The sequence below is a fragment of the Solanum dulcamara genome, chromosome 4 (genome assembly GCF_947179165.1).
Source record: "Solanum dulcamara chromosome 4, daSolDulc1.2, whole genome shotgun sequence".
NCBI classification, from domain to species: Eukaryota; Viridiplantae; Streptophyta; class Magnoliopsida; order Solanales; family Solanaceae; genus Solanum; species Solanum dulcamara.
Window position 1 is genome coordinate 26281227 of NC_077240.1, and position 144179 is coordinate 26425405.

General features: G+C 33.6%; 8 protein-coding genes and 1 pseudogene across 10 annotated transcripts; 4 read left to right on the top strand and 5 right to left on the bottom strand.

The window, feature by feature from the left end:
* The first annotated feature begins 6571 nt into the window (after positions 1–6571).
* Positions 6572–9564, top strand: LOC129887135 (transcription factor MYB4). Its single transcript, XM_055962095.1, has 4 exons — positions 6572–6736; positions 6826–6955; positions 7861–8327; positions 8923–9564. Exons 1-4 carry the CDS (start codon positions 6604–6606, stop codon positions 9324–9326), a joined length of 1134 nt encoding a protein of 377 aa, XP_055818070.1. The 5' UTR covers positions 6572–6603; the 3' UTR covers positions 9327–9564.
* Positions 9565–14223: 4659 nt separating this feature from the next.
* On the top strand, positions 14224–20877 carry LOC129887136 (uncharacterized). Of its 2 annotated transcripts, XR_008766294.1 has the most exons (7): positions 14224–14336; positions 14413–14497; positions 18365–18509; positions 18607–18918; positions 19008–19267; positions 19822–20320; positions 20428–20877. XR_008766294.1 is itself a non-coding variant. In XM_055962096.1 (6 exons), exons 1-6 carry the CDS (start codon positions 14294–14296, stop codon positions 20090–20092), a joined length of 1116 nt encoding a protein of 371 aa, XP_055818071.1. In that variant the 5' UTR covers positions 14224–14293; the 3' UTR covers positions 20093–20877. The 2 variants fall into 2 exon arrangements, 1 of the variants encoding a protein (XP_055818071.1); XM_055962096.1 differs by having other exon boundaries at positions 19822–20877.
* A 1417-nt stretch (positions 20878–22294) lies between these two features.
* LOC129887137 (uncharacterized) lies at positions 22295–26104 on the bottom strand. The gene is made up of 3 exons (XM_055962097.1): positions 25814–26104; positions 25233–25330; positions 22295–22989 (listed from the first exon to the last, which is right to left on the bottom strand). Exons 1-3 carry the CDS (start codon positions 25973–25975, stop codon positions 22428–22430), a joined length of 822 nt encoding a protein of 273 aa, XP_055818072.1. The 5' UTR covers positions 25976–26104; the 3' UTR covers positions 22295–22427.
* Positions 26105–36124: 10020 nt separating this feature from the next.
* Positions 36125–46497, top strand: LOC129887138 (uncharacterized). The gene is made up of 23 exons (XM_055962099.1): positions 36125–36482; positions 38453–38532; positions 39537–39623; positions 39746–39796; positions 39883–40000; positions 40175–40231; positions 40380–40444; positions 40544–40627; positions 41039–41089; positions 41180–41242; positions 41323–41369; positions 41664–41733; positions 41811–41873; positions 42206–42295; positions 42375–42413; positions 43062–43211; positions 43297–43374; positions 43484–43569; positions 44031–44079; positions 44165–44245; positions 44440–44533; positions 45385–45497; positions 46087–46497. The coding sequence occupies exons 1-22, from the start codon at positions 36365–36367 to the stop codon at positions 45450–45452; spliced, it is 1689 nt and encodes a 562-aa protein (XP_055818074.1). The 5' UTR covers positions 36125–36364; the 3' UTR covers positions 45453–45497; positions 46087–46497.
* A 2478-nt stretch (positions 46498–48975) lies between these two features.
* LOC129884905 (uncharacterized) lies at positions 48976–49859 on the bottom strand. Its single transcript, XM_055959174.1, has one exon. The coding sequence runs from the start codon at positions 49734–49736 to the stop codon at positions 49173–49175; it is 564 nt and encodes a 187-aa protein (XP_055815149.1). The 5' UTR covers positions 49737–49859; the 3' UTR covers positions 48976–49172.
* Positions 49860–61475: 11616 nt separating this feature from the next.
* Positions 61476–62359, bottom strand: LOC129884906 (uncharacterized). Its single transcript, XM_055959176.1, has one exon. It carries the CDS (start codon positions 62199–62201, stop codon positions 61707–61709), a length of 495 nt encoding a protein of 164 aa, XP_055815151.1. The 5' UTR covers positions 62202–62359; the 3' UTR covers positions 61476–61706.
* A 21236-nt stretch (positions 62360–83595) lies between these two features.
* On the bottom strand, positions 83596–84117 carry LOC129884907 (uncharacterized; annotated as a pseudogene).
* A 14864-nt stretch (positions 84118–98981) lies between these two features.
* LOC129887139 (RAN GTPase-activating protein 2) lies at positions 98982–101894 on the top strand. 2 transcript variants are annotated; one of them, XM_055962100.1, is made up of 2 exons: positions 98982–99114; positions 99964–101894. In XM_055962100.1, exon 2 carries the CDS (start codon positions 99975–99977, stop codon positions 101622–101624), a length of 1650 nt encoding a protein of 549 aa, XP_055818075.1. In that variant the 5' UTR covers positions 98982–99114; positions 99964–99974; the 3' UTR covers positions 101625–101894. The 2 variants fall into 2 exon arrangements, with proteins under 2 accessions (XP_055818075.1, XP_055818076.1); XM_055962101.1 differs by lacking the exon at positions 98982–99114 and adding an exon at positions 99121–99204.
* A 372-nt stretch (positions 101895–102266) lies between these two features.
* On the bottom strand, positions 102267–117136 carry LOC129887140 (probable ATP-dependent DNA helicase CHR12). The gene is made up of 12 exons (XM_055962103.1): positions 116671–117136; positions 115718–115874; positions 109055–109119; positions 107535–107723; positions 107053–107202; positions 106466–106855; positions 105706–105965; positions 105366–105584; positions 104827–105034; positions 104555–104708; positions 103572–104174; positions 102267–103207 (listed from the first exon to the last, which is right to left on the bottom strand). Exons 1-12 carry the CDS (start codon positions 116941–116943, stop codon positions 102561–102563), a joined length of 3315 nt encoding a protein of 1104 aa, XP_055818078.1. The 5' UTR covers positions 116944–117136; the 3' UTR covers positions 102267–102560.
* Between the last annotated feature and the right edge of the window lie 27043 nt (positions 117137–144179).

A 144179-nucleotide genomic window follows, 5' to 3' on the forward strand; every position in this document is an offset into this window, starting at 1 on the left:
GTTAATTTAATGTACACCCACAGATAATGCAAGAATATACGCTTTGTTTTAAAGTCAATGAAATATATTTTTTAACATTTAGTGATTTGACTAGTGATAGACAATTACAAGTCATGAATTAATGCAAGCTGCTCTTTATAATCGTAAAATATATCTGAGTAGCCATTAGGTGTACCTATGTTTCACTGGCATCGTGGCATTAATTAGAACCATGGCATTTATATTTGATAATAATCACTGATTTACCAAACTTAGTTATGGTCACCAGTTAATTTGTGCAAATTTCTTGAACATATTAGTGTCATATAATCGCAAGTTTGGAGGCAATGTTTCATGATCCGCCACTTGATCATCAGAAAGCAATGTTTTATGACCCGTCATTTGATCATCCGAAAGGGAAAAGAATCTAGAGTCTTGAAAAGGTTAATGAAAAATTTTAAATCGTTCTAAGTCTAAGTCCATGATAAATGGCATTCTTTCTTTTTTCGTATTTGGGATACTTGTAACGATGATGTGAATATTCGTTAACTTAAATGGAGATTTCAAGAAATTAAATTAATTTTAACTAATTTAATTTAAATTGGTGCTTTAATTTCCATCAAATTAATATTCAAATATTACGAATGTAGGCATTTTAATATTATTAACAAGCTGATTTAACTAGTAAAGGCACTCATCGACCAATCAAATATGCTCTCATTGGTAATAGACCAACAGCCCCCCTGGAAAAATATGATGTTTAACAACAGTGCAAGACCAAAGGCTATTGTTACAATGTGGATCATGCTGTAGAATAAACTCCCAACTACAGACAGATTAACCTCCTGGGGAATGGATGTCAACCAACAATGCAAACTCTGTCAACAAGATCTGGAAAATATAGAGCATCTGTTTACTCAATGTGAATTTACTAGAGCTATTTGGAAGAAACTGCTTAATTGGATTAAATGGCCACTCTTTCACGCTGATACATGGGATATGCATTTGGAATGGACTCTGAAACAATCTAAAGGCAAGTCTCACAATGCACAGCTCTTCAAATTAATATATGTTGAGTGCTCTTATGCAATATGGATGGAAAGAAACCAGAGAACTTTTGAAGAAACTATGAAAAGATAACTAAGGAAATAGCATATATGTGCACTTTGAGAGCTCCTTTGGCGATTAGTACTCGACTACAACAATCTCTCCTCTTCTGAAACTAATTGTAGGTTTGAGGTCTTACTTTGAGTTTTATTTCTTGTTGGATAACAAATTGTGATGTAGTTTGTTATGATTATGTAAATATCTTTTGGTGATTAATAAAAACTATTAGTTACCAAAAAAAAAATGCTCTCATTAGAGTCAATCAGAATTTCATTACAAGCTTGTATTAGTGTGTTAAAATCATAAACTTATTCAGAATTTCAAAAGGATAGATGCACTATTATAAAAAGATGAATCTAAAATATAAACTAGATCGTTTGATATTTAGGCTCTTATTACTGAAATTCGATTAAATTTTAAAATCATAGGTATGTGTATATATATATATATATATATATATATATATATATATATATATATATATATATATATATATATATTCAGTGTCAAAGGTATTGAGATCTACTGAACCCATTGATTATATATTATATCATCCAGTATTACTAGTTTTAATATACACATTTGGTTTAATCATATGCAAAATTTACAGTGCTAAAATAAATTAGGAATTTTCAATGTGACAAACTTGAAAATTTAAAGAGATGAAGCAAAAAATAAAAAATAAAAAAATTAATTAAAACGCTAAAAATGCTACAAATAGCTATTTGGAAAGGCGTTCCCCAATTTTAGAAAGAAAAATGAAATAAGATAGATGTAAGATTCAAATTTCTAACTTCACTCAGAGAGACGTACACAATCATGCCTTATATGATAATTCAAGTGTAAATTCACACATTTATATTTAAATATTTTTTTAAAATTATAATACTATTATATATAATCTTGAAAGAAGAATATGAATTCACGTGAGCCCATTTACCCTCCTCTGCATCTTAAAACAATTAGTTGCCAGGTAATTCTATTATTGTTTTTCGTTAAAATTATTTTGTTAGATTAAATTTCATTTGAATGGTAGAAGAAATCACGCTGTTTGTTTGGGATTTCAGCTATTTCAGTTGTTTGGGCAAAGGGGGGCAATCAATAAAATAATTAAATGGAAAATTATGCGGATAAATAAATATATACTAATTAATTAGTTAACATAGGTATAGTTTGAATTAATTATGGCTCGCGGCAAACATCTAGCAGTAATTATAGTTTGAGTTTTGTATAATTTGCGCGATTTATACAAACGCTGTGTGCGAATCGAATTGTATAGCGAAATATACAAACACTACAAATTATATAGCGAATTATACAAACGTTATGCATGAATTGTATAGTGAAATATACAAACGATATGCAAAAATGCGAATTGTATACAAACATATACAAATGTTGCGCAAATTATACAAACGCTGCTATAACTATAGCTATGAATTATAATTAGCAAACTATAGCTATGAAACATAATTAAGATATTTGTGAGTGACTATATGTAAAAATTCCCCATAATTAAAATAGATAGTATTTCTTTTTTAAACAATTGGCTTAAAATAAAAATTTATGTCAACAAAATTAAATAATTTTTTTTATCTAAAATGGTTAAGTGATTTTGCGAGTAAAATATCAATATTTAAGTGTTTTTAGAATTATAAAATTTAAAAAAAAAATGAACAAATTATTTTTAGTTAAGTGATCATATAAGATATTAACTCGCAAAAAGATCCTCTAAGCACCACCTTTTTTTTCTTCCAAAATTATTTTCATGAAAAATTTCATATATACATATATAGTTTTGTGAAAAACTAAAGCAGAATTAAATTCAAATACCACTTGCAAGGGTAATAAGAACAACGGAGGACCACAGTACCTTAAATTCTCCGCCCAACGATCTCCGTCTCTATGACTCGGCGGTCCTACTGGAGTGATACAAAAAACAAAATATCGTTCATTTTTATTTGTTTATTATTTAAAAAATATATTTTTATTTTTCATTTGTTATTTTTAATATATTTAAAAAATTATTATTACTTTCTTTTTTAAAATTATTTTTTCAAATCATTTTCTTAAATTAAAGACTATTTATATCAATTAATATGAATATTATGATAAAATATTTATATTTATCATTATTTTTAAATATTATGTAAAGTTCAAAGTAAACAAATAAAAATGATCAGAGAGTAAATATTATTTATTTATTCTAAACGTTAGGACTTCATTTTCTTAATTCTACTAATGATTGTAACTTTCGTGTTGTAGAAGACTATTGAGAGAGCAACAAATGAACTTAAGTGGGAGAGTAGTGTTTTCCAAATTTAATATGAAACGATTAAATATCTTTTCAATTGAAAGGTCGAGATTTAACTCCATTTTTTAAATTTCGTGATATTAAATTTATCGTGTAAAATATTAAAATTTTAAAAATTACTAAAGTAAAAAAGAAACACTCATTTCAAATAAACTAAACAGGAAAAATAAAGACACTCCGGGACAAAAAATATCAATAGAAAAATGAGGGGCAAAAAGGCAATAGAAGGGGGCCGTGAAGAAAAATAAAGAAACAAATAAAGGAGGTAGAATTAATTGAAAAGTGAATAAAGGAGTGTAGTGTGGGCAGAGGCAGATGGAAATAATAAAAGCCATTGCATATATAGGGGCTATTAATAAATTAATTACGCATGCATCAATATTTCTTCTTTTTTTCAAACAAAAAAGAAAAATTGGGGGATGGGAAAAGGAGATCAACTAAAGAGGAAATTACAAAATAGAGATTCAAACCTTATTTATATAATTAAAGTTTAGATAGATACAAAATTATAACTTAAAATATGATATGTAATTAGAATGGATATGAAATTGAAGTTTTATTTAAATATATGATTTTTATTTTTTAAGTTATATTTTTTTTTCATAAACATAAAAATTCCACAAATAAAAAATTATTGACAAAATTTCAATTCTTATATAAACTTATCAAATAGACATAGTTCACAAACAAGTTATATAATCTTAGTTTGGTTGAGAACAAGTTGTTTCAAGATTAATTATTTTGGGATTAATTATCCTGAGATAAGTTATCAAAAAAAATAGCCGAGGGATAAAATTTTATTGTTTTGTTTGGTTGTCAAGTTTGGGATAACTTATCCCATCACTATGATATAAATAACGGGATAACTTATCCCAAACTTGACAACTAAACAAAACAACAAAATTTATCCCGAAACTATTTTTTTATCCCATAACTATTTATTTTTATCCCTTACACCAAATGATTTCTTAATTCATAAGTAAGTTATTATATAATCTTATCAAATGTACAAAGACATCAAAATATTTAAAGGCGCCGCATTGAAAAATCATATATTTTTATTTTTTTAATAAATAAATAGTTACAATTCTAAATTATCAAATTCACATAATAATCTAAAAATCCACTAGTCAATAATATGTTCTATAAAATATAGATTTATTATTTAAATTTTACATTTTTTAGAATTAAAATTAATAATTTAAAATCTCAAGTTATATTTTTTTTTTTAAAATAAAAATTATATTCCTAAATAATACATTTAAACATTAATTTTATTTAATTTAAAATTATGACTTTATATGGGAAACGTAAATTTAGGAAAAATAGTGGTACGAGGGACAATCAACGTGGGAGATGGAAGCCCCCGTTCACAAGACTCGACGGTGGATGAGCCACGACTATGTTTTAATCCAAATGAGTACGTGGCATATTTTGACACCGCACACGACTCCCTATCTCTCTCTTTCAACATCTTTCTTATGAATGTTACAAATATTACCTTTCGTACTGACACTTTTTTGAAAAATGCCTGCAAAGAAGTAAAATGATCTCCTTCCCTTTATTCAATTTCTTTAGTTAGAGCCCGTTTGGATGGATTTAAAAAAAGTAATTTTTATGTATGAAGTGTTTTTAGAATTTTGAAGTGCTGAAAATTATTTTTATAAATAAACAGTTAGGTGTTTGGATAAAAGTGCTTAAACGAGGAAAATAATGTGAATTTTAGGGTTAAAAGAATAAAAATGGTAGTTTGGAAATTTAGTTAAAATATAAGGGATATAAAAGTAATTTTTATGGTCAAAGAAAATGACTTTAAGCACTTAGAAAAAAATAATTAGAAATCCTAACTTTAAAATGACTTTAAGAACTTTATGGCTTAAATTAACATTAAGCAAACACGCCCAAACGGGCTCTTAGTTTTGATTTAATAACAAGTTTGAGACAGTATTTTTTAAAAAGAATTTATGATCATAAACTAAAAATATGTGAAAGTATGATAATGACATTTAATTTGATGATCTTAAAAATGTCATATTGAAAATTAAAATTAAAAAATTGTCAATAAAAAAAGAGATATTATTTTTTAAATAGACTAATAAAAAAACAGAAGGAGTATCTAAAATGTTTAACCTTTAAACGGTACAAGTAAATGTATTGACGTGATTCAAGGCCATGGGAATTAAGATAGTCAAAATACGTTTTTTGTACACTATAACTTGATTGATTAATGTGACCAACGTAAAATATATATATATAGAATTGAAATAAAGCAATATGTTAAGTAAATAAACTAAGTTCTGAGATACGATGTTGATAATTAGCAACGTCATCAAATCAGCTTGATTTTATTAATATTAATCAGAACAACGTAAAACAAAACTCAAGAACTTAAGAACACAACATTGTAGCATATTATCAATGAATAAGAATGTGATGATTTACAATGAATGAATAGAACGTTATTTCTAAATAAATTCTAGGGAGCATTGTCGAAGATCTCGATATCACCAAGACTCAATTTGCGTCCATTACATACCGACTATGGAAAAATTGTGGATTATGGAATCTTGACCTCATTTTGATTAGATCACAACCTAATATCTCGTCTCACGATTTCAGAGCTAGGTGTTCGAGCCTACTAGTACAATATCAAATTCAAGTGTCCACACGTGATTAATCCTCCCGATATTCGATGCGTATTAATATTGTTGAATTGGATCTCATGATTTAAATTTGACACTTTAATTACTCAAAATAGAGCAAGTTTCAATCATCTCGCGTACACCAATACTCGAATAGTCCCACAAAGGACATCAATTGCAAACGAAAGCGGCCAGGTTATTGTATAAAATTACTACCATTCCTTTTTTTTTTTATTCGTTGTTCGATATATGTTTTAAAGTTCGATTAAATTTGAATTTGTATCGAATAATTTCATATTAGGGATAAAATGTTTCTTTGTAAAAGTAATCTCATACCTAAAAAGATTCGAATTCAAAATCTCATATTAAGGATATCAATCTCTTTCAAAGAGTGACGTGCAATTTAAAAAAGCTTATTAAGTCAACCTTTGGTACGTTAATAAGTCCACGTAATATTAGCTAGAGTGTAGTGAGGGTAAAAAGGAGGAGAGGGGTCCATTTATTTGTGTCGTTTCTCTATTTATTGGGACTAATTGTCATGGCTCCACATTGCAAGTAACAATGGGAAGAGCGCCTTGTTGTGAGAAAGTTGGTCTGAAAAGAGGCAGATGGACTGCTGAAGAAGATCAAATTCTCACTAATTATATTCATGACAGTGGAGAAGGCTCATGGAGGTCCTTACCCAAAAATGCCGGTACCATTTTCTTCTAATCTAAACTTTAATCATCCTCCTAGCTACTTATTACTATTTTCTTTGTTTTACATTTTATGTATATTTTGAAGGATTATTGAGATGTGGAAAGAGTTGCCGACTGAGATGGATTAATTATTTGAGGTCTGATCTCAAGAGAGGTAATATCACTTCTGAAGAGGAAGATATAATCATCAAATTGCATGCAACTTTGGGAAACAGGTAATTTAATTATTCCTTAATTTGCCTTTTTAACTCTTACTAAATCACTTATTTTAATTTTTCTAAAAAAGAATGTCACCTTTAGACTTCTCATCTTATAGTTATAAACACCTTTAGTATAGTAACTTTTTTACACTATCATATCACTCAAAATCATATTATGAATCATCCTATTATAATAAGACGAGTTACCTTTTATAATAAATAAATCAACACCGACCATGGTGCATATAACTTAAATTTATCACATAAAACGGATGGAGTTTACTTTTTCACCTTCATTTCATGTTTACTCCACTTTATAGTACTGTTTTCCTAGGGAATAAAGGCATATACAATAGTTCCGGATACTTCGTAGGACATTTTTGTATATTTTTTTATGTTAATCATCTCTAGAAGCTCTTACCCTTTTGGTATTTTGATGATTCGAACTCAAAACATTGAGGTTGTAGGTGATGACTACTTATCATCCGAGCAACTTTCTCTTGGACATCCATTTATGTTGCTGAATAAGTTAATTAAATTGGTGCCCCCAAGTAAAAATACTCTGTATTTTCACAGGACAAGTGACACATGCATGCTTTAGCAATCAATCGTTTCAACTTAACTTTTCTATTATTAGTCCTATAGCAACTTTAGTCAGAGTGACTTTAATTATCGGTGATAGTACAACTTCAGTCTTAAGTTGGATGTATGCATATATCAGCCATGCTGACTAATTTCAAGAAAGAAAGATATATAGGCCATATAGGGAGTACTCCTATATGATAATACAATTTAGAAAAGGGAGAAAAGTTGATTTGTTAGTTGTGATATTAAATATTATGATTAGTACGTATACCATCTATCTAACATCTTCTAGTATCAACTAATAAATCAATTTTTTTAAACTTATATTTATGCAGATGGTCTCTAATAGCAGGATATTTACCAGGTAGAACAGACAATGAGATTAAAAATTACTGGAACTCTCATCTAAGTCGAAAAGTTGAAAGCTTAAGAATACCAAGCGATGAAAAGCTGCCTAAAGCTGTTGTTGATTTGGCTAAAAAGGGTACATTGAAGCCAATTAAACATTGTAGAAAAACAATTAGCCGATCCATTATGAAGAAAAATAAAATGTCAAACTTGTCTGAGCCTAAGCAAGCTAAAGAAAATAGTACTAGTGGGTCTTTGAGTGGAACAGTTCCTATCCCCTCAACACCAAACATATTGGAAAAAGAGGCATTATCTAGTACAAATAGCTCATTTCTAGATGGTAATATGCCAGCTAGTGATAGTGCCATGGAATTAATGCAAGAAGATGTAGCAAAGGTAGCGGCGCCAGATTCTTGGGAGGTATCTAGAGAGGCCCAGAGAAGCCTTAGTTCAGGTACAAGTGATTACATTTTTAATTACTTAATCATAGTTTATGTACATTCATTTATGTGCGGATCTAATTCTTTTTAATGAATTTTCTTTTTGATAATAGTGACATGTTGAAATGTGTGATTATTTTATCTAATAATTTACTTGTTAAAGAGAGCATATTTTTCATTACTACTTTGTGTCTTGATACAAACTCTTTAGATTCAACATTCAACTATAGGCAAATTTACTGCAAAAATTATGATCCACGTGAATTTATGATCTTTTCGTAAAACTGAATATTTTATGTATATATTTCTAAAATTGATATAATATTATCAGCTAATATCGATGCTTCAGAAAAATTGAATGATGGACTTGGACGGTTGGTTAAATGTTGAGTTATCTTGTCTAGACGAATAAGAATATTTTCACTTAGTATTTCTCTTTCTTCTTTTAACCTTGTGCGCCCATGTATTAGATATCGTCGATCTGCCCATATTATTTAGTTTAAGATCATATTAGTTTTGTTAAACTTCATCATATCCAGCTTAACGGGTCCATCTGTATGAGCCTAGTTTTATTATGGGTTTGGTTAACCATTTTTTTTTCCTGAGCAGATAGTGTGATGGAATGGCCAAGGCTCGAGGAGATTATGCCAGACGTGGTGACTAATGATGAAGATATGGACCCAAATTTCATTTTGGGTTGTTTAGAAGAAGAAGTTAGCAACACGGCAGGGAAAGGAAATAGTTACTCATGTATTAATGAAGGTAATAAAAAAGTAGAATGGAATTGGCAAGATGATCATGAATTAGTATGGCCAACGCCGCCATGGGAATTAGAATCAGAGCAAGAGAACATAATTCCTAGTTGGCCACTATGGGATAGTAATGACACTGATTTACTTCAAAATTGCACCATTAATCATGAAGCAACAACAGTGGAAATGGATTCCATGCACATTATGAGTGAAATTAATAATCAAAACCATAGCGCCCTTGTCTCTTGGCTTTTGTCCTAGAAATATGTATATGTGGCACTTCTTTTGATTAGTTTGTAAGTAGACGTATGTCCCTAAGAATATATCACTTTTGGTTTCGTGTAACATGGAAATTGGAATGACTAGTTTATGTACATATTTTAAGTTGCATGTCATTGTTTACAAATATCGTCAAGTCAATTTAAATATATGAATTGATGTAGTAATAAATGTTGTTATTACTTTTTCCGTTTTAATGAAAACCTTTTGAATCTTGTTATATTATTTAAAATGTAGAATCTCTTGATCTTATATAATATAAAATGTTGAAATTATAAAAGAAAGACATTTTTTTAGAATATATTAAAAGGGATACTTAATATTGGTGTATATGCATTTTATTATTAAAAGAAAATATTAAGTGCATATGTTAATGGTATAAATTGTGGTAGAAGATGACTATTGGTTATTGTGACATATATGACCATTAGTTCTTGTAACTCTTATGGTCATTAATTTTTGTAACTCATATGAACATTAGTTTCTTGTAACTTATGTAACATCTATCACATTTATCTACCCCACTGCCCTTCATTCTATTCATTGATTACATGGAAAAAAATTTCACCTATAAATAATGGTGGTTCTTCCTTTGTGAAATGGATGAAAAATAAGTATGAGATGAAATATGTCAAGTGTGAAGAATATTATAATGTGTAATAGTAAAAGAGAGAATTGGGACAAAAAAAAATATTCTAAGTCTTCAACTATATTTACTATACAAAAAGAGTAATTATATGTTGAAGGAAGATGTTCTTTTGTGGAGCATTGGACTCTTCAACTAATCCGGAGTTGTTTGAATCACACAACGTTGTTGGGTTGTTGTATCCTGGAGGGGACAAGTCAAGAGATATACTGCTGGATCAGTGTAGATTATGTCGCATTGAGCTTGAATCTCTTTAAAGAGAGCGAGATATCCGAGCCTCAGCCTGAATAAATTTTTATTCATTTTGTCATTTTATTTTCAACTGTAATTTAGTGTATTTGTAGTATATTACACCAACACTTAATTTGAATAAAATAAAATACTAAATTGAGTAAAATAGCAACTAGCTAGCTAGCCTTTTATAATACATTGACAAATTAAACAAGGATAATGTATAAATATACTTACAAACTTGATTTCATCTAATATTTTTGTCCTTTAATTATGTATAAATAATATTTAAATTTGTATTAAATTGAACAAGCAGATACATGCATTTTACGAGACATAATACACATACGACGCCACATAGAGTGCCGCGGTGAAAGCAAATTGCCACGTATAAGTCCAGTGGCAGAGCCACCTTGTGGTTAAGGGGTTCATCTGAACCCCATTTGGAAGAATTATACTATTAATATATGATTAAAATAATTTGTTATTTATATATAGTAGATGTCGAACCACTTTCGACTAGTTCGTGTGTCTAATTCTTCAGATTTTGAACCCCCTTAGTCAAAATTCTGGCTCTGTCACTATATATGACAGGTGTCTACTTATTTAACTCTATATAAATTCAAGTGTCTACTTATGCACACACAAAATTAAACTACATAAATGTCAAATAAGGTCATGTTAAATGACGCTTTTATACTGTAGACATCGAAACTTTATGGGACACTATAAGACGTGTTCAATTTAAGTTGGGGCTCTACAAGACGTGTTCGATTTCAGTTGGAACTCTACAAGACATGTTCAATTTCAGTTAGGGTTCTAGGTGGCTACTACATCCTAAATCCTAGTTTATGCCTATATAGAAGGTATTATATTTTCTTGAAAATTCATCTCGAAAATTTCACAAATTCATAGAATATTCACAAAGATAGGATCAAGATGTGGACAGACTCTTCTTGACAATCAAATGCGTCAATAAGATTCACAAAATACTCTTTATATGGAGATCAAATAAATCTCAAGAAGGTTCAAATTATACAATGTTCGAAAAATACACCACTAATGATCATTGAATCACGAAAAAATCTTAGAAGAGAAGAATAAAGGGATAAAGAGATTTTTACTCATAATGTTTATAAAAAAAATAATTTATATTTTATTTGTAATTGTAATTTATTTTTTATCACTTTAAAATTTATAGTAAACATATACATTATGCTATTAAACAGTTATGTCCATATATATAAGTCAAATGCTTCTTGTCCGTGATTGCATGCAGTACCTTGAATGCGGGAACCTGACAATTAATATCGGTCATTTCACATTTTAACACAAAAATATATTTTAATGTCGACTTAATTTATCTAAAAAAATTTATAAGATAAAAAAATAAGTTGGCATCTTATAAGTTGTTTTAGATAAGCTAAGTCAAATAGATCAAATTATTTTTTTGAGCTTATTTTAAATACAAAATAATTTTAAGTTAATCAGCCAAACACTTAAAAAAATTGAAACTTAGCAACTTATTAGCCAATCCAAACCGACTCTTATCCATGAGAAAGATTGAACGGGCTACGAAAAATAACATATCTAAATCTTCATTTAGCTTCCTCTGTTTTTTTGGGAAAATAAATAAATGAAAATATATTAAAAGTAGTATTAAAATTGTAGGAAGTAAGACCGATAAAAAGATATCAAAATTTTTTTGCAAAGGAAGTAAGACCATAATAAAAAATGGAGGTATATTTTACATAGGTTACAAAATAAAAATATTATATAATATAGAAAGATGTTACATACATGGGAGATTAAAAATGATAAAAATAAAATAAACTTCGCATAGAATAAAGATGAAATAATGGTTACTTTTCAAAATTGAGAGAAAGTTTAATTTTTTAAACTAAAATTAAAGGATATAAATGATTTTCGCCCTTAAATTTTTTTATATCAAACGTTAAAAGGATTTTTATTTTTATATGTAAAAGATTAAAAATGAAGTACAAAAAATCTTTATAGGACATAGGCCACTGATTTTAATTCGCTTAGGAGTTAGGATTGGCAAAAAAGAAAAGTACCTTTTTCAATGCTGAAATATGTTGAACTTTCTTTGGCAGTTGGCGTAAAAGAAAGGTCCTATGCCATTAAACAGACGGCCGTGGTCTGCACGACGCCTCATTGTGAGCCACCATAGTGGTGGTTCTCAGAGTGAGTCTTGCAGGAAAGAGATCACGACAAGTAATTATGGACCGTGGTGAGCTCAGAGATCATAGTGCCCTTCATGATAATCCCTCCTCTAAGGCCTACAGAAAACTTTCTAAGGAAGGGACCACAATTGACCACTATGGGTCTTGGTGAAGGAGAAGACCTTGAGATGAGCTTGAGAGGTTAGGATTTTGAGTCTTAGAATTTAAGTGAGAATAATAATTTGGGATAGAACAAAATATCCTTCTTAAAATTGGCCAGACTTGGGCTCCACGAAGGGCCCATCATCACGGTATGTGATCATCACTGCGGCCTGTGGTGGTGTTCCGGGGATTGAATTAAAAGAGACTTTTGAGAGTGTAAATAAAAAAATAGGACTCAAGTCTTGAAAAAAAAGTAAAAGGGATTCTGTTTTAATTAGTGATAATGACATGTATTTTAAGAATCCACAAATTTTTTTTAATTTATAAAAGACTCCCTCTTTTTTTTTTCCTGCCCCTCATCCACCCCTCAGCCCCATCCTCCCCCAACCTCCCCTCCTTCACGTCATCATCACCTCCAAACAACTGGCAGATCTTTAAACATTTGTCTAAACAACTAACAAATGTTTTCATATCTCGATCTCCAAAATAATTAGCAAATATTTTCATATCTCTCCAAATAACTAGCTGATATTTAAAATATCCCCATTGTTTTAACTAAAGAATCATTAAAAACACTTAAACAAATTAGGATTGTTTAAATATCTTCTGGTTGTCTGAACTAAATAACTTTTGGTTGTTTAAACAATTTTTGATTGTTTAAACAACTTCTGTTGTTTGAACTAAACAACTTAGGGTGTGTTAAACAAAATCTCTTGGTTGCTTGAACAACTCCTGTTTATATAAACAACATATCAATTTATTTTATAATTTTTTACAATCAAATCGGAGTGAAGAAAAAAAGGAGGATGACAACATTCAAAGAAGAAGAAGATGAAAACACAAAAAGTTTGAAAAGAAAGGGGAAAACGGAGAAGAAAAAAGGCAAAAAAATTAAGAAAGAAGAAGATGAAAGGGAAAAGGAACAAGAGCGTTTAAAAAATGGAGAAAAGAAAAGAGAAGAGAAGAGAGGAGGGAAAAGGAGAACAAGGCGTTTAAAAAAATGGAGAAAATGAATGAAATTTAGGATTTTATTAAATTTTTTTGATCTTTTAATTTTTACTCTAAATTTTTAAATATTCTAATTGAACCCATCTCTTCATAATTAACCCCTAATTAAATATTTATAACAACAAAAAAAAAGAAATAGAAATCCCCTATCCTTCATTCTACTCTCAAAAATCCCTTTTAGCTCATTTTCTCTACTTAATATGTGCTCTGAAATATTCCTTTCATAAGTTCGGTTTCAAACATAAATGTTCAAAAAATGGCTAATAATAATTCTATTTTTTTAAAAAAAAATTATGATGATGATTGCTATGAATATAAATAGGCCAAGCATTATAATTTACATAGCAGGACATGTATTTGTTAGGTTAGTGCAAGTATTCTTCTATTTCTCATGCATTTAAGCTATTTTTTAACTTTAAAAAATAGTTGAATTTACAAATAAAATTTAACCCATTAAACAAGCCTTAAACAAAAAAATTAAAATTATTAAATCAAACTGAATTTACAAAAACCAAATCGAAAACTAATTCGATTTAATTTTTGATCCACATAATTCAAAAATCGAAATCAAACCGAATTATCAAACGCCACTTCTAGCAATTTGAGATCTGGACCGCAGCACATCCAAAGTTTTAGGACATATTTTGTAATATGTGAAACATTTGTGCTAGTAATATTTGCCCTTAACGAGAGTCCCTTGTTGCAAATCCCTTGTGAAAATGAAGCCCAGACTCCCTGCTTCAATTTCTGCTCTAATGGCAGGTAAGAATCTCTCCATCTAAAACCCTAGCTTCTATTTTTTCAAATGAATTAAAGTGTTCCTTTTCGTGCACCGCAGGTGAGTGTGCTGGAATCTGCAAAGCCATTTCCGGCCTCTTAACGGAATCTCAAACATTCAACGGCTTCGGTCGACGCCGCACCAGGTAAAATAAACTTTAAACCGTATGATTTAGCACCAGTTCTATAAGGAAACATGATTTTAAAGCAGCGTTAAAACTGTTTGTTTTTTACTGCTAATATTTTTATCTATGGTAATTCGTCTTCATTATGGATTGTAGTTCATCTATTCGTGGTCTGTCTTTACTCTTTACTAAGAGGACGAGTTAGTTGTCAATAGAAATTTAAGAGTCTGTTAGGATGGGCTTATAACTTACTACGCATAACCTAAAAGCCATAAGTTAGGACAATAGAAATTTTAAAGCTCGCGTAAAGAGGAAAATAAGAGAGTGAAGAGATGAAATGAGTGTCTTTCTCCTATAGAGAAGGTACACAAACCAACGTCAAGTTTTGCAGTATATCTGAATGAATTTAGCTAAAATCTTATAGGAGTAATTGGTAACTGGGACAGTTATGTAGTTTTACCTCAAGCATATAGATGCTTTTACTACCTTACTAAAAGCTCTCCAAGGCAAATGCACCTAGGAATATGTAATAGAGCAGGAAGTAGTGATGTACTTCCAAAATGCAAAATTGGATTACACCAAGAAACCGCATTATAGATTAACCAAACTATAATGGAAGGACCATGAAGTAGATTCAATTGTCTTCTACCATTCCCTATTTTAGTACAGTGGAGAATATTGAACGTGTTCATGAGTTAATAGATGAATGATGCTTCATTTTTCTAGAGGTAGGCAATTGGGTTGTGTTAGGCCGGTTCTGGTTCTAACCACCCTTTTGCCCTGCTATGGTGAGGAAATCTTGTGGATCCTTTGAGTGGGTAGATTGATGCCTAATCAAGATGTAGATGAATAATACATAACTTATAGCTTAGGTAAGTTATTTTCCAGAACCCTTACAGCTTAGGTAAGTTATTTTCCAGAACCCTGTCGAAAAGCTGTCAATTTTTTGCAATGCACCATCAAAGGACCACTCAACAGTCAACCCTTACCACACTCCATAAAGGGTAGTGTGGATTTCCTCTTATCTATTTCTATTTCTATATATGGTGCTTGGGGATAAGCATTCATGCAGTTCACGTGTTAGTCAGCAAGTGCATAAAGTATCTATGAAAGCTTGTCATGGACATGGTCTTCAGCTGGTATATTTATAAAAAGGAAAAAGTTTTCAGCTAGTATGAGTGTGAAAAGTTCTCAGTCTCTCCTTTTGACCCTTTCTTCCATGTTCAGTATTCTTGTCTAATTCATCAGTCTTTCTCATTGCTCAATGAAAATGAATTCTAGTGTTGTTGGTTTAATTTAGCTTTTCTATTCTCTATCATGCGTCAACAATCCACAGTATATTTTCTAGAATGAATCTTGTGTACATCTATAAAATCCAAACTACCACATATGGTTGGATAGCCTCTGCATATAAATAGCTGGTTTGATTTGTGTATTTGTTCTAGTTCAAAGTCATTGGCCTATCCACAATGAGTTCAATCCAAAGGCACTTAGGTGTTGTTTGGTTTATAAACAAGTTATATTGGAATTGTTATACTGGGATTAATAATCCAAGAGCTAGTAATGCAGATATTGTTTTTATCGGGTGTTTGGTTCATTGAATTAAAAATTGATTATACCGTGTGTAACTTAAACTTGTGTTGGGTTAAAAACTATATCAACAGTAGTTTTGGCATTTTGATACTGTATCCATGGGTTATAATGAGAGGAAAAAACAATACACCAATTGGTGTATTAAATTATACCAGGATTAGTTTACGTGATTCAAAAGACAAGCCAAACATTGGATAGAACAATACCGAATCTATACCATGATTATTTCATTCAATCGATCAAATCGAACGAGCTCTAAATGTTTTGTAATTGAACAGTATAATTCCCTCTAATGTTTTTTTCTGTTTGTTTATTTTGGAAGCTCCTTCAAGTACCTAGATTGCAAAGTTAAAACAGATGATGCAATTATACATAGATCCAATAATTATGACCTTTATATTAATGATAGGATTGTTCATCTAGAGTCTTTGGGTTATACATCAAACAAAACTAGCATTGTTGTTATAAAGCGGATCTGAACTGATTTGGGATTGAGGCACAATTGATTTATGATTGCTGAAATAACAGAGGACAAAATGTGAACTAGATCTAAGTGGCGTTTTGTTTTAAAATTTGAAAAAAGATTTATGCCAACTTTTTCAGTTTTTTGCTGAAACAGTTTCTCAGCCAAACTCCATGAAAGAAACCTTTGCAAGAAAGGAAAAAAAAATAGTTTCTGCAAAAACTGAAACTTCTCTGGAGTTCCAAAATCTAAACTGAATTATTTTTTATAAAAACTCTTTTAAGAATTGTTTAACCAAACCCCACCTTACGTGTTTAATTAAATACTCCCCCGCTCAATTTAGGTGTTCCATTTTATTTGGAACAATCCAGGTAAGAGCATGTAAATGGAAATGAGTCCAAAAGTGTAGTGTGTAAAGGTAAATTGAAGGAACTCAAAATTTGTTCTGTTCAAAAGTGGGTCTGGTAGCACCTTTTAAACAATTACACCAACATATCCTGTTTAGTCCCACAAGTGACGTGGCGCATGAGGCGAATGTGACAAAAATTATTATGGAAAAAGTATTAAGTTCTGTATTAGGATTTAGGAATAAGTTAACACAATTTTGGAGCAACCTATTATAGAAATAGAATAATGGGAGAAGGTCCAATTTTGCTCCTAAACCCTTCGAAATGGTCTAGATTTGTCCTCCGTTAATAGTCGCTGTCAGATTTACCCTCATCGTTACAATATGGACTAGATTTGCCCCTTTCCTTTGTCAAAACGTCCACATATTGGAAAGCATTCGTTGTTAGTCAATAAGGGCTAATTTAGCTCATTTTGTAACTAGAAGGTTAGATCTGAGTCCAACTATTAATGGAGGGCAAACTTAAACAATTTCGCAAACTTCAACCGCAGATTTGGACAATTTAACATTATTCAAGGGCTAAGTTGGCCCTTTTTCTTTGAGAAAATTTCCACGTGTAGGAAAACATTTGCCCTTGGTCAATAAGGGCAGATTTTTTAACAGGAGGGGCGAATCTGACCCAGCTATTAACAGAGGGAAAATTTAGACCATTTCGCAAAGTTTAAGGGCAATTTTGGACTTTTTGCGTAGAATAATTTATTTAGAATGAAGGGAGTTGTAAAACTTGCAATAACACGTTGGCTAAATAGGTGAAAATGGGTCCAGAAGTAGAGATAATATTTATTTTGAAGTTTCTTTAGTTCAAAAGTGGGTCGACCAGAACCATTTTACAAATAGAATATTGAAAGAGTAATACACTGTCAAAATAGGTTGACAGCTTTGGAACAACCTAAAATAGAAATAGATAGATTATTGGGTATGAAGGAAGTGGTCATAAGTAAATAATCAGAGGTAACACCTTCCCACAAAAGGGTTCAGGTGAAGGCCAACAAATAACCAGTACACGAACAAAACCAAGGGCAAGCTGCAGAAACTAAAAGGACTGAATGTGCCAATAGCATAGCAAAGACCTCTAGGCATATAGCTTGTGAAAAAGAATAAATTACCTTCCTAAAAGCTCATTAGCTTTAGATAATTATACTTAGATGACCAGTGAAAACTAGAATCTGGAGGTTTTAGGGTAGGATAATTATAATCTGGTAAGATGGGCAGGGACATGAGAAATGCCACTTTGGGGTATCAAAGTTGGGAGGCAAAGAAATGAGAAAAAAGAAACTTGGTATTTTGTCTGTGCCTCTCTTGCCTGCTAGCTCAACCTGTGGATTTTCCTGTTTGTTGATTTTATTGACTTTATTCTGACTATTCAAGGTCAAATCATGCTTTCTTATTGATTATTGTGCTATTCTTACACCTTAAAGTTAACCAGTTTCCAGTTCCAAAGATTTAAGAGCTCAAAGGGTTTACTATTTGAAGTCCATAATGATGATAATGACTTCTCAGACCTGGGTCCTCCAGTAGAAAGAGCTTTTGGGCAGCTGAAATTAGTGACGGAGAAGCGCGATCCTTTTGGGGTATGTTTTTCTGATTTATTAATAGCATAGGACTTCTAATCGTTGGGTACATGAACTGATTTGCTTGAAGATGTTACCAATACCTTTTGAGTCACAGAAACTTGATAATGGTAGAAAAGTATCATCTCGCAAGTCTCTCAGCAAAAGCATGCAACATGTAAAGGAAAACTTAACTCTTGATGAACCTCATCAAAGTGAGTATGGTAATGGTGATGATGCTTCTGGATCGACTTATATAACTTCAGATGCTGCTAGTATGGATGGTCGGAGGTCAATCTCAGTTGGGAATGTACCTTCTACCATCAGCCTTTCTCAGCTTGTAGAAGCAGTTTCAGTCTTCGGAAAGTTCTGTGCTGCTTCAGTCAGGCATCTGCCCGATGGGCTTAACTGTTGGGACATCCAATTCGAGGTATGCTATTGATTTCTTGAAGTTCTACCTTCAGCCCCCTCAATCAGGAAAAGTTTGTTTATTATTAACCATTGTTAATTATTGGCAAGAGCTTAGAATCCTGCAACAGAGCAGTTAGAGCTGGTGTGCTAACTGTTGGGAGTTATCTTCTTCCAATCCAACCCCCACGGGCTTCTATGGTTGTTACTATCAGGATTGAGGACATTTCCAAAGATGCTTCCCTCAGTGAGATGTACTCAATCTGTAAATCTGTTGGCACGACAGAAGGGTTGGCATGGGTAAGCAAGGATGGTATAGATGCCTTATTTATAGTTGAGAATGACACAGAATCGGAGTCGATCCTCAAAAAGTAAGTGGTGGTTCATCCTGTAACAAAAGGTCTTATTGTTTATGTTTTCACTCTTGTAGACTAGGGGGCTGGTTCTTGTCCATTATTTTGCTAGCTCAAAAGTATAAAACTTTCTCATGGCTTCATTTTGGAAGAAGTTGGAAGGAAGAGATCAATCCAAAAATGACTTTGCTTTATTACAACATCACCATTAATCATATTCCTTATTGTTCCATGTAGTTTTTCACTGACCATTTGCATCCATACTCCATTTTCTTTGCATGTACCATATTGTTTGCATATAAGAAACTATGAGAGACTGATATTGATAAGAGTGGAAAATACGAGAGGACTGATATTGACATCTGGTCAGTTCATTTTCTGTTACTGTTCTTCCATTATTGGTGGACACTGGTTGATAACCTATGATATTTCTTCTATTATTTGGTCACGGATTTAACTATGCCATCTGAAATCAAATTGTTGCACATCTTGTTCCCAATTTAACCTTGCCTTTACTAGAAGGGACGAGAATATACTTGGTGTAACTATGTTATGTATTTTTCTCTTCTTAGGTTGAATGATACTATTGTTGGTGGTCATTGCCTATCAGCTTCTGTACTACGTAGCAACTCATCATCTGCTTCCATGTCTGAAAATGAGGATTCTAGATGCAAGATGGCTTTACGAATTAACAACCTCTTGGCAGAACTCAAAATGCAACTTAAGGAAAAGAAAGTGGATTGGGAGGTGCTGAAAGTGCATATGGAGGATGTTCAGATGCTGCATGAGGGGATAATGCACCTTGAAGATCTGCCTTCCATCATTGATACATCTGACAAATGATTCTTGATTTTCAAAACTTTTCTATTCAAGAATTTTCACTTGCTAAAAACAGGATAACTCTCTTCATTTCCCCTTCCTTCAAACCCTTCATGTGCCTCCTCCTTGCCATTGCTTTTAGCTGCTGAAACGAGCCTCTTTGCAGCCTGTCCCTCTCATAAAGGATTGGCTGTTCTACGTTTAGTACCATTATATATGCATAGTGGTGCTGACAAAGTCAAAATATTCAAGGTGATTTTTGCAAATTATCCCTATATGAAATGTTTAGTTGAATTTTCCCTTATGCATGTCACTTTAATTTCTTAATTTTCCGATTTCATTTCATATTTGTTGGACAGGAAAGCTTAACTAAGCTATGCCTGATTACTGAGTATTAACGGACATAGATTTGTATTCTTGCATGAGAAGGTAAACAAGGTATCCGTGCCTTCTCACTAATGGCCATTGTTGTTCTCTCTACATTTTTACCACCTCATTTCTGGTAACTGAAGCTTTTCCATAACGCTTTGAACTTCTTAGCACTGGATCTAGTTGTTTTTTCTATTGATTCAGTCCCATAAGCAATAGCAGGGATGGCAGCAGATTATCTGACCTCTTTTTATGCTTCTTTTGAGTTGAGGGTCTTTCGGAAACAGTCGTCCTACCTTGATAGGAGTAAGGTCTGCATACATTTTATCCTCCCCAGACCTCATGTTGTGGGATTTCATTGGGTTGTTATTGTTGTTGTTTCTGGTAACTGAAAAGGCCATCTGGAGAAACCCTTTTAAAGAAGATATTGGTTGATGATTTGTTTGTGGTGGTTGTTAGTTTGTATAATAGATATACGGTAATTGAAACGCTAAGTTCTAAGAACAAGAATAAAGATAGAAAGATGGATAGATTGTCACAAGCAAAGGAAATAGTAGACAATAATGATTATATTAAAGTCGAAACCTTCTATTCAGAAATCAAAACAAGCACTTAGTCTCTTAGACTCCCTCAAGAGGAGGAATTTCTCAATCAAGTAATCTTTCATCCTCAAGCTTTAGCAACTATATCAAACTCTCTCAAGAGTATATTCAATTCATGAGAATTCAACATCCTGAATAATCTTAGTCTGAATGAGTTATTCTCATCTATTTATAGTCCAGGCTACCTATTACATAAAAGGCCCAAAAGTGGAACTTCAAAGTGTTGCAAAAACAACCCTACTTGGTATCTAGGGGTGTACATGACCAGGTTGGTTAGGGTTTTTCAAATACCAAATTAAATTATTTGTGTCGAGTTTTTAAATCTATAAATCAAATCAAACTAATTAAACTCGGGATTTTTTTGGGGGTTTTCGGTAAAGTATTCATACCATCATATAATTAATTGTGCTTCAAATATTTCTTTAGTCCTACCAATATAACTATCTAAGGCATTTCTTAAGAAAATAATACAAAATATGAGATGAATGATGACATTAAAATATTTAATAAAAAATAATAATGAAATTGCATAAAATAAATATTACAAATTAATATGTCATAATGAAAATGATCATAATTTAGAAGTACTAAATGATGTTAGAATAAGTCTAATAAATATTAATTACATGACTAAATATTAAAAAAAAAAATTAAAATTAGGTTATATACTTTAATTGTCTAAACCAATGTAAACTGAAAAACAAATATTCAACATTATTGTCATTCTTAGTTTTAAATAATTTTTCTTAGCATTGGTATTGATTTGATTTTGATTTGAGCTTTAATAGAGTTAGTAATATCTATGGACTATAATCTTCATTGCACCACTCAAAATTCTAAGTTTCAAACTTGAAATAATATATAAAAACATAAAAACTATGAAAAAGTATAAGAAATATTTATAAATTATATCAAAGTAAATACTTTTATGTATAAAATAAATTTTAAAAATTATATCTATAATGTTGGATTGGTTTGGTCTTAGTTTGACCCTTTTTAGTTTAAATCAAATCAGAAAGCTGTGTAATATCGTTGTTCGACAAGCTCCTTATTGGAAGTCAGAACTGCTCTAATTTCTTGTAACATACCTTGATTTATGTGTTAACTAATTTGTCAAAAACCAAAAAAGGAAAAAGACTCGGATGCCTTATCATCATAATTCAACCCATTTTTTAGAGTGGAGTGGCATGGGGCAGGCAAGTGTAAACAAGAGGTTTTTTTTTTTGACAGAATTGGGTAATTGTGTTAACAGAGGTTCATAAAACAGGACTGTTTTTTTGAAGTTGTGACCTTTGAGCATAAAGGGCTCAAGCCATCCTCTGAAAGTTCTAATCGTGCACAAGTACAATAACTGAAGCCATCATTAAGGACAACGACACGTACTGTGTTTAATCTACAGATTCATCTTCTTTCGATCCCATATTCAAAATTCTACAGGGATCTTCCCTATTTTCGGGTGCTGATACACTCATTGAGGAGCATTGTTCAATCTTATATTCCCTCTCATCAACTAAAGACTTCATGTAGGAACAAGGCCGGTCCTCGGTTTCCATATGATTAGGCTCCTGCCCTGGAGTAAAATGCAATTCAAATGATGATGGTCCAGGAGGTTGAGTCCTCATTTGCACAGACCGCAAAAGTGCAGCTCTCCTTAAGTCAGCAGAGTGGCATATGTCACTGGGTGATGATGGAAATCGACCCTCAGAATCAGAGCCTCGTTGACGAGGCTGTGAAGCTGAGGCAGGAGGGAAGTTGCAGGAATTTGACGGGTATGAAGTGGACGGAGGGCATGATGAGAACCCATTCATTGGTCTGTGATATCGGTAGGGTGAGACTGGACTAGTTGGTGTGCTCTCACGTTGAGGGGAGCTGGTATTTGTAAAAGCCTCATAACATCGTGAATCATCTGAATCTTCTGACATTGGTGAATATTGAAAGGACATCTCATCCCTGAGAACAAACATAAAAAGTCAAATAAAACTTGATAGCAAAGAAGCAAGGAGACAGCAAATACCGGATCTTCATTTGTTACTACATTTCATATAAGCTTATACGTACATTGTCAAGTCGCAAATAGTTAGGACATCCAAATTTAAGAAAAAGTCTAGAGAGCTAAATCAAAACTAAATGTTTGAATACTTCACAAATTAAGCAAATCCAAAAGCATGCATGATGATAGATTGGTCTATCCACAGATGCTACACATTAGTTTGTGTGGGTCTTTCTCATCATATGTGGTTATGAAAGGAATAAAGAAAATTCTCCAGACACTAAACTGGACCAAAATGACCAAGACTTCACCCCGATCATAACTTGGAAACATATTTTTGCACGATTTGTGCTGTTTTATTTAACAGTAGAATACAGTCTCCTCGATATTTGCATGGTGCATCAGTTATCTTAACAAAAATATTCAAGTCACTACCTTTAAAGATTTTGAAACTACAAAACCATACAACGGTGACCCCTCTGTTATGCTTAAAAGTCAAATGACTATATGGTCTGTACTTCCTTGCCAACCATTTTTTGCTCTAAACTCTAAGTGCCATGACAGGAGACACTGAGTCACTGCTTGTTTCATCCAGTAATCTTTTGATATGTTCCCACTGTCGATTGATATAAAGCTCTCAACACTTTCCATTATAACAGAATTGCACTAACAGACACTACAAGGTTTCACAGAATCATAGTAGTGAATCTAACTATGATCATCACAGAATCAGTGCAGACTAGTCACTGTCTTTAAGAAAGACAGGAGACAGCTGCCAGATGACATCTGTGAATTCTAGTTTTCTGTCATTCATCACTCCAAAAAGAGCTGTCACGTTCTGAACGTCCATTTCTACAAGTTTTGAGGGTGCTTTGATTATATATGTACTAATTCATCTGTCAAAGATGCACAGACATGAAACTGACAAGGCAGAATTCCGCACTGCAGTATATTCACTTAAACTATACCCATAGAAACTGCCGTCCCATACTATTGTGTTTCAACAGTTTACAGCCCTTAAGGGTTCTTTTAACACTCTCCTAAATAGGACCAACTTCTACAGCATAATATTATGACGGTGAAATTCAAGAGGTCGAACATGTGTGTATATGTCATGTGAATGAGCATCTTTTTACAAGGAAAATATGTCTAAAAAGGTTTTTAAGGACTTGGCAAAAAGTTGAGGTGGCTACTCTGCATCTTACCTTGTTTAATGCTTCCCACTTACAGGGTAACATACTAGAAAAAGGAACCATTAAATTCTCAGATATAATAATAATAAGAATAACAATAATAAGGTGGGTAACCCATTACTCTGCATCTTACCTTGTGACTAAGGTCACAGGTTCGACCCCAACACCATGTGCACTAAGCCTGGTTTCAAAGGTTGCATTTGGTCCTTAGGGTTGGTCCAGATGGATTTTTTGGTCATAATAATAATAATAAGGCGGGTAAGTTTCAATTGTATATTAGAAATGGACTGTACAGTTACATAAACCATGTAAGTCATGGAGGTTATTGGATATTATTTTATTTCTTATCACATAAATGTATTTTCATTCATGGCCAAAATCTGGCCGTATACTTGCGAATCAGATATATTATTGGATATTGAAGTCCCCATATCCTTGCTAATCAGACATATTATAGTGTACTTGCTACAGAACACTGTTGCAGCATACAATACAGACATTCATGACTAGGTTTTCCAAGGAATATCTTATTTGTGTTGTAACCCAACTGAGCAATAATTGGCATTAGTCTGTTATTTCAGATATTCAACAAAACTTTCAACATTAAAACATATCCCTGGGCTTTACACTGTACTGAGAGATTAAACTAGCACAGGCCTCCTTGTGAGATTGATAACTAAGCGTTCACTGAATTCTGGTAAATTATTTTCTTTAGAGTGGACATTGGCATGTGATTGTGTTTAAGGTGAAGAAGTCCCCCATAAGTACCTCACATTAGTTTATGTCCTACCACGGACATATAAGTCAATAAAGGATTTGCACGTAGAGCATAAACTTAAGGTCAGAGCGTCATTTCAGACTTCCAACAATAATTCAAGTTGGACCAAAAGTAGGCTCTCTCCACATAATGAGAAACCGAGAAACCGAGAAACCGAACTTGTTCCCATCCTTAACTATGTGTTAATATCTGTATAATTTTCTTTCTTCCAATGTAGTACAAAATTCATCACCTGATGTACAGCATGTTTTCGGATCTTGATGGAGAATCCACTATATTATCTGGTAGGGTGTCTCCCACTGTCAATCCATTTAAACTTGATGCCATTATCTGCAAAATTCCTCAAGTTTCTTCAGAAATAGCCAAAAAAGCTAACACATGAAGGCTGAAATCACAGGCAAAGAACACACATTTCCGTTGATAGCAACAAGTGAAACAACAACAACAACATACCCAGTGAAATCCCACTAAGCGGGATCCGGGGAGGGTAGAATTTACCCATACCTTACCACTACGTCGTAGAGGTAGAGAGACTTAATGACCCTCGGCCCAAGTGCATCAGACCCAAGTGCAACTTCAAAAATTACAATTAACATACCTTATTAAGAAAGCACCATCTTTTAACAATCAATCAGCCACATCTCAATCCTAAACTAGTTGTAATTAACCTCTGCTCAAACCCATTTCATTCTAAAAGGCAATTCAATAATATAATAAATTATATTAACAAAATCGGCGATTTTCTAATTCCATATCCAACATACACATGATTTCAACAAAATAAAATGAGTAGATTTTGAGAAGGAGCACAACCTCACTAAGATAACGTTTGTGAGAGTGGAGATTATCGACATAAACCTCGTCTTCTGGGTCTCTATTTCTCTTACCAGTTCCAGTTGGGGAAGATGTGGCTGATGAAGACGATGCTGCGATCGCCGGAGTAGACGACGGCGATGAAGCCGTCTCCGAGCCCATAATCCGAAAGAGAAAAAATCAAATCCCTTTTCTCCTGTCTCTCGTGTTCAATGTCAGAGTGAAAAAAGTAGAAAACTGATTAAGCATTACTAAAACCAAAAGTTAACGGCTTTAATTATCCAAAAGGTGATTATATGAAATGAAATTTTTTCCCCATGGGTTAATATTATGCCAGGTCAGTGTCCACTTGTCAGAGACGGGTCAAGTTCAGAAAGGCCCTAAACAAATTGCTCTCTCTGTTTTGTCCAAAGCCTTATAAAAATACTCTCCACAAGAATTTGGTTTTGATTTTTCCATCCTCAGAAAAATTATGTCGTATATGAAAAGCATAACAAGTTATGTCGTATATGAAAAAGATAATATTTCTCAAATTATATCGTAAAAGGTCATATGTCTTAATTTTATTTTTTTTTAAAAAGCACACTTACCCATACGTTTACGTTATCATCCTACATTATCTACCTTATTTTTTCCTCAAAAAATGATAAAGACATAATACCCTCAAAAGGCTTTAATCCAAATTTTTGAACAATATAACAAATTCTAGAATATACTACACAATTTGTCTAGTAACTTGTGCTGAGTAATTAGGTTTGAATATATAAGGGTACTCTAGTTTACAAATTTTCATTAAATGACCAGCATGACTAAAAATTAAAGTCCACAAATTGCACTTATTCTTCAAATTTAATGATTTCTAATTTTTGCTCATGCTACTTATTTCTTGGTGATTTTATTTAAGTATAAGAATAGAATAAAATAAAACACAAAAAGTGTTCTATCTAACTTAAAAGCATTGATTTATCTTATTCAAACACTAAAAAAAATTAAGTTATTTTAACTTTTAAAAATATTTAAATAAGTTAATTCAAACAAACTCTACAACTTGTGATCTTTCTTGACCATATCATTTAACACATTACAAGCAATTTTCACTTTTCTTACCTTACACAGATTGTTAGCAAAGGGTGATAAAATAGCTCATGAAAACATTATTTACCCATTTTGTTTAAGTTTAGGTGGGTTATTAACTCATTAAATTTCACAAATATCTAATAAAGTAATTTTCTTTGTATCAAATATAGTCATGTTTTAAATATACAAATAATAAAAATTATTTTCAATAAAATGGTCATGTGTATATATAATGCATCAATATTGTATAAATGAAGTATATTCGTATGTAAATAATGTATAACTATATATCATAGATGTATATACATTATTGATATGATAAAGTATACATTGTAGGTCGATTTTGTTTTTCAATCTCAACCAACTCAAATCTCTTCTAAAGAATCCCAAAAATTAGATATGAGCTCCTTTTAGTGTTTTGAGTCTTTTGATATATTATTCACTCAAAATGATTCATGTTTGCGATATATTAATTTTAAAATTTGTATTTTGAACATGGAATAACGAGGAGGAAAACAACAAAGAAATGAGGAAGGAAGAGAAGAAGAAGTCATTAATGGTTGAAAGAAGAGGAACAAAGAAGGTGAAGAAGAAAGCGCGAATTGTACTTTTCTTGTAATTGGAAAGTGTCAAATGACCATTTTTCGTAAAATATTCGAAAATTAGGCCATTTTGAAAAAGAATTTATGATCGAAGGGTCATTTTGCATAATTATCCTTTTATTTATTAAGTTAGCCTTGTAAACCTATTTAATTATATCCATCTAAAAGTTGGAATGCTATTAAGTTAGCCTTGTAAACCTATTTAATTATGTCCATCTAAAATTTTGTCCAAATATGTTTTTTAAAGAATCTTTTTTTAATTATAATACAACAACAACAACCCAGTGAAATCTCACAACGTGGGGTCTGGACTTTTTTTAATTATAATAAAGAAAATAAAATTCTATTACTTACTTAGGAAAATTAAAACAAAACAAATTAAAAAACTAAATATTGTAAAAGTCGGATTAAGTTAATTCCAATCAATTTCAACCCTCATAAGCAAAGTTGAAAACGAACCATATGTGAACTACAAATTTGTTGGCCATGAAATGAATTCCCTTGCTAGTCCATTTTTGCAGAAGAAATAGAATTCTGTATTATTAGTATTCCCCAAAAATGTCTCTTAAAAATCTAACGACCGTTAGCAAAAAGACTGAAATAGTGGAATATTTTAGGTTTTATCTCACAAATTGTGTATGCATTAATAGTTTTTATAAAATTTAGGAGTTACATATCACCACTGGAAGAAAAAAAAATCGAACCTTACATTTTTTGAATTTAAGTTAATAGTTATCTTCTTTTTTTTTACTCTCAAATTAAAAAAGCCATAAATGTCTAGTTTTACATATTAAATATTTGTTTGGTATGGTTTTATTTTTTCTATAAAGTAAGTTATTTTTTGATAATCAAACACCAACAAATATTTTTCATCAAAGAAAAAAGACCACTTTCTTCATGTTCTTCTCTGATAGCCAATTTTGTATAGGATAAATTTCGATCTTAGCAAATAGATGAATTGGAATCAGACACATTGAAGCACAATCTAATTAATCTTGAATTCAAAGATGGAGTTGAGCCTAATAATAATTTTTTTCTTCTAAATTAATTTCCTTCCTAGTTCCTACCAGACACACCCTAAATGCCAATCAACTAACCCTATTAGATCTTTCTTTAAGCCAATTTTTTTTTTAAAAGAAGGAAATGTGAAAGGACTACTGCAGTGCGCGATTCAAATTTAATCGGACAGCTCCAAATATCCGGATGGAAAAGGGTTAAATTTCAATTGTATTCAAACTTATGAATTCATCCACCAAAAAAGAATTAGTCCGAAAACTATTTGAGTCACAAAGAGATAAAATTGACATAAACTATTTCTTATACTTTATAAAGTGTAATTATTTCTTACACTTTGTAAAATATAACTTTTTCTTACGTTTTAAATTGTGTCACTTTATGCACTTTGCAATGTTTGTCATATAATTTTTGTAGTTTTTGCACATTCATCAGTTTGTCGAGTCGGACACCGTGGATTTATTTAGTAATATTCATCAGTTTTTCGGTGCTATAAGCGTTGGAGATTATATACCAGATATGGCGATAAGCATTAACAAACGCTCCAAAAAAGAAAGACATAATTTAAAGTGTAAGAAATAGTTATATTTTATAACGTGTAAGAAATAGTTACATTTTATAAAGTGTAAGAAAAAATTACACTTTATACTAAAATTTAGACGCCTACTGTTAATTTTTTTTATTTATAAAATGGAAGAAAAATTACATTAAGTCTATTTTAATTATATTATAAAAATATAGCTTATTTGTGCCAATTTTATCTCTTTGGGGCTCAAATAGGTTCGGAATCCAAAAAGGAGTGAGTACTGAACAATTGTCTCCATAAAGCAAACAAGCATTTAGTTGGAGCAAATGGCATTGTCGGGTCATATAAGCCATGTGAAATGTGAATTATTATTGCAAAGAACTTGGATCTTAGGACCTTTGTATTTTTCTTGGAAAAGATAAAACCTTTTTTTTCATTTGAGTCTATTTGAAGTCAAGTAGTACTACATAATATGGCATACATATTCTGTTGAGAGGCATCAATCAAGTGCCCAAATGGTCAAAAGTGTGACCTACTATAAAATCTAATAAGATATCTTTACTCTACAGATTTTTATTTTATTCCATTTTAATGGATTTGCACTTTTGAAAGCGATAGGAATTTAATTAGTTTTATTCAATTTAATTAATATTTAAAATATATTTTATTGAGTGATGATAAGTTGACCAGAATTTTTAATCAACGTCTATTATGTAGAAGAATATAAACTTTAGTAAAAGGGAACTCTTTATTACATACGAAATCTTTAGCCTTAAAGCTTAAGAAAGAGAGTATTATAAGTTAGAGAAAAATTGATGAGACCCAACTATGGGGATTCTCTTGGATGAGCATAGAATTTTTTTAAACAAAAAAAAGCATAAAATTGTTTTAGAACCATGTGCTAAATCCCAGAGGAAAAGTATATTAATTGAGAAAATTTTGCTTTGAAATGTCAAAAATTACTACTTTCTTTTTTATATCTTTTAAATTTTAAACTCTCTTTTATTACGTCCACTTTACTTTAAGTCATAATATCACTTGAAAAAACTAAAAAATATCATTATAGAAGCTAAAAAAAAATTATTAGGCATCTCCTATCTCATTATTCTCTCATACACCCAATACATTTCTTCAACCATGAAAGCAAGCATAGATGATCAAACGATAAGTATATTGATAACAAAAATAAGTCTTGATGATGGATCAACAAAGACTAATAAAGAATACAAACAACATTTAATATAAAATATAAATTATATGATTTGAGTCGATTCAATTTTACCCCCCTTAACATTTAAGAATTGTGAAACAATGTTCTCGCAACGTGTTAATGAAAACGATAATCCCTTTATACAATATTTTTTAGTGAGATAAAATTGATGATTTTCTTAACTACATAATAATACAAGATATTAATAAACATTTTATTAACTATAATCAAACTATATTTTAATTTTTAACATACTTTTTAAATAAAATTATTATCCGCAATTAACTTATCCCATTTAAATTATGCATAACTAAAAAAAATAAGATAATCAATATTATTAAATTATAGTTATTACCATTAATTATTGAAGCAACATGATTTCTTAATTATATTTTCAAACTTTTCAAAAAAGTTATGTGGCCTAAATTTCACTCATTTTAAAATGTCAAGTTGAGACGATTTTTCACTTTACACATCTCAATTAAATAATGTACTCCCTCCATTCTAAAATAATTAAATTATTGGAATATGACACACATTTTAAGAGAAAAAACAAAAGACATAAATTAGTCATGTTTTTTTATTTTTGTCATTTTCAAATTTCATACTAACCTCTCAATACTCATTTAATTCATTTTTGAAACTTAACCTTAAAGTTTAATTAATGAAGGGTAAAATTGGAAAAAATTTCTAACATCTATCTTAAATTGTGAATAATTCATTTATTTTTAACACTAGAAAATACTTCAACAATTCAATTATTTTGGAATGGAGAAAGTACCTTTTAAACACACATAATAAGATTCGACCGTGTCATTTTAATATTTTTTGCTAACACGGCATAATAAGTGTGATACACTTATTAATGACGTGTGAGAGACTTATATTAATTAGCCAATTATTATTTTATTTTTTTCTTCTTCTCCATTTCTCAAGCCTCAACCTCCCACCATTTACCTAACCTTAAAACTCTTCAATGAGATTGAATTTTTTGATTCAAATCTATTTTTTAGTGATCTCTTTAGTTGTAGTAACGAAATTGAAAGAAGATGAATCATTTCATTGTTAATTTATGGAGCTAGCGAAACACATAAAGAGCATCAAAATTTGAAAAGTTGGAAAAAAAATATGAAGTTAAAATCAGATTAATGGGTCAAAAATTTTTGTTTTGAAATATTTAGCTATAATAATTTTTAAAAAAATCAGTTTTGGGTTGAAAGAAGTTTGATTAAAGATGGTGATTAAGAAAATCTTCTATTTTTTATTTGTCATTTTCTTTCACTTTTGGGTTATTATTAGAAGTGATATGAAAAAAAAAAACTTTATTTTATAAAAGATAGAATGAACAAAGAGAGTTTGGAGGTATGGGACAACATTTGAAGGGGAGGAGGGGGGAGCGGGAGGGGGAGGGTGGTGTATTTATTTAAAATGCCACATGTAATTGTTTGAATTAATTATTTTGTCACATCAACTCTTATAATATTTTTTTTATTGATTGTTAAAAAAATATCAAAATGACATAGTCGAATTCTACTAGACGTGTTTAACTGGTGAAATGTGGTGATTACTCACTAGAGAGTATGGATTACGCTAGAGAAAAAACAGAGTGGTGGTGGTTTCTATGGGAATTTCCTCTGGTGAAATGATGGAAAGTCGGTGAGAGAAAATGGGGTATCATTGATGGCTTCATTAATGAAGGTCGGTGGGGAATGAGAGTGTGTAACTCGTTTGCCTTGGATCTTTTTTCTTTTTATTTTAGTGAAATAATTTTTATTATTGTTATTATTATTAATGAAAATACTATTTTATTTTTTTGCAAATTCTGAGTAGTAATTTAATAATTTTCGAGGATATTACTGTTTTAAGAATATTAAAATTATCAGTGAAATGAAATTTACCTGATACATTACGAAAAGGTTTTACCTGAGAAGTGGATAAGTCTTTTGTTTACTTGTCCTTACCGTGCTTATACACATTTGGATACTTCTTCTTAGAAAACGAAAATGTCTGTCAAAAATCGTTTGTGTTTTATGATGTGATTGTTATGGTGTTTTCATTGGCTGTTTTGGTTTGAGTAGAGCTTGAGCAATATCTAATGACATGCCCAATTCTGCTACAACCTATGCAAAGAATATCATCACCTTCATATACCACCTTTTGGATATGGCTCCCGATAATGACTTTCTTCCTGACTAAATTTCAAGGGATACTTGAATGCACACTCTTGCGAAGCGTCCTCTAATTTCTGCTGAGGTTCAAGTATCAATTTTTAAAAGTATGCCCAATTTTTCTCCTAATTTTTTTCAGGACTTGTTGGTCTTAAAATTCTGTTGGGAGGTGTGGAAGCCTAATCCATATAGCAGTATGAGTTGCCATTGCTTCATGTGGAACAAAATTGAGTGACCACCTTGTCACTGGTAGAAAATTTCAAGTGACAAACCAATCATCATGTAGAACTTTTTCTCATGTTTTTCAGCAGGTTGAATTTTGCTTTGTAGAAATCTCAGCCCAGATCAATAAGAGTGAGGGATTTAGTGGGTTTTCAAAGTTCAGCTAGTTTTGTTTTTAGATAGTTGTGTGATATTTTTTTCTCAAACAACTTGACTATTAGGGAGTGTCTCTATGGTTGGTGGATTCGTGCTTTATCTTCCTCTGTTAGGATTATAGAATCTGCAGATACGTCACCATCCATGTTGTAGCGGATTTCCCCAATATTGTAGGAGAGGTTGAGCTCTTTTCCTTTGTTTAGAAGTGCTTCTTTAAATGATTGGCATGTTGTAATATCTTCCTCCATTGAGATAGCCCCAAGATTTGGAAGTTCCGATGGGTCAAACGATTTTGGAGATTGGATCTTGTTGTTCAGGTGAGTGGATATGGACATTTCCTTTGGATACTGTTCAAGCTCTAGAGAGAAAGTGTTTCTTCTTACCTTTCTCTTCGCATGGATGTGTTCTAGTTGTTGATGAAATGAGATAATATCAAGTACTAATAGAATATAGCAGATAATGCAATATTTATTTTAGAAAAAAGGCTCAAATATACTATCAAAAATTAATAAAAGATTTATTTATGTCAATCGTTAAAAATTTAGTTTATTTATGTCATCGTCCTTTGAGAAAAGTTTCATCCATACCATTATTTTAACTCCCGCTTTGGAAAATCATTTTTTATACGTGACCAATTATAATTCTGCCACATTATTATTAGTAGTAATAAAAAAATTAAAATTCTGACTACATTTGTGGAATTAAAAAACTCACTCATATTGAGAATTTCTTTTAGAGAAAATAGCCAATTATCAACTACACACCAATACTTCACGGGTCCTATTACCCCTATGAAGTATTATTTTACACAGAAATATTGACACCCTTAAGCGCTTATGTGGTGTAGCAAGTGTGTTCGTTTTCCTATAGGCAAGTGTGAGGCAAATAAGTAAGTTGAAATTAATTAATTTGACAGCTGTCAATTCTTAATTGGATATTATATAATTAATAAATTTAATTAACTATAATCAAAAGAATAGATAAAAAAAAATTATAACACTTTTGACTTTTTGTTAAACATATTTTTTTTTACTTTTCTCTTTTATTTTTTTCTCCTTACGTATTTTTTGGTCCTCTCTTTCTCATCAACTCAACACTCACCTACTACCATCTCCTCCACCTTGAACCACCACTACCACAACAGCCTCATTAACTCATCGTCTTGTAATAATTTCTCCATGATTTGTCGAACCATTATCCACAACTAACACTACAAATTACTATTAAAATCATCAAATAAAATAATTACTCATGTTATCAAAAAAATCAAATCATCATTAGTTTCACTGCTTCAAAAAAAAATTGCACAGAAAAGAGAAAAAAAAGCAGAAGAAGAAAGAATGGAAAACAAATCAAAAATAAATAAATTTATTGGACACCTGCAATCATAAAATCCATTTAATTACTAAAGTCTTTTTTTAAAAAAATTATCAAAGAAATTCAGTCAATTAAAATCATCATGACCGAAAAATAATTTTTTTGATCAAGAATTTCATAAAGTAAGCTAAAATGAGTTATGAGGTATATGACCTGGGTCTTCATTCATTTTTTTTTATTTTATCGATTTCATATTAGATCAAAATCAATACCATTAATCTACCTCCTCGCCGGAAAAGAAATTTCAGCGCAATTTTTTTCTTTTTTCTTTTTAGTTATTCTATATAAATTTTGGATCAGTAACATTCATCAACCTTCAGATCTTATCTTCAATTTGTATTTTTGTTTGGCGATGACCTAAGAATTTAACCATTCACAAACTGTAAATTAAGTATTGCAAATTTAGTGTGATTGAGATAAAGAAGGAACACAATAAAAAAAAATTAAAGAGGAAAAGAGACAGATAATTAAGCTCGTTAAGGTGCTTGAAGGATGATATAAAGTGATGAAAAAACAATAATGAAGATATCTTTGATTTTTTTGTCGGTGACTGAGTTGCAAGAAGGGAATGAAAAACAAAAGAGAGAGAAAAAAAATAAAGTAAGAATAAAGATCTCTTTGTCATTAATGAGAAATTGGATAAAGAGAGGAAGATAAATATAAAAATAAAAAATGATAGCCGGCAACGAGTGTACATCACAATTTTAAGGTGATATATATTATGTTTTTTAAAAAATTAGGGGGGTGGGAGTAATAGGACCCCATTAAAGTATAAATGTGTAGTTCAAAATTCGGTAATAGATGGGAGGAGGGAGGGGGGGGGGGGGGCATTTGACTATTTTCTCAAAAAAATATTTCATTTTTTTAAAAATCAATCCCAAAATTTTGAAAATTTGTTTTGATTCGTGTTTTGTTGTTGTTTTTGACACTAGATCCTTGTTCCGTGGTGTTTTTTGAGTATATGTTCAAAATTTTAAGTGATTTAGAGTTGTGGAGAAAATTCTACTATTAAATGATGTTGAAGTTTTGAAACTTTGAAAAAATTTCAAGTGAGTCTTGTTGAGTTAAGTTGAATTTAATTTCAAAAGATATTGAGTTTTGGTATCTAGCTTGGAGGGATGTTACTTTTAAAATTTTAGGTGATTTCGTAGAGAATTTAAGTTGAAAATTTGGAAATTCGTGGTGTTCTTGAGGAAGGAGCAAAAAAGAGTATATTTGATCCAAAAATTCAATTGAAAAGTGTTAAAAGTTGTTTAGGGTCTTGTTGAGTTAGTTGACTTTTTTTTTTTAAAAATAAAATTAGTGACGTGACCGAATTATAATTGGCCAAGTGTAAAAATGATTTTGCAAAATTGAAGTTAAAAAATAATGATATGAATGTACCTTTTTCTTAAACGACAATGACATAAATAAATCAAATTTTTAACGGATAAAATAAATGAGTCTTTTTTCAAAATCCGATAACATATTTAAGTTTTCTTCTTTTTTTTAATCTCTCCCACACTTATAACAAATAATAAATATATTAATACGGATATTAAAAATTACATATAAAATAAAGTGTCCTTGGATGAGTTTTACTAGTCATCATGTGATGATTGTACAAAGTATTTCTACAAAAATTAAAAAAAAATATGTCAATAAAATGATATATTATTAAAACTACTCGATGAACTAGAAGATTTTCTTCGTCAAAATACAAGAAATTGAGGGAAAATAAAGAGGATTTTCAGTCTAATGATTAGAATTTTAAGAATAATTTAATTGGAGAGATAGTAAGTTATTTCGATTTAAAAGTTAAAATTACATTTATTTAGTGTTTTTAAAAATAATAATAAATTTTGTATCACTATCCTAGAATGATTTATCCAAGATTATAATAACCTAGTTTTGAACCAAATAATTCACTAAAGTTAAAACCCCCCTTTAAAAAACGTTAAATATATGAAAAAGAAACTAGAGAAACAGAAAAAAAAAGAAGAAAATGACTTGACTATAGACTCAGAGGTTCCATTGTATCCTTTTATATAAGAGCGTCGCTACCTACGAGATACGCGTAGTCTTCCCTGTACCGCATTTTCACAAACTCTTGGCGTACAGTTTCCTCTGTGTTGTTAACGCCCTCCGTTTTCCGACCAACAACACCTCCGCCGGAACCCTAGTAACGAGACAGTAAACCGAGAAAGAAGACACACAAGAATGAAGTACGTTTTGGTAACTGGCGGTGTAGTCAGTGGTCTTGGCAAAGGCGTTACAGCAAGTAGCATCGGCGTTGTTCTCAAAGCATGTGGCCTTCGTGTTACCTCTATCAAAATTGGTTCGTTTTTTTATTTTCATCTCACGTGGAGTTGTGGTTTTGTGTGCTTCTCTTCTTTGACTGTTTGTTTTCTCGGTTGGCTTCCCTTCAATCATGATGCTGAAATGACTACTGTTGTTGGAATCAAACAAATAAAATTTTTATAATCGATAATTTGGCGTAAGAAAGAACTTAAATTTTAGTTCAACATTTTTTCCCTATATAAGGAGGTTTGCTATGGAGCATGGTATTTATACTGACTAATTTTATCAATTCCGATAAATTAATCAAAACACTGAAGGAATCTAAAGGACGTTAGGAACATTTTTTTTTTTGCAAAACATTTATCCCAAAAGAAAAAATCAGATGGGTTTAGGGATAATCAGACTAGAATTGATGCCTCTTCTTCTGATAGAAGAACTTTTATTCAGCACTTTTTTGCTTTTCGAGCATGTTTAGTGTGAAGGAGAATGTTTTCATAGGAGTGTTTCAGTGGAAAATGTTTCTTATGATCATTTTCCAAGTGTTTGATTGGGTGTAGAAGCATATGATAATTGATAACTCTCTATGATGTAGAGTAAGGTAGGAGGATTATGCTTTAGTGATATCCCGGTATTAAAAGGTTGATAACAGTATTTTTGGTGTGCCAGAATATTTCTGCGTCATTTCCCTTGTTTGATTGTATATTGAATTTGGTGACGTGCTTTATAAAAAAGGAGAGAAGTTGGTGACATATGATAATTGTATAAGATGCATCGAACCAAACAAGAACAAGAAGTGGACAATCATAAAAGATATAGGATAAACAAGGAGGAGAGTATTTTGATACAGGATGAACTAGGATGAGAGTATTTTGACTATGTGTTGATTAAAATGATATGAAGTAATAGACTAATAAAGGCAGCCCGGTGCACTTAAGCTCCCGCTATGCGCAGGGTCCGGGGAAGGGCCCGACCACAAGGGGTCTATTGTACGCAGCCTTACCTTGCATTTCTGCCAGAGGCTGTTTCCAAGGCTTGAACCCGTGACCTCCTGGTCACATGGCAGTAACTTTACCAGTTACTTATGAAGTAATAGACTAATAGTAAAGGAAAATGGCTCTGTCCATAAAGTGGAAAATATTTTTCAGAATTCAAGGTATCCTAAGACTGGAAAATGTTTTATCGAGGAAATTATTTTCCTTGAAAACAGTTTCTGTCTTACCATACACACTTTTGGATGTGGATTGAAGCAACTGATATGGCATAGAAATTGGGATATTTGGTAAAGAAAAATGAAAGAAGTGTTTCCCTCTGATATTTTCTGCAGTTCAGGGTAACTGAACATAGGGAACTGATTTCATCAAGGAAAGTATTTTCTCTGAAAACACTCTTCGTCAGACAAAATCCCCTTTATTTCCCCATTTGGCCATGGTGAAGAATTAACTCTTGTTATGGAGATTGTGAACGCTTTATGTTGTAAGTACTCAATATTCACATTCCGTTCATATGTATTTAGCACTAAAGTTTTACAAACGAAAAAAGTTTCAAGTGTATTGCATCCTGAGCATCCAGAAGTTTATATTAGTCTATTGGAAGGCTCAATATTCACATTCCGTTCATATGTATTTAGCACTAAAGTTTTACAAACGAAAAAAGTTTCAAGTGTATTGCATCCTGAGCATCCAGAAGTTTATATTAGTCTATTGGAAGGCTGAATTAACTTCTTATTTTGTTTATCATTTGTCTTTTCCTTCATTTGATGTGTGATGCCACTAAGTGAGAATATAAGAAATCGAAGTATTTAGACAGGGAAGACCAATTACAGAGACAAACTAAAAGAGGTTCCTGCCTCTGGTGGGGGTTCCCCGCGGGGCTATTACACGTATTTCCTGCTTGAATTCCAAGATAATTATTCATGTGTTTTCTTAGTTCTGTTGTTTTGATGATAGATCTTGAATTGATTACTGTTGTTTATCTCTGAAGTACACTGAGACCTTTTCATCTTTGCAGATCCATATTTGAACACTGACGCTGGCACTATGTCCCCGTTTGAGCATGGGGAGGTTTTTGTGCTTGATGATGGTGGAGAGGTATTCCTTTCCTTCACCCCAAATACACTGAAAAACTATTTTAATTTCCCTTCTTAAATTTGACTCTGATGTAATGATCTTCATACACTTAGTTAGCATACTGAAAACTAGTTTTGTTGAATATTCTTATTGTATGCTTTTCTTTTTTGGTATGTTTTACCTTATATGGCCTGCATCATGCAGGAGAGCCAGTACTTGATGGTTAACGTTCTCTAATTTGATGAGTCTTCGTACAATTGGAACTCATAGGAACCAACTTGTTCCACATATAAGTTAATTGTTTCCAGTACACCAAGGATTGCTGATAATTTTAAGATATACTTCTCTGGAAGTGGTAAGTATAAGACGCGCATACATAACGATAAACTTCAAATAATAAGGGAGAGATAGCTTATAAAGATTCTTCACCTTTAATCATAAGGTTGAGGTTTGAATGACCAACAGAATGAAGTGGGAAAGGGCCACCGGGCTCCTGAGGTGTGGGGGTTGAGGGTGGAGCCTACCTTATCGAAATATAAGCAAGATTTCATACTGATACACACTTTGCTTTTATAAAAAGCACCTAAGCTTTGCTTATGTACCGTGTTAACAAGAAAGGATTCACAAAATCTTAGGTTTAGACTATTCTATGATTCAAAATCAGGTTATGATAGATATCTAATGTTACTTATTCTCTTTTAATATCTTTAGTTTATCGAAATATAAGCAAGATTTCATACTGATACACACTTTGCTTTTATAAAAAGCACCTAAGCTTTGCTTATGTACCGTGTTAACAAGAAAGGATTCACAAAATCTTAGGTTTAGACTGTTCTATGATTCAAAATCAGGTTATGATAGATATCTAATGTTACTTAATCTCTTTTAATATCTTTAGTTTATGTGATACAACTGTCTCCTACCAGAAAATTGTTACTGTATTTACCTACAATAGATTCTGGTTTTCCTCTGAAGCTTCAAAGATGTGTACTCTTATTCATTGCAATACTCATGTGCTTCAACAGGTTGATCTAGATTTGGGAAATTATGAACGCTTTTTGGATGTGACATTGACAAGGGACAACAATATTACCACTGGAAAGATATATCAGGTTCTTATAAATAAACATATACATGTAGACTATGGTGTCTCACGTGGATCTATGCCAATCATCTGTTCAGGAATGAATATGTTTTGACAGTTTTTTCTTTTCCTTTTTGGGTGGGTTACCAGTCTGTTCTGGAGAAGGAAAGGAAAGGTGGTTATCTTGGAAAAACTGTTCAGGTGAGTTTACTTTCATTTGATATCATATATGGTGCATCACTGCAAAGAAACCTATTTCTCAGAGGGATTGCTGTCTCTCTCTATAGGTGGTTCCCCACATCACTGATGCTATAAAGGATTGGATTGAGTCGGTATCTCTGATTCCTGTCGATGGGAAGGAGGGTCCTGCAGATGTTTGTGTCATTGAATTGGGGGGTACTGTAGGTAAGTGCTTCTAGGAGGCAGGAGCATCTAATCTACTAAAAGCTCTGGTCCTCTTCCCTATCTCTTTTGTTGTTTTGTGCTCTCTCTCTCTCTCTCTCTCTTTATATATATATATATATATATATAATGTTGTAGAAGCTCTTCTCAATTAACTTCTTACATCATTGCTTTTAGGTGATATTGAATCAATGCCCTTCATTGAGGCTTTACGACAATTGTATTTCACAGTTGGTAAGTAGGAGTTTGCTTTATGATTGAAAGATTATTAGCGTATTATTCTCTACAAGGAATGCCCTCTTATGATATGTATTTATGTCTTCATTAGTTTCACTTTATTCACATTTCACCCTCCTTTAACTTCTTTTATTTTTCTTATCAGGGCAAGACAACTTTTGCCTCATTCATGTCAGTCTTATACCTGTACTAGGTGTTGTCGGTGAGCAAGTAATAGTCTATGAAACATTTATGCCTGAACCATGTGAATGTTTTCTACATGTTCTCTCTTTCTATATGCCCCTCATTGTGTTCTCCATGTGTCTGCAGAAAACAAAGCCTACACAACATAGTGTGCGGGAACTGAGAGCATTAGGGTTGACTCCCCACTTTTTAGCATGCCGGTCTGCTCAGGTATGTTATTTTCCCAAAGCTATAAATTCCTGTATTTTATATTTTCTAGAAGATATTAGTAGGTTTGTTTACACTTGGATTTCCATTATAGTTTGTTATAGCCTAGTCTCCTAGCGTGGGCGCAGAAGATGCAAAGATCTCACAGTAGACCTTCTGTGCGGGTCCCTTTCCTTCCCTTTCTTTTGGCTTGTTCTCCACAGTTGTCAAATAATGAGATGTGAACTTCATACTAACATATCAACTAGGTTATCTCTTTGTATGTAGTAAATTAGTATTACCTAGAGGCATGAAAATATGTTTCGTAGAGACTAGAAATTTTGGAAAACTAGTTTAAACCTTTAATTTTAGGATTTTCGTTTCTCTACTACTGCATTTTGCTGATATTATTGAGATATTTCAACTCTGTTGCAGCCCTTACTAGAGAACACAAAACAGAAGCTTTCACAGTTTTGTCATGTTCCTGTAAGATTAACTTATGTGAGGCCTTTTGTATTTCGTATATAAAATTGGAAGTCATTTTCATTTCTCCCGTTTTGATCTGCTTCCCTGTAGATTGCCAACATCCTGAATATCCATGATGTTCCAAACATTTGGCATATTCCTCTCCTGCTTCAGGTAGGTCTACCAACTGCTACACTTTGTCCTTTGCTATATCTGATATAAATATTGCTCCTAAAGTTACCTATTTGTCACAGAACCAAAATGCTCATGATGCCATTCTAAAGCAAATGGATTTAATGAGGTGACAAACTGCCTCTCCGTTTCCCTTTTAGCAGTAATTTAGATTTAGAATCCGATCGTCCTCTTCCTATCTCATATTTCCTTACATTTCTACTGAAATGAGAAAAATAGTTTTTAAACTTGGATAAATTCTGTATGTAGTTCTCTTGTTTATGATTTTCCTGCGCTATTTTGTGAGTTAGTCTTGGTTCTAGTGGCTGTTACTGATATGGTCTACAATGAGCAAGTTGGATTTTCATGAAAGACATAAGGTGCACGACATCTCCTCTGATTATTTTTTTCTTTCTGTTGTCAGGGTTGCGAAACCTATTGCTTTACGGGAGTGGACGAAAAGAGCTGAGACCTTTGACAACCTCACCAAATCTGTTAGTAGGATCTAAACAATGTAGGTACTTTTAACAAATATGTACATTGTAATTGAATAACTACTACTTTTCTGCAGGTTAGAATTGCGATGGTTGGGAAGTATGTTGGGTTAACAGATTCTTACTTATCTGTAGTGAAGGTAATAATATGAAACTACAAAGAATATGCACCATCTTTATTTAAACTGATATATTGTGTTAGGAATGCGTCTTTTTCATTTGATCATGGTAGAGTTTAGCATTTGAGTATAGCTTTAGCTTTTCTTTGAGCAGCTTTTCCCATGACACTGCTAATTGTCCTGCTTTCTAGTTTCGAAATAGAAGAAACATGCTTATGAGCGATTAACTGTTTATTCTGTATCTTCTCTTGCTTCTTTCCATATTTATGGGTCCTCCTGGACGCATTTATCCAATGTTCATTTATACTGTGATGTTGACTTGTCTGTCTCGTAATTTTTCTTCATATTTTTAGGCCCTTCTGCATGCATGTATTGCATGTTCGTTTAAGCCATCCATTGACTGGATTGCAGCATCAGATCTTGAAGATGATAGTGCTCAATCGGTACTTTAATTTCTCTCTACTTTTGGGTTAGGTGCTGTTACGAGTTTCTAATTGTAATTATCTTATTTTTTTCTATCAGACTCCAGAAGTTTATGCAACAGCCTGGAAGACTCTAAGGGTAAAATTTGATCGTGCCTAGCAGCAACAATTATGCCATCCATCATTCTTGTTTGCTTCTTTAGTGTCAGTTCACTCTTAGACATGAATTACGAAGACCACCCTTTTTAGTTGAAGGGGAAGTTTATTAGTTTCAATGATGGCCTCTTAACATGTGCATTTTGAGAGATGAATCATCTGTCAATGCAGTATTTCTCATTCTTTTTTTTTCTTTTTCTGGTGTATCATTTCTAGCGTGGTGGTTATGATTTACCTGTGTTATGTCTGCACGATTGCTTGCTTGGGAGGTGTTAAGTGTGCCACATTGGTTGAGGGAATGGACCGTTGTCTCTTTAAATAGTCTTGGACAATCCTCACCTATAGCTTTTACGGTTAAGTAAAGCCCAATGTTTATTTTCTTTACAAAATGCACGTGAATATGCCACTACAGTAAGGCTTTTGGCAGTCTAGCTAACCATCTATCCCCCAAATATGTTTTTTTCGTTATGATAATTAAGATCACAGAAATGTTTGAGCGTGTCTTATGCTGCTACCTACCATTTCTGTTGATTTCATTCGAGAGGCTCAGCTATTACTGTATAACTCATTTCTTGATAAAGTACTCTATAACTCATTTTAGTAGCTATTGAGATGAAACCAACCTTTACAGGGTGCAGCATGTGTCTTGGTTCCTGGTGGGTTTGGTGACCGTGGGGTCAAGGGGATGATATTGGCTGCAAAGTATGCTAGGGAGAATAACGTACCATATCTCGGAATCTGTTTAGGGATGCAGATTTCTGTAATCGAGTTTGCCAGATCTGTAAGTTGATTTTTTAGACGTCAAATTGGAATATCTTGTGTAAACCATCTCTTTTATGTGGCATTATCTCTTTTGAATTTTTCAGGTTTTGCATTTGGAGAAAGCAAACAGTGAAGAGTTTGACCCCCAGACGCCGGACCTTGTTGTAATTTTCATGCCTGAGGTAGTGTGCTCTTTGTAATATTTCAAAGAAATGAATACGTATTTGTGTCATTTATATATTTCTCTGTTTATGCTTTTTTTGATATCACAGTTTTTAAAAAAAATTCCAGGGGTCAAAAACACATATGGGGAGCACCATGAGGCTTGGATCTAGGAAAACATTGTTCCAGACTCCTGATTGTATCACGTCAAAGCTGTATGGAATATATGTTCACACACTTCTACTTTATCAAATGTCATTTATTCGTCATAACAGTGTCTTGACCAGATGCCTGTTTAATTAGATTGCTATGGACTTTTAAGGATTTGAAGTAAGTCTAGAATTTGCCAATTCTACGCATCATCTCTGTATCCGGAGCATAAGATATGATTTTATGGCAGTCTGTTTGTGGGTAGCCTATCATATAGTTCACCCATATGCTCTCATTGAGATACTAGTTTGTTCTCATTCACCAATCTGAGAGTAGTTTAGATACATGATTTAAGATGGGTTTTTGTGGATCTCTACTGGCTTGTTTTTGTTTTTGCTCTCTAGTTATTGGTTGCATGTCCATTCGATGCTTTCTAATATAGTATTACCTGTCAAAGAAAAGAAATTCTTTCTTGTGAATTCTCATTCCCTTTTTTATGCACGCTTAACATCTTTTCTCTTGACAGGTATAACAATTCTAAGCATGTGGATGAACGACATCGCCATAGATATGAGGTTAGCATAAGCCTTGCATTGTAATGCATGTTGCATTAATTATGCTGTCATCCCCATGGAATAAAACGTGTGGTGTCTATTGCAGGTCAATCCTGAAGTTGTAGGCACTTTAGAAGAAGCTGGCCTGAGATTTGTGGGAAGGGATGAAACTGGAAAAAGAATGGAGGTTTGATTTTGGACTATAGGATTTAAATTGCTATTGACTTGGTGAAAACTATTGTTTACAATCCTTTAGTTTTAGACTCTGTTACAAGCTTTATTTTCAAGTAATTATTGGTTCACTTTAGGTTCATTGCTTTTATTCTTGTTGTTATTGCTTGTAGAATTTTCTCCCTTTTTCTCATCCTCTTATTTATGCAGATATTGGAGCTTCCTGGTCACCCATTTTATGTTGGCGTGCAATTTCATCCTGAATACAAGTCAAGGCCAGGGAGGCCTTCAGCTCCTTTTCTAGGTAGTAATTAATTGTCTGACTTTGGTTTTAATATAAACTAATAATATGACCTGCAAACTTGATGCAATATATCATGCATGCGGTGTTACTTTTTAGTGTTTCTGGAATCATTTTCTGTGAATGGATTGTGTTAATGCAGCAAAGTCAAAATGAAGTAGTTTATTTAAGATGGCAAAGTCATCATTTTAGCAGTTGCCCATATTGTTTTTGCAGCATTCTTTTTTATCATTTTTCGTGATATGATGAAATGACATCAGTATACTGTATGTGAAGGTGTTAAAAGGTGCAAGATAGACCTAAATCACTTGGAGGGAAATTGTCGTGAAAGACCTACAATTTCCTGTGATCAATGCAGAAAACAATGAAAGAAAAAAGATTCATATAGGTGATATCTACTAGTGGAGAGTAGGATTTAGTCTTGTTATAGAACTTGTAATATTATTGTTATTACTACTATTATGTGTATGTGTTCAACTTATTTTCACTTTAATTTTTATTTGGTATGAAGATGACATGAGTTGAGCTTAAATTGAAAATTGTTTGGGATTGAGGCGTAGTTGTTGTTAGAGATTGGGATCTTCTTCCTCCTTTATCTTTTGGGGATCTTGGTTGATTTCTGTATGTAGGGAGGATAGGACTGTTAGAACGGAAAACCTGCATTGTTCTTAGCTAAGGATAATAGCATAATCACTTTTATCATGATCCTTTTACTCTTAGAAATTATATGATGAAACTGCGTCATTGCAGTCCCTGAACAGGATTCTACAGAGTTCGCAACTTGTTTTGTTTTGATGCTGCGAGACCATTACCAGCAGTAGTAGAAATAACGTATAATTGTCACTGTACCGCAGGTCTTATCATGGCAGCAACAGGACAGCTAGAAGCTTACGTCAATACTCAGCAGAATGGAAGCATATAAGCAAAACATCAGCACTAACTAGTTGGATAACTTTTTGCTCACAAGGTACATAAAGTCTCAGAACATATTCCTCTGTAAATTGAAGAATATTTTTCACTGGATATTGATGGGAAAAAAGGAGAAAATAAAATTCGAAATTAGTGGTCTAGTGGGCCGCCCGTGTCCAAGCAATGGTTTCCTGGTTGATTTCTGTCAAACGCTTGCTTAGTTGAACTTTTTGTTTGCTCTGTATTGTTTCTTCAAGAGGGTGTATAAACTTGGCTTCAACTTTCTGGATTTTAAGATTTGGTGTATTTAACATGTAAGAGTTTGAGTATATTCGTCGATCCATGTCAATTTGAAGCTTTTTACTTGATTCTTTCTCACAGTTGCAGCTAGAAACAGGCCCTAGTAATGTGTTTCTAAAGCTGATAATTATTTTGATGAGCATCTGTTCTTACATCTTAGAAAGTCTCCTGGTTTCCTTTCAAAATTACCTCTTCTGATTAGAGTAGATAAATCTGAATGATCTTTCTAGTAGATAAATCTGAATGATCTTTCTGTTACATAAAAGAGAAACTTGTGTTGTATCAGAGGAATCAACTGCTTCAATATCTTTTCAATAATTTAATGTACCAAGTGATATTGATTGCAGGAAGTCTGATTTTGTGGTGTGATCCTCCCAGTTCTCTTAAAGCTTGTCGTGAGATAAATGTGGATGTACTCTGCACATGTTCTGCCTGTTGACCCAAAGCCCCCTCGAGTGTGAAGCTGCATGCTAGGGCCGTCAATCATTTGGAAGTGATTTAGCTGATGCCCGTCTTCTTGTAAAGTTGACGACAGATAATTTGAAGATATAGTTAGAGTGCTTTAGTTGTCTATAGTTGACGACAGATAATTTGAAGATATAGTTAGAGTGCTTCAGTTGTCTCTACTGCATTTGGGATGTCACCTTGTTTTCCTTTGTTTTTTTCCCCTTAAAAGTTAAGAATTGTTTGGAGGATGACAGTGTTTTATACATTTACTGCTTATTCAGACTCAATGGAAACCCGATTGTGTTGTTAAATGGTGTCATTTTATTTTTGAGGATCCAATGAGTGATTGAAGTGTTGGTAAACAGATTGAGTTACAGCCAGAAACTTGGTAACATAAAAAAAATATTGGAGTGTAAAAGCCCTTGTAGGATAGCTTCCAATAGTCTGATTATGTCTCCAGCGTGGAATTCAGTTCAGTCCAATCAAAGGTTGCCAGAACATGGATTCTGTAGTTTGAACTGATGAAAAGAAGTACAATGTTTCTTAACCAACCTCAAAATTGAATCAGAAATCAAGAAAAATACTCCAAATAAATAATAGCTGAATAAATATGTCACGATCCAAAATAAGCCATGATTGGCACCCACCCTCATCTTCCTAGGTGGGAGAACTAATGTTACAAACCCCAAGTTATATTAGACGATAATAATGCGGAAACTTAAACTTATGAAGTAAGAAATAACAATCCACAAGAGTTTACTACATAACGTTTCCCAAAATCTGAAAGTCATCACATCAATGACATATAATTCTAAAATACTAAGTCTGAAAATATCAAATACTAGAATAAAATAAATGACATAGTTCGTGTTCGAACACTAAGGACATCATGTCATGACTGAGAGAATCCAACACGAACTAGGAGGATAGCTCACCCTAGAATCTGATATACCGGAGACTGGCTAGAGCCGAGGTCGAGTCGAAGTCGATGGTATATTCGCTGCACTCTACAAAATAAAATAAGGAAAAATACAAGTAGGGTCAGTACAGGGCAACATGTACTGAGTAGGTATCATCGGCCGACTCAAAATAGAAATCAATATGCATAAGGTAATAGCAGAAAATCAACTACAACACTTAACATGTGCCAAACAACAAGATCAAGATCAAGTGACAACACAATGAAACAGTGACGTAACCAGTCAACAATATTCAAAGTATATATGAGGACTCAGGCCTCCACACCACGCTCTTTTGGTAAAATGAGTTATTTGGGATTGAGTAGATTAAATTATTTTAATATATTTTCCTTTAATATTACCGTGCCGGAACGTGACACCCGATCCAATAATATCGTGTCGGCTCGTGACACCCGATCCAATAATATCGTGTTGGCTCGTGACACCCGATCCAAATATACTGTATCGGAACGTGACACCCAATCAAATAATATCGTATCGGAATGTGACACCCGATCCAATTATATCTTGTCGAACGTGACACCTGATCCAAATATAATTAATTTATCATTCTTTCTTATCACTTTTCACTTTATTAACAATATTTCATAAAGCCTTCAAGGCATTACTTTTGATAGAGCAACTTCAAGATTATCCATTTCACGGTCTTGAGATTGCATCCAAATCACAACATTATATCAAACATCCAAATCACAACAATTAAATGCATAGCAAACTTCACAACATTACTTAACGAGTATCAATCACTATTAAGAGTCTCTCTATGATATAGAATAAACCATAACCTACCTCAACTGAAGATCCGAAGTCAAGCAAGCTAATCCACCAATGTATTTCCTTTTTTTGAGGCCTCAGAACTTTTCCAATCTATCAAATATATAATATTCATAAGTAAACAAGTCCGTAGACACCCATATTACTATATATCTAGCCTAGACCCAAAAACTCTCCCAACTCTGTAATCAATTTTCTAAATCTCAAGCCTAGAGTTAAGCCTCAATTTCTTCAATATTGCAAATGTGATGGTATTCATATAATAAAATACACCTAATTTTTAATTACCTATCTTAATATATCAAAACTTAAAACATAATATGATAATTATAAGAGTAAATTAAAACGAAAGTAATTATAACTAATGGCGACAAATTGCAGAACCAATTCAGAAATCTATTCCATCCAATCATTATTTAACAATTACCTTATTATACTCTCAAGATTACTCATCAGTAACTATACTATTTTATCATAAATTTATCCACCAAAATTATGGTTACAACATCTCTCATTTGTTTGTACACATATTCAATTCCCTTCCCCATTATCAATTATAATACTAGCAATAATATACCTTTTATCCGTATGCACAAATGACTTAATAGAGGTGTGGTTGATTCTAACTTCAATGTGGCGTGCTCTTTATCGGCGCCGCAGGTAAGCTTTTCCTCCTATTCTCTTTTCTTTTATTTTCTAAAATAATTATGCACTAAAAATCACAAACCCTATTAACTTATTTTAATAAATATGAGAAAAATAGTATTGGATATTAAATAAATTATAAATTTAGCCCATCAACTAAATTAATTATCTAAAATTACCCATCAGTTAAAATTCCATCTAAAATTCACGGGATGAGTCATTTATGATATAAGAAGCGTACTCGAAACAACCTAATGGCTCATTAAAAATAACTGTAATTGGTTGGTGCCATAGTTGTACATTGTTCATACGGGTTTTAGCTCTGAGTTGCCAAAATGATTGGCTCTCAACAACATTTGTATTACCAGTGCCAGAGGTAACGCAGAATCGTTCTGGAAAAGAGAAGTATGATCCTTTTATTTTGTAGTTTGGAATGGAATATCTCATCTATCTACAAAAATGCCGCAAGGCCATCTATACAGAGAATACTACAAGTGCAGAAATTGGATACAAGAAAGAATGAATTCGTAGATTGTCGTTACTGAGAATCGTCTGCAGCGCGCTATCTTCTCCATTAACTTGCATCTTTAATTAGCGAGCTTCTCATGGTATTGTAAATATGATAATTGTCTTTGAAGCTTTATTTGCTCATAGAACTTTGCAATGAACTCCTCTGCCTTCATATCAATAGCTTCATCATCGGCACTAGCAATGATCTCCTCAGACATCTCGCAGCTTACATATTCATCCTCTTCACCATCAGTACTCAAGAAGCTCTTCCTAGGAGTATCGTCATTATTATTATCAGGGTACATTTCATCGTCGCGCTCATAGTCATTGTCAAAGTCAAAGTCAACGTCGACTTGAGGTTTGATGCAGGGAATGTTGGGCATCTTGAAGCGCAATGAAGCAGGGCGATGCATCTTAACGTGAAAGATAGGGGTGTCATCAAAGGAAAACTCACGCTCCCCATAATGTAGTGTCCTGTAGTGATCATTGTTATGACGGAGGCTTTTAATATACTTAGGAAGCAAACGGAGATCCACGAGGTGCTTGTTCTTGAAAATGCCACCTTTTCTGGCCCATAACAAGGATAGGCGGAGAACATTCCAAGCTCTACGAGCAACCATCGTTCTCGACTTTTCTTGCATGTTTGAAGCTTGTGTTTTATGAGGACTAGAAGATATCTCTAGATGACAGAGTAGTGGCAAAAGAAAGAGAAAGTGTGTGATGTTTATGAGTGCTAAAAGCTTTTGAAGTGGTTGTGTGGAGAAAGAGGCAGAATCTATAATGCTATATATACACATAAAATAAAATGCACAGCTAAGAAGTTAGAGAAATGAGAATGAACTCAAAGGCTACGCGTTTTCAGTGGAAATAAGAAATAGTAAAGAAATGATTTAAGGGGGACCCAACGCGACCAAGTCCAACCCCTAAATTAAGGCTAAGGCTGGCATAAGAAATCGTTGTATTGTTGTTTTATGGGCGGTGCAAACTGGCGGGACACACGCCTTGTACGCTGTGCAATCAAGGAAAAACACAAAACTTACTACTCCATTATACAGTGATACCAACACTTAGTGTTCACGTTTTTTTTATAAAAATAGATCCAAATCAAAAAATTAAATTCAATTGATTAAATAAATTGTTTTTTATTTGATTTAATTTAAATTTTTAAAAATCAATAATAATTGATTAGGTTTTGATTTTGATAAAAAATAAATCGAACCGACAAACTATACAGTATTTTTTGTAATTATATGTACATAATATTATTTTTATGAACATTTTTTATGCAAAAATACAACACTCTAATGATAAGAGTAAGGTATGAATTATGATGCAAAAGATATCGGTACCTTATGCATTATTCAGTAATTTTATGTTATTTAGTACATTAGATTAGCTAGCAATACAAGCAAGCAGTTAAACAAAATTGGATAAGATCTGAAATGGCACGAAGATAATTCATTTTCTTTTGAATGAATTGTTTCTTTTATTTTCGTATATGACTAATAACCAAACTATCAAACCAAATCGAATCGAAATCAATAATAATCAAACCTATAAACGTATACTGTATTTGGTTTTAATAATTTGAAAACTAATTAAATTGGTCTGAGGAATCGGCCTTGCTCATAAATTACTGTAATGTGGACGTGGATAAGTATTTTCTGAGGAATCGGCCTTGCTCATGAGTTTATCAAAACTTTAATTGCTATCGCTATTCAGTTATTCCATCTGTTTCTTTTTAGTTGTCACAATTTTTTTTTTGAAAATTAAATGATATAAATTTTGACTAACATTTTAAGATGTATTTTTTTTATCATTTTGATATAAAAAAAATTTACAATTTATAGTAAGTTTTGTATAAGTTTTAAATATCTAAATTTTTATTTTTAAAATATCGAATTAATGTAATCTATTTTAGCTTTAAAAGTTAGTCAAATTAACTATCGAAAAACGCAACATAACAACTAAAAAGAAACAGAGGGAATATTATATTCATCGGTTTTGCTGAACTTTATAATTTTGGTCCAAATATTATATGTGTCTTTAAAAAATTATCTAATAAGTACGAAACATTAAATTAGAAATTCAATAATTTAAAAAGGTTTAAAATCCTAATCTCATAAACTTCAAATTCTCCGTATTTGACTATATTATATAGTAGTAACTTATTCAATCACAAGTATACATGTGAGGTAAAACTAGTCATGTACAAAAAGAGAGGTTTTGACATGCGTAAATTAAAGATTTAGAAAGCTAACCACTTTCTTTTTTTTACTCTCTTTATTACTCTTGTTTTGTTGTTATATAGAATCATAGGAAAGTAAATCTCAAACTCATAATTTATTCCTCTAGAACTTAAAAAAAAATATACTTTTAATCATGGTAAAAAAAAATGACATGTCCTATATAATTTCATCAAGGAGAAATTCTTAGTTTGTCTAATAAAAACAGGGATTCAGGTTATGTTCAAGAAAAGTATGAAAACCAATTATTGCCAGCTACATATTAATTTGTCTAACATTAGGTAATCAATTATGAGCACATTTTTCTCCAATCATGTAGCCCCATTACTGTCTTCTCATGTCTTCTCTTCAATTACATGAACTCAATTATTGCAAAATATTTTTACGATGCTAAATATTATTGCTAAAAAGAAAATTTATTGTATTAAGTGTATTGATCAAAACCTAACAGGAGGATAGATTGATAATCAATAGTATAACTAGCTAGTAAGCGTTCGTCTTTTATGATTTTTTATACTGTAAACATATATATATATATATATATATATAGTTTAAATTTAAATTCAAAAGATAAAAAGGTCGTATATATTTTGCGCAATGCAAAATCAATGATTAAATTAGGGCCCCAATGCTGATAATGACAAAGTTTAGTCATTTCGTTTAGGTTTGGGTTAGTGGTGAAACTTTGGTTTCACACTTGACTTTTGTTTTTTAAACAGCAAACAATTAAGTACACACTACGTACTTTCATAAATGTTTTGTTTGAAAAACACAACACCTACAATTTACGAATTAAATGCTAGCATTCTTGTCTTGTACGTAGTGTGGCTACTGGCTAGGATTGATTGAAAAACTAACATGTGGGGAGTCAAATAAAAGCTTCACAACAATACGTAGGAATTAATACCAACATAATACTACAAATAGCAACACTAAAAAGCGCAAGGCAGCTTGCATTAAAAAGCGCATGATTCAGGAAAGGATTGTATCATAAGAATTTATATAGTATGTTGTTTTCACAGACTCCTGATCACAGGATAATAACTTTACTTGTTACGCTAAAAACTCCCTCCATTACAAATAACAACAATAAATAAAAGAAATTGATACTTATAATTCAGAAACAATTTCCCCCTAAATTAATAAAGACAGATGGGGGAGTACTTATTTAGAACTCGTATATACATGTTAAATGAGTTTATCTTCTGAGAGTTCAGAATTTATTCAACTAGAGGAGAACGCTTGACATAGATCTATTTTCTGAAATTATATAAATAGAATCTTTTAAAAAAATTAATTTTTTAAAATTATTTTGTGTAAAAAATATATATTATATTTTAAAAATATCTTTCCTAATTAAATATGTAATAATAAATGAGGAATATTTACTAGTATTTATAAAAGCCCTCTGACAAATTAATGTGGTCTATTTTTTTTCTTCAAAGTGTATAGTGATAATTTAGTGCTTCAACCTGTTCCTTTTTTATGAATCTTTGCAATATTGAATACTCATACGCTTCGATTTTAAGCCCTCTTTATTTGAATTCTAGTATATTTTGAAAATTTTTATAGTCGATTCCAATTAAATTAGTCTGATACATGATATACATATTGTTTGTTGATATTGAAACTTGTTATTCACCAAGTTCATGCAAGCTAGCTTCTACGAGTTGTGTTATATACATCAATCATCATAGACCATAGAGGTGAATTCTAAAATAATCTAATCATTACATCCACTATATGCAGTCGAACACACACATATATATATATATAAGATCCCTCCGTTAGAATTTCCTCAAGTTTTTCTAAATGGAGTGACGAATCATTGCCAAGTGTTCAATTTATATTTTGAGATTGAAATTAGTTTAAACTATGAATAATTTCACCTATGGTCCAAAAACAATTTTTTCACACACATTTTGCAAGTTTTAGCCTCAACTTTCTGTTGAATTTTTCATCCATTGGAGTGCAAAAGAAATTCGAGCTCTGCAATTTCCTCTTCTTATTCTCGTTTTTCCTTTTAATATTTTTTTTGTTTAATATCAAAAGTTAATTTAAAATAATTTTTCACATTGATTGATTTCTAATATTAGATTTACATAAATTAAGAGTTGTAACAAAGTTATTTATTATGTATTTTTCTTCCTTTAATCTGTCATTTTAATTTTTAAAATTTTGAGATAAGATAATCCTGTGTATGATGGAAGAAAAAAAACATGTATTGCGTGAAGAGGAGGAATAACGAGAAGAGTCATATATATATAATCACTTTTTAAAATTATATTATAAATGTTGCAAACCCATTTCTTATGTAATATAATCAGTCTTATGTAGATTAAAATTATTTAATAGTTTAAACAAATTAGCTCATCCATTTGTGTGCAAATTTGCTTTTGGAGCGTAGATGAAATTATTAATAGTTTAAACTTATCTCATCCTTAAAATGTAAATTAAACACTTGGTAATCATCTACTTCTTCATTGAAAAAACTTGAGGAAACTCTACCGAAGAGGATCTCTTCCCATATATATGCATGCATATACATATTTAGCCATAAACATACATTTGTTTATTTTAATTTTATTAAATTTTATGTCTTATAAATTAAGACACTTAGCTTAACTTTGGAGAGGTCATTTTGGGCATGGTAGATCAAAGCCAATGAACTGAGCAATCAAAGTATTGACGTGCCTTTTAAAGCATTTAATTTGTTAGGTTTGATTTTGTTGAAACCTTTGCTATAGACTTTTTGTTGTTAAAACAGCAAGCAATGTTCTCCCGGCCCCTCCTAGAAAACGTACCGCAGCTAATTAATTTATTCTTGTGTTTGAAAGACACAACAATATATTATTTGTTATAAAATAAATTAACTTAGCAATTTATTTTAAAAAAAAAGATAGTAAGAGAATGAGAGAATTGAGAGAATTTCTTGTGTGTTCTTGTTATATAATTGCAATGGCTATTTATAGCCAATGCAAATGGAAAAATATACAAGTGGGGGAGGGGACAAATTGAAATGGAGAGAAAAGTAAAAGAAGGGAGAAAAATGAGGAAAATGGGGAAAGGGACGTCCATAGTGGACATCCACTTTCATAATACTCCCCCTTGGATGTCCACATGTAGTGTGCCTCATTAAATTTTTTACAAGAAACAATATACATAGTTATCATGAACACCCATAGATCTTGTGCCTCATTAAAACCTTACTAGGAAAAACCCAGTGGAAAAAAACCTAGTGAAGGAAAAAGAGTACACACATCTGATAATACGTCTTGAGTGTTACCTCATTCAAAACCTTACTAGGAAAATCCAGTGGGACAAAACCTTGATTAAGAAAAAAAGAGTACAACGCGTATTTTACTCCCCCTGATGAAAACTTCATTTGATATTTTGGAGACGACGCATTCCAATCTTATATCTTAGCTTCTCAGAAGTTGATGTTGATAATGCCTTTGTAAATAAATCTGCAAGATTATCACTAGAATGAACTTATTGTACATCAATATCACCATTCTTCTAGAGATCATGTGTGAAGAATAATTTTGGTGAAATATGTTTCGTTCTGTCTTCTTTTATGAAGCCACATTTCAATTGAGCTATGCACGGGACATTGTCTTCGAATATAACTGTGGGTACTTTGACATCACTTTTCAGGCCACATATTTCTTTAATGAACTGTATCATTGATCTCAACCACATACATTCTCTACTTCTTCATGAATTGCTATTATTTCATCACGGTTTGAAGAAATAGCAATAATAAACTGCTTTGTAGATCGCCATGATATAGCAGTTCCTCCGTGTGTAAATAGATAGCCTGTTTAAGATCGAGCTTTATGTGGATATAGTAAATAACCTGCATCTGCATAACCAATAAGGTCTGCACAATCTTTGTTAGTATAAAGCAAACCCATATCAATAGTACCTTTTAGGTATCATAAAATTTGTTTGACACCGTTTCAATGCCTTCGCGTTGAGGATGAACTATACCTTGTCAGCAAATTAATAGAGAATGTTATATCAGGATTGGTTGCGTTAACAAGGTATATAAGTGCACCAATAGCACTGAGATATGGTACTTCAGGATCAAGAAGTTCTTCATCCTCTTCTGGAGGTCGAAATGAATCCTTTTCCACTTCAAGTGATCGAACAACCATTTGAGTACTTAATGGATATGTTTTTTCCATGTAAAATCGTTTTAAGATTTTCTCATGGAAGCTAGATTGGTGGACAAAGACCCCGTCTGCTAAATATTCAATTTGCAGACCTAGACAAAGTTGTCTTTCCAAAGTCTTTCATCTCAAATTCTTTCTTTAGATATTCAATTGCCTTTTGGACCTCTTCAGGGGTTCCAATGAGATATATGTCATCAACATAAACAGCGAGTATAACAAATTCTGATTTCGTTTTCTTAATAAAAATACATGGACAAATGACATCATTTATATAGCCTTCATTTATTAAGTACCCATTAAGGCGATTATACCACACACGCCCCAATTATTTTAGATCATATAATGATCTTTGCAGTTTTATTGAGTACATCTCTCGAGACTTATTACATGCTTTAGACAATTTTAATCCTTCTGGGATTTTCATGTAAATTTCATTATCAAGTGAACCATAAAAGTAAGTTGTAACTACATCCATTAGATGTATTTCAAAATTTTTATGTACAGCTAAATTGATGAGATATCAAAATGTTATTCCATCCATAACAGGTGAATATGTTTCTTCATAGTTGACCTCAGGTCTTTGAGAGAATCCTTGTGCAACAAGGCGTGCCTTGTATCTTACAATTTCATTTCTCTTATTTCATTTTCGCACAAAAACCCACTTATAGCCAACTGATTTTACACCTTCAGGGGTTTGGACTATAGGTCCAAAAACCTCACATTTAGCAAGTGAGTCTAATTCTGATTGAATTGCCTTTTGTCATTCTAGACAATCACATCTACGACGACATTCTTCGACGGATTTAGGCTCAAAACTTTTACTATCTTGCATAAGGTTAATTGCAATATTATATGCAAAAACATTATCAACCGTGATTTTCGATCGGTCTAAATTTATCTCATCACCGATAGAACTTATTGAAAGTTCTTCATTCACTTGAGTCTCAGGTTCACTGATTTCTTCAGGAATATCAGGATTACTCAAATCTTGACCTTCTTCAGGAGGTTCTTATGTAGTATCATCATTATTATTTCTTACGCTTCTCTTTTTGGGATTTTTATCCTTTGAACCCAATGATTTACTACGCTTCAGACGTGTTTGAGATTCAGAAGCTATGATACTAGTAGATGATACTTTTGGGACATCAATCCAGATAGACATATTTACTGTAGGGATATGTGACTTAGTTATACATTTCAAATCAGTAAATGCATCTGACATTTGATTTGCTATTTTCTGTAAGTGGATGATCTTCTGGACCTCCTGCTCATATGTGCGAGTACGTGGATCAAACTGAGATAGTGATGAAACTTTCCATGCAATTTCTTTTTTGGTTTTTTTTCTCTCCCCCTAATGGCAGAAAAGTTGTTTCATCAAATCAACAATCTGCAAATTGAGCAGTGAATAAATCTCCAGTCAACGGTTCAAGATAGTGAATTATGGAGGGTGAGTCAAACCCAACATAGATGTCCAACCTTCGTTGAAGGTCCATTTTTGTACGTTGTGGTAGTGTTACAGGCATGTATACTACACAACTAAAAATTCATAGATGAGTTATATTTGGCTCAGACCAAATACTAATTGTGACAGAGAGTATTTATTATAATGTGTTAGTCTGAGACTTACAAGTGCTGCTGCATGTAAGATAGCATGACCCCAAACAGTAATTGACAATTTTGTTTTCATTAGTAGAGGTCTTGCTATCAATTGTAGGCGCTTAATAAATGACTCTACAAGGCCATTTTGAATATGAACACGAGCAACGAGATGTTCAATTTTTATCCCAATTGATAAGCTATAATCATCAAAAGCTTGGGATGTAAATTCTCCAGCACTATCAAGGTGAATAGCCTTAATCAGATAATCTGCGAATTGTGCCCTTAATCTTATTATTTGTGCCAACAGCTTCGCAAATGCCAGATTGCGAGATGATAAGAGGCACACATGAGACCATCTATATGATGCATCTATTAGGACCATAAAATATCTAAACAATCTACTGGTGGATGAATAGGTCCACATATATCCCTATGTATATGCTCTATAAAGCCAGGAGATTCGATGTCAACCTTCAGGATCGATGGTCTGGCAATTAATTTGCCTTGATAACAAGCAGAACATGAAAATTTATCATTTGTAAGAATCTTCTGATTCTTTAACAGACGTCTAGTTGAATTTTCAAGAATTTGTCTTATAATTATTGATCTAGGATGATCTATTCGATCATGCCATAGCACAAATGTATTTAGATCAGTAAACTTCTGGTTTATGATCATATGTGCTTCAATTGCACTAATTTTTGCATAATATAGGCCAAACGACAAAGTTGGTAATTTTTTCAAAATATATTTCTGGCCTAAGACAGTTTTGGTTATACCAAGGTTTTCAGTATTCATTTCATATAGTGTCAACATGATATCCATTTCTGTGGATATTTTTAAAACTTAACAAGTTTCTTGGGGATTTAGAAGAGAATAATGTATCTTCTATAACAATCTTTGTCCCCTTAGGCAGAAATATAGTAGCTCTTTCGGAGCCTTCAGTCATTTTTGAATTATCAGAAATTGTAGTAATATTTGCTTTTCTTCTAAGCAAGTTGGAAAAATATTTCTCATTTTTAAAAATAGCATGAGTTATTTCACTATCAATTATACAAATATTCTCGTGATTGCTCATTGATCCAAACAAAATTTGAGGCATATCTATTTTTCTTCAAAAAGAAATAAAGTAAACATTATAATTAATACATGGCTCATTACACAAATTTTATTTATTTACATGGACTAGAAGTATCATTTAGTACTCACAAATAAAAAAAAATTATTTAAATATTATTAGGCTTATCAATATTCATATTGTCTTCTGAAAAATTAAAAAAATCAGCTACATCCAGATGCATAGGCTCAATATTATCTTCAGAGATAAAGTTTGTCTCTAGATTATTTTCTGCCCTCTTCAAGGATGCCTGATATAGCTGAACCAGATATTTTGATGACCGGCAAGTTCGCGACCAGTGCCCCATACCTCCACTTCTATGACATATACTTTCTAAATTTTTCTTTGGTAAAGTTTCTGGCTTTTCACTCTTTTTTTATACTGTCGATCATTTCTCGGTGTCAGCCGAGTATCATGATTATAATTTCTTCTTCGACCACGACCACAACCACGACTGAGGCCATGACCTCTTTCTCGTTGGTTATAATTTGCCTGATTCACTTCAGGGAGTGGCAAAGAACCAACAGACCGACTATCATGATTTTTCATTAGTAGTTCGTTGTGGCGTTCAGCAATCAGAAGGTGAGAAAGTAATTCAAAATATTTTTTAAAATTCTTTTTGCAATATTGCTGCAGGAGCATAGTTGCGGGTGGAAATGTGGAGTATATCTTTTCAAGTTTATCTTGCTCAGTGATTTCTTCTCCGCATAAATTTAACTGAGCTATAATTCTAAACAAGGCAGAATTATATTCAGTTATATTTTTGAAATTCATTAATCTCAGATTTAGCCAATCATGACGTGCTTGTGGAAGCATGACCAACTTCAGGTGGTCATATCTTTTTTTAAAATTTTTCCACAGTTTAAGGGGGTCTTTTAATGTGAGATATTGTAATTTTAACCTCTCGTCAAGATGGTGGCGGAGAAATATCATGGATTTGACACGGTCTTGACTAGATGCCGTATTGTCATCTTTGATGGTGTCTGCCATACTCATCGATTCTAGATGTATTTCAGCCTCTAGTGCCCATGATGAGCAACCTTTTCCAGAAATATCAAGAGCAACAATTCAAGTTTTGAGATATTAGACATTTTAAGAAAATAAAATTATTACCCCTTTTGTTACCTTTTTAAAAATATAGATCAAAACGATGGAGGCTCATACTGATAACGTGTTATAAAATAAATTAACTTAACAATGTTTAATAAGAATATAACATTGTTTACATATGCTGGCATTCTTGTCTTGTAGTAGTAGTATTATTATTAATAGGAATGCTTCCCGCGATTGATTGATCGGAAAACGAAAGGTGTTAATTAGAATCGAATCCAAAGGGTCAAATTGAAGTTTCTCGGAAGTTGTAGTGGAGTCAGAAATTTAATTAGTATAATTTTTCGACGAACGAAAATGAATTGATACCCCTATTTAGCATAAGGTGATTTCGCCACTGCATAAAAGTACGAGTATTACCAACATAAAAAAAATATTTTTATTATTTTAATTTGTTTATCTTGATTTGGAGTATGAGGATCAAATTAACTAATATTTGGTGTGAAATTGAGCATAGATTAAATCTGTAATTTTTTGATAATAAAATTTTCATATTTAGAAATTACATAAAAAGTACTATAAGTCACCAAACAATATAATTCAAAATATCTGGAAAAAAAATAAAGCAAACAAATTGAAAAGGAGAGTATATTGCAGTAACAAACACACTGACATATATACTAGCATAAGTCGGTAACACACCGAAAATTCTTTGTTTTTCAGGAAAAGAAGATATTGTGGTCTTTTATTTTGGTTTATTGGTGGGAAGATATGTATGTGTTAAGCTATATTTAGAGATATAAATTTCACATTAATTGTAAATATTTTTTTGTTTTTAGGTTAGAGTCTATGCTAATAGTAGAATATTATGTTTTGTTTAATTTTTCATTTTTTGTGTATAAAATTCGATGAATTTTCTTGTATTTTAATCAGTAAGTTTAGATATTCATTCTCTAGTTCCTCACGTGTTTTCTAATATAGTACTTAACTAGAGTTGTTGGTGATTGAGTAAAAATCATTTTTTTAGTGAGATATATATTTTACATTAAGTGTGAATATTCTTAATTAATTTATGATTTACATTAATTATAAAATATTTAATTTCTTTCTATTTCTTTTTCTCGTGTATAAATACTAATGAATTCTGGTGAATAAAATTGATATATTCATTCTCTAATTGCTCATGTATTTTCTCTGTTTCTAACAATATTATGCAATTGATCCAACCTTATTGGCTTGCAGGAACTGGTTCTTCTTGTATTTGCCCGCTGTTATATATATATATATGCATGTACTTCTTCCTTTCAATTTATTTGACATATTTTAATTAATTTGATACGGAAATCAAAAAAGTAAATAAGACTGTTAAATTTTGTGATCTTAAATTAAAGATAGTCAAATGTACCAACAATGTTTTTTAATCTTGTGTCACATAAAAAAAATTTGGATTAAAAGTTGTTAAAAAGGTAAAAAGACATTCTTTTTAAAATATACTAAAATAAAAAAATAGAACAAACAAATTAAAACAGAAAGAAACATTATATTGTGGCACTATACTTTATTCCTTTTAGATTAGTCATATATATTGGACTGATATAAAATGTTGTCATGATGATTGAAGGTACATTATATCCTTGAACTTCTATAAATTCGCAAATGATAATTAAATAGCACACAAGGTAGACAAGCTATGGATCAAGTGGATTCATGAGTTTTATCTCAAAGGCCAACTGATTGATAATGTGAGAGTAACACAACAGGCCTGCTGAAAAATCATTAGAAAAATTTGGGAATCAAGACATGATATTTTATCACAAGTGCATATTCCAACTGATACTGTCAGCTTATCTAAATAAATCTACTCTCAATAGCTACCTGACTGTCCTAAAAATCTCTGGAGATGTGTGATTTATAGATATTTAATTAGTGGTGTTACACTGAATATGGTATTGTAATGTTGACACTTAGTGATTAAAACAAAATTTAGTTACTGTTTGAATTTATCGCATGTTATTTGGACTAAGACAATTTTTTTACACCATGTTATAAAGTTAATTAGTCTTGCTTCCTTCCCTGATATAATATATATACTCCACTACTCACATAAATAAAATTTGGACATGCTACAGAGTTGTAAATACATGTTCTACTTCTGGACCCAAAAGGGTGATAATTGATAAAAGAAATTAATCAGATTGTCTAAGATCATATATGGAGACGAAGGATCTTTGAACCCACTGATGTGGAAACCATCAATAATCGAGGATACATCATGTAAATAAATTGGATATTCGAAAGTGCCTAGGTTCATTTACGAATTTACAACTGAAACCAGAAATAAATAAATACTCTGATAAATTTATTTCTGTTGAAGCAAGATGAGTTTGGTCAAAATTGTTGTGTCTTTTATTCATTGATTATTTAATTAGCGAGGGTGTCATGGTATTGTAAATATGATAATTGTCTTTGAAGCTTTATTTGCTCATAGAACTTTGCAATGAACTCCTCCGCCTTCATATCAATAGCTTCATCACAACTGATCTCCTCGCAGCTTACACACTCATCCTCTAATTGATCCACAGTATTCAAAAAGCTCTTCCTAGGAGCATCGTCATTATTATTATCGACTTGAGGTTTGATGCAGGGAATGTTGGGCATCTTGAAACGCAAGGAAGCAGGGCGATGCATCTTAACATGAATAATAGGAGTGTCATCAAAGGAAAACTCACGCTCCCCATAATATAGTGTCCGGTAGTGATCATTGGTATGACGGAGGCTTTTAATATACTTAGGAAGCAAACGGAGATCCACGAGGTGCTTGTTCTTGAAAATGCCACCTTTTCTGGCCCATAACAAGGATAGGCGGAGAACATTCCAAGCTCTACGAGCAACCATCGTTCTCGACTTTTCTTGCATGTTTGAAGCTTGTGTTTTATGAGGAGTAGAAGATATCTCTAGATGACAGAGTAGTGTATGCACTTTTATGGTTAGAAAATCTCCTTTGCTTTTTGTTCTATGTGATGTTTATGAGTGCTAAAGAGCTTTTGAAGTGGTTGTGTGGAGAAAGAGGCAGAATCTATAATGCTATATATACACATAAAATAAAATGCACAGCTAAGAAGTTAGAGAAATGAGAGTGAACTCAAAGGCTACGCGGTTTGAGTGGAAATAAGAAAATGTAAAGAAATGAGTTGAGAGGGACCCAAAGTGAGCAAGTCCAACTCCTGAATTTAAGGGCAAGGCTGGCATAGGGAATAGTTGTATAGTTGTTCCGTGGGCAGAGCAAACTGGTGGAACACAACACACGCCTTGTACGCTGCGCAATCAGGGAAAAACAAAAAACTTACTACTCATTTATACTTGGTTCATACCATGGGATAAAAATCCATTCAAATGAAAAATCAAATCTAATTGGTTTGGTTTTGATAAAATTAAAGAAATAATCGAACTGAACTAAACTGATAAATTATATATATATATATTTTTATAATTATATATATATATATAAAATATTATTTTTATGAAAAATGCAGCACTCTAATGAAAAAAAGTAAGATATGATGCATATTTTATTTGGGCAGCAATATCAAAAGTTTATACATTATTCAGTAAGTTTATGTTGTTTAGTACATAAGATTAGTAAACATAATTGGAGTTTCGGTATAAAGAATTATAAGCTCTAAAATGACATGGAGACAATTCATTTTCTTTTGAATGAATTATTGTCTTTTCCCCCCTCTTTTGATTGTATCGTTTTTTTTAATTTTCGTGTATGATTAATAACCAAACAACCAAACCATACTGGATCGAAATCGATAGCAACCAAATTGATAAATGTGTATTATATTTGGTTTGACTTAGTTTTAATAATTTAAAAATCGATTAAATTAATTTAATTTTTGTTTTGACCAATAACCAACTTAAACCGGCCTGTAAACACTCCTGCCAACGCTACAAAAAAGGGCAGCCCGGTGCACTAAAGCTCCCGCTATGCGCGGGGTCCGGGGAAGGGCCTGACCACAAGGGTCTATTGTACGCAGCCTTGCCTTGCATTTCTGCCAGAGGCTGTTTTCAAGGCCTGAACCCGTGACCTCCTGGTCACATGGCAGCAACTTTACCAGTTACTCCAAGGCTCCCCTTCTCCTGCCAACGCTACAAGATAATTTAAATAAAATTTCATGACTTAATTATGATTAATTTATATATATTCTCCTATTATTTTATCAATTTTAAGTGGTCTATAATTTATTAAATATTTGATATAACTCAATTATTTGTGTAAAAATCAATGTAAACGAAACAACGTATGAATATCTCCAATAGTCATGTTATTTCCTCAATTTTCTTTTTTTTTTGTTTCAATTCATGTGAAATTAGTAAAAGAAAAAACATGGATTTTAACTAGTAAAATGTTAAAAAAAAAAATTTGAGAAAATGTTAAAGTGAAAATCAAATTCAAGCGAGCCAATTATGAATATCCATCTATATACCCCAAAAAACAACAAGTGAAACTACTTTACCTTTGTTCGTAAGGGTGTCAATACAAAAATATATACACTACTTAAGATATATATATATATGCATATATACGTACATATATTTTTTCGTAGACATTACCAGATGCTTGTGACCTCGTACCCTAAGGTTAGTTTTGCCTCTAGCTATGGATTTAATTGAACCTACTAATTTTGATCTGAAATTTATATTTGACTTAATAAATTTATTTAATAATTAATCATATAAACTTCAAATTCTCATACGTGTGAGGTAAAATTAGTCAGGCACAAAATAGGGATCCAGGTTATAATGTTCAAGAAAAGTATATATGAAAGGCAGTTGTTGCCAGCTACAACTTAATTTAAATTTGTCTAACGTTAGGTAATCAATTATGAATGCTCTCCAATCATTACTGACTTTACATTTAGTTTGTTGGCTGACATACATATATTTGGCCCCCAATTTCTGTTGCATTTCTAAAGTAAGCAAAGCATAAATAGAAGTCTGTTACACATTTATTTGTTTATTATTTGTATATTGACAACCTTACAGGAGGATAAATCGATATTTTGCAGTATAACAATCAAATTAAAAGAACACATGTTCGTGAATTTTTTAATATTGCCAGTATATATATGGAGAGAGTTTAAATTCAAAAGATAAAAAGTCTATTTGGGCATTGGAAAATCAAAATGAATGGATTAACTTAGGGCCCAATGCTGATAATAACAAAGTTTTTGTTTAGGTTTGGGTTAGTAGTGAAACTTTGGTTTCATACTTGAGTTTTGTTCTTTATACAGCAAGCAAGTACACATTTACGTACTTTCATAAATGTTTTGTTTGAAAAACACAACTATTAGTATGTCATTTTAATTTGACGATTAATTTGCCAGTATATATAATTTGTTTGTGCTGGTTCACTTCTCCTAGCTACAATTTACTAATTAAATGCTGGCATTGTTTGCCTTGTAGTGTGGCTTCTGGCTAGCATTGATTGAACAAAATAAGAAACGTCACATGAAGCTTCGTACTTGGTAGGAATTAATACCAACATATATAATACAAATTAAAAGAAACCAATACTTATAATTCATAAACAATCACCCCATGAAATTAAGAGCCCGTAAGTTGTCTTGAAATTAAGTACATAAGTTGCTTAAAATAGTTCATCCAAATTAACTCAATTATTTATTGAGGCTTATTTTAAGCAGCCAAACCTTCAAAAAACTGAAACAGTTTATAAGTAACTAATAAATCAATCCAAACGGGCTCTAAAAAGGAAGAAGAAAGTATATGTGTATGATTCTGGTTTGTTGGAGGGAGAGTATGCAATTGATTGTGGCTTTTGTCAGCTTCTTCGAATTTATGTACTAATATATAAAGTCAGAATTTTCATTAAGAAATTTTAAAATATAAAAAAATAGACACACGGAAAAATTAAAAAAAAATTAACATTTACAATATACATAAAATATAATATTAATCATATATAAGCACAGTAATTTTTTTATTAAGAAAGATTTGAATGAACCGTGGCCCTTACTAGCTTCGCCCTTTAGAATACATGTAGTCCCCCACTTGCCCCTGTTTCCTGCCAACTGGTATATATGTTTTTATTTCATTCTTTCAGTTTTGCCGTGGAATTTTCCATAACGTTTTCATGCTTTTGCAGGACATCATATCCAACCATAGTTTCCAACATATATAATAATAATAATAAAGGAGAAGGTCAAAAATATCCCTCAACTTTTATTTATTGTTTGATTTTATTTTTATCATTAAAGTAAAGTTATTCTTATCCTCGCCGTTTACAAACTTATCACGCATATCCCTCAATTAGATGGAGAGCTCCAAATCAACTAAAATTATCCAATTTCCTCTTTTAATCCAAATTCGATCCCAAAAAATTGATATTTTCAGATCTTATATATTAAAATATATTATTATTATTTTTATAAAAAATAGAAAACTATTTTTTTTTGTAAATGACTAAAAAAATCATTTCTCCTTAATAGTACTAGAACACAAGTGAATAACGGTCGAAAACACAGTAGCAGCAACACTGCGAAGATATATTTTCAACGGAATTTTTCTTCAAAAATTAGTTAAATAAATGAATTAATTTTGAAAACCATTATTCCAAAAAATAATAATTTGAAAGTGTAATAAATTGGTTCATTAGAAAATAGTTACTCCATCCGTTCACACTTTCAATTTAGACTTTGCACGACCCTTAAAAAATAATGACTAATATAAATAACTTATCATAATATTCATATTTATTGATGTTTACCCTTAAATTTTATAAAATAATTTGGTGAATAATTAATTACTGAATATTAATAGTAAAATAGTAAAATAATAATAATTTTTTGTTAATATGATAAAAGTGATAAAGAGAGTGAAAATTTATTTTTAAAATATTAGATAATTAAAAGCGAAGGAAGGAAGAAGAGGGAGTATATAGAATAGAATATATCTATCTATCTCTATTATATTAAAAGCATGAAGACCTTAAAATGTTGATTGAACTTTTTGCCTTTCATTAAAAGACTTAGTTTTAGATAAAATTATTTTTTACTATTTTTTCAAATTTTAATTTTAATTTACTATCGTTATAATATTGACCCTAAAATATATGAGGAGAGAAATTATAGTCCTAAAATGTATGAAAAGGAGTAGAAAAAAACTCCTAAAATAAAATAAATAGTAAGAAAAGTTGAGGGTTTGATGAATGTAATTTACATAAATTAGGAATCCTAATTACTTGAACAGGAAAATAATAAACTACCTTGAATAAATTTATTAATGTGTGTGGGGTGCCTGTGGAAGGGGGGTTACTACCTTATATAAATTTATCCTTGAAATCAAAAGTGCACAAAATATTTAAAATACTTCAAGTTAGAATCTATCTTGCCATATTTAAAATCTTCTTATAATTAGTTTACTTCAATTTGCAAAACACAAATTTTCATGTACTCTTTTAAGAATATTTTTTCTCAAATAATTATTATTTATTATTTAATTATTATTTTAATATTTAAGACTTTAAAAATAATTAAAATTATAGCTATTAAATCTTTATTTATTTATAATATGTAAGATATATAGTACTTAAAATTGATAAAAAATACTAAATTTGATAGAAATTAGTATTTTATTAGGAGTATAATCTGTTCTTGAACTCTAGAGAACATGCGGAACTCTCCCTCAAACTACTAGCAATATACTATTTTTCCAGCACTTCTTAGAAGTTTTTTTTTTGTTTTTTCTGTTTCATGTTCTAATGAGTATAAATATTTGAATTATTGCAAGAGACCAACTCTTTTTGTAAACTGTCGTTCAAAGCTTAAAATTTCAATTCGATCTCAAGCCTCCAATTTCGTATATAAATTATATTTGATCTAGAGATTAAGTTCATTGTTAACCACTTTAAATGTTTGTCTTTATAAGGTTGTCAGAAAGAATCTCCAAGACTTGATTATTAAGAGAAAGATTATTTTCATAAAGCTTAATGTAAAAGACGGAAAAATTAAAGGAAAGCATCATGAATATACTTTGATGCTTTGGTGTATATATTAATATATGCTTGATAATTTCATATTTTTGTTTCAAGCTTCAATGTCATGTTTATAAATAAAATATCACATTATTTTTACATGTTGCTTTAACATTTCAGTTGGTTAATTTTTGCTAATTCAACTTTTTGCAGGTAGCATATAGTGTCAACTCTTCGATATGTGCTTGTGATGTGAGGTAATTAAACTTTATAGCGTTTAGATTCTTCTATTGTCACGATCCAACCCATCGAGCCGTGTGGACACCCAGTCTAAGACTAAGTAGGAGAACCCTTAACCACTTACATGAAAAACATTGCGGAATTTATATCAAAAACTTGAGTACGTAAACCAAATTCTAAAGAAAGATATATTAAATCTAGCTTATACAATTTATACAAAAACCTTCAAGGATACTAATCTAAAACAGGTACAAGAGCTTCTAAAAGTGGTAACAAAATAAAAGAACAATGACACAACTCCCACCATAAGAAGGAAAAATAGAAACCGCTAGAGGATCGTCTTCGTCTTCACTTAGGAGACATAACTGACCCTATAATCAGACTATGCCAAGTGGTATAGTAAGAGTAGTATCAGTACAAACAACATGTACTGGTAGGCATCATCCTTCAATCTGATACCCACCTCATAGTATATGAACAGAAAAATCAGAGAGATCACAATAATTAAACTTTACAACCTGTCCACCCCAACCAAATAAGTACACTCCTTATTCTCACCTCTAAGGTCTTCACCACTCTACTCTCCGGAGTTCAACTATCCACTCTAGTTACAACTTAAGACCGATGGGTTATGGGCTCACCATACTACTGTTCATTCACTCTAACAGTTTTCACCTATCAACTTTAACCGCTCAAAGATTTCACCAAGCCATCACTGGTCTTGGGCCAATTGTCTCATAACATAGGGGCCTAGACATCCCATAACCACACTTCCTAACTAAACCTGATTTTAGATAACCACTACTACCACCACAGTTACTCGTGGGCACTTCAATGATAAAACTGTCTATCAACAAGCAACCTCCTCCTCTAAGCCTATAAATATAGAATACTTCATATAACACATATGTCATATCAAGGCCGAATACGGCCCATCCTCTTACCCACAAATAAGTTTATACATGCTTACAGTTCTTTTATAGCTAACACACCTCAATTCAACTTCACATAAGGGTCCTCTCATGGGACTAATCACACACACATGCATGGCCCTCTCAGGGGACCCAATCCAGTTATATATGTATCGGAACGTGACACCTGATCCAAGAATATGTCAGAACGTGGCACTTAATTCACATACGTGTCAGAACGTGACATCCAATTCAAATATGTGTCGGAACATGACACCCGATCCAATTATGCAAATCAATCACAAACAATCATCAATAGACCACATTATATCACCCAGAACAAGTTCATCACAAACAAGCCAACAAGTGATCATTTGCATAAAGTCTAGCATGTTTCTCTTATTCATACGCACCTATGCATATCATAAGTAACTCAACAAGTACATGAAATATTTCCTGAAAACAACCATCGCCTACACTACCAAACCCTTAAAGTTTATCTCTAATATCTACTTTTTTTATATATCTGTACACACTACTATGCCCGTTATCATTTACCATCTGTATGCAGTAATGTCACAATCAATAAACTTCCCCAGTCATTATAGCGCCCTTTTTCCTAGGTCACATTCGAATTACACCCTAACACAATCGAATTCCTGCCTGTGACCCATGACCCACAGCTTAGTTATACAATTACTCATTAAATTTTCCTTTTATACTATACAATTAGTATAGATTTACTATTCAGAAAAGAGAAGCCTAGCCTACCTGGACGCCAAACAACTGTGGAGAGATAATGCTGTTGAAATCTTTGGTTCCGAATGTTCTACGGGCAAGGCAGGATTGAATTCCACCGGTTGAAACCCTCCAATGTTGAGATTCCTTCCCCTCTTCTTTCCAAGACAAGAGCAACCTTTTGGAAGATTTTTGCAGTAACCCTCACCTCTAACTTACCCTTGGGAGAAGTGGGGGAAATAAGAAAAATGGGATTTAAATTCTAACCCACGTCCTCCCGCTCTGGCAGCCACGTTCCCATTTTGGCGGCGCCGCTAAGGCAGGACCATCTCGCTCTGGCGGGATGATAAGACCCAGTTGAGTAAATTTCTTGCGATTTCTTTTAATATTAATTAATGACGATTCAGATCGTTACATATATCCTCTACCAACGCACTTGTGGAATTACATTAGGTTGTTGTTCTTACTTTTTATTATGTTCAAATTAAAGATATTAAATTTGTATTTAGTTTAATGTTATATTATTTTTTTTCTTCAAAAATATAGTTGTACATAAATATTGCATCTCTTTTAATGACAAATGCTATTTATTTGCTTATATATATAATCTTTAGATTGATACGGCACACACGTGCAAAATATGTACACTAAACTAGTATATATAAAAAAGAAAAAAAATGATTAACATTATTGTTCGAATTAAAAGAGAAAATCGGATAATTTTAGTTGATTTGGGGTTTTCCATCCAATTGAGGGGTATGGATGACAAATTTATAAACGGCGAAGGCAAAAATAATTTTACTTTAATGGTAATAGCAAAGTCAACTGAAAGTTGAGGGATATTTTAAACTATTTTTCCTAATAATAATAACAACATGATAGTGTGATTTATCAGTTTGATTCAGCTATTTGCTTAATATTTTTAAATAAAATTAAAATCAAATAAAATTATACTGATTTTTAAAAGTATAAAACCAAATTAAATTAATTTAAATTTAAATAAATTCAATTTAGTTTGATTTTTTTGAATTGGATCGATTTTTATCCTTAATAAGAAGGCTTGGGGCGATTAACTGATTAAAAAAAATGAAAGATATTAAAAATCTATCTAAATGGTAAAGTGAAGTTCCCTAGGAGTAGGAGCACCAACATAAAACAAATGTTTTTTTTTTTTCAGGAAAAGAAGAAGACGGTGGTTATCTTATTTTGGTTTCTCGAAGGGAGAATACGTATATGTTCGGGTATTAGTGATATTCTACATTAATTATGAATATTTTATTTTCTTAGTTTAGGACTATAATTAGGGTGCAGCAAACCACATCGAATTACTAAACTCTAATTAAATGGGAAAAAAAATTGATTAGTGATTTGATATTGAAATAAAAAAAAATATTCATAATTTAGTTGGCTTGGTTTTAACACACAAAGGTCAAATTGCATGTATAGATGATATAGAAAAGGGTTAAAATGTCATTAATGTATTAGAAATGGTTTTAAAATGTCCTTCACCTATTGGATCAAATTTGTTTTTCATTTCACACTTTATTTTAATTTATTTGTATTACTTTATTTAGTTTGTCTAAAATAAAATGTCTATTTTTTATTTATAACTCTTTTATTTTGACATTTGACTTGACATGTTTAATATCACAAAATTGAATAATACTTTAATACAATGTGTGTGTCTATATAGTGGAGAAATTTCGTGCTTTGCAAGGGCTCAATGTTTATTTTTGAAATTATTTTTTTAAGCCGCATTGCTTAAATAAATTTATCTAATATATATGATAGTAAATTATCTCATTATGTGTAAAATGAATATCTATAAATATTATTGACATTGTAAATTTTAAGTGGTATTGATGAAAATAATTTAAAATTTTGAGTCCAAAATAAGTTATATACTTGTGTTGTAGTAAATTATTTGTGTTTTTGGCCAAAAACATCGTTAAACTATATTTCAAACTTAAATGATATCCTTAAAATAACTTTTTTGGCATAAAACATTCTCCAAATATTTGAAAGTTAACAATTTTCCTCCTTTTGTTAGATATTGTAAAAAAAAAGGGATCCTACAAAAATATGTGCAATTCACGTGAACAAAATTTTTTCCAACAGTAGCAAATTTAACGAAAGCTTTAAACACTTGAGATTTTTCATGCTGAGTTGATTCTACAACTTGAGTGTCATGCCCTCTTGACACATCTATTGATGCATCAACACAAGGAGAAAATATTGTGTGTAATTAAAATATATTACAAGAAAAATATGTGAATAAAAAATTCAAGCTTAAACTACAACTTAGATAAGTAAAAAATCTAAATAGTAAATAAACTACTAGTTAACTCCCTGCCAACAAGCAAAACAAAATATTATAGATGTATTAAAAACATAAAAGAACCTCCATTGAAGTCTAATCCACCCGAAAATGTCTTGCCAGCCTTTTTTTTAGATGATTCCCTGGCTTTTTGAGTAAAAGGACTGTTGATGTCTCTCTTAACAAACAACAAAGAAATATCCTTCAATAATTATTTGTTGGAATTCATCACAAATTTTTTCATTTGAATAGACTGTAAGTCTATCTTCTCTTCAAGAGCTTTGTGATTTTCATTCGCCTAGTATATAATCAAATATAACACAAATATTAGAATAACAGTTTTGAAAACGATAAAGCTTAAAGCCAAGTTAGCTTATACCTTTACAAGTTCTTTTCTCAACTCTGTAACCTCCTTGATCAACATATCTAGACTATGCTTTGATCCTTTTGGCTCCAATTTCAAAATTTTAGAATGGTAATCACGAGGTTCAGGAAGCCTGAATTTAGATACCTCATCTTCAGTTGCCACTATATTCTCAAACTGAAATTAAAATACAGAAACAAATAGATTTATTAAGTTGAGTTGAACTAATATATATATGTGTCATAGATTGTATTAACTTTGTATAGATACCTTGTATTTTGTAGGCATGAAGATGTCATTTTCAATATGCTTTTTCCAACAACTTTCAGCAACTGTTTTCCACTTCAAAATTCTTGGAATAGAATCAGAAATTCGAAGAACTAAATCTTCATCGACTCTAGAACAACACTTAAAAATCCAAATTTGAAGGGCAAGAGACAATCCACCTAATCTATAATACTAATTGGTTGAATTAAGCTTGTGCCTCACATTATCAAACAATTTCTTGTAGACATCTAAACTCCACGAGTAAGAATTGAATTGTCCACTTTTCACAAGGTAGAAATATCTATTACTAATTTGGTATTCATTGTTCTCGAGAACAAAAAATGATTAATAAAGAACAAAACAGCTAGTGAAACGGCGGAATCATCATCTATGGATTTTTTGATAAAAACAACTCGCGTAGATGATTCTTTTGAACAGTAATTTGTTCAAGAAAATAATTGCTCAACAACCGACAGAAGAATCTGGAAGATTAACAGAGCAAACATCACTAACACAATTTAAGCCTGTAATTATCCAAATTTTCTAAGCCCGAAAAATAGCCTTTTCTTATTTAATTCAATAGCAAACACATCATCTGGTGTGTGTTTTAACTCCTTGTTCATAAGACAATGAATAAGTTGGAGTTGTGTGTTCACTTTTGGAAGGTCAAGAAAGTAACCAAAATAAGTATTCCTAATCAACTCAAGTTGTTTTTCAAATAAAGAAAGTTTTAATTTCTCAATCACGTCATGATTAGTATATAACGACCACCTACTTGAAGAATACAAAATATCTGGATGTCTCTAGAATTTACGATCCTGCATATAAATAATATCAATCTATCACTATAAATAATTATATCTTAACATGAACCCTCAAATAGAACTTAAAACCAGCAACAATATAGTAAGCTCAATTAAAATCAACAACAATATACTAACCTCAATTAGAAATATGCAGGGAAAGGACACAAAGCATAGGAGACCAAAGTAGAAGAAGATGAAGTAAATGAAGAAAAGGGTCATAATGATCTCATCTCTTCATTTACAACCAATGATATCCCCTCAAAGTTTTCGTTATATCAACAATCTGTGCAGGCAAGAATACCTATTTGTCAAAATCTTTTCTCTAATTATCTTCTAATTCAACTTTAATGTGTGTGTAATACATATAGTTCAAAGTTTAATTCATTCACAAAATAGTAAAAATAAGTTTATACCTTTAGAAAATAATATGCATGCCAAGAAAGAATAAGCAAACAAAAGTCAGGACCATTTTGTTCCTTTTTATTTCCTTTTATAAGCAAAAACTACAATTGTGTATACAATAAAAGTTATTTATCAAATATTAGCTCATACTTAGAGAAAATCCTAGTAAAAAATTAAACCAACAATATATACTCAATGTAATCCGACAAGGGTGGTGTGTACACAGTCTTACCCCTACCTTTTGAAGATCAAGAGATTGTAACTGATAGACCCTCGGCTTAAATAAAGTAAAAATGATATATTTGAGAAGAATGAATTCATTCCCTCATAGCAACAATCAAATACTAGATGTGTTGCTTGTGATTTGCACCAAAAAAGACAGAAACATAACTAATGACAATGTTCAGCAGGACTAATAGATATATGTGACTATTTTGTGGAGTACAGGCTTGCAACTTGTAAACATGCATAATTTTAACTGAATACAGACTGAGTAAAGCCACATTTCAATCAATTCATCAACTACGCCTCAGAGTAAAAACTGAATACATTCCTTTATACTCGTGATAATATAATCAGTATACTTGTATAATCTTAATATTATATGAGCATGTTATTTAGAAATATCAAAAGGATGGTTATACAGTTAGACTAGACTCCAACACTATCTTTGGAAACAAAACAAGACAAACCTTTGATGAAACATCCTAGTCTACCCAACTATGACTATGAAGAAGAGCAAGTTTTCGCCTCTGTTGTTGACTTGAAGATCGCTGGGAATCTATTCTGGCCTCTCGGCCCTAAATCTTTCTTACTCTTCCTTGGTTTCTTCCTTACACTCTTAACTAAAGTTTAGAATATTGTTTCTTGATTAGTTCAATAAAAGTATAGACATGTTATAAAATTTTGTCTAGGACATGCCTCTAATCTGGTTCTAATCTAACCTATCAATATATCTATCAAAACGAAAATATCCAACCCAATCATTTTATGGAAAAAAAATAATAATAAGGAACAAATTTTTCTTTAACTAAGAAACTAAGCACATTAGGCCAGAGAAACAAGTAATTACTATCCAGCTTCATACAAATCTCACCAAGCAAACAATCAAATGATAATATTAATATTCATCAATCAAGGATAAGATAGAGCTTATCTAGAAATCATCGTAATATTTTTTAGAATTTAGTGATTGTATCATAACATAGAAAAGATAGCAATTGGTACACAGGAAAATGTAGAAAGATACAACAACCTGATTTCAAAATAGCAAGATAGTTAAGATTTGTTTAATGCGGAACAAATGCCTACACAGTCAAGACTACATAAGTATAATATATAAATTAAAATAAAATAGACTATAATAAAAGTATAAAATACACAAAAAAAATTACTTTTGTTCTTTACAGATCAATGTCTCTAATTCTCTTCTAATTCAACTTTAATGTATGTGTAATACACATTTTAGTTCAAAGTTTAATTTATTTTTGTGGTGTACAGGTCACTGAAGACTTTTTTCATTAGCTATAGGTTTCATTCGTCTCTAGTTCTTTTCTAATTCAACTTTAATGTGTGTGTAATACACATTTTAGTTCAAAGTTTAATTTATTTTTGTGATTTACAGATCATTAAAAAAAAATTCAATTAACTACAAATTTTATTTTCTCTTCTAATTCAAATTTAATGTATGTGTAATACATTTTAGTTCAAAGTTTAATTCATTTATATTTATTTATTGAAAAAATAAACAAATTACAACACAAAAGATCTAACAATTTCTGACAAAACTCCCAACAGTCACTGATATAATAAACTTGAGCAAATAAATTTAGATTATAATAAAAGTATCAAATACACAAATTTTTTCTTCAACATGTAGCACACAAGTTCAAAACAACAACAAACTAAGAAAATACATATAAACAGATTGAAAATGCTATCAGTTAAATAATGTGTTGGTAGAATGACATACCAGATATAGACTCTCCGGCAGAATCGTATTTTTACACAATCGATTTTGACCTTTTGAATTCTTCTCCTGAGCAACTATAGGTCTCACTTTCGTTGACTGAAATTAAGGAGGTAAATCCTCAAAATTATCATCACTATCAACAAATTTCTTAGATGCCGATGCAACATCACTTCGTTTTCTTTTCGATTTAGATTTAGAACTCAACTCACTAGTTTTTTTCTTACTTCTACCACCTTTTTTCTTCACATTAAATGCTTGGAAAATTTGATTAACCTCACCACCAGCTTCTTCTGGAGATTGATTTGCAGAAATTCTCAAACTAAAATTAGGACCGACATTCACTTCACCACTGTCGGTTGAATCAACAATTCGAATTCGTGGGCTTCTTCTAGGAGATTTCTGACCTTTCATTATAATTGTGCACCTAAAACCTATGAGTTCTGTCTGAAACAAACAAAAAGATGAAGGAATAAGAGAAGAATGAAGAAAAGATGAAGGAATAAGAGAAAGACAGAAAACTAAAGAAAAACCCTTAGAGAAAGAGAGAGATAATGAGCACCCTTTTCCTTTTCCCCAAATAAAAAAGTGTATATAATGTCTTATTTAATTACTGATCGTTAAAAATGATAATAAAATAAAAGTATGTTTAAAAATGGTAAATATTTTTTAAAACACATTCAATTAAGTAATTTTTCCTTCATTTATTATGTCAATCAAGAACTCACCGGAAACAATATATTTAAGGCCCATGATACGGGCCCAATATAACTGATTATTAATATTTTTACTGTTTCTATTTATGTCACTATTTTAAATTTTATGTGCATTAAAAAATTAAGTAAGTTTACTATTCTATCTTTATTTAATATTTTTTGAAGTCAAGTTTTCAATCAATGAATATGAATTAACTTATTTTGATTCGTTAATTTGACCAATGGATATGAATTATTTACTTAGTTTTTCTATGTTGTTCAAATGTATATTTTCAAGGTTAATACCTCACACAGGTAAAATAGGAAGAATAATGACATTTATGCATTGGTTTTGTAAAGTGATAAATATTATTGACCATATATTTTTAGTAAGAATGACATATAAATAGAAATGAAGGGAGTATTATTTAACAAATATTAAAAGGTATTTCTGTAGCATTCTGACCAACATTAATTAATATTGACCCTAGTAAACTTTTTAACATAAATAAAGTATTAAAATAACCACTAAAAAATGTAGTGCATCATTGCATTGAATGGTGTTGCTCTTTTTTAATTATATGTATCGATTTTGAGTCCTGAATATGAATTTTTTTTTAATAGAGAGTGTTATATCTGAATGGGCTCTATTTCGGCGCAAATACGAATTAAACGAACTCTAATATGAATATTGAATACTGAACTAAAAAATATTAAATTAAATTACCCCAAAAATATTTTCAAGTATTATTGTTATTAGCGATGGGTAGATTCATTTTTTAAGTTGTAAAGCACTCAAGTCTATTATTTAATTTTTTTTCATTTTTTTTTACTATAATGATATAAATTTATTAGGATTCGAAGTTAATTTGCTTGTTATATTAAATTATATCTTATATAAAAATGATGAACCATTATGTATTATTATCTTAAAATCTACTCTATTCATTTCAATTTGTCTGTTATATTTTTCTTTATAGTCTGTTAAATAAATTTTTTTTTTTTTTTTTTAGCGATTTCTTAATTTCAACTCCACATGATATGTTTAAGACTGCAAGATTAATGGATATTCAATACATTTGACATATCTTTAATTTAAAATCATGAGATTCGAAAATCTTCTTAAAATTCTTAAACTTCATGTCAAGCCAAAACAGAACAAATAAACTCAAACAAAGAGATTAATATTTTTATCTTATCACGCACACATAAAAGTTAGAACTAAGAATTGATTTTCATGTGTTTCGATTCTTAATTTCTTATTTAAGACAAAAGAATAGCAATATTAAGAAAATAAAGTAAACAATAGCAATATTAAGTAAATAGAGTAAACAATCTACTATAATTAGTTAAATTTTAATTTGATTAATCATAAAAATTAAAATATTCTATTATCAATGTACGTAAATTGAACTCAAAAAAAACTTATTCCTTCTCTTCAATATTTGATTCGCAAAATTTTAGAATTATAACCGAAAGAAGTATTATTTTAAAATTTAGTGAGACTCTTAGGTGACTTTTGAGCTGAGGGCTTTTCGGAAACAACACTCTATCTCCATGAGGTAGTGGTAAAGACTGCGTACATCCTACTTTTCCCAAACTCTATTTGTGAAATTTCACTGGATATGTTGTTGTTGTTCTTAGGCTACTTTAATTTCATTTAATTCATCTATCCATTTTATTTATTACGTTTATTTTTATACTCCTTAATTAAAATATATTTTATATTCATTTAATACATTTTAAATCATGTTTGTTTCTTTTTATATTTATTTTAGTGGAAAAAGTAAAAGTGCTAATGAAATATAATTTGATTTTTAAAATAATAAGTGAAAACGATGGCCCTCCAGCATTTTTAGATAGTAAGGCTACTTAGGATATTTTTTGCTCTTTTCATTCTAGGAGTACATGTGGCCATCATAATTATATCAACTTGGTAGGGGTATTTGGGGAATTCAATACTTTTGCTGCAGAAAGTACAACTATTTTAAGTTGAGAATTTTGGTAAAATGACAAAATTGCCCTTAATCGTCTTGCCTTTTTCTTATATAGTAGAAATATATATATATATATATATATATATATATATAGGTCGAGGCCCGTGATAATTACACGTGGAGATCTAATGGTGGCTTCAGTTTCTTACAAGTTGTACTATGTCAATAAAAAGTTATAGGGCAAAACAACCCTGTGAAACAATGGAAACAATATCTAAAATTAAGATGCACAGATAGCTTTTAATCTAAGCATTGCAACCAAGGCTGTCTAATAGTACAATATATCATTTACTGAATTGAGAATTGAGTTTCTTCCAAGCTCATAGGATATACAAAAGTTTGACATTCCAAATATCTGAAATAGTTGATACAATAATGTAAAATTCAATGGTGCCTTAAGGACTCGTTGGAATTTAAGCTCTCATCCCGTAGAATCCAATTTGAGTAGTAGCAACCTAATAAAGTATAAATTTATTAGAAAAATACAAACAAAAGTAAGTACTATATGCTAAACGCTCCACAAACAAATGGGGAAGGAAGGGTCGTTAATAAGAATCAGCCTCACGGTTATTAGGTTCTTGGAGAAAAAGAAGACTAATGACCTACTGAAATGATCCGTAACAATATTAAGATGTGTAGTAAGATTGAATTATCTAACATATACCATTAAAAATACTGTATATTATCAAATCTTACATCATATCTAAGGTGCTCCTCCAAATCTGAATGTACCCCAAAAGAATTCTATACATATGATATGGTGTTTCAGCACGGAGGAAGAATGAGGAAAATGAAGACATGAAGTTAGTACATCAGCTTATTTCATCTGTCATATACGAACTTTACCTAATTTGATGACAATAACATGATGAGCCAGACCAACAGTTATAGAGATACTCAGTCCTCTTGCAAGTAGTAAAACTTCATCCTGAGTGCCAAATGAATCATCTATTCCCCAAAGATTATTTTTTATTAACATGTTGAATGCAATAGAAGTGCAAAAAGCACATAAATGAAAATTAGAAAAAGTCACATATAAGGAAAACTTATGAATAAAACAGCTTGAATGAATATCTCAAATTAAATGTTGCAAAAAGTTAATCCTTCTTACAACTTCATTTTATCATCATCAGATTTCTTGATACAACTGGTACTAAGTTAAGATGGCAATATGCAGAGGACCAACATATGTTCAATCACACATTTCATAGTAATTATGCCACTTAGGTTACCATGAATGCAAGATCAAATGGCTCATTATGCCATTTCTAGACACTGCCAAGCAAACAAAGATGCATTATATATGAATTATCTGATTTATCACTATGGACAGAAAAGGCAACATTCCAATGCAACTAATATTAAAATGAAACATTTACCAATTGCCTAGGCTCATAGGTCATAAACAATTTAGTTAAGAAATCTGTTTAATACTACTTGCCGTGTATGTTAGAGGAGGTTAAAAGCAATAAGTATTTTTCTAATTTGAATTTTACACATCATAGACGAAAAGATTTAAGTAACTACAAATGCTAGTACTTAAAGGATTGTACCATGTCCAGTTTTAATCTTGATGTCAAAACATTTGGTTAATCAAGTTAGTGAAAGTGTTCTCATTAACTACCTCATACTTTTGCCTATAAATGTTTGTTGTAGTTGCATGAGCCTGGAGAGCAATGTAACGCCCAGTACTACCAGATTTCTCTCCCTTACAGAAGGCATGATTGAAGTTGATTGAAAATATGCAGACATCTCTACAAACAATTTTGGACAATCCCTCACTAGCTTCTAAACTTGAATAAGCATAAGGTCCATTTTTTTACACTCATCCGTTCCAATGTTAATTCTCATTTCTTTTATATGGAGTGACCCTATGTGTGTTTGTGGTGGTAGATTATAGTGCACAGTATTATACTATCCATTAGAATCAAATGTTATCGGCTTTTGGTTGCTCCACTATGACAGATGTTGATCAATATAGTTTTACTTACGCTCAAGTAAAAGAAAGAAATAAGAATCAAATAGTTGTATTCTTCCGAGTACGAACTCTTCAAAACACTATTGCAACATAACACGTTCGTTATATCTAGAATGTAGATATGTTAAGAGAGTTGGTATTGCTCAAGACTTAATATACCTCAGTCATTGGGTTTTTTGAACCTTTATTTTTATTTTTATGAATAATCTATATCAAAATCAACAAATGAAAACCATATAGAAAGTCATACCACGTCATATTTACCAAATACACTTCACAGTAATCATGTTAGATCAATCTTATTTTGTTTGTCTTCAATCCTAAGTTTGCGTGAATTCTTCGCTTTTGATATAGCATTCGTGTCGGATAATCCAAAATAAAAACACTATTTTTGGAGAATTCGACACGCACCTGTTAACATTTTTGAAAAGTCCAAGCAACATAACCTCAATATTAGGGCATAAACTCTGGAAAAAAAATCTCATGATAATATAAGTGTGTTGTAGACTTACCGTGCTGCAATCTACAAAAAAGGCTGCAATCTACAAAAAAAAATTTAATAGGTAAAAATAGTACAATTTTATGAAGTACTTAATCCGAAGTGCAAATACTATGTGTCGTTCTATCAAAAATTATTCCTATGTAGCCAAATGAAAATTACAACAAGTCTAGTAATCACAAATGATAGGTAAGATTAGTGGCTATCTTAGTATAATCTAGGAATGACTAAAGCTAAAATTATCCTAAAGTGAATGTAAACCTCCTTAAGCATCATTCATTGCACGCATTAGCATACTACTTGAAAAAAGAAAAGTCTTGCTATGTCAGTTGAGTTAATTATATTCCTCTACACCATTAGTGGTCCGTATTATTGAGAATATAGTTCTTTAGACTTGTAACTAAAAGTTGAAAACATTAAAATAAAAATAACATCCAACACAGAGAACAAGTAATAATGAAAATCAAAAGAAAGAAAATGAATGTCGAAGATTTATCACAGGATTTGGCGAAGTAGACGGACTCACAGTTAATAAGATGATTTCTCTGAGAGATATTCTGGCACTTGATTGAACACGAGATCTGTACCACCGGATGGTATAATTAATCCTTTTCCACATAGTTGGCTCGAAAATAATAGAATCCTTCTTCCTCCCAAAATTAATAACATACAACACAGAGAACAAGCAATAATGAAAAAACAAAGGAAGTAAATAAATATCGAAGATTTAACATTTGATTTCAGTGAGAGTACCCACGAGAAATATTCGAGCGTCTGATTGAGCACGAGATCTGCACTCATAGGTGTTATAATCCGATCCTTTTCCGCATAATTGACTCGAAAAGAGTAGACTCTTCCTCCTTCCACCTCTTGATCTAGATAGGAATGGCTCATCAGCCTCCTTAAAATCTCTCTATAGAAGACAATTAAAATGCCTTAAAGTCATACTCATGAATATTAGAAACAAAACTGACATTTGAGCTTTCAATCAATAAATACATTCTACTATTGTTGTCTGATTTTTCAAGTTTATTTCTTACATGCTTGAAAGAAAATTTCACAAGCTACATGAGAATGGTTTAGCCCCCATCTGCATGGTTTTGATGTGTGAGTAAGATTTGACCTCTGTGTTTTGAAGTAACATATAAAGGTTAAAAAACTAATCATCATATAAATTAGATTAGTCTATCAAGCTTCATTCATTTCAACGTAGGTATGTAGCGTTGAATGAACAATTGTTAGTGCTACTAATGAAAAGAAAAATTCAGTATTGTAAGAAGGAGATGGGACATACTCAAATGGAAGACCTGATATAAAAGTAATATTGTCATACTTTTCACCAGGAACATCAGCACTCAAGATAATATTAACCTGATCTTCAGTACAAAATATAATGTGTTAGAACCAACCTTGGAGCTTGTGTTATCTTAGTAGAGAGTAACATGTAAGCGAAGTAACTAAAGATAGATTACCTCAAGATGACTATTCAGATATGCAACCTGGAATAGGTCTCAATGGACTTTGTCACAACATCTGCAAATCATTGTAGTTCAGTATGTTCAGAGGAAAAATATTTAGCTTTTCGGTAGATAAGCTAAGACATACAATACCTATTAAATTTGCTAGAACCATATTGCATTTAATTATGACAATAAAGATAATTGCCAACAAAGATCATTGTGCATACATATATTGAACCAGAATTTTTATTCCTTATTTTGAGCTCCCTCATCTTCTTGCGTTTCTCATGAGTGAGACCAACTCTTGCACTTGACCTCAGATTTCATTTGCACCTTTTTTGGCTTTTCATTAATCATCACCTCTTCACATCTGACTTCAAGAGAAATGCGGATTTGTTCCAAATTACAGCCAAGAAGCAATTCGTTAGTAAGTTATAATTTTTTTGTAAAACAATCAGTAAGAAACTACAAACAATGAGCACTATACATGAATAGCTTAACGTAATAACATAACGAACTCTTTGATAGCAGGGTAAATATTAGAGTAGGTTGAAGAAACTTGTCTAAACAAGAACATCATAAGAACAAGACAACTTGATAAATATCATGTGACAACTCTGCTGGAATGTAAATTGATGGACATGCACCTTATTCATCTTACATAGAGCTCATGAACTAAATAGTGCAATTTAGGTTTGAGAATTAGCAGGTTTATGTAAATACATTCATGAACTAATTGAAGTGTGTCTAAATGAACAATAATGTAAATTGCCAACCCTATTTGTAATGATGGGAAAAGCTGCAATTGAACCACAAAATATGAAGTAAATTCCTAAATCAAGAACTAAGAACAAAATAGAAAAATCATATTGAACTCACCCAAAAATTAGAATCAAAGAGTCATAATCCCCACTATCAATTGCCAATGCATCCCAACAGTAGTATTGAGCAAAGGAGATGAAAGCATCTACATAAATTATAAAATATATTTGCTTTTTTTATTTATTTATTTTAAAAATAGATCAAAAATAATTTTTAGCGACAATTAATTAACGGCAATAACGTAATTGCCATTAAATATGCTTTTTTTAATGGTAATAGCACTCTTTGTAAATGTCTTTAAAATCTTTAACGACATCGGGTATAGTAACAATTAAATAATGTCAATAACGGCTTTAGCACTTTTTGTAAATATGCATATTTATTGCCGCTAAAGGTTATTTTTGCAATAGTGTAAATACCCATGCATTCTAGTGAATAAAATTGATATATTCATTCTCTAAGTGCTTGTGTGTTTTCTCTGTTTCTTATAACAATACTTATGCAATTGATTCATATGGTTTTGTGAGGTTCTTTGAATATAGCACCCTAGTGACTTGCAGGAACTGGTTCTTCTTGTTTCTGCCCGCTGCTATATGCACGTACTTCCTCCGTTTCAATTTGTTCGTCCTATTTTGACTTGACACAAATTTTAAAAAAAGTAAATAAAAAACTTTTGAATTTTATGGTTTTAAATTAAAGATATATCAAATGTATCAAGAACTATTGTTTTATCAGTAATGTGGAATGGATAGATGGAGTAGCTCTTCTATGTACAAAAATGCCGCAACACCTGAAGAATACTATAGAGTAATATATACTAGAGTGGAAATGAATGTTTGCAGGTAGTGTTTAATTAGAGAGCTTCTCATGGTATTGTAAATATGATATTTGTCTTTGAAGCTTTATTTGATAAACTCCTCTGCCTTCATATCAATAGCTTCATCACAACTGATTTCCTCACACCTTACATAATCATCCTCAGTATTCAAAAAGCTCTTCCTAGGAGCACCATCTTTATTATTATCAGGGTACAATTCATCCTCGTTGTCAAAGTCAAAATCAAAATCGACTTGGTGTTTGATGCAGGGGGATATTTGGCATCTTGAAACGCAAGGAAGCAGGGCGATGCATCTTAACATGAATAATCGGAATGTCATCAAAGGAAAACTCTCGCTCCCCATAATGTAGTGATCATCATTGGTATGGCGGAAGCTTTTAATATATTTAGGAAGCAAACGGAGATCCACGAGGTGCTTGTTCTTGAAAATGACACCTTTTCTAGTCCATATATAACAAGGCTAGGCGGAGAACATTCTAAGCTCTACGAGCAATTACCGATCTCTTCCTCTGCATTCTCGACTTTTCTTGCATGTCAAAAATTGAAATAAAATGAGCTAGTAGATGTGGCAGCAAAAAAAAAAAAAGAGAGAGAGAAAGTAAATGTGCTTTTGGAAGATTTTTTTTGTTTTTTTTCCTCCTTTGTTTTGTGTTGTGTTGTGTTGGTTTTTGGAAGGTAAGCCTTGGAGTAACTGATAAAGTTGCTGCTATGTGACCAGGAGGTCACGAGTTAAAGCCTTGAAAACAGTCTCTGACAGAAATGCAAGGTAAGGCTGCGTACAATAGACCCTTATGGTCGGGCCCTTCTTCGGACCGTGCGCATAGCGAGAGCTTAAATGCGCCGGGCTGCCATTTGTATTGGTTTTTATGAGAAAAGAAAGCTATATATACATATAATGCACAGCTAGCTAGCTTAAATAAACTTAGGCGGTTTGAGGGAGGAAGGTGCAGGGGAACCCACGTCCTAAAACTCCAATGCGGCTGGTTTAGCCAAATGTGAACTCCTGAAAAAAAAAATGCACATTAATTTAAAAGAAATGAAGCCTAATTAAATATTTTCCATCGGAATGAACTTTCTTCTTGCGTTTCCTATCATACATATTCATTTCACGAATTCTATTTCTATAAATTCATCAACGGTTTTTTATATATATATATGTTCATAGTTTCATTTCATTAGGGCCTTTGAACTTAAGTGTCTATGACTTCGTTCCTCGGGAAATTCATGTAGCGAAAAATCTTGAATTTGAGACTTTCTATATCAAAAATATTTCCTTAAACGAAGGTTTTTGAACTTGAATAACGGATCAAGATCAGTTTTTTGTAATGACAGGATAAAGCCAGCTGTTGTGTGTTTATATTAGATGGGATTATTTCAGGTTATGTTTGGTCATGAAGCCAATTATATTGGTGCCAGCTAAATCTTTGTCTAAAGTTAGGTATATGAATACATCATAATGCTCCAATCAGGTAGCCCCAATTACACTCTTAACAGTTGTTGGCGGACAGATGTTTTGCTCCCAAATTTCTGTTTCCATTTCTTAAGTAATTAAGCATAAATAAATAGGCTTTAAAATTTTAATTATAAATTAATATAATAACATAAAAAGTTTGTTAACAATGTTAATCAAATTACATGTTTTATCTTTCTAGCTAAAAAGTAAGTAATCAATAAAATTTTATCAGTAATAAAATTTAAAATATTATTCCTTCACAAATAAATACAAAATTACTTTTAAATAGCAGACTTATAAAAATCTGACAAATTTGAGAGAAATAGAGAAGACATACAATATCTGAAGACATAAATTTTGACTAACTTTCAAGAAAGAATTTTTTTTAAATGATTCACATTTACGATGTTCTCAATTAGTGTATTTGTCTTGAGTAACTCTCAATCTTATAAATTTTTTTTCTATATAAGATATCACGCAACTGAGTTATCATCTATTTGATCTCACAATTCATTTTTGATTAAAATTTTATTGTCGAAAAAATGTTTTCAATTGTAACAGTGTGTCACGATCTAATCAATTGGGCAGTGCAGGCATCCACTCTAAGACCTAAGTAGGAAAATCTTTAATTCCTTATATGAGATAAGTGTTGCGGTAGTTACCAAAAAAATTAAATAGTAAGCCAAGAATTTTCAGTAAGCCTGTAATAATTCAAGAACTCAAGTTTATACAAGATACTGTCTAAAACCCCCAAGGATACTCGTATAAAATAGGTACAAGATCTCTACAGAAACAGGGTATCAAATAAATAAAAAGACACAGCTCTAACCACAAGGGAGGAAAAGTAGAAGCTGCCGGAGGATCGTATTCACCTTCACTTAATAAATTTCGCTGATCCTGCAACCAGATATGCCAAGTGGCATAACAAAAGCAGTATCAGTACAAAAAACACGTACTGATAGGCATCATCGATTAATCTGATATTCACCGCATAATATATAGAGAAAATAAGAGAAGGCCATAAGAAATAAAAGTTTATGTTTCCGCACACTAAACTTACAAGTAACTCCTTACTCTCACCTTTATAGGGCTTCACCCACCTTCTAACCACTGGTTCACTGCCAACTTTGAATTTTGAGGGTTAGATCTGTGGGTAATGCGGCCACAAGGTCCTCAAAGAACACCCTAACATCAAGCCAGCCGGCTACCTTACCTACTCACAAGGCAACACCACTATCCTTAGCCTTAACCCGCTTATCTTACCAGACATGACCTAGTCATCCCACAAACACACCTCTTAGCTAGCTTTGTCTCTCACGTACCAAGTTCAACGACTACTACCACCTAATCGAACTCTAATGAAATCAACTCCCTGCTAACAACCAACTCCTACTCATTAAACCCGGAGGTATAGAATATCACACATATCACAACATGGCCTCACAAGTCTTCGCAATTTGACCCATGAATGAGCCTATGATGACTCTCAGTCCCCAACTAATAACAACCATAGGATCAATGGGGTTCTTTTATAAGAGTCTTACCTTTTAGTCCATTAACTGTTACGCCCATTATTCCACAAAAGACAGATATCATTGAGTCCTCTCATGGGACCATCCACACACACCTGACCTTCTCATGAGATCCAGACTCAATCATATATGTGTCGAAATATGACATCCGATTCAAGAATACGTCGAAACTAATACCCGATACTTATAACCACAACAATCCACATTTACAGTTACAATAACAAAACATAATCAATGCATATACAATTACATTAGGCTCTTGTACTCGATCAAGATAAGTTGCTAACCCCTAGGTGTTTATCACAATCTTTCTTATTTTTTTATACCAACATACGTACGATTAAGGTAGTTACAAACACACAAGTCTAAATATGAGACTACCCCTATCAATTTTTCCAAACTCATTTACAACCTCCTTATCCAGGACACATCAAGGTTGACCACTGAAACACCTGTATTTCTGCCCGTGACCCGGGACCAATGAGCCTAATAATGAAACCTCTCACTAAATTCCTTTATAATATACAACAGGTATAAATTTAACTATTCAGATAAAATAAGCCTAGCCTACCTGAGCACCAAGCAGCTCTGGAAAAGTAACATAGCTCCAATCCTTGATTTTAGATGTCTGTCGGGCAAGATAAGCCTGAAATATGCTGATTGGAATTCCTCCGGGGCTGAGATACCTTCCTCCCTAAGTCTTGAGAAGATTTTTTGAGGGTTTTTGCAATGACCTTCGCGCATAACTCACACTTTGGGAGGAGTGAGAAAATAAGAAAATCGTGGCTTAAATTTTTGTCCCACGACCTCTCTCTCTGGAGGTAGGAATTCCACTGGAGTGGCGTCGCTATGTCGGGACTATCCCCCTCTGACGGAATTGTGGGGCCCAGTTGACTTATTTCTCTTGCGATTTCTCCCGTTTTTAATTAACAACTATTTGAATCGTTACATCATGACAATTGGAAGGAGCAACACAAATTTTACATGATGAAACACGAACGAATAATTTAAATTCTTCTTTGTCTTGACTAGTTCTTCAGAAAGATCACCAAGTCCTTTTAGATTGAAAATTATTTCACTAGCATAAGGAACATCAATAATATAAGTCTTTAGTTAATTCTTAAGAGTAATCATTATATTTTCAACAAAATCATCAAGATATAATTTATTCATTCTCAATATTTTTTTTATGTCAAAACTAAAAAATGAGTCAATTAGATTCAAGCAAACTGCTCCAATAAGTAAGTATGTTGTCACCTCATTAAAACAAACTTGAGTTCTATTGTCAATTAATAATCTTAAAGAACAGCGTTAGTGATGTGAAATAGTATATTCAACAACTTTACATTGAGATGTTTCAAATTAACATAAAACTCATCAAAATTAGGAATTAATGTCATATATGACATAAAACTTAGACACGTCCTAGATTAGTGGAAATCCTTAGGGATCATCATGAAAATCTGAATTTTGCTTTTAATGATCCATATGGTATTGGTTCCAGCAACCAAGCTGAGATACAAGCAGCTTCTTATGGAATTCATTGGTTTCTCCAACATGGATATCATAAAATTATTCTGGAAGTTGATTTTGAGCTCCTGACTAAATGGCTCAATCTTGGCATCAAACCTTCATGGCAGCTTGATCAGTACATCCAAGAATTGCAAAGACTCACCATTTAGCTTTTGATTTTTTTTCAATGCACACACACCTACAGGGAAGCTAATAGCACTGCGGGGTTCTTATCTATGGAACCATAAATGTGACATTCCACAACACTATTATACTCAACACCAACGGCCTGCATGAGCCAAAGGATCATACATTCTGGAAAAATTAGGCATGGCCAATTATAGGAGAAAAAAATTGAAAAAGATCTAAACACCACCTTGAATTTGGAGGCTGCAACCTTATGCTTTTGTGTACTATGGTATAGCATGTCTCCATACCAAACAGTGTTTGCGTATCCTTTTCAATATGGCTATTGTCTTTATTTATTTAAGTGGATAGCTATCTTGAATAGGACTAGCGTAGTTGTTTCTCTTTTCTTACTTGTAAGGAGAGAGTCTCCCTTATTTATGTTTTCCTAGAATCTATGTATCGAGAGGAGTCCTCTCTTCTAGGTGTTTTAGTTTCTAGGTTCCTTTTTTAGTATTGGGGATGAGTTGGCCGATCTTAATAGGTTGGGCGACTTATGAACCACCATAGGTCGGAGGTAAGATCTATGCCCCCTCCAGTGTAATTTTGATTTTTCTTATTTATATTAAAGCCTGGAGGTGTTGCTCATCCCCTAATCCCCGAAAGGTCATTAAAAAAAAATCACATTCTTCATCCCGTCGAACTTGCAATCCTTTCTTCATCACATTAACAAGTGGAATGATATTTGCAATATCTTAATCTTTTCTTTGTAAAAATTCATTACGCTCATTTGTGATCTCCGAAATAGCACCCATTAAATGCAAAATGAAAATAATCTAAAATATTTGAAAAAAAGAACACCTCTCATTTTATCTCTCTTATGAGTAAACTAATAATAAAATTGGTGCACGGGTCCAGTATTTATAAAAAAAAAAATTAAGTATATTAATTAAATGATTTTAAATTATCTCAGTGTAAAATAAATACTTAATAAATATAACTAATACTGATAAATTTAAGTGGTATTGTTTAAATATTTTTAATTTTTTGCTCTAAAATAAATTATATATATATATATATATATATATATATATATATATATATATATATATATATATATATATTGTGGTAGTAAATCATCTCATTCATTTTTCTTGCAAATCTAATGTGAAGAGGTCCATTGAGATGTCCATAATTAAAGTATTTGTTTCGTCAGCAATTGATTTTTTACCCAAAGTAGTTATAAAATTGATATAAATATTAACGATATTTAAAATAATAAAGCTAAAACTAAAGGATATATAAATTTAAAACTAAAGGCCAAAATTAAAGCGGATCCCATAATTTTGAAAATATAATATACTAATTAAATTAAAATAGAACTAATTTTTTTAAAAAAAAAAAATCTTTCTGAAAATGCCCCTGTTGAAGCAGGCACGTCAACAGATGCCTGCTTTAGCTTCCAAATTTCCTCTTATATAATAAGAGAATACATTTCAAAATAGAATGAGGTTTTTCTTAAAGAAATTGTTAGAATCAACTATTGATAAAAATACTTCTAGAATTAATCCCTTTATTTATTGCTTTGCTTTTCCCAAAGACGAAATAACTCTTTTAAATTCTCTACTTTAATTTAAATTCTTTAATTCAACAAGAAAAATTTAGAAATTATTTGTCGTAGGAAAAAAAAAAGAGAAAAGAAGAGTAAGTGTAGAACTCCTTAAAGAAAACAATGTAATTTATTTTAGGAACATTGTTGTAGTGAAGAATTCACAAATTAAGAAGTTAATTAAATTTCTTCTTCCACGAAAACAAGAACAAAAGAAGAGAGGTTAAAAAAAATGAACGGAATGACCCTTTTGGCATAAGTATTTCGGTATTTAAAAATATTATAGTATACGTGTTTTGTGTGTATGTCTCATGTGAACCTTTTTTAAAATTTTATTTATTTAGTTTATTTATCTGATTTAAGTAAGGTTTATATAAGATAAAAATATAAATTTTAAAGTGTTAAATGTTAGGACTTTTCATATAGTTCAAATAATGAAAAATCTAAGAAGTACAATTTTATTCAATTTAAAGTATATATTAGGAGCTTTTACCTATTATAAATAAGTGAAGATTTAACAATTATAAATTTATTAATTTTAAAAGAAAAAACTATTTTAATAGACATACATTCATACTATATATACTAATTCTATCTATACTTTCAAATAATTACGTATTTTACTAATAATTAAGAGTTTTCTACCATATATTGAGAAAGATACACATAGATACATGTTTAGGGGCGAGCGAGATGGGGAGGAAGGCGAGCGAGATTTGTTATATATCCTAGATACGTGCAATTCCACTTGGATACAATGTATCTAAAACAAATTACACCTAATTTGGCCTCATGTATACCGAGATACATATATCTGGACACACTAAAATGTGGTAAGATTCGCAATATTGCAAAGAATGTATCTAAGTAATTAACTCCTAAACTAGTCAGATTTCTACAAGTTTTCCATTTTAAAATCCTAAATATTAGGATAATACTCCTCTAGTTCATATTAAGTGAATTGAAGAATATGACACGCTTAAGAAAAATATTTAAGGATAAAAATTAAAGACTATTTACTATTATTATCTTTTTTATTATTTCCAAACTAGTCTCTTAAAAAACTATAAAATAGTTTAAAATCTCATTAAATAAAAAATAAATAAGAAAAAGATTCTCAACTGTTATAAAATTAAGCTCACAACAATATAACAATAAAGAAAAGAAGATAAGATACGTAGATGAAGGAGAAAATTGTTCCTCTATTCAAATGTATCTTACAATGATGAATGATATCTCTATTTATAGGTTGAGAAATTACTTCAAAAGTTAGCACGTTAATGTCCAATTACTTCAAAAGTTAGCACGTTAATGTCCAAATTAATAGATATACTATTATCCAAAATGAGAAGGGGAGCCTTGAAGTAACTGGTAAAATTACGGCTATGTGACCAGGAGGTCACGGGTTCAAGCCTTGGAAACATCCTCTGGCAGAAATGCAAGGTAAGACTGCGTACAATAGACCCTTATGGTCAGGCCCTTCCCCGGATCCTGCGCATAGAGCTTTAGTGCACGGGCTGCCCTTTTTATTATCCAAAATGATTTATATCACCTATAGAATGTACATACATGAATGTAACTAATTCTTCAATAAACTAAAGGTGGAATCCATTGGTAGCCCCCTAAAGTTGGCACCAACTTTCATTTAGACATCTCAACTAAGCTTTATTCATTTAGACACCTCAAGTAAGGTTCCGATGTGTTGTTTTGACACTTTGTACTAACTTGGCACATTACGTGTGCTGCATCCATTTTGAGCACGTGAAAAACATTATTTTTATAAAAAAAAATATATTTTTATTCTTTTTCTTGTTCTTCTTCTTCTCCATTTTCTTGACGTTTTCCTCCATAATTTTGGACCTTGATTTTATAATCTCATTGTCATTGCCTAGATCTAGTTCTTGTTTTCCTTCTATTGTTAATTAGTAACTGATTTTTTAAAAATAAACAACAATAACAACCCAGTGAAATCCCACAATGTAGGCTTGGGAAGGGTAAAGTGTACGCAAACCTTACTCCTATCAAGGCAGGACGGCTGTTTTCGAGAGACTTTCGGCTCAAAAGAAGCATAAAAGAGGTTAGATAAGACTAAGAAGTTCAAAGCGATATAGAAAAACAAATAACGAATAACGCAAATAACGAAAGCGACACAGATAAAATAGAGTAATCAAAGTACAGAAAGTAATAGAGAGATAATAACAGAAGTCAGAGCACAAGAAATTATAGTACGCTAATGTGTCTATTAATACAAAAGAATAACGAAACTATGTACTAGCCTTCTACCCTAATATGGGTCCTTCACACCCTCCTATCTAAGGTCATGTCCTCGTTAAGCTGTAACTGCGACATGTCCTGTCTAATCACCTCTCCCCAATATTTCTTCGCCCTACCCCTACCTCTTCTAAAACCATCCATGGCCAACCTCTCACACCTCCGCACTGGGGCATTTGTGTCTCTCCTCTTCACATGCCCAAACCATCTTAGTTGCATTTTCCACATCTTGTCTTCCACCGAGGTCACTCCTATCTTGTCCCGAATAGTCTCATTTCTAATCTTGTCACTCCTGGTATGCCTACACATCCATCTCAACATTCTCATCTCAGCTACTTTCATCTTTTGAACGTGAGAGACCTTAACTGGCTAACACTTCGCCCCATATAACATAATCGGTCTAACAACCACTTTGTAGAACTTGCCCTTAAGTTTTTGTGGCACCTTATTATCACATAGCACAGCGGAAGCGAGCCTCCATTTCATCCACCCTGCCCCAAAACGATGTGTGACATCCTCGTCAATCTTCTCGTTGCCTTGCATGATAGACCCAAGGTACTTGAAACTACTTTTCTTTTGGATGGCCTGGTCACCAAGCCTAACTTCCACGCCAACCTTCTAAGGTGTATCACTGAACTTGCACTCTAAGTACTCTGTCTTGGTTCTACTCAGCTTAAACCCTTTAGACTCCAAGGTATGTCTTCAATCCTCCAGCCTAGGATTAACTACGCTACAAGTCTCATCGATTAGGACTATGTCGTCCGCAAAAAGCATACACCATGGCACCTCACCTTCAATTTGTCGCGTCAATCCATCCATCACCAAGGCAAATAAAAACGGATTAAGGGTTGATCCTTGATGCAACCCCATCACAATTGGGAAGTGCTTTGAGTCCCCTCCTACTGTCCTTACCCTGGTTTTAGCTCCCTCATACATGTCCTTGATCACCCTAATGTACGCCACAGGTACACCTTTAGCCTCCAAACATCTCCATAGTATCTCTGTGGAACTTTATCATAAGCCCTTTCTAGATCAATGAATACCATATGCAAGTTCCTCTTCCTCTCCCTATACTGCTCCATCAGTCTCCTCATAAGATAGATGGCTTCTGTAGTTGAGCGTCCCGGCATAAATTTGAACTGGTTCTCTGAAATAGACACGTCTCTCCTAACCCTCATCTCTACCACTCTTTCCCACACTTTCATAGTATGGCTTAGAAGCTTGATACCTCTATAGTTGTTGCAGTTCTGGATATCTCCCTTATTTTTGTATAGAGAGATATTACGCTAAACCTTCATTCTTCGGGCATTGTTTCTGTCTTAAAAATAACATTAAATAACCTAGTCAGCCACTCCAAACCTACCGAGCTCACCAAAATTCTCCAAGAATCTCGTCAGGTCCGGTCGCTTTCCCCTAACTCATCCTATGCACAACACCCTTAACCTCTTCGACCATAATACTCCTGCAACACCCAAAATCATGAAGCCTCCCTGTATGTTCCAAATCTCCTAACACAATCTCTCTGTCCCCTTCTTCATTCACGAGTTTATGGAAGTACGACTGCCATCTCTATTTAATGAGGGTCTCCTCTACTAATATTTTTCCATGCTTATCTTTAATGCACTTCACTTGATCCACATCGCGTGCCCTTTTCTCCTGCACCTTAGATAGCTTGAATAATTTCCTATCCCCGCTTTTTTCTTTTAGTTCAGTAAAAGGCGTTCAAAAGCTGTCATTTTAGCCGTCGAGATCGCCGACTTCGCCTCCTTTCTCGCTATCTTATAAAGTTTCCTATTCGTCCACTTCTCTACCTCATCCTTGCTTTTTATCAGCTTCGCATACGCTATCTTCTTTTCTTTCACCTTCTCTTGCACTTCTCCGTTCCACCACCAGTCCCCTCGATGCTGGCCATGGCTACCTGTCGAGACTTCCAACACTTTCCTTGCTACAACCCTAATACAACTAGTTGTCCTATCCCACATAGTGTTCACATCCCCACTACTATCCCAAGCCCCCATATCCTTCAATTTCTCTTTCATCTCCAGGGCGTTAGCCGTGGTCAAACTCCCCCATCTGATCCTAGGTCGGTCATCCCTGACCCTCTTCTTCCTCTTCATCTTGATCCCTAAATCCATCACCAAGAGTGTCACGACCTAACCCCGTGACTAGTGTCCGAATTGGACCCTCGTATACACACCTATTATCTATAGTCAATCGGCAATTAAACATGATATATGATTTATATGGGTAGTACGTCGTCTCAAACTGTTACTTATATATATACCAAAATCACCTATTTCTTGGGGAGTCTTAATTGTCAAAAATAAGATAACATAATATGTAAGCCGACAAGGCTTCCACTCTGAATGTAAACGTCCAAAAACATAAGTCATACTAGTACACCGGACAACATCTATATACAACCCACTCATGTGTCTACAGACCTCTAAGAGGATTAACAATAGCATATGACGGGACAGGGCCCCGTCGTACCCCTAAATACACAAATATATACATTATAAGGATTAGTACCCAAAGTTTGGGCTCCGAGACAATGGAGCACTTCAAACCCGTTGAGTAGAATACTAAGCTGGAGGCTCTCCAAAATGAGTATATGTACCTACGAGCATGAAATGCAGCCCCCCGAAGAAAGGGGGTCAGTACGAACTATGTACCGAGTATATAAAGCATAAAATACAGTAAAGGAGATCACATCTGCAATAAAAATTCAGGAGCTAATCATTGTACCTGTGTCTTATGAAATGAATACATGCATATCATCATCATATATCATATCCGGCCCGTTAGGGAACTCAGTGTCACAATTATATCAATATATCATTATATGTATATATATATACCATACCCGGCCCTTTAGCAAGGGGCTCGGTGAATAGAGTAGTGTACACTGATACCGTACCCGGCCCATTATGAGACTCGGTGCCATAATTATATTGTCATATCATCCTAACATCATATTATCATATCACGTACCCGGCCCTCTAGTAAGGGACTCGGTGAATAATATAGTGGAATCCATACATGATAACATACCCGGCCTATTGTAGGACTCGGTGAATAATACCATAACAATATGCACGAATAGGGTATCATTAGCAACCTTGTGTAATTTGATCATTATCGGAGACTTAATGAAATAACCAAAACAGTCCATCATTTGACAACCAAGACAATAGTCATTATGAATCACACCAATTATGGATTATACTAAAATATGAATTATACCACAACATGAGTTATACCAACTAGGATGGATGGAATCATACACATGAGTCAAGACATAACAATATAAATTCTGAAAATCAAGAACGTTAGCCATCCGAGTGTATCTACGAATAAGAGTTTCTTTGGAATTTAAGCATACGTCATTCGTTCGTTTCACATGGATCATGCCAAAAGAAGAAAATATTAACTTTACATACCTTTAGTGTTTATACGTATATGTTGTCCAATATTGTCTCAACCTATATTAAAACGTTAAGCACTATGGTTAAGCTATGAACAAGAATAAAACGTACTCTATCGTTAGTAGGTTATTTCTAAAAAAAATTGGACAACACCTCCCCTATACCGCTCACTTTTCCCACTTTCAAACCAGCCATATAATCATCAAGCAACATCAACAATCCAAAATATCGACACAAAATAAGATTTATTATTGACAATAAGCCTAGAATGTTTCCACCCGACTCATGTTACCAAAGCAGTAAATTCGGAAAGCCGAGTACCTCAAGTTGTATCTAAATTTTGAAAATGAAAACAGCAAAACTGGACTTTATGACCTTCGTGAAATGTTTAGATCTCTGTCTTAAGTTTCCAATGCAAAAGAAATCAACTCAAAACTCATTTTCGACAAAGAGATATCATTAAAACACTAACAACTATACATGAGGGATTTTTCAATCCAGAATCTGGACAGAATTTTTCTTATGATTCATCCTCATTTTTCGACATAATAACAGCAGATATAGACTACAACATACATAAGAGTTGTAGATACGTGTATTAGCTTTCCAAAACATATTTAATATCTAAAATCGGAGGTCTACACAATGAGATATTCTAAAATTACTACCAGCTACACAATTCCAAAAATGGATTTGAACATTTATAATCTTCATACACCTTATTCCTCCAAATTCAAGAACAACAACTCATCAACAACATCAAAACAATATCAACCATTATTATACATCATCACTAAGATAATTTTATCCATTTAAGCTACCTAAAACAACCTTTTAACCCATAAATCTCAACAAATCACCAAACGAGTTTATAACACTATTTTCTCCGTTCTAATCCGTTAAAACTTTAACTAAACTTGTTAACATTGAAAAGAAGACTTTAATATTATCTTAAAGTTGCAGAGACCACATTGAATATTCTCCTTATTGATTGATATCTACCTCAAATTGAAGCTAACGCGATGTACAACAATTTTCTCTTCATGAGCTTCGGATTTCGGGACTCGAATTTTGGTCGGATTTGGTATTTCTCTCAAGAACTCCTTTTCTCTCTCTCTCTGGAAATTTCCAGAATTGTCTTAGTCTAAAGTATGAAAGAATAGATACAAAAAATTAAATTTAATTTCGTGGGCATTGGGCCTGACCCGAATTAGAATTGGGTTGGGCCGAATCCACTATTTAGTTTGGCCTGTCAGACTTAAAATGTCTATATCTTATTACTCCGATATCGTATTTCATCCCATGACCTATGGTTTGAAAGATATTTTCATTATCTACAACTTTCATTTTGAGAGTTTTCCCAAATTCCCAAATTCTAAAGAGGTTGTGGCCTCCCGAAGTCAGCTTACCCGAAACGTGACTTTAAGAAAAACATATCTGATGGCTTCTATTTTAATTTGGCCCAAGGGTCCTTCTTGAGATGTATTTTACTTCACATAAATTATTCATATAACTTGACATCTACAACAAATCATGTCCTTTTAAAATTCAAAATTAAAAGTCCTTGAATTTATAACCGTTAGCTTACGAATAATCCAAGATGCAAAAATACGGAATGTAACAAAGAGCTTATGTCGGGTCGTAAGATTGTCGATCAGAATGACCTTACAGTCTTTGCACAGACCTTTATCATCCTTCCTAAGGAATAAAAAATCTATCTGAGTCTTAGCCACCGCACTCCGAAAGGTTACCAAGTGGTCTTCCTTCTTTGGGAAACTCAAATTAGCTATCACTAACCCAAAAGCTCTTACGAAATCCAAAAGTGAAACTCCTCCTCCATTTCTGTCCCCGAAGCTAAAGCCTCCATGCAATCATCATACCCTGCCGAAATAGTCCCAATGTGCACATTGAAATCCCCTCCCACGAAAAGCTTCTCAGTAAGCGGTATGCATCCCACTAACTAATTCAAATCCTCCCAAAAATGCCTCTTATCCTCCTCGCCTAAGCCCGCTTGCAGCGCATAAGCACTAATAATGTTCAATGTGATCCCTTCAACAACCATCTTTATCGACATCATCCTATCAGTGACTCTCCTAACCTCCACCACCTGATCCCTTAAATTACTGTATACTAAAATGCCTACCCCATTTCTATATTTTGATCTACCAGAGAACCAAAGCTTATACCCGTCTACCTCCTTAGCTTTAGAACCTACCCATTTGGTCTTTTGTACACAAGCTATATTAATCTTCCTCTTCTTTAGAATCTTAACTAGCTCTATGGATTTTCCCGTCAACGTCCCAATGTTTCAAGAATCTACTCTCTGTCTAGACGCTCATTTAACCCATTTACCCCTCCTTACCCTCATCCCCGTCCCCGTCCCTGAGCGAGAACATGACCTTAGTCTACCATCATTATCCAAAGCCACGAAAATGCGTATGAACTAATAAATTATTCAAATGTTTAAAGTCAGCAAAATGTAACTACAATTGTATGAGCAAAGAATAGATATGGGAACCGGAGGTACCAACTCCAGTTGAAATAAACCTGGTTGCCGCTGGAAAAAATTATTTAATGAAGCAATATTTTATTGAGGAATTTCATCGAACATCTTCAAGGCACTATCCACGGTGCGGACAGAAATGAGAAACAGAGCGAAGTAAACAAGTGGACACACATAGTAGAGTGCAAATATGAAGATTCTAATGTGACTGCTATAATTTATGAGAAATTCGATATCGTCGTTGTTGCCGGCTTCCTTCTCTGGAAATGACCTACCGCAGAAAATACCCTTCTGGATATCTGTAATTCTGACGCAATAAAACGATTATAGAGAGGTTGGGGTGGGTGGAGGTGGAGAAAACGACCTGATAGGGTGGAGGCGGGGTTGGGGTTGGGTGGAGTCGTAGTGAAAACGATTGGGTGGGGTAGGTGAAGAAGACAACTAGGTGGGGGTGAGTTTTTTCTTTTTTTCAAAAATCACTTTTTTTTAGAAGATGAATTTCTTATTTTTTTAATTATTATTTGGGTAAAAAATGCCACATATCATCAAGTTAATATCCACTTTTTTTCTACTCAAAAATCATTATTTTAAAATTATTTTTGATATATATGCCACGTGTCTTCATTTAATTGGTCACTTTGACACATCATCGACAAGTGTATTACACACACTTTAGATATTTGGGTGATTGTAAAAAAAATATCAAAATGACACATCGGGACCTTACTTAAGGTATCTAAATTGAATAAAGTTTAGTTAAGGTGTGTAAGTGAAAATTGATGTCAACTTAGGACATGAATTCCGCCTAAACTAAATGTATAATCTACTAGTTCAATAAATTTATAATATCAATAATTTTTTTGAACTCTCAATAATTTACGTGGAAAAATTTGTCTACCAATTACAAACCTGAATTTCAAAATATTTTACATTAGGTTAATTCCTCGGGTACAAGAGAGTCGAATATAAAATACTGTTGTTTGTTGTTCCCACAACACACACATTGTTCACTTCACTTCTTACGGTTGAGATTTTCTTCACTTCCAATCTCTCCGGCGGCGCGTCGAACTCACACATTCTCCCTCGTTGTTTCCCGGTGAGTCAGAACAAAGTCTCACTCCAACGATAATCAGAAAAAGGCCCAAAAGGGTTTTTCTTTTTTTCCCTTCATTTCTAAGGTTTTTGTGTATGTCTCTACTTTTTTGGTCATGTATCTCACAGATCGGTGCTGGATTTTAGTAATTTTTCTTTTTTAATGTGCTTTCATTTGTGGGGTTTTTATGTTTAATATTTGGGGTTTAGAAGAGTAGGTCGCAATTAGGGCTAAACGCCACTGTTTGGTATAAAGTTTTGTTTTTTCATGAGGTTTGTTTGTTTGTAGGGGGAGAAGAAGGATTTTGTTTTCTAGTACAAGTTTGTGATATTTTTAGCGGCTTTTAAATTGTAGTATACATGTTGCTTCGTTCATATTTTTCTTCTGTAATGTGTAACATTTTTTTGTATCCAAGAAAGTTTTATGTGTGTTATAGTGTGCTGAAATAGAATACAACTGCTGAATGTAACATTTTTGGTTTTGAGTGTTTTTACATTGTTGGATATGAATATGGTGAGGTGGTTTTAAAAAGAATAGAAAACTCTAATCTCATTTTAGATGATGGATTACTCGGATTCAATCGTATAAACAACTTTGTCATTCTTTGGACACCGGTGTGGTGTTTTGCAATGAAAATATTGAGTTGTCAAAAAATTATTTCTCATTTCTCTATGAGGAAGAATTTGAATTCTTGAAATTTGTGTGGGTGGAAGGTGTGCAAAAACTTGTTCTTGCCTGGCTACTTCGTTTTTGTTTGTTATGTCCTTAATTGTCAGAGTCATGTCTTGTAATAGTTACTATTTCTTGAAAGTCAACTACTTTATTTTTCTATACTATATTTCTTGATTCTAGGTTTTCTACCAATGGATGCCACAACTCAGAATTCTCAGCGCAGACCATTTTCAATTAAACTGTGGCCTCCAAGTGAGAACACAAGAAAAATGCTGGTGGAAAGAATGACAAATAATCTTTCTAGTCCAACCATTTTCACCCGCAAGTACCGCAGTCTATCCAAGGAAGATGCTGCCAAAAATGCTGAAGAAATTGAAGATGCGGCTTTTACCATTGCTAATCAACACTATGAGAAGGAGCCTGATGGTGATGGGAGTTCCGCTGTGCAACTTTATGCCAGGGAATGCAGCAAGCTTATCCTGGAAATTCTAAAAAAGATCCCCAGATCAGAAGACAAGGAGATTTCGATTTCTGAGGTGGTTCCTACTGTTCAGGAGACCTTTTTTGATATCTCAAAAGGTAAAAGGGCTTTTATTGAATCGGAAGAGGCTCAAGAACTTTTAAAGCCATTAAAAGAGCCTGGAAACTCTTACAGCAAAATTTGTTTCAGCAATAGAAGCTTTGGTATAGATGCAGCACGCATCGCAGGCCCTATCTTGGCATCCTTGAAGGATCAATTGAAGGAAGTTGATTTGTCAGATTTTGTTGCCGGAAGAAATGAGGCAGAAGCACTTGATGTCATGAATATATTCTCAGAAGCTCTGGAAGGTTCTAACTTGAAGTTTCTGAATCTCTCTGATAATGCTCTGGGTGAGAAGGGAGTTAGAGCATTTGGAAAGCTCCTGCAGTCTCAAACCATCTTGGAAGTACTATTTTTGATGAATGATGGCATTTCACAGGAAGCTGCAAAGGCTGTTAACGAGCTAGTTCCTTCCACCGAGAAGCTTAAGGTTCTTCATTTTCATAATAATATGACAGGTGATGAAGGGGCTGTTGCAATTGCGGAAATTGTGAAGCGCTCCCCTTTATTGGAAGATTTCAGGTGCTCTTCTACTAGGGTAGGCTCTCAAGGAGGGAGTGCCTTGTGTGAAGCACTTGGGATGTGCTCCCATTTGAAGAAGCTTGATTTGCGAGACAATATGTTTGGTCCAGAAGTTGGTCTTGTGTTGAGTAAGGCACTCAGCAAACATGAAAATCTTACGGAAATTTACCTGAGCTACCTTAATTTAGAGGATGAAGGATCAATTGCAATAGCTAATGCTCTTAAAGATTCAGCCCCTTCTCTTGGTATCTTGGAGATGGCAGGTAATGATATAACTGCAGAAGCTGCTCCAGCAATAGCTTCTTGTATAGCTGCAAAGCAGCTTCTTGCCAAGCTAAGCTTGGGTGAGAATGAACTCAAGGATGAAGGTGCAATTCAGATTGCTAAGGCACTGGAAGGACACAACCATCTGATTGAAGTTGATATGAGCGCCAATGCACTAAGGAGGGCTGGGGTTAGGGTGCTGGCTCAAACTGTGCTGCACAAAGATGAGTTTAAATTACTAAATGTTAATGGTAATTTCATCTCAGAAGAAGGCGTTGATGAGTTAAAAGAGATCTTCAAGAAATCTCCTGAAATGCTTGCATCCCTGGAAGAGAATGACCCGGAAGGAGAAGATGAGGATGAGGAGAAAGAATCTGGAGACGAGGGCAAAGACGTTGAGGATGAACTAGAATCAAAACTCAAAAACCTGGAGGTCAAGCAAGAAGAGAGTCTTGACGCACCAGATAGCAATTAGAATCCGGTACTTGATGACTTCTGCATGTTGCAGTTCTGGTTTTACCATTTTCTTTATGCCAAGCTGGCCATATTATGTTCCTCCAGCAAGTGCTCTAACACATCCATCAGTTATTTAGATTTGGTGGAATTGAACTGTTGCCTTATTGTTCGAGTTAGGTCTCTAGCGGGTATGGGAGAGAACAACTATTTATGTTGAACCTTTTTGTGTTATGTAGACTTGATAAGCTCCTTTTTTTTAATATTCCCGTGATGCATTTGACTTGTTTTATTTTATTGAGGAACTAAATACGTGTGCTAGTTTTCGTCACTTGTGAGTTGCAGTACGATTTTTCCAGAAAATGTCTCTGGCAATAATCATCGGAAAAATCAGACAACCAAGCTCATTATTAATTTTTTTTTGATTTCCCACACGGTGTCTGGTGCAATTATTTAAGGCCCTGATTTTTGCCTTGGGACCAAACGAAAGCTCATGTTAACATATTATTATGAATATACTCTCTTTTTTATTCAATTAGTAGGCAATACAATGTCACATTCTGGGTCGGTTAAATACTCTACAAGTACAGGGATACTTCATCCTTCAAAATAGTAAACTAGCTCGTAACATTAACTTGAAAATATACTGGACATGGCTGCCAAGTTGCTGAAACTTGATCCTGCATTAACTCCAAATAAGAATAATTAAGAAATGTAGCAAAAAGCTAATGGTAAACTAGTAGATATCTCCAATTTTCCCACTACTGCACAATTAACTAGTAGCAACTTCAAACCTAAAAACTATGAGATGCTAATATACATGTAAGACACTGAGCCAAACAGACGACTAGACCCATAGTTAGGTCTTAAATGCTCATAGCCAAACTTTCAAAGTGTCCCCTATGTCCACTAATGGCTTCACTAGCCAAAATAATTACTACGTTCTAAAAGGGCAACCTCAGGATACTAAGCTTGATCTCCTCCTCCTGTGGGCCTTCCACGATAATCCATCCACACTACGGCCAGTCAAATCATGATAATCGTTTCTCATGGAGCTTGCACTCTCGGATTTGAACCTTTTGGGAGTCGTTCCAAAGGTATCTTCACTTGTTGCCTCGCTCACCACAGACATAGTTTCGGGCTTCAAGTCCTGTCCATTTCTCTCAGCTTCAGCATTGCTGCTAGGCAACTCACCATTTGAGACTGACTGATGGTCCCTGTTCCTACCTTTACCTGATTGCGTAAAGAAATCATCTCCATTCTCCACAGCCTTCATCCACTGTACATCACTTAAAGAATCTGCATAGACCACTTCTTTTCTACGTCTCTTTCCAGTGAGATTAGCACTTTCGTATAAAAATCCTTTTCCCTTTTCCTTAGAGTCAGGTGTAGCATAAGCCCAATCTGGTACCTCGTGATCTTCCATGAGACGGGATCTGTAACGCTCCTTTTGCTTTCTCTCCTCATCCATTTTCTCGAACAGCCAAAATTCCTCATCGGACCGGGCTGCAAGACGATTAATCTCTCTTTCGCTTGGCACATCTGTTCCAAGGGTGCTTGTACCTTTACGCATGATCTCTTCCAACATATCCCTCCTTTCTTGAGCTGCATGAACAAATAATGTCAAGTTGGATTTCATTATGAAGGATTGAGAAGCAAGACCATGGATAGAAACATCAGTCAGCATTCACAATACTAACATGTTGAAAGTACACAGGTGGAACTTGGTAAAGCACTTGATGCATGTCAACAAAAGGTATTAGTACTAAGAAGTTGAAAGTACACAGGTAAAACATGGTAAATGCATTTTTTTCTTATAATCCATCCTGATTTTTCCGGTCAACCTCTAAAGCAATAAAGAACTGGTGTAACTATTACCTAAGTTGTTTCTTTCCCCCAAGAAAAGTAAGGAAGGCTTGGGCCTGGAGGTGTGGAGAGTTCTCTAAAACTACATGTGTACATGACAAACCTGTAGATGTTGTATTGAACAAGCCAGCCTGGATGACCTTAGCATCAATGCCCATCTTCTGTTTTGCACGCTCCAATATGACTTCTTCAATTGATCCAACACTGACCAACACAAAAACTCTAACTTCTTTTTTTTGCCCAATCCGATGTGCCCTATCTTCTGCCTGCTGGTCCATTTGAGGGTTCCAGTCACTATCAAAAATTATCACAGTATCTGCTGTTTGCAAATTCAGACCGAGTCCTCCGGCACGAGTACTCAAAAGAAACATAAAGTATGGAGAGTCGGGAGCATTAAATTGTTTTAGCAAAGTCCCTCGCTCCTCTGTTTTGGTTGAGCCATCAAGTCTAAGATACTTGAAGTCATGAACCTGCAGATAGACTTCAAGAATGTCCATGAGGCGGGTCATTTGTGAGAAGAGAAGGACCCTGTGCCCAGCTCTGCGAAGTTTAGGTAGTAAACGATCAAGAAGCTCAAATTTTCCAGATGCTCTCACTATCTCCTCCTTTCGATAAATATTATACTCGGCCACAAATAGGTATGGGTGATTACAACATTTCCTTAGTTGCATGGAGAGATTCTGCAGGCTCTTGGACCTCCCAGTTCCTGCGAAGTCACACAGTCAGCAAATTTATTCTGTTTGGCTAATATCAGTCCCTATAGATTGCTGCTTTTGCAAAAAGACTTATCAGGAGGGGCAAAAAAAGAAAAAAGAGCACAAGAGTTTACACAAGGCATCATTGAGGATGTAGATTTCAGAGCAATGGATCTGTAGAGGCCCAAGAGAAAGAGTAATATACAGTTAAAGCCAGTTGTTTATCCCCTTCCCTTTCTATAAAAAAGACCATAACCCCAACCACGCACCCACCCCACCCCCACCTCAAAACCCCCAAGAAAACCAAACACCCCAAAAAATCTTTTATGTCGACCATGTATAAAAGGAATGAATTAAAGGCAATGCTTTCTGGAGGGCAGCTACTACTCACCAGAATCCAATCCAACCCTCCCGACATCTGTGACCTGCTGGTAGTATACTTTCTGCCATGCAGACATATCACATTTAAGAACAACTTGTGTTTTCCCAGGAAGAAATTTCTCCACTTCATCCTTCTTCCTCCTCAATATAAATGGCCTTATCACCTAAAAGTAGTCAAAACCATTAGATAAGGAAAGTAGAAAGTGCATTTGTAAAGGTGAAACAACTACTAAATAGGCATGACAGAAGTGTATATTAGTGATTAATAAAACCAAGACCTACATGGTGCAACCGGCGAATAACCAATAGTTCCTCTTCATCTGTTAGAGAGACATCACACTTATCCGCAAAGGGGGCATTAAACCACTCCTCAAAATTCTCCACAGAATTAAAGATGTTTGGAAGAAGAAAATTGAGAAGAGACCACAACTCCTGTAAGCTGTTTTGGATTGGGGTACCTGTCAATAAGAGTCTCCGTCGAATTCTATAGCTGCAAATATAACACACCTCAATTAGAGAATGCTTCCAGCATACGATTTTTTATTCTTGAAAAAATTGAACTGCCAAGAATAGTGATTTCCAGATTTTGGCATAGTCCACAATTATTGTTTTAAAATAAAACAAATTACTCGTTCGATTATGTGCCAGTGTGTCAGATTATGCCTTCATCAGCAAAGGTGAGTGCTAAAAATAAGCAGAGAGGAGCAAATCTAGACCTCATAAATAAGAAGATTACCATCATAAGCTATTAATGCTCCCCTCTTTGGTTAACATTCTTATACATTAGCAACTTGACAAACAAAAAATTGCATCTCACATACCCTGACACAAGTGTTCGTGCAAGAGCACATTCGTGATTTTTCAATCTGTGCCCTTCGTCAATTATCAGATAGTGCCAATGAATTTTCTTCAGAAATGCTTTGTCTCTCATAATAAGATCATAATGTGTGATCAGCACACTGAACCTTCCCTCTCCTGTTAACTCCTCCCTCAGTGCCTTCCTTTCCTCCAGACGACCATCATAAAGAATAGCAACAATGCTGCAACAAGGAAAAAAGTCCAATGAGATGTGATGCACAGTGCACCTATTAACTGACAGAATCCATGTGTGTTTGTGCTCTCCCTGCATGAAAAAGAGAGAGAGAGAGAGAGAGTGGTTACCTAGGAGCCCATGTTGAGAATTCAGTAATCCAATTAGGGAGTACAGCTTTTGGAGCCACAATCAAGTGGGGACCACTTACACCCTTGTTTTCCAATAGGTAAGCAATTAAAGCAATTGTCTGGATTGTTTTCCCGAGTCCCATTTCATCCGCTAAAATTCCATTCAAGTTGTTATTAAACAAAGACAACATCCATTGAAGCCCCTCTATCTGGTAAGATCTTAATTCTCCACCCTGAAGCATAGCTGGTTGCTCTGTAACCTACAAATATGAATACTACATTAGATTCGCAGCATCAATAACACAAAACAAGGGATGTAAATACTTAAATTTCAGTTGTAGGAAAGGGAAAACAGCTAGTATATTGCAATTGCCACAGAGTTAGTTGGTGGAGATCATATAAGATACAGATCCTTGTACATCACATTAAGCCATTCAGCTGAGATTAGAAACAATTAATGGGCATACAAATATGTTATTTGGGACTGGAGAATAGAAATCAAAATTGAATGTACAGTGGTATGAAACAAGTACAGATTCCTAGCTTCTTAAAATTTAAAAGAAAATATATCATAAAACCCAAACGCTGGAGCTGGGATGGAGGCAAAACGGGAAGATGCCACCAACAAAATAGAGGTAACACATTCTATGTTTTAGTTAGCTCAGCTCCTTTCAATATCTGAAACTTGGGCACAACTCTTCAATAATAATCCCTGGGAATTAAAAGTAAAAGATAACACAGAAGAGGTGTGCCTCTTTACCTTCTCCTGGATCGAATGTACAGCTGAATTGTACTTCCTCTGACCTTCAAGTAAGTCATTACTCTTCACATCATGAGTGGACTCATCATCAAGTACATCCTCTTCTTCCTCAGGAAGCGACTGCCCAGGAGTATCAGTCTTAGAAGCAGCCATTTCAGCATCTGAACCTTCCAAAGATTCAAGGCCATCGTGATCAGCATCTTTTTGCCGTTGAACAGCAGCTCCCAGACGACCCAGCAGCTCATTTGTTTTCCCTAGAAGCATTGTCAACCTTTCGTTCTTGCTTTCCTCGACCATCTTCATGTAAGCTTCTTGATCATCAGCTTTCAGTGCTTGTAACCTCAGTTTCTCAGCACGAGTAGCCCGTTGCCTTTGCCTTCCATGCCAAGCCTACGAAATAGAGATTGACTTCATTTTAGCCAAGCAAGATAAAATCCGGCATATGTCTAAGTGTATAACAGATGAAGACTGCATCCACTCTCTAGGTCACAACTCATTATTGGCTCATGGTATTTGTCAATTATGCACAGGGAGTTGAACAAATGATGGACAGTAGAACAAACAGCAGAAAGTAAATAATGTCATGCCTGAACACCATCATTCCTCTGTTTCCGCCGCTTCTGAACAGCCTGTACTTGTAATTGGAGGTCACGTGCTGCATTGAGTACATCCGCAAAGAACTTTCTTTTTGTAGTTTCCACACGGTTTCTTTCCTCTTCTTCTAATCTTGACAACCTCTGCAAAATTTTGTTGTTATTACCAACAGACTTCTAACATCAAATTCTGTAAAATTTGCATTCAAAAGTTTCCTATCAAGGAGTCACAAGAATGAAAGGCAGTGGACTGATTCTTTAAATACTAAATTCTCAGAATAGCTCTCTTCTCAGCTTTTACAAATAGACAGCAGGCATGAGTAAGACTATTTTTACTTAACTACATCAAGATGAAATCTCATTTCTGAAATTGGGAGGAAAAAGAAAGCATCTGTGCTAAAAACATTAACTTGGCGATGGTAGATATCATATATATGGCAGAATTGACAAAGAAACCAAGGCATCTATCACTTCACCTGGGCATCACGCTTCTTCCTCAATGGATCGTCAGATTCAACAGCAAAGGCATCTCCTATACCATATAAAGGGCGTCGCAATCGTGTCATCCCCCAGTCAAACAATTGCTTGTCAGGATTAACGCAATGCAGACGAAGCCAGTATTCAGAACTCACTTCAGACCGAACTTTGTGTTGTAAATCTGCTAACTGCAAAATAGAAATAATGATGAGAAGACAATCCGTTGCCAACCACATATACCACTTCTACAACCAAAATTAGAAGCTCAAATAGGTGGTGGTTAGACTATGCACAGGTGCACATGATGCAGAAGAAAAAGAAGAAATACTCCCAGGGTAACCATAATGGAGTGGAATAGTTTCACAATAGACGGTATCTTTAGTTCAATTCGTAGAGCTACGATGATTTGATCCTCTCAAACCAGCTGTTGATCAACACCTTGGTAAACTATTTCCTCACCAACTAGCTAATTAGACGCGAGCCCTTCTTTCAAGTTCTACTTGAAAGGCTTGCTTTTTAAAAACATGCTTTCTTTATTAAGAGTCCTTTTTTACCCCATATTGTAGGGTGGATCTCAAAAGATATGAAAAATCTCATTGGGAGCATGGCAGGTACTATTGGGGATTAGGGCAATGAAGCGCATGAGCTAAATTCTGAACTGGGCAGCAGGTACACGTGGGAAACGGTACCAGTTTTGTATCCAAAAAAATTGTTATATTTTCTTTTGATCAGGTAAACATTTCATTAATCACAAGGCCAAAAAACGGCCGTTTATTAATTTTAGGATACAAGTTATTTTTATTTTAGGATATCCCAAACTTTCAGGTTTAATTGGATAATTATCGGACATATGCAATTATAAAAGAATATATGGGACTGTTCTGCCGATTAATAGAACTCTGTTAGTTAAGTTTAGTATTTCGGTGAATTGCTAGTATTTGATAGATTTGAGTATGTAGTATTGAATTTCGAAGAATTGATGGAATGTGTATATTTGTTTCTTCGGTTTTGTATAGACATCAAAGCTATCAGGAAAGGTCATTAGATTGCAAATACATGATGAACAATCTTAAAATGTGGAGACAATATTGCCCCAAATTTGTGTATCATATTCCCATAACTATCAAAATTCTTCATCTGGTACTCATAAGGAATATAGAGTATAGTAGTCAGATCCGTACCACACTACTAAGATGAGAGCTTCATATACTTCCACAAAACAGAATACTATTTTTTCATCGCAGAGATATTTCCGGTAAATAATAGTTAGAACCATACCCTGCCTTTTAAAATTTAACAAAGAAATTCAAAAATACTCTTGTTTATTTCATAGGTAAGTACTCCATTGAAGCGGCAAGGACATCTTGAAATTATTTTGCAAGATAACTGGTGTGATTGAAATCAATTTAGATGAACATGTAAATCAGAAAAGCAAAACCCTTATACATCATTGCAGTTGACAGATCATGATTAGCAGTCATATGTCTTATAAACAACACCACTCCACATGTACCTTTACCTTTAATTCATAAAGTTCAAGCAAGCACTTCGATTGCAAGTCCTCGCCTCTGCTAGTTGGCAAGTCTGCTCAAAGATGAAAGTGTAAGCTATTTCGACAAGTATAAGAAGTGCTGGCATAAAAGGGATACAGCGTTACTTTATAAAAATATATCACAACTTGTTGAGTAATTACCTCTATAGTAAGCAAGATAAACCTATTATTCAAATTATGTGCAAATAACACTAGGGGTGGGGGTGGGGGTGGGGGTACTTATAACTTGAAATAAACCAACACAACAACAACATACCAGTGCAATCTCACAAGTGGGGTCTGGGGAGGGTAGGATATACGCAGACCTTACCCCTACCTTTTGTGGGGTAAGAAAGCGTGTTTGCGATAGACCCTCAGCTCAAAAGAAAAGTATCCAATGCAGGATTGGAAGGAAAATAAAACATAAAAAAGCAAGATACAGGACAAATGCAACAACATATAATAATAAACACTGAAGAATAAGAAACTATGCGATACTAAATAATATTACTAAAAGACGAAGAGGAGAGGAGGAGGCTAGCCCCTTTCTCTGCCACACAAAGTGCGACAAAACTAGACTCCTCAACCTCCATACCTTCCTATCTAAGGTCATGTCCTCAATCAACTGAAGTTGTGTCATGTCCTGTCTAATACCTCCCCAGTTCTTTTTCAGCCTACCTCTACCTCTCCTAACTCCTGCTACAACCAACCTTTCACACCTCCTCATTGGTACTCCTCGCACCTCTTCTTCACATGTCTGAGTCATCTCAACCTCGCTACCTCATCTTGTCCGCCATGGAGGCCCCTTCCACCTTTCCCCATATAACTTTGTTCCTAATCCTATCTCTCCTAGTATACCGCACATCCATCTAAGAGGTGCAATTATATAGTAAGTACTAAGAGAGATGATAGTAACATTAAAGACCTGTTAGACACCATGTATTGGGGTACAAATAGGATACCCACAGTTAAGGACTGTTACAAGTAGATCTGATCCCAAAATCAGATGATTGACTTTTGGCCCTGGAGATTGATAATTTGCTTCAACTGGATTGCCTTACATGAAGCTTGTCTAACACAAGACAACCTCAAAAGGAAAGGTTTCTAGATGGTAAATAGATGCTACCTCTGTAGGAAGAATCAGGAAACAGTTAATCAACTTTTACTGCATTGCCCTGTAGCCCCTGATATATGGAGCATGCTCTACAGGTCTTTCCGCCTAAGCTGGGTCATGCCACAGAACCTGAGACAGCCATAGTTAAGCTGGAGTTTATGGATTGTTGATAAGGCCATCAAGAAAATCTGGTTAATGATTCCTGCAGCTATTTTCTGGAGTCCATGGACAGAGAGGAATAAAAGGTCTTCCGATGGCACCTCAACTCCTAATCCCTCTTTGAAAGCTAAATGTTTAATTAATCTTTTTTGCTGGAAAAAACTCTCCCCTGTAATTAGTACTGATATTTCTCTACATTTTGTCAGTACCCTTACTTTAGTCTAGCACACTCTATAGGAGCTGGGCTAATTTCTCTTTTTTGTCATTTCATCTCCTTATAACTATGCCTTGTGTAATTTTGCATCTACCTGATGCTCTCTTTTTAATGAAACTTTTACTTCATCAAATAAAAAAAGCCAAAATTTAGCAAACACCTATACTCACAACAACCAAAATCTACATTATGTCTAGTAAATGCATAACCTGTGTCAAAAGATTGTGCTCAAACTCATAAACTTCATAGTCTGACAGAAAAGATAACAATGAAGATAATCAGGTTTAAAAATCAAGAGCAGTATGATTGGCACTTTACATGTTCAAGATCAAAATATTAAAATACTAATATAACCTTGAAGACAATAATGCCCTTGAAGAAATAAATAACTTCCTCATTCCTAAACAGTACATGAACCTGGCTTACATTAATCAATTTTTCCATCATGACTGTAAAAACCGAAGAATCTGAAGAGTTGCAATAACTCAACATAGACTAAATTTAATTTATTAAGCTAATACAAACTAAATATCTACTAGTTAATACACATTATATTATTGTGAGCTGTAAAATGCCTATCAAATGGACTTCTGCTTCAGTTGCATTGTCGCTTTTGCTTTGAATTCTTTGAGAGTTCTAATTATGCATGTATCATCAGCTGCTTCTAATACGACAATCGTTAAAACACATGAAAAGACAACCTTCTCAGGATGGCATTATGATGTTGGTAGAAAGAGCGACTTTGAACAGAATTTTTGCATGGACAAGCGATATTGGTTCATTCTAACTTACATTAAGACGACTTAAGGTGGATACAAATCTTTGCGTAGAGATTATAAATGGAGCGAAACGGGCGATACAAGGGAGGGTGAGGTCTTATGATCCCACAAAAATCTAAGTTGTCTGTCTCGCTTTCTCTATTTTCAATCCACTTTGCGTCGCCCCACAACAAGGTTTAAGTTTTATTTTTATTTTTATTTCTTTCTTTTTTCACTTGAAATAACAATATTTTGATATTAGACTACGTTTAAGGGGACTTAATTGACATCCCTTTCACCGAAAGTTTAGTGTAAATCAGTAAAAAAAAATTAAAGTATATTTCCTATACGTTGAATCCTTTTGATTTCTTTGTGCGTCTACTTCTTCATATTTAATTCTCTCAGTGAGATTCTGGTCCGCCAATGATAGAAGAGATAACTAATTAAAAATAATAATACTTCTGAGTTCTGACCTTAATCATCAAAGTCCTACAGATAAGAAACAAGGAAAAATTGTTGTGTATACATATTTATAGTCAAAATCTTACTTTATTCATAATAAAAACTTTAATGTTATCCTAAAAGTAGGAACAGATTGAGTTAAAAGGTGATTTACCTAAATATTCTTCAAAAGTTGATTGACTAATTTGCCCTCGTTGTTAGATGTTTATTTGAACTACTGTTGTGTGAACGTGTGAATTGAGAAATTAAGTTAGCCATTTAATTTGGATATTATTAAATGGTAAATCTTGGCTATAGTAAATGTGTGGACTGGAAAATAGATACTCCCTCTATTTCAATTTGTTTGGTTAGTTTTGACTTGGCACGAAGTTTCAGAAAGTAAGGAAAACTTTTGAATCTTGTGGTCTTAAACTAAAGATGAGTAGAATGTACCAAAATGCCCTTTTATCTTGTGGTCTTCAACATGGCAGGTGGAAAGTTAGAATTATAGAGTTGTCAAAAAAGTAAAAAGGCATTCGTTTTTAAATGGACTAAAAAGGAAAGTAAGATAAATAAATCAAAGCGGGTGGAGTATATTTATGATAACTTAAACCCTCAAACTTGTGTGTGAATTGGAAAATGGAGTTGGACATTTAATTGGGATCCTATTGATGTTGAAGTATGCCGAAAGTGAACACTTGTTAGGTTAACTTTTGGTGTACAATCGCTTCAAAAATCATCTGTTATCAAAGTAAACTGCTAATTAATTATCTTATCTGCCGAAGAAAATGATCAAGTTTAGCAGGTAAATTTGGTTAATTTGAGCTTATATAAAAGGATTTACATATCAGTAAAATGCATAATCATCAACTATAGAAGCAACAGTAGAAAAAGTTGTAGCTTTACCATTTTGGATTTATACCAGGACACTCGACTACAGAAGCCATTCACCTAGTAAGGAGATTAGTGGAACAGTATATGGAGAGGAAGAAGAGCTTACACATGGTGTTCATCGATCTAGAAAAGGCTTATGACAAAGTCCCCACGAAGGCTCTTTGGAGGTGCCTGGAGATTAGAGGTGTACTTGTGGCGTACACTAGGTCAATTAAGGACATGTACGATGGAGCCAAGACCCGAGTAAGTTAAGAGGGAGGAGACTCAGATCACTTCTCCATTTTGATGGGGTTGCACCAAGGATCAACCCTTAGTTCGTTTTTATTTGCCTTGGTGATGGATGTATTGACGCAGCAAATTCAAAGTGAGGTGTCATGGTGTATGTTATTTGCAGATGACGTAGTTTTAATTGACAAGACTTGCGATGCAGTTAATGCTAAATTGGAGGTATGGAGACAAACCTAAGAGTAAAGGTTTCCGATTGAGTAGGATAAGATAGAATATTTGGAGCGCAAGTTCAGTGATGTGTTTCATGAGGCTGACGTGGAAGTGAGGCTTGATGTATATGCCATCCAAAAGAGAGATAGTTTCAAGTATCTTGGGTCTATTATCTCGGGAAATGGATAGATTGACAAGGATGTCACTCACCATATTAGTGCATGGTAGATAGAATGGAGGCTCGCATCCAAAGTTTTGTGTGATAAAAAGGTGTCACCAAAACTTATAGGAAAGTTCTACAAAGTGGCGGTAAGACCAACTTTGTTGTATAAGGTAGAGTGTTAATGATCAAGAACTCTCACATTCAGAAAATGAAAGTGGGGAAGATGAGCATGCTACGATGGATGTGTAGGTATACTAGAAGAAAAAGAATAAAAGTAAGGATACTCGAGACAAGGTAGGAGTGACTTCGGTGGAATACAAGTGGGCGAAAAGAGGTTGAGATGGTTCGGACATGTGATGGAGATGCACAGATGCCCCGATATGAAAGTGTAAAAGGTTGGCTATGGATGGATTCAAGAAAGGTAGAGGTAGACCTGAAAAGTATTGGGGAGAGGTGATTAGATATGTAATGGTGCAGCTGCAGCTCACCAAGGATATGGCCTTAGATAGGAAGGTGCAGAGGACACAAATTAGGATAGAAGGGTAGTAGGTAGGAGTGTGTCCATACTAGTAGGTAGGAGTATATTGACTTGATGTCCATTCTAGTAGTCGTAGTATTACTCTTGTTTATTGTTATTTGATTTTTGTTATTATGTGTGTTTCTTGTACTTTAATTATAGTATCATTTTGGTGTAGTATTGTTTTGCTACTATATGTTGTTTTATACTATCTAATGTTTCCTTTATTTCCATTACTTGTTGTCCTTTCTACTAGTAGTAGTATTAATATGCTTTTGCCAAATTTACAAATGAAAAGAGTCATAATTTTGGATCCTTTTCATGGACCTGCAACTATAATATCAACAAAACTTTTTGATATAGAGGTAAAAATTAAGTATCTCTATCACAAATAACTACTACTTATTTGTAGCTTTTCACCATGAAATTGACAATGATATACTAAACATCCAAAGGAAGATATATATTGATCAAATTTATGTACAACTTCTACAAAATACTACTCTCATAGAACGACGTCTTGATATGTATGCAACTGTAAAGTGAAGAAGGCTACAATTTCTTAAATAATATTTGCAACTATAGTTGACATTGCTCATATTCACATGCAAATTATATGTCGTTGAAACATAAAAAAGTAAGATAATTGAGGTTGAATATTTGGTATGAAAATCATATTTAAGTAGGACTAAAACAACAACGCATGGTGGAGTTGATGATATGTTGGAAGTTTGGATACATGCTCTAGAGTCTAAAGGGTCTCAGACTAAGCAGGACTAAAACAAAGTATCTGAAGTGCAAATTCAGTGACATAACGCATGAGGTAGGGGTGGAAGTGAAGATTGATGTACAATTCATACCCAAGAGAGGAAGCTTCAAGTATCTTGGATCCACAATCCAAAGTGACAAGGAGATTGACAATGATGTCGCACAATATCTCTCGCACATTATGAGGGAGAGGCAGGGGCTAGCCTCCTCCCTCTCATCTTCTCCTTTTTAGTATTATTATTCAGTAATCGCGAAGTTTCTGATTCTTCAATGTGTATTACTATTTGTTGCTTCATTTGTTTTGTATCTTGCTATTTTGTTATCATATTTTTCTTGCAATCCTGCGTCGAGTACTTTTCTTATGAGCAGGGGGTCTATTGAAAGCAGTTTCTATATCCTACAGAAGTAGGGGTATCTATGTACATCCTACCCTCCCAGACTTCACTTGTGAGTTACACTGGGTGTGTTGTTGTAGTAATCATCTTTAACTAACTAAATTTAGCTATTTAAACTATATCGAATCATCTTACAGTCAAATAACTCATCATTTATCAATTTAAGCTTGAATTTTCCCCTTTAAATTTAGTAGCAAGTATATTTTAATATTATTTGTATCGTTTAAAAAGTTTGTATTGATTAGCATAGGATGTATGTGTGTGTGTGTGTGTGTGTATATATGCAATGTCCCCACTGTTTACTTTCCTTAAATGTCCATGGAAGAATATACAGGAACATATTAATTAGAGGACTTTTTTGTCTTCCACCGTCGCTCAATTCTCCTTCTTAACTCTCACTTCTAAGTTTCACCGTCATCCAATTCTGCTTTTTGTCTTTCACTGCCATTAAATTTTCCTTTCTTAATTCACTTCCTTGCGATATTAATTAGCAAGACCCTATTTATGTAGGCCGCCTTCTCATAATCTAAATAGATTGACTCTGATGAATATTATGACAAAATCAAAAACATAGAATAACATATCTGCTAAATGGAGGATACCTACTAAGCATTTGAATAAAGCTAATATTATAACACTAGCAAAAGGTTCAGCACCTCAAGTCCTCTAATATCAAAATGAAAGGCAAAACCCTTTCTAAAAATCTTCACATCTTTCTCAAAACAGCCTGAGTACACGTAAAACCATGTCAAAGGAATCTAGGGGAGCCATCAGTCTAAGCTACAAGTACCTTCAAGTTCAGTTAGGCGATGCTGGATATGGCTTCGGAAACGATCTTCCTTTAATTTTGTCAAACCAGAACCTGATGTATAACTTGACCGTTGCCTCAACAACGACTCCTCAAAATCTGCCATCAGGTCTCCATAACTTCCCATTCCTGGACCATTCTGCATAAAAAGAAAATATATTGATAGCATTGAAAGCTAATTTAAAAGGCATGATATTTGAAGATCACCTCTTTCTTGATGCAACTTATGCTTCAGATCCCAAATTAAACGAATGAACAATATATATCTTGAATACTCATATATGTTTCATCAAAAACTTCAAATTATGCAAAAATTAAAAACTCATCGTCTAGGAAAAAGTTCCTCATAAACAACACACCTGGTTCTTCATGCTTACACATACAAAAATCACATATCAATCAACACAACGGCATACTTTTATACTTCACAGCTTAATTTGTTACTCACTCCTATACTAAATATAGATGTCCACATTTACTTGTCCAGTTTGGAAAACCAAGAGATAATTTATCACTTAGTTTCTTATTTACCCTTGTTATTAACTATAGCCATTTTCCAATACAATGAATTAATTAAAATTAAAAGGGTGACACAGTAAAATTGGCATTCTATTTATTGCTCTCAAGTCAATATTGGACAAGTAAAAATGGAGAATGGAGGAAGGGATTATCTTTTAGCCAAATAACCTCTATTGAGACCTTTACTAAAAGGACAACAAAAATGTATCAAGCCCTAGTGTCGTTTTCTTCTCTAAATCTGAGAAGATCATACTATGTGCCCATGTATCTATATCTAGCATCTAAAAGTAAGTGAATTATAACAACATTCTTCCACAATTACTCTAATTCGAAAGAGTCAAATTTAAAAAAAAGAAAGAACCAAAACCAAAACAAAAGAGATTAATAATCTCAATGAGAATTGAGAAACAACTCACTCGCACAGACAAGTTGTCCACGTTAGCAGGGGATGCATCCTCGTCACCGACATCAACATCGTTGGCGTCGCTATGGTAGATTAAAGATACAGCATCGAAGACGTCAGGAGGTATCGGAAGATTACGTGAGAGGAAATTGAGAGCGCAAATCAACGTCTTCGTTTTCTCTAACTGGTCCTGAGATTCATCAACGGCAGGGGGAGAACCTCCAACCATTCCTCCTCCTCCACTACCACCGTCAGCGGCGGTGTTGGCCTCTATCTGAGCCACCATAGGTCCTCCACCGGTGCTGTTAGGCTTAACAACTGCGCGCGAAGAGGACTGTTTTTGTATTTCTTTTACGGGAATTTGAATTTTTGTTAAAAACTTGTTAAAACTATTAAACCAAAAACTTAAAAACGAGCCCTTTTCTTTTTCTCCTTCTTATCTCTCTCTCTTCTTTCCCCCAAACCCTTTCTATTCGACTCGGTTTGGGTTTTCTCATTTGTAAATCGATCAGATATGTTAATTTACTTTAAAATCCCTCTCCAATTGTATAATGCCGATGAACTCCTTTCTTATGTAATGACTATACTACCCCGCTTCCTACTGTACTACTATTCGTTTCTTTTTCCTTTTTTGAAAATAGAATATCATGTATATATCCATTACTTGATTACTTCATTTATTGCGGGTAATCACAATAAATGAAGTATTTACTAGATTGTATAATGAGTAATATTTAATTAATGTAGTATTCACTTTATTAAAATCAAAATTAATAAAAATATATTTATAATTTTTTTCTCTTTTACATATGACAATAAAACTTATATTTAAACTATGATTCTATTTTAGTTTATTTTTTGTATTTTTTTAAAATCAAAATTAACTTGCTAAAAATGCTATAAAAAATAAAGTATCAAAATTAAGCTTACACTCGAGTTGTTGTATTTTTATAATTTTCTTTTGAAGGAATAAAACTGTCTTACATGATAATCTGTTAGTATATGATATGTATCATGTGGATATCATAGAGAACTGAAAACTATTCTTTTTAAGGGATGAATTTGTTTCTATGATACGTCTATCAGTATATGATATATTATACCATGTGGGTATCACAGATAATTGACCTCTTTTTTGAATGAAGAATTAGTGCTCTAGGATATCTTGTCAGTATATTATATATCACGTGAATTTGTCATCTATGATAGCATATCACTATATGATATATACCATATGTGTATTATAGAGGATTGAGAAGTGTTTTATTTTTATTTTTAAGGAACTAACAACTCTCTATGATATCATGTTAGTATATGATATATATATAATGTGAGTATCATAGATGACTGAGCTCTTTTTTTAAAGAATGAATCAGTCATTTATGATATCTTGTCAGTATATGCTATATCAGATGAATTAGTCATTCGTAATACCATGTCAATATATGATATGTAATATATATCATGTGGATATCACAGAGAATCAAGTTATGCTTTCTTGAAAATATGAATCAGTCTTATATAAAACTTTGTCGCTATGTGATATATACTAGGTTGATATCATAGAGGGCTGGGTGTTTTTCTTTTAATGAATGAATGACTAGTCCTCTATGATTTTCTGTTTGTATATAATATATATCATATGGATATCATAGAAGAATTAGAGCCTGTTTGGATTGGCTTTAAGTTGGTCAAAACCAACTTAAAGTCCCTTTTTAGCTTTTAAACGTGTTTGCCTAATGCTGACTTTAAGCCATAAAGTTCTTAAAGTCAGTCAAAAATGAAAAGTTAGAATTCCAAACTTTTTTTTCCAAAGTGCTTAAAGTCATTTTCTTTGACCATGTAAATTACTTTTATATCCCTTATATTTTAACTAAATTCTCAAACTACTTTTTTTTATTCTTTTAACCCTAAAATTCACATCATAAACACTTTTATCCAAACACTCAACTACTTATTTATAAAAATAACTTTCAGCACTTCAAAGTTCTAAAAGCACTTCATACATAAAAATTATTTTTTTAAGCCTATCCAAACGGGCTCTTAGTAGTGTTTTTTGAAGGAATGAACTAATATTGTATGATACCTTGTCAGTATATATTATTTCCAAGTAGTATCATAGTGTACTGCAACAATATACTTCAACCGTTACTAATTTGGTATACTATATGCTAGAATAAGTTAATTTTTTGATAATTGATATAAAAAATAAATGATAAAAATTATTATAGATTATTTATTTATTGATATAGGAAAAATATAAAAATTTAAAAGAAAAAAAATAAAGGAGGCAAAAATTGTGTAGAATTAGATTACGAAAAACAGGAAACATAACAACGGAAAGAAAATGAAATTAAAAAAGGAGAAAAAAAAATGAAAGGGAATAAAAGAGAATACAAAACATGTATAATATATGGCTGACATATAATTTAAATATAAATTTTATTTTTATTTACAAAAGCAGTAGAAATTTTATAACAATATCTTTTTTATTAATTAAGTTTTTTAATAAATAATCTAGTGATTTAGTATTTTTTATTAATGTCATGCTAGTTTCAGCGTTGAATGTTGACTGAGACGCTAAAGTCAAACCAAAAATGGGAGGAATTGGCATCAAAGTAAATAAACATGCCCATGTAAATACTTTGCATTTAATGAATATATATGTGTACTTTTTCCTTATAAAAATTCATGTGGCAGCGTATGATTGGTCCAAATATTAATTTAAATTGAATCAAAATTGCTCAACTCATATGTATTGGTTCGTTTTAAAATTATATGGTTAACTTGAACTTAAATTAAAGATAATATCTTTTATTTTTAAAAAGAATTCCCTATCCTTACTTGAAAATATCTTATAAACTCATCGCATACAATAATAAGTGCCTTTTTAAAAAATAAATAATGAGAGGGTAATCAAAGATGACATACAACTTGCTAAATAAAGTTGCTGATCAGGTTTAGTATAAACTGAGATGTGTTAATTTTTTAGTGTTTTTTTTTCACTTATGAAATTCTATCAAATTTGACTTTCAACCCTCTATTTCAGGCTTTCAACAACTAGATCTTACTCAGATTTTGTAGCATTATTTTTTTCATACAATTATTAATTAATCTCGCATAACAAATAAGTTATTAATAAAAAATAATTTATTAAAAAGTTTAATTCAGAGAAGTTAATTTTTTTTTCTTTTGCTACATGCATAGATATTCTTTTTTATCGGACCATAGTCCCTTCCGTGGAGTTGATCCCCCAAGACTCCCAAGTCTAGAGACGATCACGATCTAGTATCACGCCCCATAGTGGAGTTCACGGACCATGAAGAGGTCCATGAAAGCTTAACCCCCTGAACCCTTGGGATGGTTCGACTTCACGAGAGCTTTCACGGCCCGTAGTGACTACCACAGACCGTGGTTGCCTCGATGAAGGTCAACCTCTCCCAATAGAGCCCAAGTCAAGGACCACGACCACTCACCACGGACCGTGGTGAGTCATATGGATCGTGGTGGCCTTTCGTGAAGGTGCCCGAATCAGTTTTAATGAAGGGCAATCTGGTTCTTTCCCACCTTTTCCCAACTGAACCCTTCACGTCAAAGGACCAAATATCAGTCCCTTAACCTATCCAATAGAGTTTTTCCTCTCATTCTCACTTAGAACATTTGAGAAAAGCGATTGGAGAAAAAAAAGAAAGCTAGATTTTAAGGTCTTCGAGTTTCGATCGTCCCTTTGATTTTTCAGGTATGTAAGGCTTAACTAAAACATAGACTTTGTTCCTCTATGTGTCCATGATTGTGATAGATTGATTATGAATGGATTGAGTCCCCATGATTGTGTTTCTTGAGAATTTTTTTTTAATTTAACATGTTTTACTGATTATTGAGAAATTGATGCTTTTGAACAAATGATTTGAATTACTTGTTTCATAAACCTTAATAGCATATTGATGGATATTGAATGTATATGCTTAAGGATTGAGTGTAGAGACTTGAAATTATGAATGCATGATTGTGATTGTGATGTGAGCATGATGATAGTGTTGATGAATTTGATAGTTCTTTATATTTTCATAATTGAACCCAAGTGAATGGTCTCAATTGAATGTTGTCATAAATGACTGTCCAAACTTTTCTTAAATAAATGATTGGGAATGGTTGGGAAATTGATTGATTGAAAGGATTGATTTGATAGAATTGATGAACTAATAAGAGTCCATTTGAGACTTATTGATTTGGTTTTATTTGGATTGATTGTCTTATGAGCTTTGAGTCTTGGGAGGAGTATCGAGCACCAAATTGGGTAAGAGTAAGTAATAACCCGAATTCAATAACTACGTCGCCAAACATAGGAGGGGATTGAAACGTTAAGTCGGATATTTCCTAATTTATTATCCTAGCATGATAGGACTCGATTGGTTTAGGATCCATGATTGGTTGATTCATTTTTACCCTTGCAAGGTATTGACGGACATGGCAACAATGTCGTCTTGTTATACTATCACTGCTCATAAGTAATGATTATCGGATAAGAGAAACTCTCATATAGGTCTTGATAGTACTCTGATTGCATTGGATTGGATTGTATATGATTGGTCTCTTTCTAAGCCTTATTCTTGCTTTAGACTTATGACATCCTGATTGAGTCCTTTGAGTTGAGTCAATTGAATTGATTGTGAAGATTGGGTAAGTGTTGTTGATTGTCTCTCCTTCGTACCATTTTACATACTCGTACATTTCATATACTGACGCCTTTTATAGGTTCTAGAGATCATCAATAGGCGCTTCGTTGAAGATCGATCTTCCTTTCCTGACAGTGTCCTTGCCTTCAGAGGGATCTTGATTATTTCTTTTTTCCTTTCATTTTGATTTAAGGTAGCCATGAATCTGTTATTGGCCCCACTTAGATAGTTGATAGAGGCTTCATGGACTAGATTGTTGATTTGTTGATTGAATATTATCTTTTGGCTAGTTTCATTCATACTAGTCTTGTTGATTGGATTAGATAGATTGTTGGCCTTTGGACTTATTCTATAAGTTATCTATTTGATCATCTTAATGAGTTAAGTCTTCCGCTGATAGAATGTTGATTGAATGAATGTCTGAACAGGCTAAGTGGTTCGCTTGGGGACTAGCAATAGTCTCTGAGTGTCGGCCAACCTAGAGTACCCTCCCAGGGAGTGACAATATTTTTCATGGATGAATAAATTTTATGTTATGACTTTTCTAATTAAACATGAATTTAAATAAAATTCAAAATGAAACTCAATAATTTTTGGGCAATTTTCTTGAATTTGTATAAGCAAAACAGATCTTTATTAAAAAATGAAAATAACTTAAAATAATGAAAACTAGACTGTAGGTATAGAATCTCCACTAACGACGTAAGAAGATGAGGAGAGAATTTCAGAAGGGAAGAAGAAGGAGAAGTAGAAAGGCTAATAGAGAATTAGAATGGGGAGAAAAACACCACTAAATCAATTATTGCTCTTCAATAGTTTTACTTGTGTTTATATTGAAGTGGATTGTTGTGCCTCTTACGTAAGCCTAACATCTACTTCTCACGTGATCATTGATCTAAGTTATTAATTTGGGGTGTATTTACGCATTTAGGTACCACATTTCACTCATAATTTAGCTAAGTTTTGAGTCTAGACTCACATATATTCTTATTTTTTATGTATAAATATTGTGATGAGCTAATAGATATCATTAGAATGATTTCAAGATAAAAACAACAAGGAATGGCCCAAAATTATAGATTGAAACTCAATGTGAACTGTCTCGGACTAAAACCACAGCCAACCAGGTTATAAGAGTGGAGTTTGCGGTGTAGAACACGCACTTGGGGTTGGCCTTCACGTCAACCTTGATGAAGATTAAGATTCTATGAAGGAAATTTCATGCAATGAACTTACGACGCATGAAGAAGAAGATAGAAAGGTGAGATGGACCCTGCAATGCCCTTCTTGCTTCGCGATAGGCCTCCCAAAGTATACCTTTATTTTACGGATTCAGAGTTGACCAAATCAAAACAGAGTTCAATCGGAATTAGGATTCTGACTCTAATAGTATCAATAGGTCATGAAGAAGACATTTTTAGGGTTACACATTACCATTTAAAGTTAGACACTATCATTAGAATAAAGTATTAATCATTATTTGTTGTAAACTACTATAGAATTATTTTTAGGTTTAATTGTTGTTTTCATAGAAGATTATTGTGGTACAAATAAGACACTCTTGCAAAAGTTGCATTAATCAAAGATTTAGTTTATTTTCTTTCATCTTAAAGTTCTTTAGTTATTATAATTACTTTTATTATTATTCTTATCTAGTTATGAGTAGCTAAATATCATAACTAGGATTATGGAACTTAGAGTACGGATAAGGATGATGAATTCTTTATAATAAAATGTTTTCATGAAGGGGTGAATATTGTGTATTAAGATTCTATCAAAAGGTTGCCTTTTTTATGATTGCAAACATTAAGAACTTGATTGTATACTTACTTTCTTAATAAAACAAGTTAAGATTAGAAAAAAGGACCATTAATAGGATTTGAGTCTATCAACCCCCATATAATAGCCTGAGCTCAAGATATGAGAGCCAACTTCAGGCATATAATAATGAACAATTAATTCGACACCCAAGTGTTAAGTAAATGTACATTCAAACATTTGAGTTTGAATTTTGCAATAGGTGATGAAAATAATTAGAGGGCAACAATTGAGGTTGTTCTTGCACAAGTAGACCATGTTAAGGTCATTCGACCTCAACTGCTAGCTGAAAATGCAAACTTTAATATCACTAGTAGCATGATGTTGTATTTACTGGGCATGAAATGATTGTTTAGTAGTCTACCTCTTGAAGACCCTAACAAACATCTAAAAGACTTTACTAGAGTGTGTCTAACCTTCTCTTAGGAAGGTATACACTTTAAGTTTGTTTTCATTCTCTCTGACAGGAGAAACAACTACATAAATAGGAGAGCTATCTAAAGCATTCATCTCTTCATGATCAAAACTCACAGCAATATTCTGGATGAGAAAATAATCAAGTATCGAGGGTAAATAACAAATCCTCTTTTTCAAAAAATTATGGAAATAATATTTTATTTCTTGTACTTTAAATGCTTTGACCATGCCTGACAAACTCCACCATTTTTCCTACATTTATAGAAAAATTGCTAATTTTTAGAAATTCTTTGCTTTTGACTTCTTTTGTTCATCTTTGCTTCTTTCCCTACCAACCTTTGAGCTTATGACTTTGTCGTACTCCTTTAAGTAAAGGAATGGGTTGATGAATAAATTTTTTTTACTGATTCATAGAAAAATTGTTAGTCTGCGAATCTGATAAGTGTTGAGTTCTTCAAATTATCTACTCCTCGTCTTCCATATTCTAATAATCATATCGATTCTCTGTATTACCATAAATAGAAGAAAGTATTATAAAGAATTTGACATATTAAGATTTAAAAAAAATTGAAAAGTAATTGGGATGGGTCATTGCCAATCATTGTTGTAATGACCCTCTATGTTATTTTCGTTCTTTTCAATCCTTTCAGCATTTAGAGCTTCCCGGTAGAGATACTAAGTAATTTATGACTTGCTAGCACTGACGATTTAGTTTTCTGGTCATCATTTAGATTTTATGCTCGATTCCCTATTCTAGAGCTCTTGGAGTTTGAACGATTGACTTCAGTCAAAAATCTAGGGAAAAAATGTCAGAATAGAATTCTAACAATCTCATCAGCTCTAGAATGTCCAAATTAGGCTAGTACCATAATTGGCACGAGTATCGAGGCAATCAGTACAGGTTTGGGACCATTTGGCGCTTTAGTCTTTAATATTTGGCTTAAGGTTGACTTTGGTCAACATTCTTGATAAATTCGCTCGGATTGAAATTCTGTTAGCGTGGTCAGCTCTGAAATGATCATTTTAGGCTAGTAGCATGCTCGGCTCGAGTCCCAAGCCTTTCGGTGCGAGTTTGAGCCATTATGTATTTTAGCCTTTAAGCTTTAGCCTAAGGTTGACTTTGGTCAACATTCTTGGTAAATGCGCTTGAATTAAAATTTTGCCAGTACTTTTAGTTCTAAAATATTGAGTTAAGTTTAGAACGACCTTTCATGCATGTTTCGAGGCTTTCGATCTCATTTTGAGTTATTTTGTGGATTTTTGTTTAAGTTGGTGCTTGGGTGTGAGACCTACTTTTTATCGAGATGATCTCAGATGGAAATTTTGACAGCACTGTTGAATCTGAAACGTCGAATTTGATGGGTTAGCATAGTCCATTTGTGCGTACGGAATTCCGAACGAATTTCGGGCACCCTATCAGAGTATTTTTCCAACTCGAATTTCAGTTGATGCAGCCCTTGCTAGTGCATCATGTATTTCTCTTCGCGTTCGCGAGAAATAGTCCAGCAAAACTTCATGATCCCGAAGCTGGTACCCGCGATCATGAAGAATGGTCAGGATGGCCATCGCGATCACAAAAATGGTCCTCGCGTTCGCAATAGTTATTTGATTGGTCCTTTTAATTAAGGATCAGCGCTTTTTTAGCCTGACCCCTATCCAATTGTTCTTGCGATTTTGAGAGCTAGAAAGCTCCAAATTGGGTGATTCTAAGTCTTGAAGCTTTGTTTTGGTTGTGGTTACGCAGTGGAGTGTTCAAGAAAGCATGAAGATCATCGGTTTGAGGTAAATTCCAGCCCATAGGAGCTGCCCAAGCTTATTTTAGGGCTTCAATGGTGTTTTTAATTATTGGGCTGATTTAGGTCATTTTGAGCATCGATTTGTGCCCTATTTTAGGGGACAAACTCAATAATGCGTTTAGAATATTTTCACAGAGTCATTTTCAGAATTCCCATCGTACGTCCCACATCCCATTTTTGACCCAATTTTGGGTATGTCTCCAAAAAAATATGATTTTAGTGTCAAAACATTTGTATTGACGAGGTGATCAATATTTTAATAGCGTAGAGGCATTTGAAGTCGTTGTTGGAGCAAAAAACTACCAAAAAGTGGATTAGAGTGCTCGTGTTCGACTTTGAGGTAGGCTACGGTCTCCTTTATTTTGATTGAGCTTCATGAGATATCATTTAGTATAAATTACTTGTGTTTTGGATTGTATATGGCAGGTTAGGTTTGATTGCTAGATTTTTTGTTCCTTGTCCCGGTGTGATCCATAGGCTAGGTTGCCTTTATGAGATTTCTAGTCTAGTTGGTAAGGTTGTTGATGATGGCTTAGTTTGGCCTTAATTAGCCTATTTGAGGTGACTTATTCGATGTTTATAGTGGTTGGGGGATTGATGCCTTAAAATTGAGTTTGGGTTGATCCTTAATCGATGTAGCCGTTGTTGGCGGGAGTCTCTTAGACTTAGTGTCCTTTTCTTTATAGCACCTATTCCAGAGCCTTGGTGTAGTAGTTTTCACCCGGTTAGGCTTGTAAATTGCTGTTGGATCCCATTTCTATATTTAGTGCTAGAATCCCCTATACTTTATTTTGTCGTTTGGCGGGGCTAGCTGTGTTTGTGATCTCGAGGTTATATTCTCAATTGGATCTAGAGGTATTAATTGACTATCTTAGCACAATTTCCTCACTTTCCTCCTTCTTGTTACCCAGTTAGGGCTGAGTTCCTTTTTGGGCCTTGTTGTTGATTTAGAGGAGTAGATTTGAGCCATATGTCTTGGTTAGAGGTCAGTTGCATGTGCTAGTCCTATTTCTATGCTTTAGAGGGTAAGGTGCTTGTGGAGTCATTATTGTATGTGACTGTGCGTATTGTTTGGGTGCTGGTGATGGCATGCATTGCATTGGATCCTTGTTTTCTCATGGATGTAGTTGACTCTGGTGCATGCATTGGTTCTTGGCATTGATTTGAGAAAGCTAAGTTGTAACCCAAACTATTTTATATTGATTTTATAAAATGGGGGTCATACTACCTTTATTACTACTATTTTCACTAGACTGGAGACATCGAGGATGCGCTCATTTTATTATATTGATTCGAGGTATCGAGGATACACTTATTTTTATGATACTGGTCCGGTCATAGAGATTTGTTACCCTTTTTATATTGATTTGACTTTTATCTTTAGTCATCGTGATAGAGCGGATTTTAATGATCGGATATACAGATTGATATTTATATTAATATAAGACCTGAATCGAGACAAAACAGGTATATAGGGGTGTTCTCGAGCCCCCATACCAATTATACAGAGGCGCATGGGTCCTACTTCCTAGCGAGGACTAGAAGTAAGTGTATATATCTTGGTATGAGGCACTTGGCACATATGGTATTACTTATTTTATTGCATGACTTTCATTCATATATGCATTGCCTATCACCAACATAATTGTTTATCACTGTCAGTAGTATGGGATATCGTGCAAATTTACTTATTTATGAGTGAACTTCTGGGGCACACAGGGGCTCGGGAGGTATTTTCTTAATATATGTGAACTTGTGGCAGTATAAAGGATGGTTTCTTGTTTGAAGGTAGTTCTTTCCCTTATTCTTATCTATCTAACTTTTTGTGCAAGGATTTAGTTGATACAGTCTTTTGGACCCTTATGTGATATATGTGTTTATTTCAGTTAGTAAGTTGGCACTTAGTAGTTTCCCTCTTTCATAGTGTGTCGTCATGTTTAGGTCTTGGGTTGGTGCCACCAGGTACGTCCTTGGTTTCCTTGCTTGTTTCCTATCTCTATCTTTCTTATATCTGATGCTTCTTATTATATGCTTCCGTATTATTAATGTTAGTTACTTGTGATAGATACTCCTTGCATACATATTCTTTATACTTTCTTTATCTTTGGAGCTCAGCCAGCCGATGCCTACTGAGTGCCAATTATTGGTACTTATACTACATTCTGTACCCTGCAGATTATAATACAGGTTTTCACTATTGATTTGAATATCGTACAGAGCAACTCGGGGATTTTGGAGACTTGGGTGAGATCTTGGCATTCAGAGTTGCCTATCTCCTTCTATTTCAGCTTGAACTAGTCTTTATTTTACACTCAGAACTGTTATGTTATTATTGTATATGTATAAACCTTGTACTTTCTTATTTAGCTTAGTAGCTCGACTACCGACTGATACTGGTAATTTTTTCATTATTCTATACTAGAAGGATGTGTATTATATTTATTTTTAATGAATTTTATATTTGTGGTGAGACCTTCTATTACTATATCATAGTCAGATAATATCTTTTCTGTTCTAAAATCTTCTCCGTTCTTCTACTTCTGCCATTTTCTAATGTTCCTTTCCTTATCTTCTCATCATCTTATCTTCTTGTCTGCTTGTCACTATCTTCTGGCTTTTTTTTTTATCATTTTTCCATTGTCCATCTATCTCTGGTCTATTCTGAAGATGTTGTTATGACATCTTCAATTATCTTTTTTTTCTTGGGGAGCAGAATTCACACGTTCCCTTGGTGTGTTTTCGCATCTCACATAATCGTTGTTGTGCTTGTGGACTGGATTTAATAATTCCTTTATTAATTAGATCTATCTTGGTTTCCATGTACCTTTTAGCCGACGATGGGATAATTTCTTTGTTATCATCATCATCATCATGATCATCATTATTATTATTATTAATCGCTTGTGATGATCAACCTATGGTTTCAGATTGTGGGATCAGGCTTACCTACTGGTGGGTGATAGTGGGTGTCATCATGACTTGAGAAATTAAATCGTGATAGAGTGATATCAGAGCTTAGGTTCGCCGGTATCGTTGGTATATGAACAAATACCTAATAGAGTCCTTCGGATCGATGCGGAGATGTCGATATCCTATCTCCGAGAGGCTATAAGGCATTTTAGGGAAACTCCATTCTTGATTTCTTATCATGTGAAATTTTTTTAATCAATATCTAAATACTTTCTTGGAATTTATTCCTCCTTAGATGGATAGTACAAGCTTTTCGATGGGCATGGCTAGAGAATCAAAATATACTACCTAGGCTTCGACAATATCTATGACCACCTCGGCTTTTTTGAATCCAACGTTGGAGATTCCACATCTCGTTGAGCTTACAACACAGACAAGAGTAGTTTTGGGTGCAATGAGTGGTTTGTAGTCCTTTAGTAGGGTTCTTCGTCGGTCTCTGAGTATGTAATGGAGTTTCTAGATTAGACAGGGCATGCTCCTATAATGTTTCCTATGGAGCGAGACAGGACTTGGCAATTTATTGAGGAATTGATTTTGATGCTCTGCCTAACATCAAATAACTTGACAGCAGTTGGGTCTACTTTTCCCCAGGTGGTCAGTTATGTAAAGTTTATTGAGCATGCATGTATGGAGACTTACAGAGGTAGAGGTTGGAGATCCCATCGTCAGCGCAATAGAGGTAGCGCCTCACTCTGAGGTAGGCATCATTCTTGGGAGGGTTACCCTTACCCTCGACCTACCAGACCCATAGCGGGAGCACCTTAGGTTCCAGGCAGTCCTGTGACAGGTTATGGTACCCACGGTGGATAGAGTTCACGAAAGACTTCTCAGAGGGTGACTTTTGAGCATCTAGGTATTTGGGTTCATTCTATGCCAGCCAAGCTATCTTAGTGGGTTGTAGTTAGTAGTAGGTATTATACATGTAGTGAGTCAGTACATTTTGATAAGGATTGTCCTACAGTCACACATCACAGGCGACAAGCTCAACAGGACCAGGCTCGTAGGGCCTAAGGATAGTCAGTTAGAGGAAGTGCCCTGAGTACTGCAATTAGTGGTACAGGTGTTTAGTTCGAGGCCACACGCATTCCATCCTATGCTTTTTCAAGTCAGATAGAGGACGAAGCTCCAAGTATCAATCAAATTTCCATAAATTTTATTTCTAGGACTTTCCTTGCTTGTAGTACTTCGGTGTTGGGGTGTTCTTACCCATCAATGATTAGTTGGCTTGTTAGATTTATCTTACAATTCTGGTGATTACTTTACTTGAACTTATGTGAGTGTGCTTACTTGACTTGATTACTTGTCTATTGTTTGCTATGAAAACTTTACTTGACATTGTGTGTATGTGTTTATCTTCCCTAGGTGATTTCTTTTGGTAGTGGATCATATTGGTTTAACTGTGATGTAGCAGTAGTGGTAGAGTTATACCTTGTAGATGTTAAGCTTAGTTGATTGCCCTGGTGGATTTTTATTTAGGCATTCTAGAGTTTTCTTGGTTTAGTCCTTTCTCTTCCTAGTTTGCCCTAGCGTGCTTAGATGGTGCGAAGTTGCTGTCGAGAGAAGAGTGTGTCAGTAGTTGTGGCCTTTATAGTCTACTGTAGATCTCGTTCGTCGATTCTTTCTTTGTTTGATTTCCCATTCTTAGTTCCTAAGGTGTCGAACTTAAGGCTTATCCCTTCAGATTGGCTAGGTTGTCTCTTCATGGTAAGTTTTATGGTTAGGTTATCGATGCAACTAGTTGTGTGATGCAGTGTTAGATGTCTATGTTTCAGTTGGGATCATCTCTTGGTTTCTTGGTAAGGGTGGAAGGTTCATGTGTGCAATTATGGTTAGCTGGCAGTGTTCTTTGCGGTGTACCTTGCTATGGTTCAGCTTTATTTGAGTCGCTTTTGCTGGGTTGATCTACTTTCTCATTACCTGCCAGCTTAGCTTTTCTTGAGCTTGAGTGGTTAGCTCATACTTGCATTGGTGGGTCGACTTGTGGTATTTTTTGCGATGGTTCAGTTCTATTAAGTCACTTTTGGCAGGTTTAATATGCAAATTAATTACTTATTGGGTCGGTTTTGCCCCTAGATTGGTGGGTTACTCAGATTTTCACTTGTGGGGTAGTATATGGACTCATGGCCTTAGTTTTGATTGCTTTTGGGGTTAGATTCCTATATTGTTTTAGTTTTGTAAAAGTTTCGTTGGCAACAGAGTGACATTAGAATTGGCCTAAGTACAACTTTTTTTCCACCCATGGATTTGATTGTTCCTTGGAGTTTTCAGTTTAGAAGGATAGATTTCAAACTAAAGTTATTGGTGTTGGGATTCATTGGGTTAGAACTTTAGGGTTGTGCCTTGGTCTGCGTTGCTTACTTTTAGTTTTTGCTGCTCCTCGATGCTCAGGTGGTGTTTGTATTTCCTTTGAAGTTATTTGGGTAGTGTTCAAATGGTATGGGGAATTGTTAATGTGGTTTAGGATGGGTAGGATACCCATGATGACTAAAAAATCTTGAGTATGGAGTATAAAGCAAAGAATTCGACTTGGAGTTATTTAACATCTTCTCTTTTCTGTTGGTTGCCTAATCCTTAGGTATCTGTGTGGTTTTGGTTTATCTCGGGTTAGTCTGTTGTGTTCAGTTGAGTGTGTTCTTATTGAGTGGAAGTCAGTATCAGAAGAGAGGAATTGGAAGTTGGGTTGAGTTATGAAGAAGAAAAGTGAATTTGGGAGTTTTCTCTTAGATTGAGTTTTGGGTTAGCGTTGCTCGACCCGAGAAGTTACTTGTAGGACTAGCGGAGCTTGTGGGCCTAGATTTCTAATCTTTTCATGTCCTTGGGTTCTTTTCTATTCTTTGACTATTGAGGATGAAATTCTTTTCAGAAGTGGATGTTGTAATGACCCTCCAGGTCATTTTCATCCTTTTTGATCCTTTCATTATTTAGAAATTTCTTGTAGCGATCCCAAGCAATTTATAACTTGCTGGAACTGACGGTTCAGTCGCCTGATCATTCGTTTGGGTTTTATATTGATTTCCTATTCTAGAGCTCTTGAAGTTTGAATGGTTGACTTATGTCAAAAATTTAGGAAAAACGACTTTAGAACAAAATTCTAACAACCTAATTAGCTCTAGAATGGCCAAATTGGCTGGTAGCATGGTTGGCATAGTATTGAGAGCATGGTCGGCATGAGATCGAGGCAATTGGTATAAGTTTGGAGTCATTGGATGCTTTAGTCTTTAAAATTTGGCCTTAGGTTGACTTTGGTCAATATTCTTGGTAAATGCGCTCGGATTGAAATTTTGTCAGTGTGGTCAGTTCCAAAATGGTCATTTTAGGCTAATAGCATGCTCCGCTCGAGTCTTGAGCCTTTCTGTGTAAGTTTGAGCCATTAGGCGTTTTAGTCTTTAAGTTTTAGCCTAAGGTTGATTTTGGTCAATATTCTTGGTAAACGTACTCGAATTGAAATTTCGTCAGTGCTTTTACCTATAAAATATTAAGTTTGGTTTGGAATACCCATTTGTGCGTGTCTCGAGGTTTCCGGTCTCATTTCGAGCTCTCTTGTGGATTTTGGTTTAAGTTGATGGTTGGGTGTGGGATCTACTTTTTATTGAGACGACCTCGGATGGAAATTTTGACTGCATTGTTGAATTTGAAATGTTGAATTTAATGGGTTAGCATAGTCCATTTATGCACATGGGATTCCAAACGAATCTCGGGTACCCCATTAGAATTTTTCCAACTCTAATTTTAGCTGATGCAGCCTTTGCGGGTACATCATGGACTGTTCTTCGCGTTCGCGAACCTGGTCCTCATGATTGCGAGGAATAGTCCAGTAGAACTTCACAATAGCAAACCTGGTCCCCGCGATCATGAAGAATGGTCAGGCTGGCTATCGCGATAGCAAACCTGGTCCTCACGTTCGCGATAGTCATTTGACTAGTCTTTTTAATTAAGGATTAGCCCTTTTTCAGTCTGACCCCCCTCCATTTGTTCTTGCAATTTTAGGAGATAGGAAGCTCCAACTTAGGTAATTCTAAGTCCTGGAGCTTTATTTTAGTTGTGGCTACGTGATGGAGTATTTGGGGAAGCGTGAAGATCATCGATTTTAGGTAAACTCCACCCAAAAGGGGATACCCAAGCTTAGTTTAGGGCTTTAATGGTGATTTTAATTGTTGGGATGATTTAGGTCATTTTATGCCCCATTTTTGGGTACTAACTCAATAATGCCCTTTTTGACCCAATTTTAACCCAATTTTTGATCCAATTTTTGATCCAATTTTTGATCTAATTTTGGGTCCGTCCCTAAAATTATATGATTTTGGTGTCAAAAAGTTCGTATTAACAAGGTGATCAATATTTTGATAGCATGGAGGCTTTTGGAGTCATTTTTGGAGTGAAAAGCTACCGTAAAGTAGACTTAGAGCGCATGCGTTTGGCTTCGAGGTAGGCTACAATCTCCTTTCTTTTGATTGAGCTTCATGAGGTATTGTTTAGTATAAATTACTTGTGGTTTGGATTGTATGTGGCAGGTTAGGTTATATTCTTAGATTTTTGGTTTCTTATCCCGGTGTGATCCTTATGCTAGGTTGACTTTATGAGATTTCCAGTCTAGTTGGTAAGGTTTTTTGATGATTGCTTAGTTTGGCCTTGATTAGCCTATTTGAAGTGACTTATTCAATATTTATAGTGATTGGCGGATTTATGCCTTAGAATTGAGTTTGAGTTGATCCTCAGTCGATGTAGCCGTTGTTGGCGGGAGTCTCTTAGACTTGGCGCCCTTCTTTATTGTAGCACCTATTCTGGAGACTTGGTGTAGTGGGTTTCACCCAGTTAGGCTTGTAAATTGTTGTTGGATCCCATTTCTAGATTTAAAGCTAGAAACTACTATGTTTTCTTTTGCCGTTTGATGGGGCTAGTCTTCTCAAAGATTGATCTCAGGCCTGTGTATCATTAGTTGAAAATTAGGCCTGAGGATATGCCCAAAATAGTTTTTAGGATCAGGTATGTGCACTATGAATTTTTAGTAATGCCCTTTGGATTGACCAATACACTTGCAGCCTTCATGAGTTTAATGAATGTGGTGTTCAATCCATTTCTGGATTCGTTCGTGATAGTGTTTATAGATGATATATTGGTATATTCAAAGAGTGAACAGGAACATGCAAATCATCTTTGAATTTTTTTAGGTGTTTTGGGAAGACAAAAGTTGTATGCAAAATGGTCTAAGTATGAATTTTAGTTGCCTTTAGTTACCTTTTTAGGCCATGTTGTTTCCAAGAAAGGAATAATGGTGGACCCATAAGAGATTGAGGCAGTTAAGAACTAGGCTAGCGTAGTTCTGTGACCGAGATTAGAAGTTTTGTGGGTCTAGCCAGTTACTATTGTCGGTTCATGAAAAATATTGCTTCTATTGCTACTCATTTAACCAGGTTGACTAAAAATGAAGTGTCATTCGAGTGGACTAACAAATGTGAAGAGTAGGGGTGGGCGTTCGGTATTCGGTTCGGTATTTTCAAAATTTAGATTCGATAATTCGGTAATCGGTAATTTAAAGTATATACCAAATATCGAACTTTCAAACTTCGGTTCGGTAATTCGGTAATCGGTAAATAAAAATTCGGTTCGATACGGTATTCGGTAATACCCAAATTTCTGCATCTTATAAGATCAACACAAATGCAAGCACTTTTTTTTACAAGATAAGTAGCCACAAACCATCTTAAAATAAAACCTAAAACTAAAAGGCAACAACAGGCAACAACAACAAAGTGCTTCAGCCTTCAGCTGCAACACACAACAACTAACAACAATACAACATAAGCAGCAACAGCTACAACATGCAACAACAGCTACACACAACACCACCACCTTCTGCAGCAGCTCCCTACAACACCTGCAGGCTGCACTGCAGCAGCAATAAGCCAATAATTGGCAGGAGCAACACAACAACAGTCAACAACACCTGCAACAGCATACAACATGCAACAATAACAACAAAATGATTCAGCTGCAACACACAACAACAACAAACAACATAAGCTGCAACACTACCTACAGCAGCAGCACACTACACACAACAACACCACCACCTGAAGCAGCTCTAAAATCAGAAGTCAGACACAGTAGCATCAGAGGAAATAGAGTCCAAAATTTGCTTTTACTGTTTTTCAGCTTGAACAATGCAAGTCAATATCATCCATAGCTAAAAAGAATTTAAAATGTGTCAACAATTAAACAAAGTAAAAAAATATAAAAATAAAATACCAAAACTGAAAAACATACCAAGTTCAAGTTTCATAAGATCATTAAAATCTTCTTCAACATTTATGGGATAAGGCTCATTTCGACGCCAATCTTGAAGACAAATAACAGCTTGCACCAATTTTGGAGTCAAAGAACTCCTAAATGAATTAAGAATACGGCCTCCGATGCTAAAGGCACATTCCGATGCCACACTAGAAATTGGAATTGCCAACACATCACGAGCCATCTCGGAAAATTTTTTATATCTAGGAGAATGAACTTTCCACCACGACAAGATATCAAAATTGTCGTCATCATCAGTCGGCTCTAGTTCTTCACTAAGATACCTTTCCAACTCCGACTTACTACCCAAACCTGTACCATCTAGTTTGTTCCTCTTCATTTGGATCCTATTTCTTACTTTTGTTGATTTTGTGCTAGTGTAAGAGATAGATGAATCCGATGTCTGACCCAATAAATCAGAGAGAGTAGATGGGCGTCGAGATACATTAGAGAATTTTGCTACATACTCTTCAAACATAGATTTCATGTAAGTCACCATTTTATCTTTTATTTCACTCCCCTTTTCATCTCCAAACATATCCTCAAGTGCGTCGCCAACATACTCAAGTTTGTTACGAGGATCTAAGATAGAGGCAATAAAAAGCACTTTATTCATTTTTTCAGGAGCACCCCAATACTTGACAAACTTTTGTTTCATTTTTTCTCTCATTTTTGCCAAAGAAGGATCATTGTCTTCCATACACTCTCTTAAATGATTGTAAAGCTCAACTATATCTTCAAAGTGACCAGCAGAAGTGACGTAGAGTGAACCTGAAACCTTTTCAGTTAAATCATAAAATCTTTTAAGAAATATTACCATATTTCTCACCTTTTGCCAATCATCACTTTCAAGTACACCTGCAACACTTCCATCTTCACAAACATGATTAGCAAGATAAGTTGACAATCCACCATCTTCGAGATCAAAGTAATCAAATGCACTCTCAAAATGTTGTGCGGCATCCAACATCAAGTAGGTCGAATTCCACCGGGTTGAAACATCTAAACATAATGACTTCTTACTGTCTATATTTTTTAGTTCACAACATTCCTTAAATTTTCTAATCCTTGCGGGAGATTGTCTAACATATTTCACCATTTGCCTAACACGTTTGATCGATGGACCAACTTCTTTCATGCCATCTTGCACAATAAGATTCAAAATATGAGCCATACATCTCACGTGAAGATGGTTACCACATTTCATGTTAGATCCCCAATTAACCATTTGTTTGTGTAACTCTTTCACCATGACATCATTAGAAGAAACATTATCTACAGTTATAGTGATTATTTTCTCCAATTTCCAATCAAGCAAACACTTACTAATACAACGGGCCATTTCGTCACCCTTATGACTAGTAACAACCTGAAAGTTTAAAATTCGTTTATGCAAAAGCCAATCACTATCAATAAAGTGTACTGTCAAACACATATAATTTATTCTTTGAATAGAAGTCCATGTGTCTGTGGTTAGACAAACTCTCGGTGATGTTTTTTTCAAATACTTCATAAACTTTTGTCTCTCTTCACCAAAAATTTGATAACAATCCCTAGTCACTGTTCTACGGGAGGGAACTCGAAATAAAGGTTGGGTTTTTTTCATAAAATTCTTAAAACCTTCCTTTTCAACAAAACAAAAAGGAAGTTCATCAAGGATTAACATCTCAACTAAAGCCCTCCGAGATGCCTCTTGATCAAAAGTCCAAATTGCCCCATCACACATTTCACCTTCTAAGGAAAAGTTTAAATTTGATTGTTTGTACTTGGAATTGAAATTGTTAACCTTATTTGGATTTTTAGGACAAGTTTTCAAATGTTTATTCAGTCCACTTGTTCCATTTTTAGTTGAATCAGCTAAGAGTACTTTACCACAATACTTGCACTTAGCTTTATTAATTCCATCTTCTATGAGCTTCTCATAATGCGGCCAAGCAGCAGATCTTGATTCTATAGCTTTTCTCTTCACCGTCACTGCATGTTGTTGAACTTCCATTGTTGAATCAAGAGACTCGGTAAGAGCCAAAGGTGCACTTCCAATGACATTGGTCGTTCGACTTGTTTCATCTTCCATCTAAACATTAAAGAGATTACAAATGTTATAAGACATAAATTAATAATCATTTTCATTTGAAAGAAAGGAAGCAAGAAACAAAGCAACAAAGAAGGATACTTTGATCAGGTAATCATACTTTGTCTCATCTATTTACTATATGCAGTTTGATTTATTTTAAATTTGACATCACCGGATAAAAATGTCAGGGAGAAAAAGGAAAATAGCTGGCCATCATTAATGATTATTTTCTTATATTCTAGAAATCCTGCTGCTTGGTATGGTTAGCATACTGTCAAGAATAGCTCAATCTAGAAGGAAAGATTGGTTTGTCCTCTAGGTGCCCATACTTCCATTAATTTGTGCTTTTAACAATAAAGACACATCCGAAACATTCATATCCATATATGGATAGATCGAGTAGAAAATACCTTTGAGCTTCCAGTCAATTTCTTTTTTAAGCTAGCAAGATCATCATCAACAGAAGAGGTCTCCAGTAACGCAAACCGTCAAAAGCAGAATGATCATTTAGGATAAAAATTACAATCCCCTAGAAGCAACTCTTGGACTAGTACAAAGAGAGAATTACCAAAAGCACATGACCTAAAGAAAAAGGTAATGCAATTGAGTAACTGTAGATTCAATCTCATTTTTCATTTTCTTCATACAAAGAGCAATGTTCAACAGATATACAAATAACGCTGGTGGAAGAAAACTTGCCTGAGCTTCAAAAAAATTCAGCTCATCTAAATCAGCCACTAACTCCAAAGCCAACCAATTTTGTTGAAGAAGATTCAGCCATAACCAAAAAAGCTTTTGCTTTCCTGTGAAGCTACTTTTTTTTTTACTTTCCCATGAGATGATGACTGTCGACTGATGACGAGTTGACGACGAGAAGTGAGAAACTGAGAAGAAGTGAAGAAGAACTGAAGAAGTGAAGAACTGAAGAAGAAGAAGAAGTGAAGAACAGAGAACTGAGAAGAAGAGAAAGTTAGAAACAGAAATAAAGAATAACATTTAACCCTAGCTAAATGGATTTTTGTTGTAAACTTGTAATGTTGTTGGACTGGGCTGTTGTTATTGGGTTAGGGATTTGGGCTGCCCTAAAATATTTCATAAAGGGCTTAGGCCCAACACATATAATAGACTATTAATAGTGGACTAGTCATATTAATTACGGTATTCGGTATTTACCGAAATACTGAATGGGAAAAAAAATAATACCGAAACCGAAATTGAATACTGAAATTGTAGACTTTTGGTACCGATTACCGAACCGAATTACCGAATACCGAATACCGAAATACCGAAATAGCCAGTTCGGTTCGGTAATTCGGTTTTCGGTATTTTATGCCCAGCCCTAGTGAAGAGAGCTTCCAAAAAATCAAGACTCTTCTAACCACAACACCAATTCTGATCCTACCGAAAGACTTCATTATTTATTGTGATGCTTCACAGTCCGATTTGGGTGCTATGTTGATTTAGGATAAGAATGTTGTAGCATATGCTTTATGACAATTGAAGTTGCATGGGAGGAACTACCCGACTCATGACTTGGAGTTGGCAGCAGTGGTGTTTGAATTAAATAACTGGAGATATTATTTGTACGGTGTCAAGTATAAAGTATTTACTGATCATCGCAGGTTACAACACGTGTTCACCCAGAAGGACTTGAATTTGAGGCAGAGAAGGTGGATGGAGTTGCTTAAAGACTATGACGTCACTATCCAGTATCATCCAGGTAAGGCTAATGTGGTAGCTAATGTGGTAGCAGACGCATTGAGCCAGAAACCGATGAGCATGGGTAGTTTAGCCTGTTTAGGTACTCTTAAGCAACCCCTAACTAGGGAGATTCAGGCCTTGAAGGTCAGGTTCATGAGACTAGGTATCTTATAGAAAGGTGGGATAATGGCTGGAGTTGATCTAAGGCCCACTTTTATAGAAAAAATTAAGACCAAGCAGTTTGAGGATGTGAACTTAAATGAAATTAGAGAAAAAGTGTTGATGGACAAGGCTCAAGACTCAACACTTGATGCAGGTGGGGTACTTCACTTCAGGGGAAGGATTTTTGTTCCTCGGGTAGATGGACTAATTTAGAAGATCTTGTTTGAATCTCATGGTTCGCGATACTTTATTTACCCGGGAGTGACTAAGATGTATCAAGACTTAAAACGGTTATATTGGTGGCCTGAGATAAAGAAAGACATAGCTGAATATATAGTCAAGTGTCAGAACTGCCAACGGGTGAAATATGAGCACCAAAGACCTATAGGTTTGCTTTTAAAAAATGCCTATTCCTGAATGAAAGTGGGAGATGATAGCCATGAATTTCGTGGTGGGACTTCCCAAGACCTTGGAAAAGTATGAATCCATTTGGGTGGTAGGTGAAAGGTTAACAAAGATAGCACACTTTATCCCGGTTAGAGTGGACTATAATGCACAATAGCTGGCCAGGATTTATGTGAAGGTGATAGTAAGGCCGCACGGGGTGCCCTTTTCTATCATTTCAGACTGTGGTACACAGTTCACTTCCAAAATTTATGGTAAGTTGCGTGAAGAGTTAGGTACTCAACTAACGTTCAGCACGACTTTCCATCCACAGATAGACGAGCAGTCAAAGGATAATCTAAGTGTTGAAGATACGTTGGGGAATGTGTTATAGACTTTGGGGAACATTGGAACAAGTTCTTTCCCTTGTGTGAGTTCTCTTAAAACAATAGCTACCACTACAGTATTGATATGGCACCATTCGAATCCCTATATGGGAGGGGATGACGGTCTCCCATATGGTGGTTTAAAGTTGGGGAAGTAGAGAGAAGCATCCAAGATAAGCTTTTAGCGGCTCAAAGTCATCAGAAGGAGCATGCTAACCGAAAGGTAAGGGATATGACATTCGAGACTGGTGATCAAGTACTTCTAAAAGTGTCACCCATTAAAGGGGTAATGAGTTTTGGCAAGAAGGGCAAACTCAGTCTTCGCTATATTGGTCCTTTAAAAATTCTTGATTGTGTAGGGCCAGTGGCGTACAGATTGTCCTTACCACCTAGATTGTATGGGGTACACCCAGTTTTCCATGTGTCTAAGCTGAAAAAGTACCATGGAGATAGGGACTACATCGTTAAATGAGACTCAGTATTGTTAGACAAGGAACTCCAGTATAGGGAGGAGCCAGTTGTAATTCTTGATCGTGATGTTTGAAAGTTGAGGACTAAAGAGATCAACATGGTTAAAGTGTAATGGAAACATCATTTGGTAGAGGAATCTACTTGGGAAACTGAGAAATACATGCGAGACAAGTATTCTCAACTATTCGACGAAATATGTACTACTCTATCTTTACTTTAGCCCTGTTTTTCCTAGTTAGTCACTCGGGGATGACTGATGGGTAAATTGGTATATGTTGTAATGACCTGTTCCAATCATTAGGAATAGGCCAATAGAGAAAGAGTTTGGGCCAGAAAACTTTGGGTAGTAACTTTGGAAAAATTTAGCCTAGGCCAGACTTGGAAATATTCTGAGTCAGGTAAAGTCTATGGTGATCATGTGAATGATGGGAGGTAAAATCTCTAATTTTATTAGAAAGGCTGATAGCCAAGATAATACGGAGCATTTATGGCTTCACAAAATCGTATTAGGGAGAGTAAAACTCTCGAAATTAAAATTGGCGTGAAGAGTATATTTTAATATATCCTTGGAAGGGGGTGTGTTGTGAAATGGGGGCTTGAGCATAAAATCCAAGCTCTCATTTTCCGCATATTCTGCCAAATAGGCCCCGTCAAAGCGGGATGGGTCCTACCGGAGCAGAGCAGTCGCGACTTAAGTCGTGACAAACCCCAAAAATAGTCTTTTTCTGCAAAATCAGTTTCTAAGACTTCAAGAGGCGCCCTAGGATGAATTCTATCAATTTTCCACAGAGATCCACTTTTAAGGTAAGGATTTTACTCCCGAAATTCATACTTTGATTCCTAGAACTAGAAAGTATGGTTGGTAATCATTGGGGAGGGTTTGAACTGAAAACTAATAGTGAAAAATAGCCCTAGGGTGGGGTTAGAATCATGGGTTTGTCCTACGGTGTGAATTGTGTTATATTTGATGATAGTTAGGCCATTATGTTGATCCTTTATATGTATTTAATATTTTCTAGACCAAGAACGAGAAGAACAAACCTGGAAAGGGAAGAACAAACCTGGAAAGGGAAGAATATTGCATTGTAAGGTTGTTGAAGCTCTAATTTGAGGTAGGTGATGGTCTAGTTTTCCGTATGTATTTCATACACTTGTTAAATTGCTTCATGATATGCATGTGTGTATATGAGTAAAGAAACATGCTAGATTATGTGTGAAATGATCACTTGCTGGCCTATTTTTATGATGAACCTGTTCTTGGTGATATAAGTGTTGTAAATACTGAATGTATTTGTGATTTAGGTATGCTTGGATTGTGTGTCATGTTCCGACACATGTTGGATCAGGTGTCACATTTTGACATGATATATTTGGACCAGATGTCATGTTCCAACATATATTTGGATCGAATATCATGTTCTGACATAAAGTTGATTGTTTATAGGTCCCTTGAGAAGACCCTTGTGTGTAATTATAGCATGTGAAGGATATTGAGTTTTCATATTGCTGAATATAGTTGAGCTTGAGATTAGTTGACTTATTTTGTATATGTATTTGTCTATTATGTTGAATTTACTTGCCTATGATCTACTTACTGGCCAACCGCGTGATCCTACCAGTACACCATTGTTTTTGTGTACTGATACTACTCTTGCTCTGCCTTTGTTGAGTACAGGGCATATTCAGACGGCTGTGGAGAGACCTCGTCTAGAGGAGTGATTGTGTTCTCAAGTTCAAGGGTGAGTTGTTCCTTCAAGCTGTCGTGGACTCTATCGTTATTTCTAGTCCTTTTCTTTTCCAGGACTTAGATGTTCAGGCAATAGGTTATTTATTACTGGTTTCTATTTGGAGTTGTACTCCTGTACTAGATTTGTTAGTTTTAGAGTTTACGATGAAATTTAGTTCCTAGGATGTGTTAATTTCCCACATTTTGAGTTTATAACTAGTTGGTTTCTGAGTTTATGCGAACTCAACATTTGTCTTCGATTTAAACCTACTTTTACATCTTTAAGCTTGTGTATACATTGAGATTATTGTTGTTGGGCTGTTAGAATGGTTCTCCCACCAGAGAGTTAGAGTGGGTGCCAGGCACGGCGGGTTGGGGTTGTGACAAATTTTGTCCAAGTCTGGCCTAGGCCCAAATTTTTGAAGTTACTACTCAAAAGTTTTCTAGCTCAAATTCTTTCCCCATTGACTTATCCATAACGACGGAAATAGTTCATTACTTATTTAAAGTTGTCATAAGTTGCTATAAGATAAGGTCCTATAGATCAACATGAAGAAGTACAAATATCTTGGAGGTGTAGTGTGTTTTAGGTGAAAAGGGTAACTAGTTTGTCTTTCCATAGGGCATACGACACTGGTGAATGGTTGTTTGGGTGAGAACCTCACAGGAGAGGATATGCCTTTCATTTTTACAAAAGGAACACGATCAACTCTATAGTGCCACAGATCTGTATTAACTTCATGAGACATAAAATCAAGAATATTATTTTCATTATTGTGAAAGATGTTCATTACAGATGAAGTAGAATGGGAGGTGAGATTTTTTATAGTGGGTAGGTTACTACATGAATGAGAAAAACATTGACATTGAGAACCTATCTTATTACTATAAAAAGAAAAACATTGAGCTGAATTTTTTTGCAAAGCAGGAAGGTTGTTCTTCTGTACCTTCTATACACAGTCTAAGCAAACCAGGTAACTTGAACTTTATCAATCTTCAAAGGCCTCTTCATTGAACTGCCCTGCAAAATACAAGAGGAATTAGAGAAGGAAGCAATGCATTTGAGATTTAGTGCTAAGGAACTAATGAAAATTAGATTGTATTGGAAGAAACTAATGAATAGGACTCTGTACAATGTGATCATACCAATTGCACATATAGCTTTAAATTTTTTACAACCTAGTCTACTTAAATTTGATGAATAAGCAAATATGATTTTTTTTAAGTAACTTTGAGCTTGGAGCTCTTTTGTTAATTAAAATTCTATAAAAAAAGAAGACTCTAATGAGCCCCAAAACAACAAAAGTCTATCAGGCCTGGTCCATAATGGACCTACCATTCCTATTAACAAATCTCTTTTCAGTAGGGTTTCTAAATTGAGCTCATTTTCTTCCTTCTCTATGTCACCGCAAGGAGCACTATTGAACTCCACTTTCCTTTTCTTCAAGTTCTGGGTGATAAACACTTTCCTGTTGTTTGCATATTCTATCTTTCATTTCAGCTCACAAAGGTGTAAATTGTTACACCTTTTTGTACCTTGGAACGCGTTCTTAAGTCTCTTGAAAGACTCTTAAGTTTCTTGTAAGGATCGTAAGCCTCTTAAGTTTCTTAAGGCTTCCTAAAATTTCTTAAAGTTTCTTAAAACTTCTTAAGAACTCTTAATATTTTAAGAGTTACCATGTAAGCCGGATAATCTATAACGCTATCAAACAACTCTAAGAAAAGGAGAATGAGATACTCTATAATAGAAAAGATTGGAAATAGGGTCGTAAGAATCCGAAAGGAGTTAGAGACCAAGTAATGAGTCGTAGGACTCGATGTACTTACGTAAGCTACCAATTTAAAAATTTTATATACTTAAGCTACTTGAGCACATACCAAGATTACCTAGTAAGGATTACATAGGTTCGTAAAGCAAGACGAGATTACGAACCCACGAGGAGGAAAAAAAGCGATACATGGCAGCCCATGAGAGAGTGTCATGTGGTAGAATGAGAGAGCGCCACGTGGTAGCATGAGAGAGTGCCACATGGAAGAAGCTGGAGCAAGGGTGGTGGGCCCCCACATGCCATGTGGCAGCCCCTAAGTGGAGGAGGTGGTGCATTAGCCCTATGAGGGCTTGACACATGTCACCACTTGGGACTTGACACGTGTCACCCCCTAAGGTGGCCTATATATATATATATATATTATGACTTTTTAGGCTCATACGTATCCTTTAACTTCATCCTCATCAACAAAATTCTAGAAAAGAGGAGAAGAGAAAGCTCTAGCTAGAAGAGAAAGAGAGCCACGGTTTTGGAGCAAAAAAAAAGGTAAGTTCTCCAATTTTGCTCCGTGAATTAATTATCTAGGGTATACCATGGTGGTATGGGGTGCTAGTAATATAAATTTATGATTTGTAGAAGCACCAAAATGTTATCAAACAGCCACAAAGTTTAGTCGCGCTAAAGGAACTTTCAAGGTAAGTTTTGGCGAGTTTCGGGCAAAGTAAGATTTTCTATTTTGAACTGGAGTTTATGATGTTGTTATGAGGTATAATAAATGTCTTAAATAAGGTTGGAAGTGGAAAAATTGCATAAAGATGATTGACGTTAGAAACCAACTAAATTGAAGTGGTTATAGCTAAATCAAAGTCGAGTAGTGGGTTGTC

What these genes read in the sequence shown, in the direction of transcription:
- LOC129887139 (XM_055962100.1), top strand. Translation starts at nt 99,975, where the DNA reads ATGGATGCCACAACTCAGAATTCTCAGCGCAGACCATTTTCAATTAAA.
- LOC129884905 (XM_055959174.1), bottom strand. Translation starts at nt 49,736, where the DNA reads ATGCAAGAAAAGTCGAGAACGATGGTTGCTCGTAGAGCTTGGAATGTT.
- LOC129887138 (XM_055962099.1), top strand. Translation starts at nt 36,365, where the DNA reads ATGAAGTACGTTTTGGTAACTGGCGGTGTAGTCAGTGGTCTTGGCAAA. An exon ending in ACAATTGTATTTCACAGTTG is followed by an intron (nt 40,232 to 40,379) that starts GTAAGTAGGAGT and finishes TTTTCTTATCAG; the next exon opens with GGCAAGACAACTTTTGCCTC. An exon ending in GCCTTCAGCTCCTTTTCTAG is followed by an intron (nt 44,534 to 45,384) that starts GTAGTAATTAAT and finishes ACTGTACCGCAG; the next exon opens with GTCTTATCATGGCAGCAACA.
- LOC129887136 (XM_055962096.1), top strand. Translation starts at nt 14,294, where the DNA reads ATGAAGCCCAGACTCCCTGCTTCAATTTCTGCTCTAATGGCAG. An exon ending in AGAAGCGCGATCCTTTTGGG is followed by an intron (nt 18,510 to 18,606) that starts GTATGTTTTTCT and finishes TTTGAGTCACAG; the next exon opens with AAACTTGATAATGGTAGAAA. An exon ending in TCGGAGTCGATCCTCAAAAA is followed by an intron (nt 19,268 to 19,821) that starts GTAAGTGGTGGT and finishes TTCTCTTCTTAG; the next exon opens with GTTGAATGATACTATTGTTG.
- LOC129884906 (XM_055959176.1), bottom strand. Translation starts at nt 62,201, where the DNA reads ATGCAAGAAAAGTCGAGAACGATGGTTGCTCGTAGAGCTTGGAATGTT.
- LOC129887135 (XM_055962095.1), top strand. Translation starts at nt 6,604, where the DNA reads ATGGGAAGAGCGCCTTGTTGTGAGAAAGTTGGTCTGAAAAGAGGCAGA. An exon ending in GTCCTTACCCAAAAATGCCG is followed by an intron (nt 6,737 to 6,825) that starts GTACCATTTTCT and finishes TATATTTTGAAG; the next exon opens with GATTATTGAGATGTGGAAAG. An exon ending in CCAGAGAAGCCTTAGTTCAG is followed by an intron (nt 8,328 to 8,922) that starts GTACAAGTGATT and finishes TTTCCTGAGCAG; the next exon opens with ATAGTGTGATGGAATGGCCA.
- LOC129887140 (XM_055962103.1), bottom strand. Translation starts at nt 116,943, where the DNA reads ATGGTGGCTCAGATAGAGGCCAACACCGCCGCTGACGGTGGTAGTGGA. An exon ending in AGAGGAATGATGGTGTTCAG is followed by an intron (nt 106,856 to 107,052) that starts GCATGACATTAT and finishes TCTATTTCGTAG; the next exon opens with GCTTGGCATGGAAGGCAAAG. An exon ending in TACATTCGATCCAGGAGAAG is followed by an intron (nt 105,966 to 106,465) that starts GTAAAGAGGCAC and finishes TCATATTTGTAG; the next exon opens with GTTACAGAGCAACCAGCTAT.
- LOC129887137 (XM_055962097.1), bottom strand. Translation starts at nt 25,975, where the DNA reads ATGGGCTCGGAGACGGCTTCATCGCCGTCGTCTACTCCGGCGATCGCA. An exon ending in ACAAACGTTATCTTAGTGAG is followed by an intron (nt 25,331 to 25,813) that starts GTTGTGCTCCTT and finishes GGAATTTTGCAG; the next exon opens with ATAATGGCATCAAGTTTAAA. An exon ending in GAAAACATGCTGTACATCAG is followed by an intron (nt 22,990 to 25,232) that starts GTGATGAATTTT and finishes GTTTGTTCTCAG; the next exon opens with GGATGAGATGTCCTTTCAAT.